Source organism: Chaetodon trifascialis, chromosome 13, assembly GCF_039877785.1.
Source record: "Chaetodon trifascialis isolate fChaTrf1 chromosome 13, fChaTrf1.hap1, whole genome shotgun sequence".
NCBI lineage: Eukaryota > Metazoa > Chordata > Actinopteri > Chaetodontiformes > Chaetodontidae > Chaetodon > Chaetodon trifascialis.
In genome coordinates this window covers 7,126,836-7,234,388 of record NC_092068.1, presented here as the reverse complement: position 1 = coordinate 7,234,388, position 107,553 = coordinate 7,126,836, and the positions used below count along the sequence as shown (strand labels likewise).

Genomic DNA, 107,553 nt, shown 5'->3' with positions numbered 1-107,553 from the left:
GCTTACAATAATTTGTGTCTGAGGTTGTTTTTTTCCATGAAAACATTCAATACTTTTTCCACCACTGTCCTTTACTGACAAATCACTCAAATACACACACACACACACACACACACACACACACACACACACACACACACACACACACACACACACACACACACACACACACACACAAGGGGGGTTCCATCACTTGTGGGGACATTACATAGACTTACATTCATTTCCTGGAGACTTACCTTAACCCTATCCCTAACCATAACCACTATCTGCCTATTCCTAACCCTAAACCTAACATAACCTTACCTAACCCATAACCCTATCCTGAGTCTACACCCTAAAATGTAATGAATTAACTTGTGGGGACCTGTATTTTGTCCCCACACGTGACTGTGTTTTTGTCCCCACAACATGAGTAATACATCAGCACACACACTGTAGGTGGACTAGTGATATTATTATTAGTATCATAATACAGTATAATGAGCACTATTATTATTAAATACTATTATTACCATCCATGTTATACAACCAGAGTTAGTACCCAGTCTAGAAGAACTGCGACAGACAGCCCACAACCCACGACCTCAGGTACACGAGGATCAAGTCACATCACCTGCAGACGGGAATGAAGAGACCAAGGCGGAGGTATGACCAGATCAGTAGGCCAGTGCAAATAAAAAAGGAAAGACACCCTAACAACTAACCCCAACCCCAACCCCAACCCTAACCTTACCTCACCCGTAACCCTGTCCTCAGTCTTCACTCTAAAATGTAATGAATTAACTTGTGGGGACCTGTATTTTGTTCCCACATGTGACTGTGTAAACAGATATTTGTCCCCACAACATGAACATAATACATCAGAACACACACACACACACACACACACACACACACACACACACACACACACACACCCCGCAGGCTGCTGCAGATTTAATGGTCTGCAAATAAAGTTAGCGCATGGATAATCATTGATGATGACATGTATTGATCATTGCTTCTTTTATTAAGCACATAAATATAAGGTTTCCCCGCACCATGTTCTCTTAAATTCAGTCAAACTTGTTGGTTTTTCAATACAAAGGATGCAGACTAATCTTACAGCTGTTATCTAGTAGTCAATCTCAAAAAAATCAGAGGTGTGATATGTGAGTTTTCATTCATTATTACATGAAAGTACTTTTTAGGGATATATGAGCTGAGCGTTTTAGAGACTGCCATTATCTTCATCCTCTAGAGCTAGTTTCAGTTGATCCTGTATGTACAATGAATGTCTCTTTTTGTCTCACTCATTTTGTCCTATCTGGTCTATAACAGTGAAGGAAGAGGGCTTATTCTTCTTCTTAGTAGCTCAGTTTGCCCACAGTGGGATTAACCTGATTTAATAAAAAAAAAAAAAAAAGATAACAAAATAAAGACTAATAGACACGGAGCAGTAAGTAGGGTGGAGGAGGAAGCATCTCATACCAACCATACCAATGCTGTTTCTAATTTCAGTGGTCTACTGTCATCCATTTGCTTGAACTTGTGCCTTTTCCATCCCAAAATAAACATTGCAAAAGGATTTAGACCCATCACAAGTGTCACTAAAAGCCAAATATTAGCATTTATGGCTGCATTACACGAGCACCCTGATTATGGGCCAAACACTATCCAAAACCTCAGAGGAGCATTAACATTTCATTGCAGCACCCCATTAATGAGTGCAAGGTCACACAGAGTCCAGAGTGAAATAGGGTCCTGCTATAATCTTCACTTTCTAAAAAGTCCTCTGACACCTGCTAATTAGCGCGGCCCTGCGCACGAGTCAAAAACCACACCACCTCCCTTTCCAGGCGAGCGGGTGCTTAATCAGCCTTAGCTGCAGATGTGTTATTTCTGATATACAGGACTGAAACTTTCTGATTTAACCCAGGCCTCGAGGCCATCCCTCCGCCAGCTGGCCCCTGCCCACTTGCACACACCCTCTCCTCCCCCTTTTGTGTGCAGCTACTGACCCTAATCCCAAACCGCTGCTGTCACTTCTGCTTAGCCGCTGCTTCTGATTACTCTTCAGGGCTATGCCATAAAAACCCACTTTCTCCATCTTCGGCTCAACACATGGAGCAGACTGCCGGTGAAATGTGATACGAGGGGTTTCAAGAACATGGATTGTTTCCTTCTTCTTCTGTCGCCGCTCTTTGCCTCTACCCCCTCCTGGGCTGTGTTTGCTGACAAACTGAAGAGCATGTGGAGCGACAAACATGGCGTATGAATTCCACAGGTGTGGAATTGCTTTCTGCGTTTTTCTTTTGACATTTCACACCTTCCTGTGTCTCACCTGGAAAGAGCCATTTTTTAAAAAGTATTCTGTATGAAAAACTACACAGGCAGCAGGGATACTGTCGCTCCCCCTCTCTAACCTTAAATATGTGCTTGAATTGTATGAAAATGGCAGTGAGAGGTTTCAAAATGCCATGAAAACACTCCTCTATTAAAATGTGTTCCTTTGATCCTCATCTTGGCATGATATCTCACTATGACAGTTTCCATTTAAAAAGCTTTTTATAGAAAATGAAATGAAAGCAGGAAAAGGCCATCTTTGACAGTTCCCTGGTTCATAAAGACGAACCCCAAAAACAGGCTGATCAAAAACTACCAAACCATTATGAACATCTTTTAAGCTGTGTGCCTTTTTCCTCAAGTCTTTAAAGGGATTTTCTTAGTTAAACATAATCACACTATAAGAGTCTGATGATGCCGGGGGATCAAACAGATGAGGATCTGCATGGTAAACACTGAGAGGAAGTTACCACAGAGCTCCTCAGACTGAAAGCTGGAGGAGCTCGATTCTGTGGACAGTTTTTCTCCCTCAGTTTGCCTCTTATGATTCATGGAAACACCACTTAGGAGCGGAAAATAGAAGCCAATGACTGTATGTTTTATTTGAAGGACACATCTGTGAGTGTGGTGGGAATGTGTGTGTGTGCCAACTACAAAAACTAATCATTGCATTTATGCCCTAATCTTGTATGACAATTTATTTTTAACTTTTATCGAATTGATATAAAATACCCTTTTTAAAGTCAGTTAACTTAATCCTAGCACTTGTTTAATGATGACGAATAAGGATGCCTTCTTTATCTTGAACAGTCTCTTCCTCCATTCCACGATATAGAACTACTTTTAGAGAAAGGGATGCATGGAAAATGGAAAACATACATCACCCTAACTGGTGATGCAATTTTTGCTTCAAGGAAAAAAGATGTTTACAGCCACTGTGTGTAGTATCAAAGTGAATCGGCTAAAAGCAGCACTTAGCTGCAGGTGTGTGCTTTGAGGCAGCTGATCTGTCCAGAGCCAAGGGTGACCCCAGGGGCCTCAAAGTACACAAATAGCTCATGAGGCAATTACTGTGTTATAAATCACTTATGGTAATACTGACCATTAAAGCAATATTTAAAAAATAAAGTGGTAATGCTCCTAATGTGTTTCTGGAGATAATCTAGTTTTAATACCTTTAATATTTCAGTTGATATTATGCTTTTATGGCAGGTAATGCTACCTGTCCCTGTCCAGAGGGATGCACCTGATTCTGAGGAGCTGGCCAGCAGGGTGGGAGCTGGTCTGATGCTGGTCTCATTTTCTCTCTGCTCTGTTCTGCTGGCCAACTGCCGTCGGTGGGACCCTTCAAATAATGACACTGACATTCAAAAGTCCATCCATCCATCTATTTTCTATGCCGCTTATCCCTTTCGGGGTCGCGGGGGGGCCGGAGCCTATCTTGGCTGTCGATGGGCGTGAGGCGGGGTACACCCTGGACCTGTCGCCAGCCGATCACACACAACCATTCACGCTCACACGCACACCTAGGGGCAATTTAGAATCACCAATCAACCTAATGAGCATGTTTTTGGTCTGTGGGAGGAAGCCGGAGTGCCCGGAGAGAACCCACGCATGCACAGGAAGAACATGCAAACTTCACACAGAAAGGCCCGACCCGGGAATCGAACCTGCGACCTTCTTGTTGTGAGGCACGCCACCGTGCAGCCCACATTCGAAAGTCATCATGTGTAAATATGAATGGAAACAAAGATTCCCACAATTAATTCCATTCCTATATAGCAGTTGGCATAGCAGTATTATAGATCAGTTTGACTCCTAGGATCTTCACTAGGTAGCAGTGCAACCTAGCCTATGAATGCTGTGTGCCTGTACACTGTGAAGTAAAGAACCACCAAAAGTCAATCTTATCCAGAGGTGCAGTGTTATGTGTTTAAGTACAGTAACAAAGCTAATGACAGGCACATGTGTGCATATGCTCATTTGAATTATTGCTCATTTTGAAGGTTATACAATCACTGTTCCTATGTTTACATACATTAATCACTTCACAATCCAGTCATAACTAAAGCCTATGTCATCCCAGACAGCCAATAAAAACCACTGGAATAGTCAAAGTTGTCACATTCACATCTAAGGTGTATTGATTGATTCGCAATATCATGTGAACTGCACAATGAATCCACTTATTTCCCCCAGTCTATAACAAGCTGACATTAACTAGTAAAGATGAAACAGCAGTAAAACATCCTTTCTTTCATCACTCACTCTTCTGACAGTTTCTTTATTTGTGATGCATTTGCAAAGAACTGTTTCAAAGTCTGTTAAACTCATCGAGCTTGTGCTGCATCTGCAATGCCTGCAGGAAATGAGAGCTTGCTTAGCCACGTTATCATAGTCTAATAGAAGCTGTTTAGGAAGATGTTTGACTGACTGTTGTAATGGCTGTAACCCAGTTAGCTTAGCTGACTCAAAGGTAACAAAGTCCACCTTCCAGCACCTCTACAACTAACCAATCAACACTTTGTATCTCCTCTGTTTAGTCTGCATGGAAGGTTGAGCAAAGTCACCTGCAGTCATGTCGTCACCATGAGGTTACCAGGCAACCAGCACAGACTTCAGGAAGTCACTGAGTCATGAGGAGCCTACCCAGCATGTGCATGATGTTTTGAGCAGCTTCAGAGGGAGTGTTCCAAGAAAACAACCCCAAAGATGTCACAGTAATGTCAGCAGGGTTGTCTCAGCAAACAGCCTGTTAGAAAGTGGTAGCATGGAGGACGGGGTAATGAAACACACAATTGAGTTGCTTTATGGGAAATGTAGGCCCATAACTGAATGAATGAATGAAAAGTGTAATCCTAAATTACTCAAGAATCTCTTTAAATCTGCCATTTTTGTCTGTGCTTGTCTGTAGGTGTGTGTGTATGTGTGTGTGTGTTCATGTGCTAAGACAAGTGCAGACTGATATCTAAGAATGATGTATAAGGTTATTGTTTTTCCTCACACATAGTCATATTGCAGCGTTACGTGGAGTTCACAAGGCAATGTGTTTCACAACAGAGACCCAGGTCCTGCATGTCCAAATGCACCTGATTTGTTTGGTAAATGCAACTGTTAGTAGAGTGCCTGCCATTGTTCGTGGGTTGAATTGTGTAGCTTATGTGGCTTATTTCCTTGAGGCAGAATGTGTCTGAACCATGACTCATCTCTATACTTTCGCTCACTGGAGGCCAGATGCATTCAAACTTCCAGTGTGGCTCACCTCTGTCAATTGGAGGCAGCCCTCCATTCTGCACCTCTTTACTCACTTCTGCTGCATGGTACCACGTAGGCCAAAACCAAGGCCTTAATCAGGGGAGTGGCAGACGCTTGTTTAAGATAAGAAAAGAGTCTTGCAAATGCAGGAGCTCCCCAGCCAAACATTTTCCAGGGTTGATGTCACGACTACATGGCCGCTGTTGCAGCACATGAGAAAAGGGAGAGAATAGAAAGAGTGGGAGAAAAAAAGGGGGTTTTGAGACAGGGTTTGCTGAAGGAAGTAGCTGAAATATACATCACAGCATGATGTTCTTGTGAGATCCCACTGCAGTCTCGGGAGGTGCAGGGGTGGGAGAATGGAAAACACGCTCTTTAGTCACAGAGAGATGAAACTCAAATACTGCAAGGCGAGAGATGGCAGGAATACAACAGCGGAAACTGTCTTAATGTAGCGGTGTGTTAGGTAGCAGCGTGAATTTCAATCACAGCGCCGAGCGAAATTAATCAGGGACGTGGAGGGCTCTTGACGATTCCAGCAAAAGTGAACAAGATCACAGGAACGTCACAGTGCTGCATATTACAGGATCAGGGTTAGACAATAAGATAATCTGCTGCTGGGAATGAGGCATTATTATGAATAACAATGTCTGTGTGTGTGTGTGTGTGTGTGTGTGCGTGTGTGTGTGTGTGTGTGTGTGTGTGTGTGTGTGTGTTTGCGCGCGTGCTTGTGTGTGTGGGTCCGTGAATATTCCTTTTTGTTAATTGGAAGGTACGGCTTGGCTCATGAGCTTACACCTTGTCAAATGCGTTCACATTTGAAAACACTCCTTCTGCTGCAGTTTCTCTGTAGCTCATGTGCACACACACACACACACACACACACACACGCACGCACGCACGCACGCACACACACGCACACACACACACACACACACACACACACACACACACACACACACACACACATTGTAACGATATACCCTATGTGTCTATGTATATTTGCACGTACGCACAGTCATGTTAGTCAGTCCTATCAGTTTCTCTTCTCCTCTGTCTATTTGTCTGCCTTTGTGCATGTGCAAATGTGTGTGAATGTGTTTGAATGTGTGTATCTGTGTGTGCTGGTAAAACGCTGGAGCTGCTCTGTATTCTCGACTCCCCACTGTGATGCAGAGGCTCCAGACTGAGCTATGACTCATCATGGGCTCTCAGCGAGATCTCTGAGGTCAGACACAAAAGAATACAGGCAGACGGAGCGGCAGAGAGACATACCAAGAGGAATAGGCTTAACAAGCGCATGAACATGAGTTTGAAATCCACCACCAGGTCATCGCCATTCTACTGAAATAACCTCTGACAAAATATTCTGCTAAATAGGAAGAAAGGCGAGCCAGAACATGCAGAGGAGGAGGAAGAGTTACAGAGAAATAGGTGAGAGGTGTTAGTAAGTCACACATGTGGAAGTCATTGGCAAGTCTTAGCCTTCAAGTATCAAGCAAGTTCCATATTACTGTGGTGTGAACGAAACCTGCTATGAGTCAAGCTCAAGTCAATGCTCAGATGAAGCATGTCACAAGTCAAGTCGTCCCTCTCCAGTTTTCACATTCAAAGTTAAAAAAACCTTTTATTTTCAACAGCATTGCACACTGTTGCAGCCTGCTAACACCTTATAAAACTTACTGATATTTGACATTTTGTGGTGATCAGCAACAAGCCTCTTAAATGAACAACAACAGTAGAGCTCTGAAAGTCACTCGAAGGGACTCGAAAGTGAAAGTGTAGCACAAAAAAAATCACATTGCAATGTTAATCCTTCTGCCCTGGAATGTTTCTGATATGACAGTGACCATGATGCATTATAAGCATATGTTAGGTTAAACAGCACAACGGAGTATAATGGCATGTTAACGTTATACCTGGGACCATTGAGTCAAGAGCATGCAGCTGTGTTTGCTAGTAACATTCCCGCTTAGTTTAACTGGTTATATGGCCGATCAGTCCCCTGATTGTTTTTACATTAACAATATGTCTTGTCAATAAAATGCATAATTGATTTAAAGTCAAATCTTACATAGTTTAAACTCAACATTAGTCCTACTTCTACCTCATGCCTGAGCAACTGATAAGTGAGATAAAATTCTTCTTTTTTACCTTTCCTTTTATGTTATTTGTCTGTCTGTTCCCTTGTCTGTCTAAGGCTGGGCGTGGTCTCCTCCGCTCTGTGTTGTCTCTTGCCTAATCACCTGCGCACCTGCTGTGCATCAGGCTCATCAGACCAGCAGTATTAAAGGCTGGCTTTCTTCAGCTCATTTTGCCAGTTGATCCTGATCCTTCCAATGTCAAGTGCTTTTTCTCTGCTGCCTGCCAGCCATGTCCAGTGTCCTGCTCTTCCTCTCTGCTCAGTTGTTTTTTTCCTGTTTGGCTCATCAGGAGTTCACGTTGTTAAAAGAGACTTATTAGTAAATTTTCCTTTTTTGTTCACTCATTCTGCCTGCATCATTGAGTCCAGTAATTTTGCAAAGTGAAAAGCTTAACACATGCAGGCACCTCTCTTTGCTTTTATAGTGATGGATGAATTTGGATGTTACGGTGGTCAAGTCCTCAAATTTATTTATTTGAGGCCAAATGTAAAAAAGATATATATATATTAAAAAAAAAAAATTCTCTCCTCTTCTCTCTCTTTCTCAGGTCAGAAACCAAGCTGTTCCACTTAGCACTCCCCCTAGAGGCCTGGAGAACTTCCTTTGTGTTGTGCAGTGTTTTTCTGCTGCATTTGTTGTCAGAGTTTGTGCGTTTTAGACTTTGTATTGTTTCTGTATTTGCAGCGTGTTTGCTGTCAACGTAATAGAAATGCTTTGGGCCATCGCAGCGCGTTTGCCCTTGTTGGCCACCCTACTAAAATGATTTATTTGGCCGCCGTCGAAAACATGGCCACTCCTGCTGCCTCAGAGCCCCACAGGAGCTTTGGATGCAAGTCAGCAGAGAAAAGAAACGGACAAACCAGACAACACAGTGTCGTTATCACACAAAATGCTTGTTACGTAAACAAGCTCAGATCCTGCTTCCAATTTGAGCCCAATTACATGGTGCTCACAGGCCATAGGGAGAAACACAGATCTCGGGGCAGATTAGGGATCACTCCAGCACGCCCAGCACGGGGGCTCTCAATAGAGGCTAAATGCTGCCATTCTGCTGTGATCTCACAGATGGGCAAAGTGGGGGGCAGACAGAGGTGTGTGCGTGTGTGTGTGCGTGTGTGCAGGTGAAAGAGGCAGTGGATGTGATTTGTTCATGTTCTGCGGATGCACATGACAATGAGCATGGAATTATATTTGATAAGATATTGTGCTAAACAGCCCCATCTGATAACACTGTTGTGGATGATTGTATAGAACTGAATGACTGAAGGCAGCACGATAACCACGGCAGAGATAAGGAAACCGCTTCCTCAGTTTTCATGCAATCAGCTGGTTAGTGGCAATATGCTGACTGACTGTTGGTTACTCAGGTTATATTCATCCCCCTGCAACAGAGTCTCTTTTTAATGTCATGTGCTAACTTTAATTTTGTGTAGTCAGTAAATTAAAAGAAAAATTTCCAGGCCCTGCCATAATACAGCAAAACAGGGGAAAGCTGGTGCACTGTGGTCCTGGTGGGGTCCAGTGACTTCTCACTGGCCCTTGAAAATCCAGGGGAGAGGGTGTAAATCTTGCTCCAGGCCATAGCCATATCTGCAGCAGGTCTCCAAGCATGCACAGCCTGTGGCAGGTTAGATCAAGGGGGGTAAGGGAAGTTGGGAAGATAAACTAAGATAAGCATTACCGGAGGCCAGAATGCAGAGCCGCCCGTCTGCAAGCCAGACTGTCTAATTAAGCGCGGAACCTTGACGATCTAACAGCAAACTTTACTTATGCTTGTGATGTGGCTTGTGAGTTGGCCATTGAGTTTTGGAGGCATTAAGGTTGGCCAGAGAGAAAGACTCGCCACCCCTCAGAACTGTGTGGGTGTGTATGCATTACAATTTCCCCTCACTGTCCTGACAGTTTTCTATCACTATTTGAAGCCCACTTTCATCATCACATTCACATTCCCTTTGGTGATGTAATATATGCTAGCATCGCGCTGGCTAACGGTCAATAACGCAGAATACCTGGAAACACCTGTGTCCCTTTGCAGGGCCTTTAAACTGTTCTAAAGAGCAAAATAATGCACTAAAATGGTTTCAAATTACATAGGATTTTTTTTTTAGCTAGTTAGATCATTTGAGTATACTCAAATGAGGCAAATAGAGGCAGATGTTTTGACATCACTGCAGGAAAAGCACCAGTGTTACTAATGCCATTTATAATGACTGTATTCTGTTGAGTCAATTGTTCATGCACACCTGAATGAAAGTCAAATGTCACTGTAACCAAAAAAAAAAAAAAAAAAAGCTGTTGCTACCTGGGTTTATTATAAGCATTTCCTGAAAATGTTAAAAAGTCAGGTATCACACAGAGAGTCAAAGATGGCTGATTGTAGGCATGTATTTGAGAAGGGTCCATCTGCAGACCTCCTCAGCAGGAAGAGAGCAGTGTCTCCAGGTGTGGTCTGTGTCACTTCCTCGAGGATCTGCAGAAGTGAGATGTGTCACTTCTGATTGAGGTCTTTTGTTTTCCTTCTATTCTTTAACCAGGTTTGAAAATGCTCTCATTTCTCTGCTAAGACATCATGTTTTCTGTCAAAACTCATGAAAAATTCCTTCTCGTAGAGAGTTTGCTGTGAAATCTATGCTTTTGATGTCAGTATTAAGTTTGATGCTATTCTATTTTTTCTCCTCTCTATTTTTAAGTTTTATCTGCCCAGTAATACCTGACCATTTCACGCTTTGTGTGGCTTTCTTAGATTTTTCTTTCACTTACAGCAGATTTGTTACACAGAAGGAACGGTTAGCCTCTCATTCTGAGTGAAAAGGAGTTAAATTATCTGTAAAAAATAGCTGCCTATTTACTTTTATGCTTTTGAGGCAGAATAGAAAGTGATTCATCTTGTGCATTGGTACCCTAGTCTTCCCACATGCTCACAGATCTGGGGTCTGAGGAGGGGTCCACAAGTGGACCTTCTTGTGTTACAATGCAGGTTCAGTTTTATCCAGTTGTTGGGGGAGAATGTCGGTGTCAGCCAATGGAACCAACATCATTACAGACATGTTGCCTTAAAGGCATAATATGCAAAATGTATGCATTTAAATTAGTGCTGTCAATCGATTAAAATATTTAATTGCGATTAATCTTATGAATGTCATAGTTAACTCGCGATTAATGGCACATTTTTATCTATTCTAAATGTCTCATTAATTATCATTTTAATACTCTTATCAAAGTGGATAGGCTTGCTTTGTGCAAATGTTTTTTATTGAAAACAATGTGTTTTATTTCACACTAACATTCTCACTTTGAGCAGTCATTCACATTTGAATGAATCAAATCTCACACATTTTAACACTGTCAATAAACAGATTACAAAAAAATAAATATTTGGTTACAAAAAAGCCCCTTCAACAACCCTTTCCAAGGGATAAAAACAGGGTGATACAAGATAAAGTTACAAAGTTGCACATCATTGTAAACTAGGATTCAGCCTATAGTGCAGTTAAACCATGGCTTAAACTTCCCTTTCTTAAGTTTCCATTGAACATAATAGCATCCATATGCCTCTGTCGAAAGCCATCCATTGTTGCCTGGTTTTGACAAGGAGGTGGCAGAGAATTCGCATTCGCCGTGTGTTTGGCCATCAAGTGGTATTTCAGACTGGATGTGCTGCGGTGATAATTCAGTTCACACCGACAATACACACAGATAACTTTGGTCTTGTCAGTCGACCCATCTGGCAACTTTTGAAACTAAACTTTCCATTCAGAATCTTGTTCACATCCAATTCAGCGTTTCGCGCTTGACATCCACACAAACTAGTAGCCTACACTTTCACAGCTAGCGAGCAGGCAAGACCAAACACGTGCGTGGGGCGTGCCTATTGTTTTGTTTCCGATTTACAACCGGATCCTGTAGTTTTTGTTACATTACTAGGAGTGGCCACAGCTTATAAAAAACTACAAGTTCACTAGGTCACAAAGAGTGTTAATCTTGTGATTTAAAAAATTACACCGTTAAAATTAATTTGCATTAATATTTTTGACAGCACTAATTTAAATGTCTTAAAAGTAGACTAGACTTATGTATTTATTATGTATTATATATGCTCAGTTGTCCACGGATATTATCCCACATGGTACCACAGTGCAGGTTATTTTTCAATTGTTAACAATGAAATGAATGATGGCTGACTTACAGTACATTCAGCTTCTTCAGTTTCAGAGTCCTAGCGTCGTGCATGCTGGCTCACTGTCATACTGTCATGGCTTACTGGGAGACTTGAATAGAACGGAGCCATCGTTAATGTGATTAGCAACACCTGTGCTTTTCCTGCTGTGACAGTCAAAATGTCTGCTTTGAAAAAGGTCTGCGTTGACAGCTTCTGCGCTGTGCTATAGCACCATATGGCCCTCAACTTCTTGTTCTTATCAGGGCCATTTCAATACCACAGGTGATTGTAAAGGTATGGTCAAATATATTTGATGAAGATGTGAAACACAGTAAATATCTTGAATTAAAAGCTTGAGATCCTTCCATCTCATAGCAGATAATTGCACAAATGGAACTGATATTAATCTGGACTGGAATTTATATACATTAACCTAAACTCAAGTTACATAACATATCTTTTCTGTATCTTACTTTGCTGGGACCCTTTGAAAGCCCCTCAAGTATCTCATGGACATCCCGAGACCCTAGCTTAGAGAACACTTGCTTTGTGCAAGAACTCTGTTATGAATGAGTGTGTTATGAGTGTGTTAAACATAGTGAGCTAAATGGCCAGTGATTAAAAGGTTTGATTGAAATTCAATTAGCAGGGTAATGGTCCCAGTGGTCCAAATTTGCAAATTACAAGGAAATCTGATTGACACAGAATGGGTCGTAAGAAGTGGGTAACGTTATTTCTGGCTGAGGTGCTGAAGCTGAGAGCACTTCAGCCCTGACTTCTTTGCAGTTACACTCATTCTTGTTTTAATAAAAGGGTGTATTTCACTCAGTTGGCTCTAGATACCACATGTCAGCTTTCCCTGCTCACTGCCTGTTTCTAAAATATATGATTTATATCTGTCATTCTTAATTTCTTATTTTTCAAATTTGTTTTTTTACTGTCTAATCTCTTTTGTATACTTTACAAATGTAGCCTAAATAGAGTAATGAAAGATAATTTAACAGTGAAAATATAAAAAAGCATTTCCTGTAGAGATCCTTGTGACGTCTGTGAGAACTGATGCTGACTGGCATGATTTCTGGCTTAATAACAATGTCTAAACTCAGTGATGTATTGATGTGTATTGAATGCGTTACGGCACACAGAAAGCATTTCAGCCACACGCTTCAGTCATCTTTCTCATGCGTGTGTGACATAGCAGTAGATGTCTACTCAATCACTGCATCCGTCGAAACAGGCCTGCTTTTCACTCATGCTATACACCTACAGGCTGAAGCAAGAGCTCAAGTCTATATTCTGTTTTATGTGCATAACTACAGTGCCTGTGTTGGGCTCTGAGCTTTGCCAAAACACAAGTGAACCACACTCAGTACTGTGCCTGAATGCATCCTGTGTTGACACAGACAGACTGAAGCTGCTCACATTAATGAACTTCACAGCTGATCAGAACTGTACCATACAGGTGAGTTTTAAATACAGTGGGACTGAATAGGCTTCCAAGGTTGAATGCGTTACATAACTCATGATGTTAAACTATGCATGTCATCAAATGAGCATATGCACAGTTGATCAGAGTGCAACAATTAACATTTTGAAATCTGACTAGAGTTTGTTCAGTAAACAGGTACATAATTATGAATACCACACAACTTATATTAACTCATACTGTAAAATGTACATGTCATTGTGAAGATCTTATTCACAGCTAATCACGGTGCAATAATGAGCATTTTGCATTTAAATGGAGTTTGTTTTGTAAACCGGTTAGATGAATAGAGTGGAGGTGAAGAGGTGTAGACTTTAATGCATTATAATATTCATACTGTAGTAGCTCATAAACTGTATATGTCATCATAAAAAGCAGACATACAGTAGATCACTGTGCAACAAAGCATTTTGACTGGAATTTGCACAGTTCGCAGGTGCCGAGTTATGAATACAATGGAAGTCAATTGGCATCCATAGACATTAATACATAAGACAATAAAAAAAGACTAAAAGACTAATAACTCAAGCCTAGGGTTGGGACTACAGCAAGCGTATGTACAGTAGATCAGTGTGCAATAAGAAGAAATAAGAAAGGGGTGTATCATGTATCCAGTATCTAAATTATAAATACAATGGATGTCCATGGAAATGCATAACAGTCATAAGAGGAAAAGTGACACCAGTCTTCACAGAAATCAGACATTTGATGTCTGAATTATTTATTGGTACTATAGAAACAACATTTTATGAAACAGTATAAAATACGCACACACATATAAATATTCCTGTGTGAATGGTATACTCTATCTGCATGAAAGGCTTTTATGTAAAAGGTGGGGGAAAATGCACAGAAGAAGAACGAGAGCAATCACAGCAATTAGACTGCTTATAATATATAGATTGTACTTGTGGTCAGTTCACTGTCACGTCAGACTGTCAGTGGGATATTGTTGACAAATGTACAGTAAATGTATCATCAATTATTTCTGCTAACTCAGCAGTGGTACAGGTTCAGAATTTCCTTCTTTTGCATTAAATGTTGATACTTTTTGCACAACATCAAATATTTAAATATATTAATATAGTCAATAAATATTAAAGAGTAAATTAATTAATCAACCAATCAGTCGATCAGTCTTTCAGTCTCATCAGCTCATTAAGTCGCTTGTTAACACTACAGCTTTATTATCTATTTAAACAATTCCATCATCCAAGCTCAACCTCATTTTAATGAGCATCATTTTATTTTTTTCATGTGTATCTTTCTGTGACTGTGACCTGCCGCTCCCTCAGGAGAGGAACACTGAAATTAAACATCACACACACACACACACACACACACACACACACACAAGTTTCATACACCTAGTCTGCTTAATACGAAAGGGGAGGTTGTCAGTAAATTCTGATAACAGCTGATGCTTCCTCGCTGCATCAGTATGTGAGTGGATCTCATTGCTCTCATGTTTTGTTGCACATTGCAGCTCCTTTGCACTGCAGTGGATGTGATGGTAAAATATGATTCCATACTGTCATCTTGTGGTGACATAAAGCAACACATTTTGGCGCTGCCCTGGCTGTGTCAGGAGAACATGTTATGGTATGACAAGGTTAAACAGTTCACTGATTTAAATTTGCAGTGTGACTGTTTACAGAATTAGTTGGCTACGGACATGTCACACCTTTTACTAATTAACGCTAAAAGCAGCCATGCGGATCTTAATTATGGCTTTCAAAGCTGTCGACAAAAACAAAATGATAGACAGGCAGTGGCGGAAGAAATATTTAGATCTTTTACTTCAGTAAAAGTAGCAACAGTGAAACAATAATGGTACAAGTAAAAGTCCTGCATTCAAAATCTTATTCAAATGAAAATATAAAAGATTTAGCATCAAAATAAATGAGGCAAAAGTACTCATGATGCAGAATGTTGCATTTCAGATTTTTATATTTTATATATATATATATATATATATATATAAAATCATATAACTGGATCATAACTAGTAATCCCTTAATATGTACACATATATTTTAATGTTGCGGATGGTAAAGGTTCAGCTAATTTGAATTTTTTAACCATTAACATGTTGATAACATATCATCATTTATGAGTTGATGGTTTTCTGCATTAATTATCTAAATCTGCAGAGCAACTAGTAACTAACGATATCAAATAAATGTAGTGGAGCAAAAAGTACAATAGTTGTGGAAGTATAAAGTAGCATAATGTGGAAATACTCAAGTAAAGTACAATTACCTCAAAATTGCACTTGATGATGGATGGCGATATAGTAATCTTTCGAGAATGTGTCATCCACAAACACACACACTTATGCTATGATCAATTTGTTGCATGCTTTCGAAAGGTCTCATCAATTGTGTCAGTAATCTCAATGACTTAAGGCATTTATCTGCTCAGCAACAATGTAATTACGCGTGGCCTCTCCCGCCTGCTGCTGTGTGCTTGATTGGATTGATATTCCATGGACTGTGAGGGGAAATGACTGCACGCATTATTTCACTTTCATGTGGGACATTTCTACCAAGACAAATGCTGTATCAGTGTCTCTCATGCTGATATAACCTTGAATCTGCCACCACCAGATCTGTTCTGATGCTGTGATAACTTTCTGTGCCATTCTCCTTCAAACCATATTTGCTGTCTCTGTCCTGCACAGAGAGTAACAGCATCTGCAATATGACTCATCTTATCAGTTCTTACACTGATGTAGCTGATATTTCAGAGTGTCATACAGCCGTGATACCGATACACTATCTCGGATGCCACCAGTGTTAAAAAGCATCATGTCTGCAATCAAATTCACTCCAGAGATCATGAATAAAAACAGAATGCAGGGGTATCCATGTAGCTTACCTGGTAGAGTGGGCATATATGAAGGCTATGTCCTTACGGCAGCAGCCCAGGTTTGATTCCAACCTGGGGCCCTTTGCTACATGCATCCCCTCTCTTTCCACTATGAAACTGTACTGATCAATAAAGGCAAAAACACAAAAATAAAGTATATGTGTAATATCCTTTACCCAATCATGTGTTCACAAAGTGGTGAACCTCTCTCTATCCTTGCTTGTGTACGACAGAGTCTTTCCAGTATGCCCCTCTCATATCCAATCATGATGCTATCACCTGTTACCAATGAACCTGTTTACCTGTGGAATGTTCCAAACAGGTGTTTTTCGAGCAACTTTCCCAGTGTTTAGTTGCTCCTGTCCCAATATGTTTGAAACATGTTGCTGCATTAAATTTAGAATAAGAATATCTTTCCAAAAATCAATGAAGTTGATGAGCTCAGACAGCAAACAGATGTAGATAAGTTCAATTATATTATTGATTTTGCTTTGTGTGATTGTAGGGTTTCCTGTGATGTCATTTAGTTATCCATACTTACAGCAGCATATTCAATAAATATGATAAGAAATGAGAAAATGTTTACTCTGCATCCTTCCAGATGCTTACTTGATAAATTGTGCATATTTGTCACATTTCTACTTGGATTAATTTGAGGAAATGGCTGGCGTGGCCTGTTTTGATTAGAGCTGCTACAGTATTTCACAGCACTATTTGATGATGTCTGTTTTATTTGAAAATGCAACATTAATTAAAGACATTTTGTGTGTGAGTTCTGCATTGAAATTATAACCCAGCTATTTTGCATGCATTAGAGTGGTGCATGAGGTTGGTTGTCTAATTAGTCATGAGGTTTCACATTATTACATTTCAATTTAACAATTAAAATGATTCATGCAAACAAAATACGCAAAACCTTTGTAATCTCAATCTCTCTCTCTTTTTTTTAATTACGTAGTGATCTCATATAACTATCACACAATTTGAGTTTGTGATTTTCACACATAAATGACTATGTCCTCGCCACAGGGTTTGCTGTGTCCAAAATACTCGCCTTTACTTTTTTGTGTTCATTTATAAAAACTGTGACTTCCTTCTGGGTTGTTTAAAGATGTGAGAATAATATGACTGCATTAAAAATTTAAAAACAAAAAAATGTTGAATACTGGGTTATGCCTCAACCCTTTCTAGCAGCAGATGTTGCCTCATCCGGGTTTGGCTGGGAGCACAGCACACTACTGCAGATATTTGAGCTGCACATTCAGCCTTGGGTGGGTATACAGCAGTAGTGAAAATGAACTAATTTTGTGCCAGTCACCATCTTAGACACAGACTGAACTGCCGAATCTCACATTTCTCAAAGCCTTTATTAGAATTATTGGTTGAATGGGCTAGCTGGTAGAACCAAATGTCTAATGACGGTTTTTGGAAGCATCTGGTGCAGGACTGATGTTTCCCCATATGTAGGTGAGGGGTTAGAGACCCTCTACTATGGAAAAGACTGCAAAGATGACCTGGCAGTCTGTTTTACAGGTTATTATTATTTCAGAGAACTGTCAGTAATATTCAGATGCAGAAGATGTTATCAGATGTTACAATTTTGTTGGCTGTACATTTATTAGAGGATGAGAACTGCAGGAACACAGCACTACAAATACTGAGGGGCATAATCAAACACTTAAAACCTGACTTACCATCGGACACTCCATTTATGATGAAACATAAAATAGTGCCTTAGAAGGTCAAAACCTGCACCTTTGATATGAACTATGTCCCACTGATGATCTCTTTTTAAAGGGATTTTTTTTGATTGATTCAGTTGAAGATCAGGATTTATACTATGAGGATTATAAAGAGTGCAGACGTGAGGGTACCATTATTTAATTCCCCTTTTCAACTTTGAGGCAACAAAGTTATTGACTTGAGGTTACATTGTCAGGCAGACTGATCTTCATAATCGGGAATCCTGTTAAATCCAGAGAGTAAAATCTAATTTCACTTCATTGCTTGTGACACTGACCTTTGTTTGGCCTATGTGTTTGCATGTTTAAATGTATGTATGTAATCACTGTTTACTCTATGCTGCCATGGTGCTTGCTGGAATAAGTGAACTTTCATCTCACATGTTCCTGCTCAGATCTTATTTATGTATTTGTTATATAAGTCGAGGTAGTAGTGTTTACACATATTGCATTCATTTGTTATGCATGAAAAGTAAGACTAAATTCTTATTTTACATTTTCTTACTGCTTTCTTGTGTTGGCGCATGCAGCACAGCTTAATGAATGCAATGAACTGTGTATATGCCGGTATATGATTATTCAGACCGACCTCTGCACAGGCAGCTATGAAGAATCAGTCCTCCCTGAGCTGGAATCAGCAACAAAAACTTTATTTGATTCATCATCTTCATAAGAAATTTAGTTCATAGTTTACTCAAATTACATCCATGTGGCTAATGAAGTCATTTAGAAAATGAGTTGTCGTTGCTTCCACTTGGAACCACCAAAGACCAAAAGTGGCCTGGTACATCTTTAATTCTGTGTGTGTGTGTGTGTGTGTGTGTGTAAGAGAGAGAGAGAGAGAGAGAGAGAGAGAGAGACCTGGTATTTATCACATTATGGGGACAAAAATCTCTTAACACAGTCACATTGTGGGGACTCACCTGCCTTATGGGGACAAAATGCAGGTCCCCTTAATGTAAATCATAAAATTTTCGGGTGAAGACTGAGCATAGGGTTATGGGTTAGGTTAGGTATAGGGTTAGGAATAGGCAAATAGGGGTTATGGTTAGGGTTAGGGTAATGTTAGGATCCTGTTTTATTTTGGCATCTTGAGTTCCTGTTTTATTTTGGTAGGCTGCCTTGTGTGTCTTAGTTTCTTTACTTCCTGTATGTTTCCCACCTCGTTATCATGATTGTGTCCACCTGTGTCTGTTTAGTTCCCCTGGTCTATTTAAGTTTGTGTCTGTTCCTTTGTCTGTGTTGGAGCATTCCCTTTGCGTGTGGTTTTTCTTGTCCCTTGTTTCTACAGTGATTATTATGGCTTAGTTCTGGTTTTCTTTTTTGGGTTTTTTTGGGGCTTTGGTTTTTCTGACCTACCTCTTCTGTTTTTGTGATTTTGTTACTGTTTTTTGTTGGGGGCTGCACGGTGGAACAGCAGGTAGTGCGTGTGCCTCACAGCAAGAAGGTCGCAGGTTCGATTCCCGGGTCGGGCCTTTCTGTGTGAAGTTTGCATGTTCTTCCCGTGCATGCGTGGGTTCTCTCCAGGCACTCCGGCTTCCTCCCACAGACCAAAAACATGCTCATTAGGTTGACTGGTGACTCTAAATTGCCCCTAGGTGTGAGTGTGAATGGTGTGTGTATGTGCCCTGCGATCGGCTGGCGACTGGCCCAAGGTGTACCCCGCCTCTCGCCCGTTGACAGCTGAGATAGGCTCCGGCCCCCCCGCGACCCCGAAAGGGATAAGCGGCATAGAAAATTAATGGATGGATGGTTTTTGTTGGCCTGACCCTCTTTGTTAATAAATCACTTGGACTCAACCTCTTTTGTGTCAAGTCTGCACCTTTGGGTTCACTTCTTTTTCTGGCCTACCACTAACCGTAACAGGTAAGGCTCCAGGAATCTATGTCTATGTAATGTCCCCACAAGTGATTAAAAACACAGTGTGTGTGTGTGTGTGTGTGTGTGTGTGTGTGTGTGTGTGTGTGTGTGTGTGTGTGTGTGTGTGTGTGTGTGTGATGTCAGACAGATCTTCCTCTCACTCTGTATTCTGCTGACTCAGAGATAATCGAGCTGTAGGGAATTTGAACTCATTATTAATTCAAACTAAAGCTTCAATAATGTAATAAGTCAAATGGATAAAGAGTGTCAACAATACACACGTTAAACCTCTTTTATTGCTATCATTCATATTCATACACCAAATAAACATGCATAGTGTTACTATTTATTTACAACAGTTAAGCAAACTGATGCCTATATTTACGTGGTTCTACAGTATATACTGTAATACATTTCACATGAAGATGTCCTAGGAACTGTGCGGTTGGTAGCCAACATCATCTTGAGGCATTATTTGACATGTCCCACAACAGAGAAAAAAGGGCAGTCCAGTGGTCACCATTTTCCATTTTTCTGTTGCCCAGTGTTGCTGAAAAGTTGCTCCATGTATGTCCTGGCAATGTTGCCCATAATATTCTGTTTCATACCTTTGTTTCCACAATGTATCCCCGCCTTTCTTGGAAATTTCTACCCATCCACAACGCTGTCCATTCACAGCAACCCAGCACTGATAATGTTGGTGCAGCCATGGAGCCATAGGACAATTGATACTCTTGAGCCTTGTGTATGGGTTTAGTTCATCATTGGGTGATGAAACCGGATGGGAAAGCTTGAATGCTTGCTCATGTGATTCTTTGGCTCCATATTGGCATTCATTTCTTGTACTTTACACTGAGAAGATAACTATCAAAACTACGGCCGTGGTGCTATATTGTATAAAAACTGACAGTCTGTGTTTTATCGCATTAACCATTTCAACGGATCAGTGCTCACCGACTTGTGAGAGTGCACGCAGCTCAGTCGGAGGCAAACGAACACTGTCACTTATCGCTCATCCTTTTGAAGAATAAGGTTCAAATAACTGAAGTGAGAGCTGAGGTTGGCCATCCTGCACTTCTGGCCCCTGATGAGAGCCCAAATCAAAGTTGCATCCTTAACAATCACAGATACAGATGTAATCCTCTAGCCTCAGCTGAGCATTCATGATGTTTCTTCTCCATCATGTTAAACCAAAACAAAATGAAGCAAAGCAGAAGAAACAAAATTACACTTAACCATGCAGGAAGAACAGAAACAAAAGTAAATCCTACTTTTCTATTATCATTAGGCAAGGGGAGCAATCAAAAAGTCAATCAATCAAAAGGAAGTTGATGACATAGTCCAAAATAGATTAAAACATGTGAGGCAATGCAGTAAAAATATCAACAGAAACAGGCTAAAAGGCAATTAAACATAAACAGATAAAGACAAGTTAGCTTGCATTATGTTTAATACACATTGAATGGTAGTTCTTAAAAATGGTATGTCATGACTGGGAGTATGTCACAGCAATATTGAATACGGCAATAAATAAGCATGCATCTCTGTTGTTAAACTAAACCCAGTTTTCTATCTGAAATGTGAAGTGTCATCTTCGTCTGCTCATTGACAGCATGCTGTTTCAGAATGACCCTATGAATAAGAAACATAATATTAACATTTGAAAATGCACTTAAAATCTCCTAGTTGAGGAACTAAAGGGAAGAACAGTAAAATCAAATTGGAATCTTTGGTTCTTTGGTTCACATCACTGGTTGCAAACATACTGTATCACCTGAACTGAAACACTAAATACTCACACAAGATGACGACAGCCAAGAAAACCGGGGAGAGAAGTGATACCTCAAGCATAGCATAACCAGGTGTTTTTCCATTTGGATAATGCACAGATGATAACACCCTGTTGAAATATTTTGGCAATTGCATTCATGTTTAAATCACTCTACAATGTCTAACACATCTAGGTCTGATGATTGCTTTATGTATTACAAAATCCTAGCGAGAAACATTACCAGCAACACCACTAAGAGTGCTGCATGTCACTATTACCGTCTAGGTGTTGCTGTCCTGTATATCCATACCATTATACTACATTACACCAGCCCAGTTAGAATGGAAACCCAAAATGTTTCATATTAAATGTGAAGTGAAATTTGTAAATGAACCAATAAATTGTGAAACAATTTAATACATTATTAACTCATCCCATTGCTATCTTTTTACAATAGCTGCTTTAAAGGGGATATTTTTATTTCATTACAGAAGTAGCTATTACAAAATGTTCTGTTTTTATTTTATAACAGCATCTTTCTGTGGGACACCTTGATATAACGGCACCTTTTAATTCCATAATGTCATTCAATGACGTTCACCTTTCTACCAAACACATGTTTCCAGCCTCACAGGGCTCAGCTGCTGCCAGTCAAAGCAGTGTTGCTAGCTGGCTAGCTAACTAGCCAACTAGCTAACACTGCTAAAACAGACTGCTCAGTTTGATGCTTAATGATTAACCCAACCTTACAACCTGTCCTAGCTACTTGGCTGGCTAGGCAGTTAGCATGACATAGCATTGTTTTAGATAAAAGGAGAGGTTAGCTACTGTGTCTTTGAAATGTTTATTTTCAGCAGCAGCTTGTTCGTTGATTTAGAATTACTTTTACATTGTCGTGACTCAAGCTAACGGAGTCTAGCCAGTCAAAATTTGGCAATGTTAGCAGTTGTTGAGCCCTGCCAAGCAAGATGTAGCATTATGAAATGAAAAAGTGACACGAATTTTGAGGAAAAAGGAACTTGGGGGGGGGGGGATAATGCCCTTGTGAAATAAAAACAATGATTTGAAAAGTGACTTCTAATAAGGACAAAGTCCATAAAAGAAGATTTACTGAAAATAAAAAGGAAATAAAATTGTATATTATATAATATATATGAAGATAATTTGATGAATTCTCTCAAAATGTATTTCTATATTTCACACACATTTATTTCAACATTTTATAGTTTCATAGGCTGCATTACTTGTCAAACTGCAGAACAGATTTGTATGATGACAAGTGCCATAATACTTTTCATGGTGGCTGGATTTCCAGAATACAACTGAAGGGATCAAAGGCCACTACATTTATAATGTCAATGAAAGGAGTAAATGCAGACAGCACTGCTCTGTGAAGTAAAAATATCATCGAAGGACACAGAAGAAGAGAAAGATTTCAGCTGCAAGGGGAAATGATCATCCTTGAGAGACTGATTTATAGTTTTTAAAACAATCTCCTTGTTCAGTTCATCTTTCCAGCTCTCTCCTCTCTCTTTTTCATCTGTCTTCTCCCATCCATTATTTTCTTATTTCCCTCTAAATGTTGTACCCACATGCAGAAATGGAAAATGAGATTGTAACGTATCAATGATCAATCCATCACAACAGAGAATCAAAGTAGAACGGGCATTTGCTGTCCCTCTGCAATGCTAGCAAATTCTGTCGTAAAGCCTGAAATTATAGCTCCAACTTCTATGAATCAGACAGCAGCAGCCTGCATGGTGATGCACTTCAAATGAATATGCTACAGCAAAAAATATGCAGACTGGCCACTTTTTTCTTTGTATGCAAGGTTTCATCTCAAGGTCTATCAGAATTGATCACATCTGACGCACTCAATGTCAGGCCTGCCTATTTTTTTTAACAAAACCAACTCAAGTACACATTAAAATCTAAAAACGGAGCTGTAATCATAAGCATTACTTTTCCCAAAAACAACCCTATATGAGTATGCTACTTGCTCATGAATTGAGATGTAGAAATTTTACACACTCATCTCAAAACACACCTAAGTAACACTTACTGTTCATACATACAGTAAAATACACCTCTTGTCTTCATACACTGTCTGTCTCACACTCTCTGGGACACATGCTGTACTCGGGTGAATGCTAAAAGTACAGATAATATATCCAGTAGAGCAGGTTAACCATGACAAAAGAGAGGGGGAAAGTGACTCTGGAGTAGTTGTCTATGTGGTGGGGGTTCTCCACATGACAGCAAAATATGGAGTTGGAAATTTTGCGGAGGATGGCCAAAGCAGTGAGGCACCAGTTGGTGGTCTCCGGAGGTGATGCCTCGGGTTTAGGCTCACTGCCTGAGGGGCTGGACGGGCTGACAGTGAGCTCTAAGGAGGGGGAAGCTGGGGTAGGAGTTGCGGCAGGCTCCTTGCGTCTCTTGGCCCTGTTGGAGTGACTGGAGATGGTGTTGATTATGCCATTCCTTTCATCGTCGAAGTCGTACATGTGGTGGCCGTACTGCAGGAGAGCGAGATCCAAAAAAAGAATTTTGAATGGAAACAAAAACATGACAAATCTAAACCTGAGAGCATGTAGCACTTTTTCAACTCACCCCAAAGTGCTCATGATGATGATGATGATAATGACGGTGATGATGACGATGACCACCATCAATGAAGACAAAGACTATGACCACAACAATTGCAAAGACCGCAACAATTAACCACAACACAGTATATCCAGGAGGGTCTCACCATGAGCATGTGTGCATCAGCGTGAGTGAGGGTGCAGAAGTGGGCAACAGCGTACTCAATGAGGGCTCCAAAGATAAAGCTGAAGCAGATGCCCAAGTAAACATCAATGGCCTTAATAAAGCAGTTGGCATTGGGTAGTGATGTCCGGGCTCCCATCATCAGAGTGGTCATGGTCAGTACTGTGGTCACTCCTGGCACAAGAAACACACAGGTGAACTACGGATTCATTCATTCAATCATTAAAGACTAATGGGTATATCCTCAGTCAGCTTCATATGAGTCACAGAGAGCTACATGAACAGCTTGTTCAGCTCCTTGTAAGGCCTTACTGTTGCAGTGATGTTCCCCGTCAGGACAGTCTCAATGGCGCAGGAGAGGAAACTCCTTAGTATTTGAGGGGATACCTGGAATTTCCTCAGCTATCTAAGGTGAAACAGTCTCTCTCTTGCCCTTCTCACCACTGAGTCAGTATGCTATGCCCTGGTCAGACCCTTGGTGATGTGGACACAGAGGTGCTTGAAGCTGCCCACCCTCTTCACTAAAGACCCGCTGATATTAAAGGGGGAATAGTAGTTTCCTTGCTCCTTTGTCTTACTGACGTTCAGGAGTAGGTTGCTTGCTGATGTTGTGTGAGTACAGCAGCGGGCTCAAAAAGTAGCCCTGGGGTGCTCTAGTTTTAAGGATAAGAGTGGACGAAGTGTGTCCACCCACTGTTACCATCTGGGGTCTACCTGGGGTTTCAGGAAGTCAAAGATCCACACAAACAGTAAGGTATTTAATCCCAAAGATATGAAAGCAAAATCCATGGGCTTCACACCTGTGGACAACCAGCCTATAAATTGTTCAGTGAACAGTACATTTGCTGTATGGCAAATGTTTCAACAGTGCTCACATTTGATAATTACAGCTAATTAATATGTCAGACTCATAAACTGTATTGAGGGATTTTGATACAGACAATATTTGTTAAATAGGGCAAATTCATTGCTGGGTTTTGGTCTTTTGATGGCATTTCTTAGCTTTGATAACAACATAAGAAACAAGCAAAGGCAATCGAGATGATCTGCACTGACACCTCCGTTGTGCCATGTCGTGGAAAATCTTGTAGTTTTGTTTCTTTTAAGAACTTTGTATTCTCAGAGCCCCCGCAGTAGTGGTGGATCTAATTCAATGCAACACATCCATGTTTTGATGTTCCCACTTGATAACACCACTGTCGCAGATGCTCTCTTGAACCCCCAGCCCTGTGTAATCAAAGCCAAAGCAACATTTGTGCTCACTAAAGTAGAGTAAAAGTATCTTATATCTGTATAGTAGTAAAAATAGTCCTGTTTACTGATTAAAAATTCTCTATCTCATAACAGCAGTACACAGCACCTAAAATGACACAAAATACCTAGATATGATTTATAACATTTGCTGACATTTTCACATTTGACTGAAAAAAGATTGCTTTGCCTCATACCTATACAAATACGCGCTGGGACAGAGGACAGGGAGATCCAGAACGACACCCATGAGAGGACAACAAGCAGGCTGGAGGGGACATAAGTCTCCAGGATGAAGTACAGAATGCTCCTCTTCAACTCAAAGTGGAAGACTAGCTTTGGGTAATTGCCTTCGAGAAGAGGAACAAAAGACTGTCAGTGTATTTGATAGAAGGAAGCGTGGTGTCGATCAGAAATCTGACCCCTAAGAACTCACCAGTTTCATAAACGGCCTCTGACACAGATGTGTAGTGGTCCTCTACTGTGTACTGAGCCAGCTGCAGAGAGTCTAAACCACTGACGGACTCATTTCCTCTGGTCCAGTAGAACATGACATCATTGATGTTGTAGCCCCCTGTAGAAAAAAAAGAAATCAAAATTACTTTCTTTGGAAGATTACAGAAAATAAGTTAAAGCTGCATTAATCAATATTTTTCTATTAACGATGGACCAAGTAAGTATGTGTAAAGTGGCAGCCATAGAGAATTAACACCCAATTCTTTAGTTCCCCTATGCATGGCCAGTTTATGGCTGGACTGTCTTTGCTAAATTATTGTTTTGGTTTTATGGCCTGCAACTTTACTGCTACTGTTTGGTCCAGACTTATCACGCTCATTAACCTTGTTTCAAATTGCAGCAGGCAACAGTTTTTAGCAAAAAAAAAAGCTCTGATAACGCCACAGTACACTACTCAGCACCAAGCAGGAGACAGTTAGTGAATGCTTATGTTGCTGCATGTCTGTTCAGTGTGTAATTGTATATTGGCAAGTGCTAACGTGTTCACTATAAAACTTTATAAGGTGATGATATGTCATTATCATAGAGTAGATAAAACACAGAGCTCATTACATTTTCTTCTCATGGAAGACTTTCAGTGTTTGTGCAAGTGGAAATATGAGTACATTAGACATTAGCCTAGAAAGCTAATACCTAATTATTGTGGTGTGGTAATGATGATGATGATGATGATGATAGTGACGATGAAACAGTACATTAGTAGTTTTTGCTGAACTCCAAAGTTGCCATGGAAGGAACAGCTGGGAATGATAATTGCTCAAGCTATGCTGAAATCTGATCCTCTTATGGTTGAGTTGTTCGGGATTGCAATCCATAGTGGGTGGTAAATTCCCTCTGATGTTAAATATCAGTGCCTGAGAAACATTTGCAAGAACCAAAGGGAATGTGAAAACACTTTTGAAAAGCTATTTTCAGATGTTATCTTACCCCTGAGATGCAAATGGGTAAGGTCTACACTGTCGAACACTCAGGTAAGGCTGCCATTAAAGCAGCACATGAATCAGACATAAGCTATAACTTCAACAGCCCGACTTTCAAAGACAGTGTTAATGTTTCATGTATGTAATTACGGCCACAGTGGAAACAATATTCTCCCATTATTCACTCGAACACAGTTTGACACAGAGATCTGACAGGAACTACTAATGGGAATGCATTTGTGGTGTTCATTCACTTCTTCATAGGGGGTAGCAAAAAAAAGTCCTGATGAAGAGCTTAGCTCTTGCCTTGTACCATAACAGACTAATCATGCATATCACATTGGCCTCTAGAGAGCCTTGATAACCCAAATATAACTTGGAATAAGAAGGCATGCAAAATTAATATGGTCAAAGATGCCACGGCAAAGTGTGATAGTGCTTTTGATACCACCTGTAATTATAATAACATCAATTAATAAAAAATGACGTGACTCATATTTGCTGAGGACAAAAAGGAGTGATTAAGAACATCTTTGGTGTATTTTTCTAATTTATCTGCAGAGGGAGCAAGAGAATAAGAAAAGTAAGAGGAAGTGCAGATGGCTGAAGCTGGGGTGCACCTCTGTAGTCTGTTGCACATTAAATGCTCATTAATTTGGTCTTCCGCTCCTCATTTAAACCCATGTAGAGTTATGTATTATTGACCAGTGTGAGCCGTGATGCTGGGAGCATAGTACCCTAATGAAGGGCAGTGGTGACGTAGACGCTCACAGGTCCTGTAAAATCACTGTTTTCTCTGTCATTGTAATTATCTTTCAAGAAGAACTCATTATTTTCCTGACCTAAAGCCCTGACATTACTGTACAAGCTAGAGACACAAATGGGTAGTGACATGCTGGGCAACATCATGGAAACAGCAACATTCAACCTTCCAGTGCCCCAGTTACCCCTTGAAAACAAATGGCCACATCCACAATCAAAGAGTTTTTAAAAGGGTCACCACTAAATAAAATTAGAGCTAAGCTCACAAAAAACAGCGCCTATCTTCAGACTCTTTCTGCTGTCAGAATGCACTAAATATTTTACCGCAATCCCGATCTAAATACCCCGCACCCTCCCACAACGTCGCACTCCTTAAACCTTCCTCCTGTGTAAAGGATCCACTTTTGGCACAGCATTAAAAGAAATAAATCCTTGAATATACATCTTCATAAAGAGACAGAGCAAAAGGGAGATAGAGATTGAATGAGAGAAGGAAAGGAGAGACAGGCAGAGAGAAAACAGCAGAGATAGAGCAGCAGGATGAGAGAGAGATGTATGAGAGGGTGGAAAAGAGACAGAGGCAGAGAAAGATGCAGATATTTAGCCTGGACTTATTGAAGCAGTGGAGGAAGGATCCATCATCCTCTCAGTTACCTAACTTTAACCTCCAGATGTCTTTTTGTCTGCTAAGTGGGGCTGGAGCTGCCGTTAAATGTTTTATTTGGCACTGAGTTCCTGGTGGGCTTCTGGCAGGGATCAGACTTAGCTTAGCCTGGCTGGCTGTCATTTAATAGCATGGAGCAAAAGCGAGCTGGAAAGCAAAGGAGGCAGATGAGCAAGGGAGGGTGAGAGAGGAGTGGGGGGACTGTTTCTTCCCTCCATCTCTTGCAAAGCCAGAAAAATCCATCTTGTCATGTTATTTAATCTTAATAACAATTTGCTTTAATTCTAAACATACTGCCACCACATTTCATTTGGAACCATTTAAACTGTGTCAAAATTAGACAAATCACACCTCATATTTCAGGAAAGTGCTGACAAATTTCACAACTCAAGTGAACAATGTTCTAAGCCTACTGGCAGAGGTTTGCATTCTTAGGATATTAATATGAGTTTAAAGGATTTGTAAAATTAGGTGGGCTTGGTATCAGCGACAGGACCGACACTAAAGGGCTTGTGGGAAAATGACTGCTCTAAAAAGCATATCGGGATCAGTAGAGGAGTAGTTCGACATTTTTGGAAATACACTGAGGTTGATATCACTCTAATGTCTGTGCATTAAAGGTGCTCTGTGGACTTTCGTTGTAAACAAACAAAGGTTGTGTGTACATTGGTTTGGTTTCTCATCAAAACACACTGCATGTCCTCTGAGAGTCTAACAAACATGCTGTGTGTATTTCCCTCCTCATAAAACATTTGCAATGCCAGTTCTTGAATTATTCGAATATGAAATAATGAATTGTTTACATCCACGTTTGTTTGTTACCACTTTTCTTTTTCCCTGTGTTTTGTTAGCGCCTTGCTATGTTTCTTTGTGTTGTTGTTGTTTGTGGTGTTACTGCCACCAGCTGCCGCACGTGTGTATGTGCACCCACATGTGTGACAAACAGAATGGGGGCCAACTCATAAAAATAATTCTCCATACTGCTACCCTACAGAGTACCTTTAGCTATGGCACTAGAGCCAGGAAATGGTTAGCTTAGCTTAGCAAAAAGCCTGGAAGACAGCCAGTCTGGTCCAGTGCTAGCACCTCTAGAGTTCACTGACTAACATGTTGCATCTTCTTTGTTTTATGTGTACAGAAATCTGACTCTTGATCTTGTCATCCTGTGGTTTGCCTCATCAGACACAAGATACAACATGTTACTGAGTGAGATTCCAAGGTGTTAGCTAATGGTCTTCTGCCTCTAGCTTCATACTCAACGGACATAGGAGCAGTATTGATCTCCTCATCTAACAAGAAGGTAACTACACAAATTTCAAAAACAGTTTTCACATGAATCACTTTCCATCTTCATGTTTGTTTTCATAAACAACATACACAGAAGAAAAGCCAATCCTGACCGGAATTGCCCTGTAATTTCTCTCTGCTGTGTGACATAAGCATGTCACACACACACACACACACACACACACACACACACACACACACACACACACACACACACACAAGCAGGCACATACAGACAGCAGCAGTTTAGAAGATGAGAGAAAGTGATCTGTTTGATCCTTTGGTTTGATGAGATTCATTTGACATCCCACCCACCCACCACCTCTCTGCCACAGCTTCAAGCTGCACAGTTCAGATTTTCTTTATTAAGTGTGAAGTGTCCTTACAGCTCTCCAGTTGTAGCGTGCAGGTCTGCTTGTCCATGGGATATTTGGTCAGATCCATGTTGCAAGCCACGGTGGTGGTAATCCTAAAAAACAAAAAAGTTGTTACTGTTGGGTAACAACAGTAAATGTTACTTACTAGATCCTAGCACAGTGGTAGCAATTCATACTGCATTTGTTCAAACAAACAATAAGAGCAGATTCATTTCCCTGCTGTCTGCTTGCAGTTGTGCTGATGTAAGGAATCAGCAGGCTTGGTTTCTGGTATGTACGAAATTTATGAATTGAGCCCTCTGTGGCACATGGAGATGGCTGGTAAAGGATGACATCTCTGCTTTGAATTGCTGCCACGCTGTAAATCTGGGCCAGAATGTATGAAAGCCTCTCACATTATAAATTTGGTCTTAGGAGATTAAGAATGATGCAATTTTGGTTTTAGAATTAAGAATAAATCCCATGCATAAATGTTCCTTCGTGTTGCTCATGTGTGGTGTGAAATAAAAGAATTCTGGTGAGTTTGAAGTCCATGAATAAAAAGCAGATATAACAAATGAGAAGGATTACAATTAAACACCACAGATGAGAATTACTTAAAAGGCGACTGCAGTAAATATCTGTCTTTAACTCATCTTTAGAATGTGTTTTAATAAACTCCCAAATTGTACATTATATATTCAACATAACTGTAGGGAATCTTCTTTTAGCTTTCTTCTTGCAAGCATCAATATATTGAGTCAATGCTCAATGCAACTAATGATGGGCAGTCTGAATCATGACAGGGTGTTTATGAAGTCTGGTGATTGATGGGATGCAGCCATGACACATCATCTCTGGAGACCTGCTGTTGACTATTGATATAACTGTTGTCCATATTCACAGCACTCAGGAGTCACTGCACTCAGCACTCGAGAGTCTCACTTATTAGGTTTTTTTGCGCAAAATGCTATTTTCTACAAAAATCTTTTGACTCACCAGTGGAAATTTACACACCGGCTCTGATGTAGATTCATAGTGAAAGGGACCCAGATTCTGCTGTTGCACACTGACTTATAAATGGAAAAATGGAGTTGGGCTCAGCCTGCCATGCACCTTGACTGTTAGAACAAAGCCTGCATCAGATAGGCAACTTGAGGCTTTACTAGACTGAAATTTGGATTTCTGACTTTATATTTTCCATCACAAATATGTACTGCACCTTCCTAAACCATAAAAGCAGCGTGCAGTAATTCTAATTGAATGTCCCCTCATTACTGCTCAAGCTTTAACTTCAATCACCTCAGTGCTTTCTCGTGTATTCCCTCCGGCACAGCATTGAAACATTTACCACAGCTGTCCTTTTCCTTCAACACCTCACATTTCTTACTCCACTCTGTCCTTCTTCACAGGCACAATTCCCTGAAGTGGCAAACCCTCTCCTGACTATCGTTTCTGGCTTGTTTTACTCCCACTAGTCCTGCTCTCTGACTGTGAAGCGCTACCCTCCTCCACATTTCCTCTGTCAGGGTAAAGCCCAGAAACTGTGCAATCCTCTGTATGGAGGCAAAGGCCCATGAAGACTCACACTCACTCACACACACACACACACACACACACACACACACACACACACACACACACACACACACACACACACACACACAAATTCAGAAAAACAAATTAACAAATGCACATAACAATGATAAATCTAATAAATAAATATTATCTCTAGAGACACGACTAACTGTGATGCCAGACTGACCCTGAGCTTGACTTCCCAATCCAATAACATGACACCCATGTACAGCATAGCTCCAAAGTTGCCATTAGAACAGCGGGAAAGACTCCGATTTTTCTATTTCACTGTGCAGTCAGAACATGTGTAGTCACAACAAAATTGTATGCATGAAAAAGAAGTTCAGCACCACTGAGATCAAGGAGAGAACATTGAGTGAGTGGAGTCAAATCAGGACCACGGACAGCTCTTATACAATCCATAGACAGGCTGAGGTTAAAGCATGTGACATAAAAACAGTAGGATGTGTAAATCCCATCATCACAGGCTTAAGGGAGCTGAATAAATTCACTTGCTGGATCATCTATAACCTCTCTATCTTTAACCTGTCTGCTTGGCCCAGTATCTAATCAAAAAGCCAAGGCACATTTCAGAAGCTTTCCAGGAGCTTGTCAGATGTTAAGCTCTTGCACACAGAGCAATAACTGCTGAGAAGATGCTAACAGGAATTGTGTTGCTTTGATAGCCCACAGCTCTTTCTATTGACAGATCACATGCTCCTGTACTCATACAATCCAATACCCAAGTAATAGAATTGACACAAGTCCCTGCTTTGCAATTGCATTATCTTAAATTCAACCCACTTCCTCCCTTAACCAATTTCTTCCATTCCCTGGCCTACTTTTCATTGTCTCTTGGAGCAAAAATCTCCCACAACAAGCAATAATCCAGCAGGCTTGTTCGTTATCCCACCTCAGCGCGTAAAGGACGGTCCCATTGGGGAAGATGCGGATCAGCCTGTTCTCCACAGTGATGTCATGGAGGAAAGACTTCTTGGAGTCCACGATAAAGGTGTCAGGGACCCAGAGCAGCTCCACTAGCCGCCCGTCAAGGCTCAGGCTCTTGTTGCCCTCAAACACCAAACGCTCATCCGTCCAGCGCTGACGGAGGAATATGGTGGCGGTGTAGTCCTGCAGGATTAGGGCTCAAAGGTTACAATAGAGCTAATGGACTATTTTAACAAGCATGTCAATAATATGCTGACAAACAAGTGAGGTTTTGCAAACCAAGCTCCTCCTGTGTGCTTGTATTTCATTAGTCAGCTTGTGGCTTTTTTTGCATTGTTAGTTATTGATGGTTTCAGGTCCCTAAGCCCATCTGTGCCCGAAGCAACGGTAATCCTCTGCATTGCTTCAAGTCAGCAAGTCTGCTCTGATTTTTAGGACACTGAACATATTTTGTAAAGGACATCCATTCTAAAAGTCCTGATGTTACATCATGTGTAGCTACATAATCAGTTTCTTTTGTAGTGTGGCAACAAGATGCGAGTGCAATATGCTAGCCTAACATATTTAATCCCCACAAAAATGAACCGTATCAGTCCCAGTGGAATGCCAACAATCTACCCACTGTTCAATGAACTGACTGGTGCATCTTGCTGTCAATCAGTATGTCAAGAGTAAAATTACATATGAGCAAAGTGAGCTACCATGCTTTGTTGTAATCTCTCCTTTGGGGTTTTATGGAGATCAGGTTTGGTTGTGACCCGTGTCATTAAACGATTATACAGCTGCAAATGTTCCTTATCGACTAATCTACCAGTTGTTTGGTCTGTAAAATGTTAGAAAACATTCAAAAAGGCCTGTCACAGTTCCTCTGAGTTCACTTAAGTAAGTATCTCCAAATTGCGTGGCACAAAGACAGCAGTCACATATTCATATTTGAATAACTGGAAAAGTGATTATCTAACCACAAATCGGTTCACTGACTGATTGATTATGACCCTTTTGCAAATTATTCGTGAGGTAGGTATTGACCCTTGACCCCTATGAAGGGTTTTGACTTGTGGAAAAGACTTAAGTTGACCTTTGGTGTTCCACTTGACCAAGTTTGTCCTGTGTTATTGATTACGATGCTGTTCTAATGCCTGCATATAGCTATATTAAGTGCCAGTTACACCAAAAACCTTATTGATTACTTGAATTACTTTTCTGCATTAAACTTTCACTCCTTCAGAATTCTAATACATCTGTAAATGGATTTTTCAAAGAAAACATTGACTGCAAGTACTACCATCAAACGTGTCTTCATTTTCATTTTTAAGCAGCCATGGTCACACAATCACAGGCCTGTGGCTGTCAACATGTAACCGAATGCTACACTTCGTTACTTACAGTATGTAGTTTGGGGACTGCTGCTGAATAACAGCAATCAGCGCAGCTTAATAATATTGTCTTACCATGTTGATCTCTGAGATGGTGTCAATGCTGGCAATGTCCAGGCTCATACCCACTGTTACAGGACCATCTAGAGACAAAGAGGAAACCAATAAACCTCTGGATGTGTCACCTATTGTATATCTACACAATTCCCATCATTTGAACATACCAATGCTGTCCTGTGTGTCTGTGAGTGTTAATGCATACATGTGGCTAAATTATATGACATAACAGGGTATACTGAGGAAGCATATGGATATAAGGTTGTATAATAGAGCATAGTGTTGTATAATAAAAGGTTATTGAAGGACAGCATATTTAAAAACCACATCAACAGATGCAGTCTGTCGAGTCTGAACCTCCTTGAGGGAGTTAGCTCTCCCTGATTCACCATCAGAGAAGGGTAATTTTGCTGCTCTCCTATGCTTCATCTTCCCGTTCTCCTTTTCTCTGATTTATCAATCTTCATTTCATTGAGGGATTAATGAGCCTGTTGTCATACTGCAGACACTGCAGATGTGTCTTTGGGTGTGCCTACTTTAGGTCTGTGGGCGAAGTCCTGTGTTGACATAAAACGTTTCCAAAAATTCAAAAGATTTTTAAAATGATGATATTTGGCAGTCAGATGAGAAGATCAACATGACTCTCACCTCTGTACTGTAAATATGAAGCTACCAGCAGCAGTCAGTTAGCTTAGCTTAATATAAAGACTGGAAACAGGGGGAAAGAGCAAGCCTAGCTGTCCAGAGGTAACAAAATCTGCCTACTAGTGCCTCTAAAGCTCACTAATTAACATACAACTCATTTGTTTAAGCTGTACAAAAACCGAAGAGTAAAAACAAAACAGCTGGCAGCTGGATTTTGTAACCTTTGGAAAGAGCCAAGGTAGCTGTTTCCCTCTGCTTCCATTCTTTATGCAATACTAATTGTCTGCTGGTTGGCCCTTTATAATTAGTCTCCAAGCATATTGACTGGTATTAATCTTCTCATCTAACTCTCAACAAGAAAGCTAATAAGTGTATTAATCAAAAGGTCAAACTAATCCTTTAGGGTTTCTTGAGAATTAGAAATAATGATTAAGTTTTGAGTGAGCAGGAGCAAGCACTGAGCAAACCCACCGGCTGTGCCTGGGGCTGTCTGGCCAGAGGATGACATTGACGAGCAGTGAAACCCTGCACCTAGCACTAAAATGTTGAAAATATCTTAACTTATACTGTATTTGTGGCTCAGAAATGCAATGAAAACACAAAGCACAATATTGGAGAAGAGTGCATGATGACAACATTACAGGTGTCACGTATTTTGTGCAGAATTTCTGGTTGTTTTTTCCCTAAAGGCTTACGGATTGAATGAAATCAATGGAAGTTTTCACAATGCTAGTGATGCTAATACATGTGTGGGTGTGTGGATATGTCTGTTTTTACCAGTGCTTTTACCATCACTGTGTGCCAAACTTGTGTTCCTAGGCGTGGGGACTAGCGATTATGCTGAATAGCATTCGCCTCGGTAAAGTCCGATGTGTTATTACAGATCAAACAGCGAGTGAACAAACCATAATCCCATTGTGACGGATTCCCGGAGCCCAGAACAATAACACTCATGAGGGATTTGTGGGGAATGACATAACATCGTTCCTCTGAAAGCGCACACTGAGATACACTTTCTCCATTGCAAGTAAATTAGTTGCCTGCTGAAAATTGAAATCTAACTAACAACGTGTATTAGCAGCTCAGATCTTGGTTAAACTACTGAGACCATCATGTTTTCACATGTATATAGATCATGGTATTAAAGTATCTCGTACCCCCTTCTACTGGCCTCAGCAGTGTTGTCTCACGTTCCTCTGCAAGTACTTCCTTTTAAATCATTTCATTACACCCAAAGCAGCTTTGAAACAAACCAATTTCAAAGACAAATTTGACTCCTCTCATATAATCATATATGTATGCAATAAATTTAAATGTCTCTATGTAAGCATATATTACTCAGAAGGGACATGCAAGCACAAAATTGCAATATAAACCCATCTCGTTCCCTGTCAGGCACACAGCTCCCCTGAGTGTTCTGTCATTTCCATGGCTGCATGTGTCTGCAGTTTCCTTACTGTCAAAGAAAGGCCTGAGGTACTTGTTGTATCCTTTCATCAGCCTCTGAATGGTAGGAGGCAGAATCTCTCCTTCTTTCACTTCCGCATTGAGCAAGGAGCTCTCTAACAACCTGAGAACAAAGACGGAGGAAGAAAGTGGGAGAGAAAAACAGAAATAAGAATTATTTTGTGCGTCTCCTCTTGTTGTGCTTTTACCAGGTGGATTCCCCTTCACGACCACCTCGCTATTCACACAACCTGCAGGGTGCCGATTGAATTCCACAGCAAATCTTACAAACCATGCTGGGTGGAAGAAAAGACGGGAGATTAAAATGGCATCATGCATCTGGAAATTCAGAGGAGAAAGAATAACAGGACAAAAACTGCTTCTTTTAGTTATTAGATTAGCTTGAATTGACTGGTTTCAGAATATTTCAAACCATCCAGCTCTCCGTTTTTTTCCATTCACTTACGCCTTTAAAATTACTGTTTGCTTTCATGAGATTTTTTTTTCCCCCGTTGTTTCTGAATGCTATCCTTAAAGGCACATTGAAGTGTGGGAAGATGATTATATTGCTGGCAATTGCAGCAGGGGAAAAGAACACTCGCTGCGCCTTCCCCAGTGGTATGTGTGTTTGTGTATAAATCAGGCTCTAAATACAGAACGCCTGCTCTGTGGAGAGAAAGCCCTGGGGCACGTGCCATGATGTAAGAGGGGCTGAAGCAAGACAGATCAGACCATGTGAAGAGGCAGACAACATTCATCTCCACATACTGGCAGAGTCCCCTCTGTCACTTGAACAATGCTGTTGTCAAATGTGTGACATGGAGAGCAAGAATATAGAAGCGTGATGGCCTGCTTTTCTTATCACACGGCATCATCAAATATCCACACATTCATGGGCCATTCATCGCTAGGCTGAAGATGCTCCATGTTCGAACGCATTAGACTGTTATGGAAGATTAATTTTGAAATCGTAATTGCTGTACAATCAACAAGTTAATCTGCTTGGGTCAAGATAATTGGTGCCTTCTATCTCATGCCAGTGTTACTCTGTCATGAGGTGCTGGAAAAGCAACATCCTCTTTCTTTTTCGTGCTCTAAAGCAGCCTCATTTTGTCATGAAGCAATCAAGTGGGACAGTGTTTCTTCTAGGTGATTACCTTGTTTGTATGTGTTAATAACAGAAATGTCTCAAGATGAATGCAATAATTTAGTGATGATAAAATGCTACATGTAACCTATTCTAGCTTTGTCTGCTGTAGGGAAACAGCCAGTGCACTTTATGGAATGAAACTAGACTCTAAAAAAGTCTGCAGCTCGTGGCTCGGTGAGGCTGTACTTGGGCACAGCAGTGCTTTGAGCTGAATGCTAATATTAGCATGGCAACTAACTCACAATGACATCACTAACTAAAATAGCAGGTACAGCAATGTCTACCATGTTCATTCCCTTAGTTTAATATGTTAGCATGCAAATATTTGCAAATTAACACAAAATACAGGTGAAACTGATAGGAATGGTATTAGTTTTGGAGGTTTTTAGTCATAAATCAAAGCAGTGGAGCAAGACATATTTCAACCTCATGATGGCCTTTGGAGAACATGCATGTTTGTACCAAATTTCATGGAAATCCAAGCGATACTTTTTGAGGCAATTCACTCTGAACGAAGCAACGCAAGATGAAAATCAGGAGACCACTCATTCGGAATCATCCTCTGGGTACCATGTTTATCTGTGCTAAATTTCATGGAAATGAATTCAATATTTGCTGAGACATTTCACACAAGACCAAAAATATCAACCTCATGGTGATGCTAGAAGAAAAGGAAACTGCAACAGTCATTGGTGTACATCCTCTTGGGATCATGAATGTCTGCACCAACCTTCATTCCAATCCATCCTATATCTGGGCAGATGTTTCAAAATGGACCAAGTGCTGGGCTGACCGGTCAACACTGCCATACCTAAAACCCAAACGCTAGAGTGGCTGAATTTTAGTGTATAACAATTATAGGGAAGGTATTAATGATCATTTTTCACTTAAATTCAACTTTAGCCAAAATATTGGCTAGACCCATTTTGTTTTCAACATGATCGATAAGTTTCTTTTCCAATCATCAAATTTTTTTGTGTTCAAAATTTGACAGTCACAGCTCACGATTGACTAAGAAAAAATGGAGGAAGGTCCATTTAATATTAAATTAATTCGCAGTTAGTGTCCAAATCCATCTATGAAAGAATCACTGGGGCAGGCTGCTCTATGGTGTATCCACTGCACAGCATGAGAGCCTGCAAAAACGAAAAGCACAGAGAAAGTCTTCCCTACGAAACTCAGAGCTTGTTCCACCTGACTGTGTCAAATCAGCTTAGACAGTGGGGTAACTGACTCCCAGCACACTGTTGCTATGCTGCATAAAGTCTCACTCACATGGCTTCCAGCCTGTTGTTTCAGCAGGCTACTGCCTTGGATGGGAAAGCCATGTTAGTGACGGCAGTGGCAGCACTCTGCCTCCAGCACACTGCATTATCAATCTAGGTCGGCTGTGTGACCCTCGTTACATTCACAAATGGCTTTGCATATGTGTGAACGTAGGAGTGGGTTTGTGTGTGTCTCTGCTGTGACATAGATGAGGATGTCAGATGGAGGAATGTGGCAAAGCACTGGAATTAAAACATTACAGGTTAAAGAAAAGATTTTTAAATGATGATAAAGGGGCTAGAATTCAACAGAATACATGCAACTCCATGTGCCATATATCACAGAATGGATTTTCTAGCACTTCTAGCAGCAGAGCTATTTATCTTTCATGTTTGTCAGTGTTTTGCAGCCTGACAATGAAACACTGCTTCGTTGACCAGAATATGTGTTAAGAGCCCCCAGCTCCTCTCACTCTCCATCTTTGTAAATCCCCAGACTCTCTAACTTCTGGCTGTCTAAACCTTCACCTGCAGACGAGGCACCAACCTGCCAAACAGTTGCTATCCACTGAGCCCTGACAGTGAACAAAAAAAAACATGGATCCTCAGAATCCTCCCAGAACCACACAGGCTACTAATTTTAACAACTTATTTTTGTTTGTATTATTGTATTATTTACAGCATGTGCAAAGCAGCATGATCATGAAGACAAAGGGATATCCATGCTGTGTGCCACAGTGGCCACTGCACATAAACACTGTACACACATGCATTTGTGCAGGCATGCACACAAACAAACATCACACATATTCATGTATTCCAGGGTCCCTCTCTCCCCAGATGAAAGCACAGTCTGCAGAGTGCACATTTTTTTGCACACTGACAGACCCAACACACCTGCCCACCTGGCTGCCTATCAAGAATAACAAGATGACATGTTGAATGCCCACGACTGATCTGAAGAGGGCCTCTACCATACTAAGTCACAAGCTATTGCTTGGTTTCAACAAAAGTGCAAAAAAAACCCCATAAATATACATTTAAATGTTTTTAATCACTGTTGCTGTTTTATTCCTGTCTTATGTGTGCCTCTATATTAGCTCAAATGCATTAGCTGCCATGGTCAGTAACATACTGACATTTCTGAATAGAACATAAGACTGTACACCAGCAGTAAAGAACCTAGCAGAGTGAAACATCAGTGAAAATGAACTTTGATAATGACTACTTTGTGTCTATTGGTGGATGATGTAGAGGTGGTACGAAGGCTCGGTAGCACTGTCACCTCACACCTCATCAAGTGAATGCACCAGCTGGGTGTCCACCCACGAACTAAACACATGCAGGTCATGCGTGCATTGCCTGCAGGTGGGAATGTGTTTTTCTGTTCATGACTGTTAGCCTTGTGACTGACAGGCTGTCCAGGGTATAGCCTACCTCTGACCTACTGCATACTGGCATGTGGTCCAGCACCCTCACAGCCCTGAGCAGGACAAGCTATTTAAAATTAATGGACGAGCGCGTAATTTTAAAATGCTAATATTATATTTGGTATTTGTGGCATGCTGATCAGCTACATGATTAATTTAATAAATGAAGTCTGATTGCTATTTCTAACCTCAAGCAAGGTAATAAAAACTACACTTGCTGTGGTATTAAAACACAGTCTAACCTCAGCGATTTTTTCTTGGAATCAGCAGGTGGTTTGTTTAAGATCAATAAGTTAGCATAAATTATTGTAAGAGCTTCAACATACACCGTGAACACTTATTTTTTTATGTGTGCACTGACTTATATAGGGATAGCATGAAATATGCACAACACACACACATTTTGTTAGCATAATTCACCATTTTCTCACTTTAATTACTAACACACAGTATCTTACAGTGTCTCACAAGCACTATGTTGACATTTCTTATTGAAAGGACAAATAGTCCAACCAATCACAACACAGCAGTGGCACTACACATAATATAAAGGTTCCATACTTTATTCTTTAAGTCCTCAAAAATAAATTGTATCTCCATTAGTTGGCTGAATTAATGCCCTGCCTCTCACAGGGCAGATAGCCAATCATACTTGAGGATAATGGGGTGGCACTTCGGGTGGCCAGTCAGATTTCAGGCCACCACCCCCGGGTACGCCCCCTGTGTTTGACTGAAAAGTGATCTCTGGGAAATGTGCAAAACACCAGAGTAAAGGACTTCCATGGCACCAAAGAGATGCAAAATACATTTTAAAAAAGCATCTAGGAGATTACCACTTCAGCTACCACTCAACAGCTGGATGTCGACATGAGCAGCAGAGTTGCATGACAGCAGCTGATTTCTGAGGGCTTGATCTGTCATGACACTGGTAGCAGCTAGACTGTCTGTACAGACACATGACACTGAGGATCTAAACAACACCTTCTAATGTGCTAATTGGCCCATCCCAAGTGACTGCTCCTTAGCCCTGTGAACTTTGTGGGGCGGAAGCGCCAGCAGGAAGCAATGATCAGTCTGTCTCTTTTCGTCATGATCAGAATCTGCTGCTAACTTTCAGTAATGAGCCTTTTGGTTTGCTTATTCTGCACGCCTTCTCTCCTGTCTATTATTTCCCTCCTGATCTCTCATCTGTCTTCCCATATCTTTCTCACAGTATTACAGTAACAGTCAGTGTCTGAGTTGCTTCACTGCTCCATGGTGAAGATAATTAACCAAAATATTACACCCATCATATGACTCCTGGCTATCCTGTATGCACAGTGAGAAATGAGCATCAAAAAAGATGAGCCTTTATGCAAAATAAACAGTAGTGACCAGTGAAAGAGTAATAAAGACACCAGTTAGAATAACACTAAATCAACTACTAAAGAATAATTAAAACATGGAGGGAAATACTTTTATTTTTATTTCTCTTTTCAAAAGTTAGATGAGAATAAGCATGGAGCTGCAGCCATATGATTAGCTTAGCTTAGCATAACAACTGGCAAGGCAAAACAGTCTTTTTGTGTTCAGTAGGCCTTCCAATATCTCTAAAGCTGATGAAATAATGTGTTGCATCTTCTTTAATCCGATAAAAAAAGAAAAGGTTCCAGCATGTGACTCACTCTGAAGCCACAAATGGCCCTTCTGAGATGTTTTTTTTTTTTTTTAAACAAGATACATTTAGATTGAAATGCATATTAATAAGTGAGCATTTGAACTTTGAAGAGAGCTTGGTTAGCTGTTTCAAGTCTTTATGCAAAGTCAGGCTAATCACCACCCAGCTCCAGCTGCAAGCTTAATGCACTGACATTAGACTGATATTGATTTTCTCATTTCACATTTGGAAAGGAGGCAAAGAAGCATATTTCCAAAATGCTGAAGTCCTTCAGCTAACTTCTATGCAAATGTCTTTTGTGAGGGGTGAACCCACCACAAAATATGATATTATTGAGACAGCATGATCATCATGAATATTCTTCAAAACAGTGGATAGAGGTATTATGCTAGCTGATGGGATGTGGATATGAAAACTCCTTCACTGCTTCATGTAAATACTAATATGGATATGAAGTTTTCTAATAAATAACTATGTACAATCACAGGACAGTAATGACTCGCTGGTACAGTTACGTGCCAAATACAAACTGATTTAGGGCTTACTTTAAGTAATTCAATAAATGTCAAGGTGGCACAAGAGCAGGAGACCGAATACAGAATTCACAAGTGCAGAAAGCTACACTTTTGATAAGAATAACAAGCCTGTGCTGCCTGATGGTTGCAGATTGCAGTGGATCAAAGGACACGTTCTGTTTTTACCGTTTCTGTTCACCAACAAAAAATGCATCTCTTGCTCTGCAGCAGTAAAATCTCTGTGTTAATCCAGTATACCATAGACATGATTACATCTTTCTCAAAGGTTCTACATTTAGTCCAATGCTTTGTTACACAGTGTAGGAGTCAACTACAACGCAACAAGTACTACTAAGAAGTTACTACTTTAAGAAAGACTTAAGAAAAACTGAGCAGAACACAGTACATAAAGAACATCTGGTCAGCTGATGTAGTAAGCGACCATCACTATCACAGGATGGTCTCGACTGTATGCCTATATGTTCTACATTCTATAGACTACGGGCTATGCCGATGTGACTTGTGTTTTGATGCTGGATGCGTGGGTGGAGGAATAGGTTCAGACAGAGTAATACAGGGGTGACAGGGTGGCTTGGAATGAAAGATTTAAAGCCTGTGGGGGAATTTGCCTTTTCAGATCCTGTTTCATGACATAGCCTCCCTACAGAACCTCCCATCCCCCTACTCTTCTTCCCAATCTCCAATTCACACAAGGCATCAGTCCAGGCAGCACTTTTCACAATAGATTAATTCAGTTGAAAGAACCCCCTGCAGAGAGCTGAGTAACACTCTCTGTGGACCCCTTCTCCCTCTCCTTCTTCCATTCTTCCTCCCACTCAGAAGTACATTCAACTCCAAGCCGCTTCTCACTCTCCTCTCATTGATTCATGTCATTCCTCGTTCCCTCAGCTGGCCTCCTCTGGCATGCCACAATGCTCGAGCCTCGCAAAGGACTGCAACATATGTGTTCTGCGTACGCACAGGGAGCAATTTGATTGAATATTCCCCATTCAGGAGCATGTACAAATCAACTGAGCAGAGTGGGATTTGATAAGCTCCACTGCTTTTTTTTGTGTGTGTGTGTGTGTGTGTGTGTGTGTGTGTGTGTGTGTGTGTGTGTGTGTGTGTGTGTGTGTGTGTGTGTGTGTGTTTTTCCCCCCAAATGGGCACAAGCACAGGTTCCCAATACATTTTCATGAGATTCAAGAATTGCTACTAAATTCAATCTAATACAGACTCTATGTCATATTACCAGTTTCCCTCATTATACTATCAATCACATTAACAATACAAAGCATTCAATCAAACTTGATGAGCTAAATGGTAGATTTCCTCCTTGTGGATTGGCTCCACCAATGTGGGTCATGTCATCCTGATTTCAATAAGGTCATGGATGTGCAAAGATTAGTTATGCAATGCAGCATATGAAATCAGGCTGGTCCTCGGTTGACCTTCAAAGTCAGCGATTCAAGCTTATTCTTATTCAAATGACAGCTAATGACATTTGCGTCTCAATTCACAGCCGCAGATCAAATGGTGGGCCATAGAAATTGGTTAATTTTCTCTCCATACAGGGCTGAAATTACAGCTTCACTGCATCAAGGTTTCAAATTCAGAGCACACTCGTGACTTCCTTGGTACAGTAGGCTGGAAGTCAGACACCGCATCTGTTGTGTAGTGACAGGCTGCTGGAGAAAACAGGTAAAACATACGCGTTAGCTCAATCCTCAAGGTGTGCTTGAAACGTTCGCTCCACACTGGATGTTTCGCCTGTCAAGTTGCATTAAACGTCTTCTTTTCTTCTTTTGCAGAGAATATTCATTTCTTGCCGTGGTGAAATGGGATTTGAGGGAAGTCACTGCAGCTCTCATATACAGAGATTATTCTCTCGCTCATCAGGGACTTTCGAGGCTTCCTCAGACCCCTCAGCCACTCCATGCTTGGAGCTGCAGAGGCAGGCAACCAGGCACCTCGAGAAGAGTCCTCCTGAGTTCATGTCGCAAGCTTTTGTGGATAAAAGCAGCTGTTTCTCCCTTTCATGCTACCCCAGGCAGCTCCCTAAGCCCCTCCACATAGGAGAATTGAACATTTACTGTCTTCATAAGCCCACTGAAGTCTGAATCTCAGAAAAAAAAGAGATGTGACATTAAAAAAAAAAAAAAAAAGCGTGATTTTATTTCCGGCAAATCAGAAAGTGCAGATGTTATATGTTCATTTTTTTATGGTTTTGGGTACTTTAGTCTCATTTCTAGCCTCAAACCTTAAAAACAAGAAGCCTGGCAAGTTGGCTGTAATTAACCAGTGGAAGGGAAAAAAAAACATTGCTGTCATTTTGCCTTTTCAATGCAACTAAATTCTGCTGCTTTACTTTAATGTTAAACACCATTTTTTAATCATTACAGGTACAGATGTGCGGCTTTTTGCACAAACATACCATTATTATTATTCTGATCTCGTTTTCATTGGTAATACATGCAGGACAGGAAACATTCACTGATGATTATTGAAGGGGCAGACTGAGATTTGTCAATGAAGCGCTCTACCACATCACCCCCAACCAATTAAACTGAAATATTGCTCACTTTTGCACATCAACCTGTCATGCCCTCTTACATCCACACAGCATTCAATCAATTACAGCACCCGCGCAACCAGGAATTAACCAGTATCCTGAATCACACAGTAAAATAACTGGATTATTCATGTGAGTTTTACAGCATTATTGTGTGTTAATTGTGTTTTTAATGGACATCAGCTGCTGATTTTACACTAGACTCGTATCTGTAGACAATTTGTTATTCAAGGAGCTGCTAAAGGATTACAGCAAACTTGTGAAAGTTCACGTATGAAAGTGTATTATTAATGCGAACAGGAAGAACATGCCACTGGTACACTGCATCTTGGCAAAAGAGAAAGCACACATAGAAAATGGCAAAAGACACACGCAGCTGTCCAAACAAAATGCGGTGCATGGTTTGCCAAGTGGGATTCAACAAAAGGTTATTATTCTTCAGCGAGTCATTAAACACTGCTTTTGTGAGCCTGCTGTGAGACAAATCCAGCAGGCTGTGGTGGAGCACTGATGGTCTAATTTCAGTCTGATGTTTATAGATCCACGCTCATGCTCACCTCTCTTAATGCAGTTATTAAGAGCAAGATAGCAGTCTGAGAATCTGCCATGAGTAATGAACTGAAACCACTCTCCTGTGTGGGCTCAAGCCTGGTATCATGCAGGTGCTTTACTCCTTAATACGAAAGACATTAACACCACTGCTGCAAAATAAAACAAATACCTCTGACTGCAAGTGTGAATAAAAGTGGGTTTAACTGACATGAAGTATCTCTAGACTGGCCAGATGGCCCAAGAGCCACAATATACACAGAAGAGGTACAGAGTCTTGTTGACAAACTTAACTGGATGGCTGTCTTTGAGGAGACTTGAAAAGGTATTCACATGCAGCCAAATATTTAAGCAAAGTTCCACGTTCTCCTTTCATTGATAATGAGGAAAGTCTGTGTATGTGCTTGGTTGCCAGTGCATCCAGGGGACAACTGAGAGCAAAGAAATTTTTCTTCTTGCCTTCTAGCAGATGTCAGTCGGTTGGTCAGTCCATCACTTTGGTCCAGAGAGAAATATCTCAACAACAATTGGATGGATTGCCAAGAAATGGAAGATGAGTCCTAATGACTTTGGCAACCCCCTGACATTTATTGTCATGTTACCAGCAGGTCAGTGCTTTCATGTCAATGGACTGTCACAAAAAGTGTTAGAGACACTAATGGCTCCCTGACAATGATTGGGTTTTAACTGGATTTGTCTGTCTCTGTCTGTTGGGTGTGTTCCTGCTGGTCACACTGCCAGGTTGGCTCCACCCATCCACGCCTCCTCCTCATCACCTGATCACACCTGATGCTCATCTGCCAATTAAGATCCACCAGGTCCTCAGTATATATACTCCAGTTCTTCGCCTTGTTGAATTGTCCGTTATGCAAAGTGGTAACAGTCTGATTTCAGTGTCTGAGGTGCTCTTTGTTGCTCTTTCTTGCCTTCCTAATACCTCTGTGTTTCCTCGCCTGCCTCAGGCTGATCTCCAGCTACCTGCTCTGGAGAATCCCTGTGATTTGTCAGTTGTGATTACATACCACTCTCCTTCCAAGAGAACTGTTGGATCGCCCTAATTCTTCTGTTGCACATTTCTAAGTTGAAAGTGTTGATTAAAAGACATTGCTCTTCAAAACCTCCTTGTCCCTTGTTGTGTGTGCAGCCTTTTCAGTTCTTAATTTGGAAAAAACAAAACAAAACAAAACAAAACAAAACATGACAGATAAACAGCTGGTGGTACTAATCCTGCAGTCAGGTGTCATTTAAAAATTGCAGATGAAGAGCAGTGCAGTGAGTTGACATTATCGAAATATCTCATTCATATCATATCTCAAATGTATGATCTGTATTAATTGGAAGCTTACGGTCTCGTCATGAAGCGTTCATCAAACTTCACCAGACGTTTCAGTCACATGCTTCATGTATGTCATAATTCATTGTGATCTGTGTTCCCCTGACCATTCATCCATTGTTGCCATCAGGTCAAAATTTCAATGTGGCCAATTCTTTGGTTTATGTCCAAATACCTGCAAAACTAACTCCAACAGCCCCCTGTTTGTCAGGATGTAATGAGGTGTCCCCAGTGTTGCATCAGTTGCCCTCCAATATCCTCCTGACTACAGGTAGTTCAAATTTGTCCTCTGGAGGACATTTGTAAACCTGAATATCTCTCTCTCACTCACTACATACTACTGAATTAACTCCTTTTGCTATCTATTGAGAACACTTAGGGCTTTTCAATGATACCAAATGTAAAGGGATGGGGCTTTGGTACCTTTTTCTTTCTCATTAAGGAAAATGGCATCCATCAGTGCAAGTGCATTTTTATGGGAAGAGGAAAAGCAAGTGCAAACAAAATACTTTTTATTGAGCAAATTTTGGCTTGATATGTTGTAACAGCACAATAAAACATTGTCTGAATTATTTCAACTGTATTTTAGCATAGTATTAAAGTAAAATACTACGCTAAAATACAGTAAAAATTTTGTTTTTTTACAATATATTTTTTTTCCTGGTAGTCAGGAGGATATAACACACTATGGAAGAAAACAAGCACCTGATGGTTCAGCCCACCTCAAGTTTATCATTATGTTGATTCCGTGTGGTCTGATGCATTACTCTAGACTCTGGCAGTCCAATTTAGTTTTATCTGTTTTCATCCAATACCTACAATATGTGTTCAAGCCAATAAGAAACAATATGAAAGTATGTGGCTCAGTTTTGGTTTGGAGAAAAAGTACTAATGAATGCAACATGATCACCGGGAAGGTCGTAAAACACAAAACACTGATGCATCAAATTGACGTTTAAATGTTTATTAAAAACTAAAAGCCTTGAAAACAAATTCTTTCGACAGATTGGCAGAATGGGGAATTAATGTTGTCAAATATTTGCTGAGAGGATATAAATCAAATCAAGTGAAATGGACCGAAACATTACACTGAAGCTTAGTGTTACATTGACAGAAAGTGCAGACTTCATCCTACCAAGACTGTAATCAACAAGTTGGATTTTCATTAAGGGAAATCATCAAAGACACATTTTATGCCTCTATGGATAATCTGCAAGTGCTAGCATTTTTTTCCTGTCCATTACAGCGTTACGCCACAACAGAGGAAAAAACCCATTAGATATGAAGAAAGATTTAACCATCCAGAAAAATCTTATCAGCAGGATAATTAACTGTGTTTTCCTTTCAGTGCCAGGAGGAATGAATAACAAGCAGGTTAATGGAGGCCTCTAAAAAATGTGTCCACACATAACTGAAGGGAGAGTCATGCAAATAAATGCTGAATTCAGAGCCATCATGCAGTAAACAACAATGTTACTGAGCAGACAGTGGTGTGTGAGCTAGGAATAGTGAGGCATCATCTGACATTTTTATCCAAAAAACTAAACATTTGAATACTTATGTTGAATATTTCAGCACTGGGATATGTGTTTCGAAATGGATAAATATTAAAAACAGGTTGCTGTGTCAAAATCTGGATGCAAAACACACCAGCACTGCACTGCAGACTGAACCATGGTGCAACAAAGGTGTATTTCCACAATCACGAGTGTGTTACAGGGCCGAAATTAATATTGTCAAGACAGTGACATTTGAAGATCAACCACATGCAAGAAGTTTAAATATCTTCATAGCTGTCCAGGCTCAAACACCTCCTCCAGCACCCCCAACCCTCAAATTAAAGGCTGTCAGAAGTGAGCTGCTGCTGACAAAGAACACAACAGTGAAGAGTAGTTGGCAGCCGTTTTGTCACATCCAAAAGACAGTATTCAACACACATTAAATTAGATCCCCAGGGCAATCCGCCGTCATTCAAGCAGGACCTAAAAGAGCTTAAAGATTCTGATGTGGTGCAACATTAAGTATGGGAAATGAGAACAGCTGCAGGGCAAGTGTAACAAGAGTTTAATTGTGCTGTAAAAAGCTGCCAATCTGCAGGTTCATCTCTAAAGCTGGAATCTGAAATGCCTAATTTTGCTTAATATAGGTTTTTTAAAGTTTGGATGGGTTCATTATCAATATAAGATCATCACAGTTACCCTCTGCATTAAGTCTCCACCCCACACAAAGCCCACACTCAGCTAACTGTGAAGCATCTACATTCTGCAGAGCAAACTTTGAAGCTAGAGTACTTCCTCACTGCCAAGTGTGGATCATTAGAAACACTTTTATTACATCTGACTTTTTGGTTTTCCTGTTAAAGGGCAACACTACACACCTAGACGTTATTCTTACTATACAATCTAGAAAACTGATTTCATTCACAGGGGCCCATTCCAGTTTGAAGTTCATTTCACAAAGAGTTAACAACTAGCCAATGAAATCAGCCAGTGCAGAAACCTGCAGACTGCAGGCACTAGAATCAAGACGGTCGACTCAGATTCATGGTGCCATCATGTTAAAAGGTCATAAAGCTTCATAGAGGTATTGTATAGCAGGATAAAAGTGACAGCAAGAAGAGGGACATTGTGGAGAGATAGCATGCTTTGTTGTTAAAAACTAAAATGAAGACTGTATAAACTTGTTGAGGATTTGAATTTTATTAACCTCTTCCTTTTCCTTCCTGTTCCTTTTATTTGAATCTTCTGCTTTTGGAGGTCGAATGTTCTCAACTCTTAGAGTCCTCTTGAGCAACGTCTTTGCTCTCTGCCATCACTGGACACATTGATACTATTTGTTATCTTGGAGCAGGGTCCGGAGGTGTGTGGGTGGCAGCTAGCTGTTATGTCTTCTTACCTGGCTTGTAAATATTCACCACTGGTGAGGCTAAACTCTGGTTTTGTTCAGATCTGGAGGGTGTGTGAACCCTTTGTTCTCACTGTGAGGACAGCGCTTCAGGAGTGCTGCGTAGCCAATGTTAAGGTACAGCTGGTAGTGGTCAGTAAACTCCCCTAAAGTGTTGGCTGGCTGCTTGGTGCACTATAATGTCATGATCTATTTCTACGCCTGTTAAGTACTGCAGATGCTTTGACTGAGCTGAAAGTCATTCACTCCCCACTTTTGCTGCTGAGTGATTCATAAAGGAATGTAATCAGTTTTTAATGGGTAATATGTATTGAGTAATTGATTACAGTTTTCATGTAATTTGCCATTCACTGATGCCAAACATCATCTATCAGACTGATGGAGCAAGAACAAGAACAGTAACCTGGCTGTTCACTGCTGAGCAAAGAGACAGTAAGGGGTATTGCCAAATATAAAAAAATCTGGAAATCTTGTTAAGTTTCTCAGCTTGAACTTCCTCTGCCCTCAGATAATGATTCAATTATACTCTAACTCTTGAACTTAATCCTGGGATCATCAGGATGTGAAGCCTCTAAAGCTGTGGTGTATGAGACAACTGAACGCATGGCAATCAGTTTGCAAGTGGATTTTAACCCTGAGAAAGGGATTTTGTTGGAGATACAAAGTAAACCTCTATGATCTGGAGTTTAGAGTCCCTGTCTGATGGGATAAGCTATCAACCACAGTAACATTCCTCTTACGGCAAGCGTGTCCTTCCTTATTAAATCTTCTTTTACAAGCTCTGAGATTTTAGGAGCTCAAAGGAAGGCCAAAATAAGATCTCGGCTAGTATTAATTAAAACGACACTACAAAGTGTTATCATGCTAATAAGAGTCTTATCCCTGGCTCCAGCTTTGTAGTCTCGTAATATGAAATGGACCATGGAGCTTTGGAGGAGCTTGAGCACAAATACTGTACATACAGTACAGACTTTGTTCTTTAAATTTCACATTGGAGACTAAATCACGTATCGAGACTCAGATCCAGGCATGGAATGGCTGGTTGCAGGCTGTAAGTGACACATTAGTTTGTTCATTTAATGCTGGCCAAGAGATTGAGTGCTGACCTTTCCTGGTTATATGTCAGACGTGAAGGTTTCTAACAAACTGAGCCAACCAGGGAAATGCTGTAACTTCTGGGAGGTTTTTACCCTTTCCCCTGTCACATACGTGTAGCTGAATAATGCTAAGCGATATGTTAACTCATAGTTCCACATTTACGGTTTAATTAGATTGAACAATATTTCTGTTATCTTGAGGGAGAAGTTCATTAAAGAAGTGATGGAAGACGTAACAAATCAACAATCAAGGTTAAGTGAAATTAATGAAATTATAATATACTGAGCTGGTCTTTGTGAACATGTTAATGGTGACTTATTCAACAGGCTTTCTGATCAAGTTTATTCAACGACACCAAAGCAAACCCATCAGAGATGGCTTATGTTCAATGGGCCTCGTGCAAGAGCCACTCATATGAGCCTGTTCTTTCTCAAGGGACACCTGAGGAGGGATTTAAGAGAGGTATACTCAATTGAAAGCAAGGGCAACCAAAGACTGGCCAGGTTTAAATATCAAACTGAAATGAACTAAAATTAAATACATAATAAAACCTGACTCAGTGGAAAATGAATACAGTTTTTATTTTTTATATATATATTGTCATCATCAACATTTACTTGTTAATTTACTGAGAGGCTTTTTTAGATTTCATGCACCCGAGTGTGTATTATCACACACCGGCTATAATATTCTCTTGTCTAATATCTATCCCCTGACCACTTCATGTTACTAATGGACTGCTTTGCTTTAGAAAAACATGTTTTACCGTTTGCAGGATAAGAACATGTAAATGTGTCTGCAGGTGGCCAAATGATGCTTTTCACTGTTCACTCTTCATTGCCAATGTTTTTTAGATTCCCTCTTTCCACCGTATCTGTGTGGTTGTGGTTAAATCACAAGAAGGGAAAATCAGGGATATTTTAAAAAAATCTGCAATAGCAGATTTATGATCTGGTGCCAACTTTTTGCTACACTGTGGACACACTTCATGCATCATGCACTGGCACCTGTGAGGTGCTGAATTGTCTGATATGAAGATAACTCCTGGGGAGACCGGGATGGACAGGGCAGCAGTGGCCAGGAGGGGATGCCAGTAACAGGATTAGCAGAACAAATGCATGAATGTTCTAAATTTGCAAATTAAATTCACAAAATTCAAATGACTTTTATGGGTAAAATGTTAGACATCAAGTCACGTGTGAAAAAATCCTGTCACCTTGGTCGTCTGCAGCAGGCACTGAAATCAACTCCTCATGTAGACTGAATCGATCATTTTGGTAAAGAAGTCAGCTTCTTGTTTGTCAAAAGGCCGCCTGGGACGTCACCAACATCATTTCCTTTCACAAATCACCGTGTTGGACAGTAAATGTAGACGACACAGAGCTCTCACAGAAATAAAGAGGCCAATGAGTAAGAAGCCCTGTGGTTCAGAAAGTTTAACACTACAGCATCATCAGATCTAGAGTGAGAATATTTCATGTTGAGGGAAAATATAAGTGACAATAGTACCATGACTAACTGCTGTGAAAATGGGAATGGCAGAGAAACTCAACAGAGAGATACTGTTCCAGATAGGAGACTTACAATTTAACTTAATGAACATGAAAACCTGGTTTCAGTTCGCTTTGCTGCTGAAAATGATAAATGACGGGTTTCAATCAGCAAGGCAAGGCAATTACTTACAGGCGTTAGAATACAGAGAAAAGGAGATTTTGTACATTTTCAAAGGATCTCATTTGTCTCATTATTTAAATGTGAGGAAACAAGGCACCATCAGTTTCCCAGTAAAAAATAACGTATTCTCTATTAAGACTTTTCTCTTGAGCCGTCTGCTGCAGTCGCAAGACCGAGTTTACTAGAGTTGGACTGACCAAATGTCTCATCACTGCAAAAATGGAAAATCTGGCCATTTAACAACACAGTCTACCATTTAGTTCAACTAAAAAAACTTCCAAAATCTTTAAGTTGTAAACAGGAAGTTCTTCAGCCGAGCTGGACTGTGGCATCGGCTCTGAAACATCAGTCGTGTTACATTTTGGTAAAACCTGACAAGTGACATCAGTAAGCAGCCTCAAGCATGAACTTGTCAGAAGCTGTAAAATTGAAGATCGCTCTTCAATATCAACGTGTCAAAGCGCTTGTTAGAGTCCAATCTCACTTATTTTATTTGATCTCCAGGGAGCTCACAGTTCAACACACCTCAAAATGTATCCAGAGACGTTCCCTGATTGTAAATTAATCATAGAAATAATAAGCTTCCCCAAAACTGAAATTTCCTTTTAATCCACAACCTTAACAACTGCTCACAGACCCGATAAAGTCCTTTTGATAAGTGACACAAAGCACACAGTACAATATTATCTGGAGCCAATTATTTCTCCTCATATACCTCTAAAATGTTTCTTTTTGTGGTGTCAGGCTTGAGACGATTCAGCCATGTAATCATCTGAACATAGGGGTACACTAATCTCTCCAGTGACAATCAATAAAAAAGCTGACACGTAATGGATTTCTATACAGGAGTAAGTCATGTCTCTCCAGTAAACACATGAAAAGCATAGTGTAAGCCTTTAATCTGCCTGTAATAGGCTTCAGTGAAATTGTATCCACGCTTTCTGTAACCAGTGCCATGAAACCACTGGCTCCTATATGCACTATTATTGTGTTATTTTATATTATTTAGCCTCTGTTTAGAGAGATTAAATGAGTAATCGAGCCTGAATGCTTTGATGCTGCAGCCTGGGTTGGTACATGTGGGTTGCTAAATGGCTTGCAGCTACATTTGGTTAAATTAGAAATAGACCCTTTCAGCAAGAAATTCACAGCTAATCAAATAATTGTCAATTAAAAGAGGCCAATATAGAATATTTCTTTTAGATCATTTCTGGCTGTATTGTGGATTATACTAAAGAGTGATTGTCTAATTATAGCTGAGCAACTAAAACTAGCCATGGCAGCTGTGTGCATGATTCACTAGCAAGAGTTGGATATTACAACGGTTATTAATAGTTTATTTTATTATTTCAGAATATAACATATTTTTTCATCTTACTGCTTTACTGTAACTATAATGTTCTGATGCTTTGTTTTCTAACTGCATCTTTTCACCTCCTTTTGTGGTTTCTGACTTCTAACTCTCTCACACTTTGATCATAATTCAAATTACATAAAGAAATGAAGTGACTTTAAAGTGTATGTGTGGTCTGCACTCTTGCCATTTAGTCGACAATCAGTAAATGCTATTTCTGTCAGCCACAGCCATGGCTGGCTGCCTCAGATGACAAATTCAGGGCTGTTTTTAAAGCAACTGCCTTTTTCTTTTTTAAAATAACAAGCTCAGCTGTAATCCTCAGCTTCTCCTCTTGAATTTCTTGCTTTGTTCTTGTGACTCGGGGAGAGAAACAATGCTCCAATGCTGCCAGGGCTTTCACAAAGAGCCAGAAGAACATGAGAGCAGGAAGCTATCCGAGGCTGGATTGACACTTGAGCGTTTGCCAATGTGTCATTATGGAATTCAGCTACACTGACGATATGTATCCTCAACATGAAGCCAGACATCAGTCTTTCCACAGAGTTCCAGCAGGCCATTCATGTCCCAGTGAGCCTTTTCTACTAGATGAATGTGAGCCTTTCATGACCCTTTATGAGCTTAGGTTGCTCGTAACGAGGTACTCATTAGCTGTAAGGTGAGGTGAGGGTCCTTGCAGTTCAGCATTGTCAAGGTCATAGCTCGTCTTCATAAAGCTGTCGGGTCAATAATGTGGCCATATACGTTGGTGAAAGTGGTTGTAGTGCATTTGTATTCCACTGGAAGATGGCAAGTCGTTTTTCCTAATCACTAAAGCTATCATGGCTCCTGAGCTGAGCACTTCATGCTGACAGGGTTTGCTGATGGGCTGCCCGCAATGGTAAATCCACTTTCCAGGGTCTTCACACAGTGTCATGGAGGTCACAACAATTGAGCTGTTTGTTACCACTTGCAGTCATTGAATTTTCCATCATTAAATTACACAAGATTAGGTGTCTATTAGTTTATCAGGCACTATCCTGAAACTCTCCTTCTACGTATCATTTATGGACAAATGGTAATTTGAGTAGTCTGTCATACATACATGCAAGCATTTGATACAAGCTGAACCTTTTTCGTTTCATTTCAAATGGGAGTCAAAGGTTTGCACAAATGCCTGTACTTCTTATTCACATCATTACATAGGTTGTAATTACTGTGTATTGTAAAGTACTGAGAGTACTTAGCTATAGGAAGGAAAACCTACCCCAAACCTACCTCCTTGAATTCATTTTCAACAAGAGTCTACAGCCATGCTGCAGTACAATAGTGCTTTGTGTTAAATGCTGACATCAGCATGCTGACAAGCTCACAATGACCATGCTTGCATGTTGATGTTTAGCAGAGATATGTTTGCCATGTTCTTAGCAGGTATAATATTTACCACTGTCTAAGTTTAGCAAATACAGCAGGGACTGAAGAATGGCATTAGTTTTGGAAGTAAGTCTGTCACATGGCTTTTACACTAAAAGCAGATGCATTTGGCAACATAGGCCCACTAGTGTAGCAGGCAACCTGCTATAGCATGTTAATCCCTGAGCTGATTGCAGAAAGAAGCAGTATACAGAGAATATCTTATGGCAGGATTCAGTGAGACCCAGAGGGTTTGCCTTATCTAAAATGTGCAAAGAGCTTTCTTGGCTTTGAAAATAAACTGCGAGAAAGGGAGAGGCTTCTCTTCACGGTAACAGACAAAATGTGCTCCAAAACATCCCATCATTCTCTGCGTATGACCTCTGCAGGGATTATAACACCAATTGTGTGCAATGACTGATACATGTGATGCTGGATCCGGCCTCATCGGTTCTGCTCAGCAGCATCATGAAGGTAGCAATGAAATTTCAACGCTTCTTGTCTGATGCATGGCGAGTTGTTATTGACTACTCATGGTTCACAACAAAATGATACAACGGAGCACCTCTCTATCTTCTCCTCAGCTCACCATACACAAAGCCTTGGTTGCACTGATATCTTTGTGGCTGCAGATCCCAGTGGGTATATTTCTCCTTCTGCAAGCAGTCTTACCTGCTAATGACGAACATGGTGAACACAGTCCCAACAGATATGGAGAAAGCCATGGCTGCCAAAGGAGTGGAGACACCAGGTGGAGTTTATCTGGAATAAAAGCACACAGAGGACAATAAGATACAACTTAGAAGGATAAAAGTGGTGATTGGAAAATATTTGATTTGGAGAATATGGATTTTGGTCCCTTTGAAACTAAAATTGTTTGGTGCATGTCAGTAAGAATACAAGATAGCACTTGTGCTGATCCACTGACTCCTACATCTTCCTTTTTCAGGAGCAGTTTTCAAACTGAATCAGCTGGCACACATCACGGATGATCTGTGCCTCCTTTCCTATTTTTAATCTGTACAGTCTACTTCATTCCTGAGATGCTACCTGTCACATAATGGTGAGTTTCTCTGTGTCACTTAGTTATCTTCTACAGCATCTTTCACAGACATTGAAATGTAGGACAGTTTTTCTTGACGTATTTCTAAATCATACAATCGCAAGCTACAGCACTGACATGCCTGATGCCCAATCTCTCCACAGCACAATGACCTCTTGTTACTGACTCCAAATCTGGCACTGTTGGGTGAAAAGTAATAAAGCATATTGCAGTTTCCTTCAAAGAGTCCTCTTGCTTCCTATATCTCCCTGCTCTCTCTCTCTTTCTCTCTCTCTCTCCATCATGCAACTTTTAAGATGAAAGCAGACAGAAAACCTTCAGAGACCACAATGACTTAACCACAGAGACCTGACTAATGTGGATGGCAAGCTGGGCTAAGGAAATATTTAATGTAAAGTTGAAAGTGAACTTCTGTGGCTGTGGTGTTAAAAGTAGCTTCACAGTGGTGTAGGCTTGAAATACAGCAAGACTTGTTGGTGGTTATGTTACCACTTTTGCTACAGCTTTGGTTACATAATACACTGTGTGTGCGTGTGTGCGTGCGTGTGTGTGTGTGTGACTCTGTAGCAGCAGGTCAAAAATACAACTGACAATGGGATTTACCAACATGCCTATAATGTCTTTATGTACTCATGGTACGCTGCTTTGGATTTTTCTGATTTCCTGACCTCCCTTACATTAATTCTGAGTGCTACAACTCTGCATGAGCTACTGTTGGTAGCCAAGTACACATCAGCTAAAACACATTGTACTCTGTTACAATGGAGATTTATTTTGGTCACAACTGGAGAATGCACAGCCCACCACAAAAAAGATCTCTTTGCGTTGTAGCTGCCAACTCTCACAATCGGACTCCAAAAAATGACATGACAGTTCCTGACAGAAGTGAAGGAATGCTTCACTCACTGTTAATGAGCTCATTCAACAGCCATGCATTATGACTCAGAAACTCAGTTAATGTTGAGTGCATAATGCATGCAGTCGAAATCCAGTATATATAATCTTCTTTTTTCTGCATCACTTTCTACGTACAGGCTGCAGCATATATATATATATATATATATATATATATATATATATATATATATATATATATATATATATATATATATATTTGTGTGTGTGTGTGTGTGTGTGTGTGTGTGTGTGTGTGTGTGTGTGTGTGTATATATATATATGTATATATTAGCACTGTCAAAAATATTGCGTTTAATTTTAAATTAATTTTAATGGTGTCATTTTTTTAATCGCGAGATTAACGCTCTTTGTGAGCTAGTAACAAGTAGTTTTTTTATAAGCTGTGGCCACTGCCAGTAACATAAGAAAAACTACAGGATCGAGAAACAAAACAATAGGCACGCCCCACACATGTGTTTGGTCTCGCCTGCTCGCTAGCTGTAAAAGAGTAGGCTACTAGTTTGTGTGGATGTCAAGCGCGAAACGCCGAAATGGATGCGAACAAGATTCTGAATGGAAAGTTTAGTTTCATAGTTACTAGATGGGTCGACTAACAAGACCAAAGTTATCTGTGTGTATTGTTGGTGTGAACTGAGTTATCACTGAAGCACATCCAATCTGAAATGCCACTTGATGGCCAAACACACGGCAAATGCGAATTATCTGCCACCTCCTTGTCAAAACCAGGCGACAATGGATGGTTTTCGACAGAGGCATGTGGATGCTGTTATGTTCAATGGAAACTTAAGAAAGGAAAGTTTAAGCCATGGTTTAACTGCACTATAGCCTGAGTCCTAGTTTACACTGTGCAATTTGTAACTTTAATCACCCTGTTTTGATCCCTTGGAAAGGGTTGTTGAAGGGGCTTTTTTGTAACCAAGCATTTATTTTTTTGTCATCTGTTTATTGACAGTGTTAAAATGTGTGAGATTTGATTCATTCAAATGTGAATGACTGCTCAAAGTGAGAATGTTAGTGTGAAATAAAACACTACACGCTGTTGTTTTCATCTATCTATCTATCTATCTATCTATCTATCTATCTATCTATCTATCTATCTATCTATCTATCTATCTATCTATCTATCTATCTATCTATCTATCCACACACACACACACACACACACACACACACACACACACACACACACACACACATATCTATAGATATATAGATATATATATAAATAAACATGACTGCAGCTGGTTAACGATACTGACTTTGGTATGGGGACCAGGTTCGATTCCCAGTCAGGACACAGGGTAACCAGTGAGGACCCTGTGTCAAGCTCTTTAATGCTGCTTGCCTACCTCAGTATGAGTGAATCTGCAACTACGAGAGTCAAACCAGGTCAACAAGGTCCAAGTCAGGTGTTGGGGAACCAGGGCGCCCTGATGAGAAGTGGTCTATTGGAACTAGACTTAGATAGACCAAAGCAGAAAACGTCTAACTCTTGGAATGCTACCAGACAAGTAACACTAAAGAGAGCCGGTACCATACGAGGATGATACACTACCACTGCTTTTCTGCAAAGGCCTGAACCCCCTCAGCCAGATCATCATGAAGAGTGGCTACGTATACCGGCACTGAAGCAGAGTGACCATTAGCCACTTCCTCTACATATCAAAAAGAGGGAAGATGATCAGAACTACCAGAAGGCAGCATTGCAGATGTTCAGGACAACTGGATACACAGCCAAATACCTACGAGTAAAGCAGGTCCTGAAGAGTCAGCTGAATGGAAAGGTTCAGACTATCAACACGCACACACACACTGCCAGTCATCAGATATCCTGCTGGCATAATCTCCAGAGGAGGAGATAGAAGCCACTGATATTAAGACAAGGAAGCTCCTAACAATGCATGGAGGGTTTCATCCCATGTCCAGCACCCTGAGACTGACAGACCCCTGAAACCAAGGGAGGCAGAGGAATGGTGAGCATCAGAGCCACTGACCAGGATGGAACAACTAAGATCCAGGAATACATCTTGAAGATGGCCCCCAAAGATGAGCTGCTAAGCGAATACCTCAGGCAACGGAAACCCGATAATGCAGAAGAGGAGGACCGACCATCACGGCACACCGGCGACAGATAGAGAAAGATGCTGATATCAAGTAATCCCACCTGTGGCTGGAAAGGCTGGACTGAAAAACAGCACAGAAGCACTAATCATGGCTGCACAACAACAGGCACTCAGTACAAGATCAATAGACGCAGGGGTCTACCACATCAGACAGGACCCCAGGTGCAGGCTGTGCAAAGGTGCTCCTGAGACTTTTCAGCACATAGTAGCAGGGTGTCAGATGTTTGCAGGAAAAGCGTACAGGAATATCTGTATTGAGTATGGGCTGGAGGCCCCATGGTCAAAATGGAAGACATCTCCTAAGGTGGTGGAAAATGCCTGAGCCAAAACCCTGTGGGATCTCCAGATCCAGACTGACAAGATCATGGCGGCTAACCAACCAGACATTGTGCTGATAGACAAACTACAGAAGAAGGCAATAGTGATAGATGTAGTGATCCCAAACCGCAACAACATCAAGAACAAGGAACACGAGAAGCTCGAAAAATGCCAAGGGCTGAAAGAGCAGCTAGAGAAGATGTGGGGAGTAAAGGCAACAGTGGTACCAGTGGTAATCGGAGCACTGGGAGCAGTGACCCACAAACTGGGAGAGCAGTTCAGATTTTCAGCAGATTCCAGAAAGAACATCTGAGGTCTCTGTCCAGCAGAGTGCCGTCCTAGAAACACCTAAGACACTGCACAGAACCCTCAAACTCCCAGAGGTTGAGGAAAAAGACACAAGGGGGAAAATGTATTTATATAAATGTTAATATATTGCAATCATACGATCACAAGTGACATTTGGATTTTTTCCTTTATTACAGGCATGTACAGTACAGATATGAAGAGTAGAGAGCTGAAAAAACAACTGGCTTGACCTAATCTAAACCCTCTAAATTGGGATTTCAATTGGCATTCTAATGTTATCATAATAACTACCTGTATTTCTTAGACTGACCTGTCAATGTATCTATTTTTAGGAAAAAAACTAAATAAAATTAAATTGAGCAAGTAGTTGATGGGGCTTCCATATTCCTCCAAGAAAAAATGAAAGATTTTGATTCAAAGACTAATTATTAAGCCTAATTATATAAAGCCAGTGTTTCAAAATAAAGAACAAAGTAGAAGCAGTTGCGTTTCTTAGTGGTATGTCCTCAGCTATGAGTACATGAAGCAGTCCCTTAAATTTCTTTAGCGCAAGTGCTGCATGAGTTTAACTTGACTGTATTTTTCTCTTGTGAGAAACCCATATACTGTTCATGTGAGGAAGCAGTTTATGTACATGTTGCTTGTGGTAGTCCAGTAAAGTGAGATAAAGGAGCAATAAGGGACATTATATCACCATCATTTAAACTCCTTTTAAATTTGCAGCTGCTGTTTTTGCAATACTGTAGAAAAAAGGTTAATTGTCATATTTCCCTCTGCACCCACCTCCGCACTGACATGTCAGTAACAAAGAACTGAGCTAATGATTGATTGTGTCCCGTTTGCACCCCAAAGTGCTCCATTTGACAGTAATTTAAGCTCACTGAAGAAGAAAAAAAAAACTGGGTTAATGATAGTGTTACTTTTAGATTGATGCACTGGACAACAGGTGACTTTGGGCAATTAGTTGAAATTTAAATCAAAATCAAATTCCCGCTCCTGCAAATACAAATTACAAGGTGCTATTCTAAATACTTCATTTATGTTAAAGAAATTCTGTTCATCTTTCCCAGCACTTCATGCTTGGACCCCTACAGGTTCATGCAATTATAAGTAATTATCTATACACGCAGCCTGATAATGCATTAAAAGGACTGAATGATGCCTACTCACAGTGAAGCCATTCAGTCGGTATGTGACAGTAACCTAGAGAACTATTCAGGGATACGCTTTTAAAACCTGTTTGGCTTAAACTGATCATTCAGTGCAAACGCTTGACTGCATCTGTGTAAGATTCAAAATATAAACCAAGTGATTTAAAAAAGCAAGACTTCAGGTGATGTGATGTGTACCGCGTTGTGCTGCTGCAGCAACAGTGTTTCTGGAGTGGAAAACATCCTGCAAAAAGATCCTTTTCATGCTCCAGCGCTTGGATGGCAGAATCACCCATCACATATTGATCCAAATTAGTTTGTACTCCAGTGCAAGAAATGGAAAGGCACGAAAATACTCAAATTAACAGAATCCATGAAATAGACTTGTAACGAGCTAACAGTACAGTGTACGAGTCAGTGCTTCCACATAATGCATTTACGATCTCTTTAATCATACAAACTTACAAACTTCATGAATTATTGAACAATCCTTTTAAATAATTACTGCTAATTTTCTACCCTGAACAAAGTCATGGACTCCGGATATAACTGGGGGAGACAAAACAATGACAAAATTCATGTCAACACTCCTCTTGAAGCAAAGTCTGTGACTACCATCAAAACAATGATGACACATTAGAGTCATTGTCTGTTTGTGCCCCTGTTGCTCAGTGAGTGGATCTGATGGGTCAGACAGTAAATGACAAAAGCACACAATAATTTATTTTTTTCTTTCTCACTATCAGGTGTAATTGGATTCATCTGTCACCGTCTGTGGATAGCTTTTTGATCTTTTGACAGAAGTAAACAAATTAGCCAACACACAGCTTTCAAGACAAGCCTTTGTGGCCTTGTTACACATTTACAGCACACAACCTCACACCAAAACACACTTAGAAACACATGCAGATGCAAAGCCGTGCACACAGAGACCTGGGCGGCTGACGAAAAATACAGTGTTTTAACTCTAATCTTCAGTGCCAAAGATTTGCTTACTTGTTATTTTAGGAGCCGCTGCCATGATTTATCAGTGTCCCGAGTTATGCAGAGGTTCATCTAATGCACAGATATCTCCACTCGCCCATCTTCGTCTGTTAAGTCTGCCCTGCCACCCAGCTGGGCTCAGTGACCAACCTGATGAGGGACTTTCAGCCCACATCGTGGGAGGCTGGGCAACAGCCCTCCAAAGTGAGGCCTGTCTCTCAGCTGTGACTTTAACTGTTGGCAATTTGATTTTAAGCTGACTTGAAAAGGGCAGCAGCAAATATAAAAATATATGTCAGGCAGAACTGAGTCACTTCATCTAATTCTCTGGCTTTTCTCTCCTTTGTTGCTCTTCAAGGTATTTATCCAAGGCATACTGGGTGAGTCACATCAATAGCATGTCAACCTTTGTGGCCTCCAAGTCCATGCCCAAATTCACCCTTTCCCCCAGTTATTCTCATTTCTCTTTGTCATGACTTATGAATGGTGGCAGTGATTTTTGTTGTCATTTTGTCTTGGGTTTGACCACAGCCTTGAAATACACAGCAAAAAATCTTTATCATTATCCTGCAAGGATCATTTTTGATATTTGCCTTCAATGTAATCAGCAGGAACCAAAGCCACTGCAACTTTTATTGTATATTGTATATGTAAAGCACTTTATAAGTGTGTTCAGAAAAGTGTCATAGAAAGCAATTTTGTTTGCTATTATTATTATTATCACCAATCACCAAGCCAATCACTGTGCTGCTAGCAATAGCACATGTAAACCATGGATGCCAACATACAAGCTTAAAGCTAGTAATGACATGTTAGCATTCCACATGTTACAACAAAGCTACAATTAGCTGACATGTTTCTGCAGTTAAATGGGCGTCCTAGCTAGTCAGCAAGCTAACATGCTAAAAAGCCAACACCCAAACCTCCCTCATTTACTATTATCCACGTAATAAAGTAGTTTCCTCTTAAGTGAGCAGAGTAGTAGTGTCGCATAGCTGGAACACACCTTTTTTTTCCCAGCAGACATTCTGATATGTTAAGGCTGGAAAAAACACAGGTGTAATTTAGTACATGAAAGATGGCTGCATTCCATTCCAGTCTGGCCCTGCTGTTGTGGAAGCTGGCTCTCTAGCACAGTTTATAGGGACACCATTAATATCATTAGGTACACTTCTTGCTGTGACAAATCAGATTTTTGGCTGTGAAAAAGGCCTATTTAGCCTCCACATGTCCCAAAGCAAAACATTGCAATGGGGATTTTTTAGAAAAAGTAGTGAACATGATATGAACTATAGTGTATGCATTTTCCACTAAGAATTCAGGTATCTAATAACATTGCAGAGAGTAAATATCGTGCACTATCGGCACTAATCAGGAAATCATGTTGGACCAAGTTCCTGACTACATGTTTTCCATTGCCCTTTTCTTTTTGGCACTGCCTAAGGTTTAACAAATCTAGGGATGCACAAATCCTACTTTATCTCTTCTGATACTGATTTTAATACCTCAACTCAGGGTATCAGCCAACCAATCTGATGGTAATGCTCTCTTTTTCCTACATTGAAATCTGTGTACCTCACTAAGGTAACAGAGAGTAGCTGTGAACCCGAGTCAGCAGCCCATCAGGACACAGTGGCTGCCGCGATGACGACAAACCTCTCTCATTTAAAAAAATACAGCTGACCTGATTTAATGTGGTCTTTGCTTGCGGTATCCAACTGTTGTAATCCAACACAAGTAATCACCATTTATACTGCTCATGTGAAGATACAAGCTTCACCAGTCTATGGTCTGTTCTCACTAAGGGCCAGCTCTGACCATACTTTGGAAAGTGATTGCTTTGGCTAGATTTTGTGCACATTATTATCTCGCCTCTTCTCCCAGCATCAGTGATTTAATTTATGACCCCTAACCACAACCCCTAACAGCTTTCACTTCTCTAGTTTGATTTTCATCCAACAGTTTCTCACCAGACTGTATGATGTGTTGTCAGATGAATGATTCTCCACATATAATCGTCTTCTCCAGTCAGGTAGAAAAACTATGAAACAAAGGTGAATAAGATGTGGTGAAAAATTGTGCCACCAAGAAACAGACTTGATACATCCCCGGCCCTTTGTTGCAATCCATCCATAATATAAGAAATATAAGTAGAATGTCTTATGTGACATTTATTTTTATCTGTTTTTCTGTCCATTCTGTCTTTTTATGTAAAGCACCCACTTGGTGCATGCGATTTCTTTCTTGTAAAGCATGTTGAGCTGCAACTCCAGCATGAAAGGTGCTTTACAGTTTAATGTTATTATTATCATCATAGAAATACAATCTGTATCAGTCTGATGTTTCAGCCTTTGTACAAAATATGAATGCATTCTTTCTCACACTTGTTTACAGATTCCACAGTTCATTGGAGAACAAATGGCTCTTGAAAATGACTGATGTGAGGGCGATGGAAAAGAGGAATGGAGCATTTCAATGTGTGGTAGAAGAGTGTCATCTCTGTTATCAAAGGATCTTGTTGTTGTTAATGTAGGGTACTTCAGGTTCTTGCCACCGTCTAACCAATATTTCTCTAACATAAAAGAGACCTGCCTCGATGTACTCCTCAGCTCACCTCCCATCAGAGATTCTCTCACTCTGCTTTGTCTCTTTTGCTCTTTCAAACAAGCAATGTCTCACAGAAACAGTAAGGGACCCTATGGACTTCATCGAGGCGGAGGCCTCTCCTCCCCTGTTTCATCTGTGGCTTCAGATGCTCGCATTCAGACTCTGAGTGACTGGTGCCTCTTATCATCCCAGACAGGTCTATAGTGTCCATCGCTCCGCAGTAATATTGGGATGAGTTAGGTTACCACTCAAACACACTGTATGGGGAGGAAATATGCAGGCTTGTAATTACAGCAGGAACAATAGTGGTGAGGATGATGACAAAGAGGAATCAGAGGAGATGGAGATGCCCTGAAAATGGAAGATTTATGAGGAGTAGAGATACAGGAGTTGTATGCGAAAGAAGCAGCAACAGCGATTGAGGCTTATGGGTATTGTAGTGTTTCCACCAAGCTGAATTGACAGACCAAACATAGCTTTTCAGAGAGAAAGCTGAAATAATCCAAACTGATAGCTCTAACGTAAACCGACAGGGCAGTTATATTCATCAGGAGAATCCTGTGTTAGGTTACATTGAGGATGTCATTTAAATGACAATTTCAAATGGGAAAAGAGGAAAACCAGACTACTCATTTTTTTAATCTGTGCAAAAACTGGAATGTGAAAATGGCACTTTGGTTTAATGAGGGTTGTATGTGGGACTATTTCTTGGCCTGGCTCAGTAACATCACAGAATCTCCATTGGTAACCTGACAACCCCTGTGATGTTTGGCGCAACAAATAAGCCTTTGGTGATGTCAGAACTCCAGGATTCTATTACCTTTGAACAGAACCAGTTTTGACCTGTTTCCATTGTGCTAACGTCAGCTAACCAGCTGCTGGCTGTAGCTTCATGCTCAGCATACAGAAATAAGTGTGGTATCAACCCTCTCATCCGACTCTCTGCAAGAAAATGAAGAAGCTTGTTTACCAGAATGTCTAAATATTCCTCCAAGAATAATGGCATCTCCACGGGACCCACTCTTAATCCACTGGAATATGCTTCATGTAAGTCCTCAAGAGCTTCTGGTCCATCAAGACCACACCTCTGGGCTCTGGCCTCATGTCACATGTAATCACATGTAATCCTTGAAAAGAAAAGCCTGAGGGACACCAGTTGATCTGAACACACATCTGGACACTGTGACAGCTTGAGTATGGACAATACCAGAAGCGGTTACGCCATCAGATAATATTACCGGTGAAACATGATACCGTGTCACTGAGTCTAGGCAAGATCATAGAGAGATATAAACCAGAAAGTGACCCAACTGTTGCTACGATGCACCTGCACTGCACACAAACCTGCAGAGTCTAAAACGTTCCTTTGGATTCAGGACCAAAATACAAAAAGTACAAAAAAGTTGGATCATAAGTCCGCACCTGATTGTAGAGATGATCCAAATGAATCACCAGCCACCCATTCAAGGGACACGGGGCAGTGTTCCCTTTTAGCTCTTGAGGCCACTGAGAGCAGTCAATACGCAGGTAAAAGAAGCAAACAGAGGAGGGAAAAAATCAATACAGAGAAAAAATGAAAATGAAGACAATGCTGTAACACGTCCAATAAGGCAAAGTCACTGCAATACTTCAATTTGTTGTTCAAGACTACAGTTTTTAATTCTCCCATGCTGTCCATCTGAGAGGGAAAGAAACTACACTCCCAGCTCTGGGGTTTGATGATAACAGAGAGCCTTCCCATTATCTCTACACAACTCCACTTATGTAAATCTCACTCCTCTCCCTTCCTCTGCCTTCTTGTGACTGCTGGCCTGCACTGTGAAGGCTATATCTGAAAGGCAGCTGGCAGTTCATACCCAATGAGTGAACACAAATCTGCACCAATTAAGTGTGCCTTACAATCTGTGCTTACTCTGCTGATTACGGGCATTATGATTGTGGTAAATATAGTTTGAGAAATTAGAGGAGGACTCGGGGAAACTCACCATAAGGCTTCATGGAGCATTAGGGTGATTTTAATTAGTTTTTATCACAGCAGAATCATCGCATTGCTGGGAGCATTTGTCTGTTGACTTGACAGCTTAACTGTTTTTATCTGATGAAAAGCTGCTGGGCAAAGACAGGCCAAAGAAGACATCACGGCTGATAAGAATCATTTAATACACAAGGTTAGATTGGTTTGTAAATGTCCACAAGCTGTCCTTATAAATTCTCCAGTAGCGCCCACTTCCTATAAACACACAGCTATGCAAGTTGCACATTACCCTGATGGTCACTATCAAATGAATCCCTGACCTCCTTCATGTCAATTTGACACTTGCCACCCTTAAAATCACCCCTGTGCCCAATTAAAGGTTGCAGTTTGCTTTATGAGCTTGACCAGGGTTGGAATATATGAATATTCTTTCTATCATAAACTGAGCACAATCTCCAAAAGATGGCCCTGGGGAAAACACTCAACGATTATGTGGTTTGTGTGGTTAAGCAAAAACTTGTTAACCTCCTAACCCTCATTCACATAAACAAAGAGCATCATCTACGCACTGGTGCACCAGCGTCTTGCACAGGCAGAATTAACTAAAAGAAGCGCAATTTAAGAGGGACACGCGTACATGCACTGAAGCGCCCCCGTATAGGCACACACATACACACAGGCATTTGGCTGTTAACACTGAGATAAGCCTGCAGTTGGTGGCTACGCATGAGCATTTTTACAGATTTTGGGATATTTTCAGACTTAAAGAACAGATCACTCCACACTTCAAAGTTTAAATCGTCAGGGGACTTTCGTATCCAGACAGCACGAGACGCTTTATTCAAAGGCGCGCTGCTGAGAAAAGGCGCACGAAAAAAACAACAACAAACGTCCCCAAAATTTGAGGCGCAGCAAAGATGAACAGGTGCCACCATCTTTTTGAACAAAAACGATCAGGGTAATGAAGTTAAAACCCGAACTTTACCTGTAACTGCCGATCGCCGTCATATATGTCAGCGCATCCTGGAAATAAGAGTCCGTAACGGTAAGAGTTTTCCTTCAGATCGGTGTTGCAACCGTGACTTCCATCCAGTTAAAGACAGCACCTGCTGATCCGCGCATACAGTACATATGCCCGCACAAACAACTGGTTGTGCTCCGTCAGCGGATTCCCATTAACCACTATGGGCTGGACGCGCTGCTGCGCAATGACGCACGCCATGGACTCGCAGCTGATTTCTCCAAAGCTGCCCAAGATGATTGCCCAAAATATATGTCATGATGATGTCTGCTGCGCGCTACCCCATACATTTCAGTATGATGGGGGATAAAACGATATTTTACGCCACAGATAAGGAGTTTTTGTCCTTTATCACCTCATTCGCATGAGACAAAGATTTGGCTCAAGTGGTATTTAGTGAATATTTGACAGTCATTCACATCTTTTAAATCAAAGACATCATAGTGGAATAATGTAATCTATATAGACACACAACACATGCACTGTGTTATCATTCCATCTCTATTTTGGTACTTTGAAGAAATCAAGTGACAATAATCCTGTCAGTGCACGTTTAACGCTTGGCAGCAGCACTTAAAGCTATTATACTTTCTAATCAGCTTCACAGAGAGAAAATGGGTTGCTCTAAAAATGCAGGAAAAAAGACTCAGGGGTTACAAGTCAGGATGGAGGAGTTTGTGCCAAGGTGTTCGTCCCTGATGGATGGAACTCGACAACCTTCACTAGGCCTCACCTCTTTGATTTTGCGTGGGTGTACCAGGAACACTTCCATCCAAAACTCCTCAGGGGGAGTAAGGGGCGGTCAGTCAGGCAGCAGCTGATCCGATCTTAGCTCACATGTGTGCCATATTGGAGTTCAGTCGCTGCATGGTAGGGCAAGAGAGTGCCATAGTGGTTATAGAGAGACTACCATTCAAGCGGGAGGGAGTCAAAGCCCCTCTGTTGGCAAACAGCCATTCAGCTGATGCATGCTTGAGCAGGACAGTGATTGCCTTCCACACATGGTCATAGTAGCTCCCACCTTCAGGGAGGCTGCTCTCTAGGCGACCCTGACCTCCGGCCTTACCATGAAAAGGGCACATAAAGGAGGAGTCCCCCATGGGGATCATGAAAGCATTAGCAGAATGGACCTTTATACCCAACATATACATAACATATACAGCAAATCGAGGAGAGAGAGATTCTCTGGAGGCATTTCACTGGTCAAGTTCAATGAATGAAGAAAAATCTAATGCAAGCTTGTTTTCAAAATCTTTGGAGTCTGACGATCTGAAGAACTGACATTTTAGCAACCATATTCACACATTTTTTCACTCATTTACACTTAAGGTTGCCAGGGGGTGCTCCAAAATCTAAAAAGGTCACAGTGGTGTGACCTGGCAACTCACACAATGCAAATGTGACATCTTTAGTTTGAATTCCTGTCTGTCAGCCAGTAACATCTGTCTCTGTTTTGAGCTCTAATAAATAAAAAAAGTGAAATTGTTATTTAATATTGCAATGAAATATGCACATTTAACACTTATTATTAGTCGACTATCTCTTAAGACTCCCTGTCTCCTAGAAATTACATTTATATGCAACTAATTTGCATAATCAATAAAAGCCTGGATTGTGTTCAGAGTCCTTTCTTTGAGTGAATGAAATACTATATTTATGTGCTGTACTGTGGTCAGGCAACAAAAGCACTTTGCTTAACATTAACATTAACATTAACCAAGAGCTGTCAGTATACCTAACCATAAACATGATGAAGTTAAGTAAAGCTGTAGTCACTACGAATGGATAGTGAATTGCAGAGTTTCTTATATTGGTGGAAAAAAAATGAAATACATTGTCCAGAAACAGAACATTTTGCTGACTCGCCTGGTACTTTAATTAAAAACATTTCCTCATTATGTTAACAGAAAGCATAATTTGGTCATCATTACATTTACTTCAGAACATATTTCCTTTCTCTAATTAGTCGTATATAAACACAATTTCCAGCAAACAGGGCTTACTCTTCGGCTACATGTTCACAGCCAGCAGACGGTGATTGCTTTGTTGTAAGAGATCACAAGCCAAAGAACCAACGCCTTCAGATAATTACCACATATTTTTTCTGTAGGCACCTAAAAATGCAGGTAAGAATATTCAAACACACTGTGTGCTGTGAGAACATGTGACTATTGAAATCTTGCTGCTTAACAAAACAAATACCTATTCTCTGCTGTCCATGCAGTGTTTTTCCACACTGTGCAGGTATGATGCCACCTGCCACATTGCTGTACTGATTACAGGCTTCATATCTCTGAATATCCTTGACATACCAACAGGCGACCCTCCCCCTGTAATTTTTTTTATGCATGTGAGGGCAAGGGACAGGTGAGAAGATGAGACTGCCTACTTGAAGGCCATGCAGCTCTCAACCTTTTCCTCCAACAATGGGCCCCCTTGTGATGAATCTCTTCCTCATATCTTTCCCTGTCACATTTGAATCCATTTGGGGAATTTCACCACGTCCACCTGAGCCCTCATTCATCTGCCACTGCTTTCACCGAACCATTTCTCCCAGGGTTATGTGGCTGTGTGCATGTTTTATGCACGATTTATGTGGGATGTGTTCTTCAAGTTCCATCACTTAAGCCTAGGTCACCAGAGGAGACCAGATTAAAGGTGCATCCTGAAACCAAAGCTTTCATGCATTTGTCCAGTGATCTATTGCGCTATCAAGGGGTCAAGTGTGTGACATATTATTCATATTCAGTGAGTTACAAGCTACTGTTTATGTAGATCTGATGAAGACATAATATTTTCCCGTGTGGCAGTAAATCTCTGGCAGTGAGAGTGTTTCAATTGCCACTCAAGCATTGCAGAGTGTCTCCATTTTCCAGCCATTTAACATTTGACCACAGTGACACGACAGCTTGCTGGGATATTAGCGTGGCCATGCATTATGCAACGTTTCAGCAACTACAATAGTTACGTTTAAACAATTCATCTATTTAAGATTGAGTTTTCAATCAGTTGCAAGGTGACCTTCGCTCATTCTGAGTGATGGATTTTGGTGCAAAGCCCCAGAAATCGCCCATCCACAATTTATTGCATAAGAGTGAGGGCTTTACAGAGCTGCTTTCATGCTGTCAATCATGAAGTCTATTGGCCTTCATCTGAAAAGATGAAGAGCCATATGGCAACAATTTCTGTACATTTCAAAAATAGCGATAATTTGTTGGCCAGAAATGTATTTGACCCTTTATCTGGAATAATTCAGCAACATGGACAGTGATCTTTTCTCTGTTCCAGTGTGAGCAGCACGGCGTTCAATATTATATATATATATATATATATATATATATATATATATATATATATATATATATATATATATATATATATATATATATATATATATATATATATATATATATATATACATACATATGTGTGTGTGTGTGTGTGTGTGTGTGTAGCTCTTTGCAGATACACATAGATTGAAAACTTACATGCAGTATATATAGTGTTAAAAGATCAGTACAAGAAAAATATCTCCATATGCATTTTCACATTAAGTTAAGAGCAGTTTGGCTGTAAACTGCAAGTATGTGTGTTAGATTCCTACTTCCCTTGTTTATCACATCAGTGATTTTTTGAATATATTTGTCCTGGCCACAGGGATTTGATAACAGCAGCCTGATGGGAGGAGCAGTAATGAGTTGTGGAGCATAGTGAAGGGTCCTATGTAATGAAGATTGCTTTACGTCTAACTGTATGGGGTATTGCATAACTGGTATTTTGTGCACTTGGAATTACTCTATGCAGACATGGTGAACAAATAAAGCCTATTGAAGCACGTTGCAGCATTTCCAAAACATTTCTGTTACATGCAGTGTATTATACGTTAGCACAATCCATGAAATGAAGGAGTGCCCTTCTTTTTCTTGCCAATCTTGGGTCATCCTGAATAAATAAAGATACTTCACAGATAATAGTAATACATAATGCTACCCGTTGTTAGTGATTTCAGGTTTATGTCTGACCATTATATAATGAGTGACAATTATGAGTTAGCAGCTGTAAAAAAAAAAAAAAAAATCCTCTAACATCTCTTTTTGGAAAGTCAATCAAAGAGACAATTAATTACCAGGAAGAGAAGCAAAATCACTACAAAGAGACGTCAAACGACCACAAAGAGAGGCGACACAAACACAACAAGAGGCAAAACAAACACAAAGAGAAGCAAAAAAAACACAAAGAGCTGGAAAACAAACACAAAGAGCTGGAAAACAAACACAAAGAGATGGAAAATGACCACAAAGACATACAAAGCAGATATAACGATACAAAAAATCTTTCCTCTGTCTGTTTCTGGGGGTTGGTTGTTTTATAGTCTGTCTGTGGCTGTAGATCTGAAGTTAAAAATAGTAGCTATTTATTGATATTATTTTAATGATGCACAGCTCATTATTGCCATGAACCAGGGCTTTAAACTTGAGTCTTGACATATTTATAGTTATATAGTACAATTTTACAAATATAGCCCTCTTCTGACACATCCCCCCGCTGACCACCCCTTCCCCTCCCTCCACCTGCCCCTGATCATATCAAGGCTATAGTCACTAGAACAATGGAAAAGGTTTTCAATGAGTTCCATGTGTACCCTATTCAGAGGTGTTGCAATATTGATTGTCTTTAATGGAGTGAGATCATTTAGCTGTTAGTCACACTCGCTCGAGTTATTGACAGGCTGGAGCCCCTAACTGGCAGCAAGTAAACCCACTACATTAAAGTTTAATTATATCCAGTTCATTATATGCTCACTGTTTGGCTTGTACCGAGGAAACTAGCAAAAAATATTGTCTAGAAGCATGCAGTCAAGATGTTTGAGATGCAATAAGAGCTGAAGCATCTGGATCAGGATTGGCAGAATTTTTTAGATTTTCAGACATCGCCTCTATAAAACAACTTTATGCTTTCCTTTACAACTGCCACCGAGATTTTCTGACATACATTTCAGCTTTTGAGGTTCATCTTCATCATACTCATGTAGTGGCTTCTTGGAAGACTTGGAAACCTCATGATATCAAAGCTGTGTTAAGTCTGGCTTCACAGGAGCTCCTGTGCACCCTCATTAGACAGATGCTGCTGCCAGAGGGGACCGCAGTATCTGGGGTAAACTGTTAGTGGCGTCCCTGCTTTCCTTTCCCAGGAACAGATGTCAGAGGGAGCTAGACTGCCTTGTCATTCCACCTGAGGTTTCCATCCTTTCATTTTTCTGGTGTATTCATATTAAATTGTTTTTTGTGTCAAGTGTTTCCTGACACTGGCGTTGTGATGACTGGAATAACCCTGCGTACAAGGCAGAATGATATTTCACAACACAGCTGTGCTAGGCTGATGAATAAATCAAAACATGCATGTTGCAATGATGTGTCATTAGCTGAGAACAAATTTACAAAGCTAAAAAAATTGTGTCACTTTCCGGCTAGAAGGCCAGAAGGGATGTTGGGTCATTAAAAATACGTGCACCAAGTGTTGTACTTGCTCATTTTTAAACAGGGAGATAAGAGGGAGATGATTTTTTGCAAAAGTTACTCAAAGACACAAGCACAACCAATTTAAGGGCTGGAGGAGCAGGTAGGAGCACACCAAGTATAATTGGTTCCCACAACACATTTTCCTGTTCTGTTCCCCTTCTCCCTTTCTGTGACATCCTTTGTCTCTCACATCTCTCTGTAAATATTTCCCCCATTTGATCCTTCGCTCATTCAACTGCGCCCTCTCTTCGTCATCTCTGCCTTTGTTTTACTCACGCATGTATGCCCACACATATGCAGGAAAAGCTTAGCATTGCTTATTGGGCAGAAAGAGAATCGAGGCATTTTTAGACTGGCAAGTGTCAAAAATAAGGATTTGCTACTAATAGACACATCTGCATGGAGAAAAGAAAAACTTCCATTTATCTTTCGGGAGTAACGTCCTTGTAATCGACTTTTCTGTCAAAATAGCCTTCAGGTTACATCACCTGTCAGTCTGTCAGCTTCTTCATTTGATTGACTGCATTTTATAGTCAAACCAAAATGGTCACAAATATAAAATCCATCAAAACACAACACAGTCGTGTAGACTGACAAACCAACCCTGCAGTAACTGAGGTAAACAAAACACTATAAAAAGATGACAACAAACGTTACACCTACAATGAAAAATCGTGATTTTATTGTACTGAAATGCTTTCAGTGACTCATCTCAGTCCACTGGAGATGAGCCCACTTTGTACACTCACACTTTCAGTTTGTTTTTCTTGGCTGCAAACTAGTATAGAAACATTTGCGCCATGAAAAGCTGCTTAGTTACAAATGACCAAGGGCCGGCAAAGAGAAAGTCACAAGGACTCACACGTAATGTGAAAGTTAGAGACTGGCTGTCCCTCCAGGTTAGACATTTTGTCTCTGTAGACATGTCACAACAAATCAGATCTCTCCTCTGGTGTTCACACTGGTTAAGAATGAATTGAAAATGGACAAACGCGGTCTACTGATCAGGCTGAGGAGATGAGCATGTTCAGATGCTGAAACAAACCTGATTAAAGGCGTAAATACTGCAGAGTTCCTTTTAAGAAGTAGTTCAACATGTATTTGCTTTCTTGCCAAGAATTAAATGACAAAATCAGTACCACTTTCATGTCTGCGCCTTTGATAAAGAGCAAGAGCTTGGAGGCGATTAGCATAGCTTAGCATAAAGACTGGAGGCAGGGGGAACTTGCTGAAGTCACTTCTAAACACTCAACAGCCGGACACGAAGACTTCCTGGAGTCTTGTCGTCTCTATGAGGTTGCAGACAACTAAAAAAGATGTTGCACGGAAGATTTGTTTGTCAAGAAATAGCTCTGCAGCACACAGCTCGATTTCTGCCTGTGAACAGATTGGACAACTGAGAAAAACTATGCTAATCAGTGAGCTTAAGAAGTGTTGATGGATGCATTTTTTTAAAGTCTTACTCCTTGCTTTCAGTCTCTAGGATAACCACCTCCTGGCATCAGTTTTATACTTAAAGCAGATATCATTGATATTATTATGATGACATGTAGTAGCCATAGGAGACACTAATTCGAGAGCAGTGGAGATGGCAAACAGGCAAAACACAGAGCAACATTCAGTCCATCGTCTTTTCCAGTTAAAGGTCCACGTTTGGAATAGCCCGCCATCAGAAATCAAAACATTAATTGATTTTAAAGCAAAATCTGTGAACACTGAGATGCATGGGTTTATACGCATACATACTTTCTGTCTTGATGTTCTTAATTGTTGTTTAAGAATAAGACAGCCTAACCAGAGACAAGCACTCAAATTAGCTATGACAAGAAGTCCCATGTACATTTCATCAGTTGGACTTTATTTAAATCTAACAGTTCCTATATGTACCATCCCTGTCAAATACACGAATAACAAGTACGCTGTAAAATGAACACTTATGGGGTAGTGAGTGTATTTCAAATCCAAATATTCACATGCTTCACTGCAAATTCAGTGCAGGATGCAGTGCAGTTGTATTTGAAGACCAGCACACTGGATTTGCTCTAAACACTACAGCCAGATGGATGGAAGGATGGTGAGGTGCCTGAAGAGGTCACCTTTTAAAAAAACTGAATATCTAGGGTTGTATTCTGTCAAGGCTAACTTGAGCAACATCTCCACCCACTCTCGCAGTGATGAAAGCCATTGGATATACAATACATGAGAGGTGTAGCTTTGACATATTATGTTATAGTGCTCATTTCATAGCTGGAGTGGTTCATTCTTATTTTGGTGATTTTCTTACTTCTACACTGAACATGTTGACTTTTACATTAACATCCTTTTCAATGCAGTAAATGCAGTATTGCCAATATGATATCCTCCTTTGACTCCTATCCTTCTCCACAGGAAAATCAAATAGTTTAGTAGAATAATATTAGCAAGTGCGCTCCCAATGTACTTGCTTTGTTTGACAAATAGACCAATTAAACACTCTAATATACTGAGGCAAATATACAATTTAGTGTTGGTCCATGTAGTTGTTTCCATGGAAACATCCTGAATATGCCGCTACGTGTTGATGTCTGCAGGGATATTGATGATAAGAATATGCAGAGGCTTTAAAACAACATACCCCAGCTTTGACCTTAAACAGACTGGAGCTTGTATGTAAATGATCCAAATATCATCAGCAAAGAACAAATCACTCAGCAGGATGAGCCAATGTCATTTTCATTTTGCTTTATCTGCACTACTGTTTGGGCAGCATTTGCATTTGAGCACATTTTGGCACCGTGGCAGCATTTGTGTGACAGACTGGAACTGCTTGGCTCCTCTTTGTATGTATATTTACTTCCTCCCCAGCTGTCTCTTTTCTCCAATTTTCTTCCTCATTCTCACGGTCTCCCTCCTCCTGTACACTTTTAGGTTTGCCAAAAAAATTGAAAAATGAATGTCTGAAAAAACAAAGATATGCAGGACCACTGCATACATTATTTAGAGGCAGCAAATCAGCCACATAGTCCAGGTTACTCAACTCAAGTCGAAGTGTCTACAAGTAAATAATAAGCTGCCAGCAACAACTAAAATATAAAAACCCAAGTCATACTTTCATACTGTAACTGTAAAGAAGATACAGTAAATATTTCAAAACCCAGAAAATAAATATTTCAGCTCACAGAACAAAAGAATGAGGCGCAGCCTGATCAGGGCCTAAGTGTAAATAACTATTCTTAGTGGCTGAATACAGCTGACTTGAATCCACAGGTTCAAAGAGCTTCTGTAAACACTTGTATTTCTGTCACTGCTTGTTGGCACAGAAAAGTTTGGTTCATTAATAATCTCCTGGGAGAGCAATAAGTTTCTGTTGGGTGTCTGGTACACACCGTACTGCAGTTTGTTGCTGGTGCTTCAGTTTTCTCTGAGATTGCGGCTGCTAAAGTAAACAGTAAGAGGGTACCGAGAGAAATGTTTAAACAGCAGTCTGCTATGGGTCAGACACACACTACTAATGTTTCTAACACACTGTCCAGACATTGCAAGAGTTTTGGACAGCAGCATGGAAGGTCAGATCAGGTCAGAATAACAGGAAGCTGCTGCAGGGTTTGTTATGGCAGACAATCAGTGAGTGTATTGGTTTGTGTCCATCTTATGGCACAATAGAATATAATGCAATCTAATCCAACGAAATCACAAACTACATCTGCAACATTGTTGAAGCAACACCACTCTCAACGAAAACCATACACAAAACAGCAAGTTTAACAACTGCAGACCAATTGTTTTGGATAAAATTATACTGAACAATATTATAGGAAAAAAGTACCGTTTTTGTCCAACGACTGAATGCATTATTCAATCCAAGGCCAACCAGAGGCCAGAGGTATCAGACCTGTCCTTACCTTGGAGTAAGAATTCAGATTTGCCTCATGAATTATGAATCGGCCATGTCTTGCAACTGCCACCTCCATTTTCTGTCATCCTTGTACCCCGTGTGTCAGTGTGTGATCAAGTGAATGTGGAAAGCTGTTGTATCTTTCTGCTGTAGGTGATTTATAACCTGATAAGCCAGATGGTTTGTTGCACAGAACCATCTGGGAAGACGTCCATGGAAGCTGTCTGGAAAAGGGCAGGCACTTTCAAAATTTAACAAGTGATTGGATGAACCATCTGTCTATAAACATCTATGGGCAAACTTCAACCAATCAGATCAACAACCCATATGACTTAGTAGGGGAGAAAATCTCATCTCTTGATGAAAAGCTTTCAGTGCCATTCTTTGCTTCTCTTTCAATGCTCTCCAGCTCTGATACAGCTGATGGGATAGCAGCATCTACGCTAACCTCTTTGTTGTTTTCGAAAGGACAGGCATGCTGTCATCATACCTAAACCACGCCCGCCTATACCTGCCAGTAGTCCCTAATCGAATGCTGATTGGTCTGAACCACTGTGGGTCTGCCACAAGCGCATAACTTGAAGCCTGGCTATATAAATCTTGAATCCAAAATCCTAAAGAATGACTTTTGCCATGTAATTAGTATGGCTGTATGGATACCAATGATGATCACTTTGATCTAGACACAAATCTCAGCAACTATTCAATTGATTGCAATGAAGTTTTGTGCATACATTCATGGTCCCCAGATGACGAAGCCGACTGAGTTGGGAAATTTAGCTCAGACACTCACATATCCCTCAGGGTGAGTTGTAACCTAGGTGATCCCTTGACTTTTCCATTACTTGGTTAAAATTTGAAGTTTTTGGTTTTATGGCTAAATACCTGCAAAACCTGTGACATCCCCTTTAGTCTCAGCTGTATTTAGTGCTATTTAAGAGATGTTAGCATGGTAACACACAAAAATAAGAATTAAAAATAATATCGTCCATCCATCCATCCATCCATTGTCTATACCCGACTATCCCTTCTCGGGGTTGCGGGGGGGGCTGGAGCCTATCCCAGCTGTCAACGAGCGAGAGGCGGGGTACACCCTGAACCAGTCGCCAGCCGATCGCAGGGCAACATACTGTATAGAGACAGACAATCATTCATGAGGAAGCCAGAGTGCCCGGAGAGAACCCACACATGCACGGGAAGAACATGCAAACTTCAAACAGAAAGGCCCTGCTCGACCCGGGGATCGAACTGGCGGCCTTCTTGCCGTGAGGCATGCACACTACCTGCTGGCTCACTGTGCCGCCTATAATATTGTTTAGAAGAAGAAGAAGAAGAAGAAGAAGAATGGGGCAGCACGGTGGCTTCCTCCCACAGACCAAAAAACATGCTCATTAGGTTGATTGGTGACCCTAGATGTGAGTGTGAGTGTGAATGGTTGTTTGTCTTGTGTGTTGCCCTGCAATCGACTGGCGACCGGTTCAGGGTGTACCCCGCCTCTCGCCCATTGACAGCTGGGATAGGCTCCAGCCCCCCCACAATGCCGGAAGGGATAGGCGCATGCGCCAACCGCGCGTGCAGCCTGTTGCAGTCGCTCCTGTTTTCTTTTCTATTAATATCTTTAACTTAAGGACCGTCATTTTGAAGCTGTGCCCTCTCCAAACATGCTGGCTGAGAGAGTTCTGGTTTGTTTTTTCACGTAGAAATTACTACTCTCACTGGGACACAGCACCGATGTGCAGCGCATTGTTTACGCCAGAGATCAGCTGATCGCGCTGTCGGCCAGAACAACAGAGATCCCCGCTGAAATATAAACAATTTCCCCTCGGGGATAAATAAAGTAATTCTGATTCTGATTCTGATACAGAAAATGAATGGATAGATAATAAGAATAATAGACATCTACCTGCCAAACATTAACATGTTGGATTGGCACTGGCTAGGTTTCTGTCCAAATGTACAGCAAATTTTAAGCAAATTTTGAGAATATTGGCAAAAAAAATGTGTGAATGAATGCTGTTCTGTCACGGAGCAGATTTCGGGCCCAAGTGCAGAACCACCATAACACGGGTAAAGCTTTTATCCACTTTGTAATCTTGAATAGGCAGGACAAGATTAACAGCCACAATCATAGTCTCAAACACTCAGGCAAACAATGTCCAGTAAACAAAAGGCAGGACTCGTGGTCAGGGACAAAAGGCTAAGGCAGTTACCAGGGAACAGGAGAACAGGCGTGGTCAGAGACAGGCAGGGTCAGCAACATGAGATCAGTCCAAGATTTAGCTGGAGAGTCTTGCATGAGGACAGTGACAATCTGGCAACCAGTGAGCCTGGCAGAGCATCTTATATAGTGCACTGATGGCAATGACTCTCAGGTGTGTGATCAGGTGAGCAGGCAGGTGAGTGTGTCTGAGAGTGGGAAAGTACTGAGGGCACTGGTGAGCAAATGAGGAAACAATGGCAGCAGGTAAGAACTGTGACACTGTTCTATTTGTACACCAGTGACAGAAGTTTTGCAGAAGGACTTATAGCTGTTGACAAATACAATAATAATTAATCAATACTTAAAAATGTCTCTGTATGTGCTTGCAGCTACAGTGTACAGCATTAGAAAACCATTTCTTAATAGTTTAAACAGCTTATAGCCACACTATGTAACCTTAGTGTAAGGATAGACAGGCGACATGTCCAGGTAGCCTCTTTACCTTCAGTTAAAAGCATGCTGGGATAGGCTCTGGGCTCTGTGCATATGATTTAAAGAATTTAGAGAATACAAGATGAAAAGGGATTAAGGGATCTGACCATATTGGATGAGTAGATTGGCACTGACTGACAGACGATAGATGATGATGGATGATGGTTGCAGCTCTACTAGAATTACTTACATGCCTTTCTACAGTCAGCTTTGCCTGCGTTAGGGGACTCTCTGCTCTACATTTTTTATGGGCTGTAATTAGGGCACAGTTTTGCATAGTGTTACCATGAGGGAGAATCCATCATACTGTCTCTGTCAGTATGCTGTCAACACAAACGCATCATGAGACAGAGGGACAACCAAGAAACACACACACACACACACACACACACACATATATATATATAGTACTGTAGACACTGCATGTGCTATAAACATTGGCCAGATTTGGTAAATATAGTCCAGTAATGCAGCACAAACATCCTGTAAATTCATCCACATCTATGACTAACATATAAACATTCGCATCAGTGAGGTTTTACTAAGGCACTGCAAATAAATAGATGATAACCTCCAGACCTACAGCATAATTTGCTTTTCCAGAGTACACCAGAAGGAGTCCAAGAGTGCTGTGTTTTTGCACCGTGTATTTGAAGTCGCTTTTCAAAGTGGCTAAAAATGTTCAAAGTCACCTAAAATAGTTTGTGAAAAGATATAAATATGCTCAAAGCAAATGTGAACAATTAAAGTCTCATCCTAGAGCTTCTTGGCTTTAATAAGGTAGCATGGTCTCTGTGCAAGTGTGTCTCTTCGAGTACGTGTGGATACTCACAGCCCAGAAGAATTGGTCTGCTTGAGGCGACGTATTTCCAGAAAAGCAATTGCCTATATGTCGGTAAGTATGATTAATAACCCAGATGTTTATGGAATGAGGAGAGGAAGAGTCTTTGTTGAATGTGTCTTCAGAAGTAATTACAGAACATGTAAAACCAGCATCAATACACTTCCCACCAGCTCCTCATAATGTGACCAGTGCAGATTTTATTAGTCAGTGAGAACTCTACACAACATCAGCAACCAATTAAAAAGAAATGATATTGATTAATGACCAAACTATAGTAGTCCAGTATGGCTTTATATGTAGACACGTCTGAGCTCCATACATATTGTATTAAAGTAATGCATGTTGACCTTCTCAAGCAAACTCTTACATTAAAAGTGTTAAGTGAGTAGAAATAAATCCGTTTTATCTCACAGCCTACTCCATGAATCCCCCACCGCTCCTCTCCTTTATATATGACAGCTCCAATTAAAAAGATGATCTATTTAACTCAGTGGTAATTTAAATCCCTGTGCTAAATGATGACATTCAATTAAGGCTAAATTCATGTGTCAAGTCTTGAGATTTGCTGGAATACAAGCACAATTACCATCAAAGCTGATTGAAAAATTGAATTTCACTGCAGAGGAAGAGAAGAGAAAGATGACAGATGGAAAGTAGTACTGTAAGGAAGTACTGTACCATCTGGGAAAACTTTTTAAAAACTCTTATGAACTTCAGAAGAGTGATGAATGATGAAACAAAGAGGAATGAATTCTAAACGTTATGGGACAAATTTGTTTATGCTATTCCGAGTTTCGTAAATGTGCCAGAGATTGTCTTTGCAGCACCTTTTTATATAATACACTGGAATACACTAGAAGCAATCCTGAATAACTGATTGTCTTACGTCTTTTCTACTTCATGATGGTGCAGCTGTCTAGCTTATTTGTAGAGCATAATGACATACAGTAATAATACAATAAAAAGGTCTTTACAGGGAGGTTACATAAGAAATGTACTTATTTAATGCCTGAATGCATTAAATAATGCAGTGGCTACTACTCAACAAACATCTGTTGCCTCCATACTCTCACTTTATTTCTACAGGAAAATTTTCCACTGAGTCTTCATTTTACCACCCACAGCAGGGGTGCAGCACAAAACTCTGTAAACAGGAATCCTCTATGGGCCCCTCCCTGCATCCATGGCTATTGATTCTAGCATCTGTGTGGGCCCCGCTCACTCAAGGGCCCTGTATACTCTTTACAGCTTGATTGCTTGGGTGAAAGAAGGTCACAAAACATTTAAGATTTCAACCCAGCCGCAGTGTATTAAGTATTAAAGGTTTGATACAGCTTCTTAACATGGCATATTGCCTAATCTCAGCTCTAAGGCTCTGTGCTCACTTACTCTTTTGCACTACCATGTGTTTTTATGTTTCACCTTGCCACTACATCCACAACATCTTGCGCACTATTACATATTTTCTTCAATATTACATATTTTTTTATCTTTCAGTCTATACATGTACATATTTTTTATATACTGTGTTAAATATCTTTTTATCTACTGTGCAATAGTGCAAAACACTGTACGTAAACCATGTGCAATTTTCATTTTTTTCCCATGAGCAATATTATTTTTTTAATGCCCCCCTTTTTTATATGGAATGTATATACTGTATATACGGTATATGTAGTTGATTTTTTTATTTTCTATTTTGTATTTTTTATTCCCCTCTATGTCTCCTTTTATATTTCTGATACTATTGCTGTGGCCTGTCACACCCTAATTTCCCCTACAGCGGATTAAAAAGTCTTATGAATAGAATCAGAGGGGGACAATCCTCTTTATTTGTCACACAGCAACATCTACATGCGCACACACACACCATGCACTGGTGAAATTTTTCCTCCACCTTTCACCCATCCTGGTCGTCCTTCCTCTGCAACAGACCAGGAGCGGTGGGCTGCCATCCGAATGGCGCCCGGGGACCCAGTTCTCTTCATCACCGTTGGTCAGGTGGTGATCTTCTTGTATGTTTTTAGTGGGGGTATTTTTATGGAGGATACCCCAGGTGAACACAGGGAGAACATGCAAACTCCACACAGAAAGGCCCCCTGCTCTGTGAGCAGTGGCTCACAGAGCACATCTTCTGAGCTAAAGGCACATTCTGTATTCTACACACATTGCTTTAGAGACAGTCTTAATTAACCAAAGAGTGTGCAATAGGCAAAAAGATCTGTAAGCATACAGTATGAATTCTATGGGGGGGTGGGGCAATGGCCTCACACTGACCTGTGTTTTGCACTTCACACACATCTAAATAACACGCTGTCCTACATAAATAACATCTATATCTGTGAAAGCAGAGCAAAGTAGAAACCATGTAAAGTGGGTTAGTAAACAGCTTTCTGTAATAGTACAGTTTCAGTGTGACAAGAATAGTATTTCAGCATAAAACAACTGTGCATATTCACTTCTTCAACCGTCATTACAACATGCAGTCAGTGATTCAATGAAGGGGTTAAGAACATGACCAAAGATAAGCAAAACCATCATCAGGCCAGACCACTATGGTGAAAGGTTACTGTGATCGTCTACTGTCTGACTGCTTTTGTGTTACCTCACAATACTTTTTGCATCCATATTTCTGGAGGAATGTGACACTGTGGCTGCTGTGACTATGATTACTGGGCTTTGCTATTGCAGTAATTGTGGCTATGATGGCTGTATATTGCAGTCGTCAAGACCGAGGCTGTGGTATATAAGCTTTTAAAGGGTGTAAATAATATGCAGGAGTTGTGCACGTCTAGTGAATTGACAGAGTAGAGCTGGCTGTGTTATAAGTAGTCAGAGCCACAGTGATATTAAAGCTTAGTCATAGCTGTAGAAGCAGTCCAAGCTATAGCTTTAGTCTGAGCCATTGATACAACCACTGCCATAGCCACAACCACACTGCCGCAGCTACAGCTAACTACTATATCTGTGGCATAGCATAGTATAGGCATAGTCACTGCATAGCATAACCATAGAAACAGCCACAGCCACAATAACAGTTCTAGCCATAGCAGTGACCTGTGTCACAGCTACTGTCAGACCTCAGACCTCGTCTTTCTTACAGAAACACGGATCAGGCAAATGTAACGTGCCAACATGACTTTTCAGGGACTCCATAGAACCCAAACAGCAAGCAGAAAATAATCAGATACATGGTTTTCTGTTAGCAGAAACTGCAGGATTTCAGTGTTTCCAGGAAGAAGTAAAATGTGGAAGAATTCTCTATATACAGCACCTATCTATAGCTGTTATTATCAATCATCTCCTCAAGCCTAGAACGAGAAAATAGAAACTCCTCTCTGTACGTGGAGAGTCTGTCATGTAATACTGTATACGAAGTTTATGAGGGATTGTAACTGTGAACAAATGGCTTCTCACTTCAATGCAATGTGTGAGTTTAAGTGTGTGTATGCCTGCACCCAGTATAAAACTCGGTGCCTTGCATTGCTCATCTATCATGCATGCACCATCTGTCTGGGGATTCATTCCATTTTTTCTCCCTCCTCACATGTATTGCCTCCCTCTTTCACCGTCTGTCTCCCTCACATTGGGATGCTGTCTTTTATTATCAGAATCCTACCGGTGATCAGGTGACAGGGGTGTACACCATGTCAGATTAGCGAGTCTGCCATATTATCCAGATATATGTGGGAGACTACAAAACCCTGTCAAGTGCCAGAGAGGCTCACTGTATAATCTCTCAGCACAAACTCTGCCGCAGGACACAGCAGCTGTTTTTTTCTGCAATGGCACAAAAAAGGAGAATAAAGGAGAAGGACCATTTGATTTGAGACCACTCCCAAATCAAGTTTGACTGCTGTGGTTTTATACGAGGAGATATATTTATATATGAACACACACACACGGTGCAAGTGGTTCAACAAATGGTGCAGAGTCAAATCAAGTGTCTCTCAGCCTTATCTACTTGGTTGCTGTTATTAGACAAATCCCTCCTGTGGGATGGGAGGACAGATCTAGTTTAAACTACTGCATCATTACATAATTTCAATCTCTTTTTTTTCTTTGTTTCTAGCAAGACATGTTGCCAAATTATTGATGCTGTGGGCTACCCCACACCGAAGACAGTGAGCTATTTCCTCACACCATTTTTCAAGTAACATCCTTCCATCTTGCTGGGCACCCATTTCCAGAGAGATCTCGGCACTTCATGTTTCTTGGACACCATGAACACCACTGAACATATTCTTCATTCAAAGCGTGGCGTAAAAGCGGCAGGGAGCAGGAAAACATCTAGAAAGTCCACGATGAAGAGAAGCTAGTTTCCACGGCTCCAAAACACCATAAATTGACTCTTCAAAGCTCAATGGGTGACCTACTTTCGTGCAGCAATTATATTATGTCTCCCTCTTGCATCTTTTTTAAGTGGGTCAAGAAACACAAGAAAACTGAAAACAAAGTTTGTGTGTTTGTACACAGAAGGTGTGGTATATGTCCTTCTTTTCTGACTGATGATTAATAAATGTCTTGGGTTGTCAGCATCAATTAAATATAAATTACCCAGACAATCAGAAAGCTGTTGAGATAAATGGAAAGATGTTTAGGAGGAAGACACACCAAGAACGGAGATAAAAGAGGAATATGATTGAACAAGTTCGGCATGGGAGCTGAACATCATCTTCAGTGATGCCATGGTTCCTCGCAAAGCTAGCTTCAGCATAAACAGTAAAGTATTCTAAGAAGCAAAAGTTATCTATGTGTTGTGGGAAGAGTCTATATAACAAGATAAATCTACTCTGAATTACTAAAGAAAGCACTATTAGCATCGTGTCACTTCAGACAAATGACAATGACTGATCACTTCTTGGCTTGTGAATGTTCGTGACAGCAGAAATACACAACAATCTGCGAGACAGTTGTCCAGACATGATTAATGGAGTCAGAGCAGCTGACAATAACCAACGAGCTGACTTCCTGTGTACCTGCATGAGTCACGATAGTGTTTATCTGTATTATGTATTCTATAAGACACAGTGTAGGGCAACGGTAAATAGAGGGAAACAAAGAGGGAGATAAAACAGACTCTGCCCCCAGAGCGCTGCGGTTCCATCATATGTGAACATTCAGAATGCTGGTTTGTGCAAATGAAAAGCAAGCAACAATCTGGAGTGACACAAAACACACATTTTCAAAAACATCTTCTGAACCGAGGAAACTTTTATCTGATGCTTGTAGAGTGTGCGAACTGATAAACAAAGGACAAATGGGACATGCAACTGTACATCTCTGAACCAAATGATGCTGCAGCTGCACACTCCATTAGTACCTGTTGGCAATAAACACATGGATGTGTGATATTTTCTTAAAGTTAAAGGACAAAACTGAAATCCCACTAGCTGGATTTACACTTTTGTAGTCTGTTTTACTTCACTTTATGCATTCTTACATTATTTCTTATTATCATTATTCAGTGGGTTTTATATTCCATCTTATGTTATGCATCCTATGTTTGTTTTTTGTTTTTTTTTTTTCATTTTTATATTTATCTTTATACTATTATTATCAGTGTTAGTAAGGTCACTTTTGAAATGCTATTATTAAGGTTATTGATTACTAATTACAACTGGTAGGTTCTTTATTTTATATGACTGATTGTGGTTATATTAACTTACCAAACATATTTCCTCAGGTTTGACATCAAGCATTTGGATGTTGACAGCATTTTGATTGCTGGTAACAAGCTTTGCACTGTACAGTAATGTTAGAAAAAGAAAAGAGCCAGAAAAGGCCTAAAGTACTGTAGCATGTTCAGCTCTGAAAGGTGAAACACTTTGATGTGGTCGGCTGGTTGCAGGCACAGCAGACTCAGGTTGCCTAGAGTTGATTTGATTGGCAGACGAGAGGTGGCGCACATTTGAACAAGAGACCCAACCAAAAAACTAACACTCAAAATTTGAACACATGCTGCCCAATCAATGGAGCCCATCAACACAGGGAGACAGCTCCTTGAGAGCCATCCTACCCTTGCGCTTAAATTTGTCATTGTACAGAAATAATGGATGTGTATGTAATGCCTTTGTAATCACCAACATTTTGATTAGTAACTAAGTCAATTGCATCTTATTTCTTGGTAACAGTAATGGATCACAATTTATTTATGTGACTTGTAATTTGATTGTTAACACTGTTTCTTGTTCTTTCTATGTCTATTGTCCTGGGAAGCACTTGGTGTGTGGAATCTTGTTATTGTAAAGCATTTTGAGTAGCATTTTTTTGTGTGAAAGGTGCTCTACAAATTAAGTTTATTCTTATTATTAGATTTATTTTTATAAATAAATAAAGGTTGAAATGAGCATCTTTAATTGTAGTTTTTAAATCTATTGATAGGCTTTGGTCACAAATCTTCATTGTTTAAACCTCCATTATCTTTTGCAAATGTATCTTCTAGGAGAAAGATGATTATACAATAACACTTATTGGTGTTATTTATTACTTATCTTTAGCTGTTAAATGCTCCACAGTGTTCACAAACTAGTCACTTACTTTGTCTGTCTGGCTGTTTTGTGCTGGAAAGGCAATGTACAGTTGATTTATGAGAGCTTTTACTAACAGCTGCTGGCTGCCGTAAACAAGGATAATGAAAGTGGCGAAAGTGAAAAAAACAAACAAAAAAAAGGCCGTGGGCTGAAAAATCATAACAGATACCTGGAAGAAGTTAAAAGGCTCTGCAGAGCCGAGAGGAACTGCAGAGTGGGTGAAAATTCTCTGTTGGTTCGTCATTATAACATGACGATAGACGTGAACAAAGCAGCTGTGAGGAGACCAACTCTGCGTCGCATTACACAAGCTCATTTGAACCATTGTTCATGAATAAAAAACTGTAAATGATCAGCGCAGCTTTAACTTAAACTGATATTTTGCATGTGAAACATTCTAATACAAATGTCACACAAAATCCCATCAGAAAAGTTGTCTGCATAATTTTGTTCAACGCTAATGTGAGAATAAAAACTGTTCAGATCATCAATAGTGTTTTTATTCTTCTCACTGTGTGTTAGTATAAGTACAGTAGATAGCAGATATTATGTCAAACATTTTGCTCATATATCTCCAATTTTATCCAAGGTGTGCACACACTGGTAAAGCAGAATGTTAAGATACAGCAGCAGTGATCATTAATAAATGTATTAACTGGAGTGTCACTTAGACTGCTAGAGATTCATTTAAGCCTTGCTATGTGTGCTGTGCTGGTACCTGCACTGATACAAAACATCAGCATTATCTATACAAATAGCGTCAGACAGGGGCTATCAATCACCAGAACAGCGGTGTCTTTTCTTTATTGATATGAGAATGTTGTTTACAAATGCTACACGCATCACCCAGATGGAGATGCGTGTGTGTATTGCATAAGAGGCATAAGCGTCTCTCTTTGTAGCACATGCACAACAGAATACTAACGATTCCTCCCTCTCTCGTCATCTCTCTCAAACTGTGTAAAAACTGAACACAAAGAAATGACTTGGCGGCACAGGAGTCAGGTTTTTTCAAATCTCCATTACTGCCCAAAGCCCCGACAAGACCGAAGACAAACAGGGGTCTGAGTGGAATTTCAAATGGCGAGGTGAGGTGTGAAACAGGGGATAAAGCTGCTTAACAAGTCGTATGAGTTTCTATTTTCTGACAGAAAAAAAAAAAACAGCTTACACCTCCACCACAACAAAGCATCTGTCTGCTAAAGTCTCCGGATTAACGAGGCATGAAGTCTCTGTTCCAGCTGATATCTTACCGTCTACTCTGAAGTCTCTCCTCTCCTCTCGCTAACTGGATGTCCAACTTTATTTCATTCTTCTGAGACAGTCTGATGCATTGAAGAATATGGGTTTAGAGGCTGGCATCATAATTTTTGGACTAAAAGCGCTGAAAGTTTGAACTGATGCTCAATACCAGTAAAACTAACCATCTGAATGCAAAATGGCTAAAAATATGAACAACCGCTGCTTTTCCCATTAGACTTTTAAGCCATTGAGACAGCATTTAGAAGATAAAACACTAAGATTCGGGCCTTTGACAGTAATAACAGACTCAGAGCATGCTTTAGATACAATGAAACAAATGAATCACTCGTAATGATGACACGTTTAGAGGAGCAGGCTATCATTCTAGTTAGAGTAACTGTGTGTATTTGTGTGTGTGTGTATCACACAAAACCATGGCCCATGAGTAAAGACTGTCTCCAATATTACACAGGCACTCTAGGCCATTTGGGAGGAATATACAGCAGAACTTGAGGAGAGGAAAGAAGTGGAAGAAGGCAAAATGCCAGCGGACCCTCAGACATAATCACTCTGTCCCCCGTCGCCAAGAACTGAGTTCTGTCAGCACAAACACAGCCACCCACTCGCTCTGTCCGGGGTCCCACAAACACTGCAGAGCCAAACTGACACAGTTCAGCAGGTTTTTGGAAAAAGCATATGCCTGATAATCATAGTCAAATCCAGACAATGGCAGAGTCCTCTGTACAGCCTAAACAGGTCACACAATGTCGACTGCAAAGTAAACAACAGTTGTTCTCAAATGTTTAATGAGGACGCCTGAGTCACAGCCTGGGGACAAATGAGGGCTGGGCTGTTGTGGCTTTAGTCATTAATGTGGATTTGTTTTAAATGTGCCAACAAGTTTATTATGAAGACACTTAAAGAACCCTGGAGTTTCTTTTTTAAATGAAATATTTGTGAGCAAATAAGCAACGGTTAGTTAGAAACATCCTTCATCATCATCAATTCTGACTGTGATTCTCAGATTGTAACATTGGAATTGGTAAGAGGAAATACATGACATTGACTTTTTCCAACAGGGCCACGCACATACGAGGCTGGGCGAGGAGAAAGAGAAATGCTGAAATTTCCAGGCACGTTCAAACTTCCATGTTGAATATTGTATTCATATGAGAGCGCGTTGCTCAAACGAAGAAGCTAAAGCTAAAAAATGCAGTTTTAAAATGGAAAACAGCAACTTTACATCTTGGCTATCACTTCATAGAGCATGTTTGTGCTTCCCAGTGTGTTTGTTCTGTGATGCTCAAAAGCAATGACAGCAGAAACAGATGAGAAAAGTGTTAAGTCTACCTCCAAGTTACCTGCTATCGCACCCAGGAATGATGTTTCAATTAAAACAATGACAGGGTTTGAAATGCAATATGTTTTGAGGGATTGTTTCTTTCCATTTCATTCCTGTGTGCATTGGGTGATTGACAGAAAACAGTGTGCAGAGTATTGCAGCAGTGATATGAGAACACTCAACCAAGGGATGTTGAAATAAGATTAAATGGAAACTTTGACGATATCAACTTAAAAGTAGATGCTTACCTGTGAACCTTTGCTTTGCTGAAGTTGTTGTCAGACTGCAGCAGAATGAATGACAATCCTTTCAAGGACAAAAGGAAGTCCTCATATCTGGTTGCATTTATCTCATCTGTTTGGGTAAACACAGTGTCATTTAGATGGAGGGTGACAATGCAGCTGTATTTCTTTGGATGAACTGTGCTGATAGCAACTTTATGGCCAAATTCCATGTGTGAAAATGTACCTGCACTCGAGCCCTGGAGAGGGGGGCTAGAAAAGAATCTTGCCCTGCAACTATTCAACAGCATATATTATCTAGTCTTCAGCTTTCTCACTTGTGAAGGAGAATACAGCCACTTCATTACTAAGCAGCATTGTGTCTATTTGTGTGTGTGTGTGAGTGAGAAAGCAAGAGGGAGAGAGTGAAAATGTGTGTGTGTGCGAGTAAATACGAGTGTAACAGGCCCCAGCAGGAGCTGAGATCCACTGATCATTTTGGGATGCATATGGTAGGAGGACAGAGAGGGTGGGTGGAGAGAGTGGAGAGGATGAGAGCGAGAAATTTTAATTTGCTCAGGGTTGCATGGCAAATATTTTGTGCTGATATGTTTACATAAAAACAGGCTGGCGGAATGTTTGCTGCTGTTTATGCAGCATTCACCAGTGTACCGCATTGAATTGTGACACATGTAGAGGGTGTCACACCAAGGCTGCTTAACCACCAACACACACACTATACATCCAAAAATGTCAAATTCTGAGCAGTTGTAATCTAAAGTATCTTCAGATTCGAATTGGACGTTGACGGTGAAGAATGACATGGTTCTTACACCTTTGTCCTTTGTGGTTAACTTTGGCTTGATGCACCACAAATCTCCTGAGGTTTGTGTCACACATCATGTTCCACTGCATCATGAATGACTCAAACAAGTGTAGCACTTCAAGAAAAACACCAATGTTATGGCAGCTGTCATGAAAAGGAATGGTGGGGGAAACGCATCTTCATACAGCCTGGTCCACGGATGGTTCATATATATGACATTATCTTTTCCACAAACCCTGCAAAATTACATAAATAGAAATAAATGTGTGATCAGATCACGATTTTGACTGTAATGTAGTTTCTGTTTGAGCTGGAATCAATGGTTTCTAGCCTGCTGTGGCCCCATAATGAAAGTGTTACTGCTGCCGAGGCTTTCCCATTAAGAACCAGCAGGTAATTTCATTGTTGTAATTGTATTGTTCAATTTTAAGCGATACTCAATCCACTGGAGGATTACAGTACAATACAGAAGCTGCAGGAGTCTCTGAAGACATTTCCATATACATTTTCTTTCCACCTCAAAATCTTGTCAGTATTAGAATCTGTTTTGACTGACTGAATTCAGCCCCTTGAACTTTTAACAGCCACATTACAAACCTTAAAAGGACGAGAGTTAGACTCTGCATACGAGGAAAAGCTAAAGAGATATGCAAGGAGGCCACATTGTGATGTCATCATTTTACTTGGGTGACCACACCATAAACTGCCCATGAGGATAAATAACAATAAACAGTACCCTTACTCTCTTAATGAGATCTGCATCTCATTTTAAAACCAGGTGGAAGTCTGTCCCTGTCTCCAGCCCCTGTCACCTCTCTCAGGTCATGTACTTTCCTCTGTGACCCCAGAACTGACATTATTGAGCTGTCCACCAGATGCCCTTCAACCTTTTTTTCTTTCTCACTCCCACTTCCAGCCACTCCCTCCTGCCCTGCAGTCACCTGCCCTCCCCTCCTACCTACACACCTGTTCCCACTGTTCTCATCAGCCTTACAGCACTTAGAATCCTGAAACCTGCACCTTCACCTGACCCTAAACCGCTTGCCTGCATTTTTTTTTTCTGTTCCCATCAATGGCAGTAAACTGATGTAACACTATTTTTATCATTAAAATCCTGAACTGTTCCTGAGTCCTACTCCTTATTGCCTCACACTCACCAGCCATGACATAGGAAGACAAATTCAAAGAATAGGAACATTAAAACTTTTTTTGAGAGAGATTTAAATGGAGTCTAGACACTGGTTGTTTTGAAGGCATGAAGAACAGCCCACAGAATTCCTCTGAGCTCTCTAAAAGAACCAAATGGTTGTTTGGTTGTGATGAAAACTGGAGATGGAGCAGCTGAAATGGCTCCGACAGGATACTGAAATCATAGCTGACAGCAGCAGGGATAGATAATATATACCATATTGCCATTTTAATAGCTGGCAGTAACTACTGGATTTTGGTTGCATTCCTATAATCTTACTCAGCCCAGCCTCTGTGAACAAAAACAGCTCCTTCTCAGTAGTCGGAATGGAGAACATCTGCGATGGCACCTAGCACAACATAAAAACAAAAGTACACAATGTAAGTTTAATAGGCTATAGCCAGCAGTGTTTTCAGTTTGATGTCTTTGCATCTGCTGTAAGCAGCAGAGAGGCTGTCTGTTCACAGGAGGTGTCCGCAACATCCTTCCACAACATCATACACATCAAGCTGGGATCTGAGCCCCTGGGATCTGTAGGGGCTGGGTGCAACTTTCTCTAAGTTTCACACTCTGGAAAAGAGCTTCATTCTTAATAAATAAATAAATGAATCAGTCAGAACTGGTCTTCAGCAAAAAGATTAATGCTTTTGCATGTTTTTTCAAGCCCATTTTTACAATAGTTCATTGCAGGAATGATGCTCCTTTATTCCAGCCAGCATTCATTACACAAGTATGCCTGAATGCACCAGTTTTTGTATTGCTGTCAAGCCTATGTCTGGTCTGACTAAAGCCTGAAAATAAACTGCTGGGTGCCCAGGTCATGACTGGATGTCTCTGGCAACATGACAGGACCACGACAGCTTGGCCCGAGTAACCCTTATCCAAGAAAACACTGAATGAACAAGTGACAACATGACCTTCAGACATAAATTTGGCAAGGGTCACTGGAAGAAGCAGGCAGTCAGCATTTGGCTACCAAGGTCAGTGTGTCATAGAAAAAGGAGGAGGATGGAGGATATGAGGGTAGTTGTTTGTAGGGCCATGCATGGCTCGGGACACTCACTCCCTGCAGGCCCCTCAAAAGAGTAAATTGAGCGAAAGAATTATTGAGGATGTGGACATGAGAGGGACAGTAGGACAGAGCTTGGCTCACAGGGGATAGGTTTTCAGCAGCATAACAGTTCATCTGTGCATTAAATAAAGTGGTTCCCTCAAGTAGGATTGTGAATTGAGAGGGAAATGACCTGATCTGCACCACTCAGTCTGGTGAAAGAAAAACTACGTGAACCATAAAAAGCTGGGACCATCCATAGTGACATTACTGTATAAGCCCAAAGTATAGCGTGTTCAAGGATATTAATAGGCCTGTTCACGACTTTTTTGGCATCAGTGAAAGGAGTATTCCATGCTTTTACTTTAATAAAAGTAGTAATACCACAGTGAAGAAATACTGTTTCAAGTAAAAGCCATGCATTTGAATTTTTTTTGCCAGACGCAAGCCATTGCTGCTGACTCCTCTGGATCAAGATTATGCTCGCCTCTCTGACTGTTCGAACCAGTGTGCTGCAACATAGTTCCGCTGTCCTCAGCTGTCTCTGCTATGACCACCAAGCCCAAGACTCTTTCCTCAGATCTTGCCACTCACATCAAAAAGGCTACGGTGGCTGTCTTGACAACTAGATGCTCCTCCTAAATGCACGCTACGTGGTGCAGAATCAGGGGAACCGGTGGAACCACACGAAGGACAGCTCTTGGCCACGGCCAGTGAAAGAAGGCATCGACTCCCAGTGGAGGGTCGTCTTGTGCACTGAGGTGAACAGATCCTCCTTTGCCTTCCAGAAACTGTCCCACACCATCTGAATGAGTGTGGGATTGTGTTTCCACTCATTATGGGAGAGACCTTTGCGGGACATCAAGTCTGCAGCACAGTTCCGTAGCCCCGGGATGTACACCACTCTGATGGAGAGATGCTGTCTTGTGTAACCACAGCAGGTGGCTCCTGACTATCTACAGCAACTTGGATGAGTACACGCCACCCTGACAACTGTGTCCCCTGTGGCATTTCTGCTTTTCTGCTGAGGAAACGCTTTCAGCACCATGGACAGCTCCAGACAGTCTATGCAGGGGGATGGAGTATTCTTCCATCTCCACCCCCCCCAACCACCTGAGCCTTGCATATCCTACTCCAGCCAGAAGCCTGTTTTTTTGTGTCCAAATTGTTTGTTTTGTCATTGTTGCATCATTAAACAGTAAAAAACACAATTAAAACCTTGTTTGGACCCACATTCCTGTGTCTCTGCCAGCCTACAGTACTGTGTGACCATTATCACATATATTGGATGTACAAACAAGTTACAATGTTTAAGTGAAACTAGACTTTGAAAAATGCATTGTCTCTATTTAAAACTTGAGTTTTTCCAGGTGTTTTCCAGGTGTGGCCTCACCATATTTGGCTGTACACTTCTTCACTCACTTGGTTCTGTTGAAACTAGAACACTTTCACATTTGAAGGGCACATTCAATTTAGAGTTTAAATATTCTGACCATCTCGGGTAATGATATCTGTGAGCGAAGCCTGGATTATTTGTCAATCTACACCAAATCCAACTCTGTGACGGGATCCAAATGATCCTAAATGTTATCATCAAATTGCTTCAGATCTCTGCCTTTAAATTTTGAAATACACTAAATACAACATTTTGTCCGGATTAGAGGTAGGATTGGATTACCAAATCCGAATCCAAGTCGTCAGGATCAGAAGTCTTTGGATCTGTTTTGAAATACCCAATTTTCAAATCAGATTAGAATTAATCCAATCCAACCAATATAATCCTGTGAGATCATATTTAAATACCAGCGCATAACACTACACTTGGATCTCCACTATCCATCCCACTCTTAAATATAATCAGTGTGTGTGTGTTCATATATAAACGGCATATCTTTAATATATACTGTAGGCAATGTGCACTCTTCATTTGAAGAATAAAATAGAATTTAGGGAATGAGGGAGGCTTACATTTATCAGGACTTACTTTCAACATTCCTGTTATTAAATTTTGAGTTGCTCTACTTTTAATAATCGATGTCGTGAGGGGAAGTGGGATACCTTTTTTTGGCGTGTGGCCTGAAGCTGGAGCCAATCTGTTGGGCAAACAGCCAAGGTGCTACTGAGAAAAGACAGAGCGCAGAGCTGTATTAAGAAAATAATGCACACAAGAACTCTCAATGTCTAAAAAATCTAAACTTGTAAATATAATTTATGCCTGACCCAAATTAGTACTTTGTTCTTTGACGTATCTGAAATTCTTTCAATCACAATGTGGCACTATTGTATTATTAAGTTATTTCAACCACGTTACTTCCCGTATCATCAAAGAGAAAGACGGGAGAAAGAGACTGTGTGATAGGAGGAGGGGGCGGGAGCGAGCTGCTCTCTCAGAAATTGCTTTCATAATGTGACCGTGATGTGAACTTTGTCACCAGCGTAGCATGTAAACAGCTATCTCGCAAATATACATACTGTAATATTATCAGTCTGCTACAGTTTGATGACCAGTTGTTTACTGCCACATGTTTGTGTTTCGACGCTAGTTAGAACACTCTGTCTCAAAGTATGGGAATAGAGGAACAGGAGATAAAATTGGAAAGTGTCAGAGGGAGGAGGGAGTTTTGGGCTGGTTACCATGGTACCTGAGCTCAGTGATGTTGCGGTAGTATTAAATATCACTGAGGGTCCTTTTGCATTTGATCCAGCTCTTCCAGACACAGGCTGCTCCCCCTCCATGTCCTGGCAGGACCAGCACCGGGCTGGAGAGACACATCAGCAACCTGAGAAGAGAGATGCATTCACATATGCACAGTCACAAACTGATATAGCGCTTTATATACAGCAGCATGATGAAATACAAGTGAGCCAAGTGTACCATTTTGTGAATGGCAGCTTCCTTCCTCCTGAATATTCACAAAATATATCACTTTCATCTCTTTTTGAAAGGATGGTGTCAGATTCTGTCACAGCTGATAAAGTGAGATATCAATGGAATCTGGAAATGTGATTTCTTTAACACTTTTTATAAAACCGTATGTCATTGCCATTTGCCATTGCTTACAATTTATAAAACATCACTGCCCTGCTATAAAAAGAACAAAGAATATCGTTGACATTTCCAAATATGAGGAATTTGCATGCAAGAAGGATCCACATTTCTTGGAATACCAGCGTACATAACAGGAATGAATGTGTAAAGGTGACATGAAATATGCAGTTATCCAGGCAATTTAAAGACTGGCGCATTGAATCATACAAAAACAATTGTACTGTGAGCAGAGAACCGCTCACTTCGACATCGGTATCATCATCTATCACTCCTTTCCACATCAGTCTTTTTTTCCACTTTTGGACACACATATCTGATATGTCTTAAGCAGAAGGCAGTAAACTCAATGAGCCAGGCGACAATTCAAGCATGACACAACATGAAACATATTTCACGTATTGTTCAGTTGCTGTTGCTAATGATATTAAGTTTAATAATAGTTTATAGATAATAGATAATAGTTTAAATCCTGCAAGCATGTTACAATCCCTCAGCAGTCAGTGCTCAGGTTTCATGCATCCTGTACTCTCCTGTACATCCTGTTTCTCATTTGTCTATATATTATCACACTGGAGTTGAGAACTGCTAAATGCAAGGTCAGTCTTCTACAAACTATGAACTCGAGGTCAAGGAAAGGAACTAAAGGGCACTCACTCTTTGTACCTTTATATCCTGGTACAAAGTGTACCCATTGAAAAGGTGCAGAATATGTACCCAGTGAGGTACAGCTGGTGCATTTTATACCTTTATGAAGCAAAAATGAACTCTTAAATTCAGAGATCTATTTTCACTGTATTGTATTTTTCTGGTGGAACTTAAGTTCCTGCACATGACAAAATGCAATGCTTTTCCATAATAATCTAAAGCATAAGGCTAAGGAACCATTCACTAATCTCTGAGTGCGACAAAACTCCATTTCACAACTTAGTTTAACACACAAACACAACAAAGCTGAGTAAAAAATAAACTTAGAAATTCATAACTCACATGCAGGGTTAGATTCAGTTTCTTGTTGGACTCATCCGGCTTTGTGATAGGTTCCTTGGTAGGTTTTGAATGCAAAAAACAAACACTGCAGTGCAGTGTTTCACTAATTTAAAATAAACCTTTAAATCCTCAATATAACGTACAGAACATTAACAAAATCCAACTTTATAATCCACATACAGAATATTAAGTCCATATAAAACATAACTAACAAAATTCTAATTAACGTCTTTCATTTTTTTCAGAGCAAAACTTTACTGCAAAGCACCCACATCGAATCAGTGTAAAGAATGTATATGGTCTGGCCAAACGGGAAATCTTTGAATATGTAAAAAGTCAAATGGTAACACATCTCTAACAGCATACTTGATGGTGTCTACAGTCATTTCAGAGACACACTGAATTACTACTGAATTACTTTGCCATCTCATTCTACATCTCTGAAGGTGTCACTTACTTCTAGAGCAGTCTGAAGATCAATGGGTAGAGACAATAGTGGTATGCGGACATTTCTACCAGGCACATTTTTAAAATCACCCAAGATATTGGTGAAACTTCCCAACATTATTTGAGCTGGTGACGATTGCTGTGTCACTGTTGTGACACAGTTATTGGTCACTTTCTTAAAATGCAGACTGATGCTTTCCTTCAAATGTAACACACCAATGAGAACTGAGAGGACCTTACATTAACACAAGTCTTGGATAAGGTATACAGTGATGACATTTAGGTGTTAAAGGTTCATAAAGGTTAATTCCAGACATGGTAGTTTATCTTTCCTCACTTTAGCTGCCGCAACAACATCTTTACGGAATAAGAACATGTGCCAGGATGTGCGGCCAGGAGGAATACAATGCCCCATTATGGAAGGCAACATTATAAAAGACACCGTTTTCAGGAGCTGTTCCTGCAATCACCGAACTTTGAAGACGTTGTTGAGACACCTGCACAGGCTTATTGGTGTTGTCATTCTGACCGATAATGAATTTTTGAACCTCTATATTTTGCTTTAGTTATATGCTGTTTTTAATGTGCTTTGCAGATAACATGCTTCACTGTCAATGGAAAAACTCCCTCCAACAGATCATGCATGATGTCTGAGGGCAATGGCTAGGTTCCATCAAAACAACTTAGTGCATCAAATGGTCTAGTGCCATGTACACTTCTGAATGAGTTCAACCCCAGTGAAAGCCACCAATCACATCAGCTGATAGACTGACAACTGAAAAAGTTGTAAAGCAGCATAAATGTTGCGCTCCACTCCACAGACACGTATCATGAAGCCTTCAGTCGAAGCTGTTTTAGGTCATCTATCGTTGGTTTCAATACATCCAACATTCATACCGAATTGGACAATAATGAACCAACAGAGCTAAGTGATTGTGCTGATAAAGTAGTAAAGGTAGTAAAATGCACACAACTTATAATTAGTTATCTTGGAGCCTAAAGGGTTATCTATTTCAAATTCGTCTTCAAGCCTTCGAACATCAGGATGCTCTCTGAAAAGCAATTGTTCCTTAAAATAAAGATTATCTCTACAGTCTGTCAGAAGATCTTCATCTTTGACCTCATTATTTTCAGATAGTTTCTGATCTCAAACATCTTCATGAGAGCAGTACTTCTTTAGAACTTCAGAGATGGGAACATGTCCCTATTTTGCATCCTGAAGAGCCTTTCAGTGTATCATGTGCAGGTTCTGTAAAGTCCATTTTTGGCTTTACAGTGTTCTTTAATCATGTGTGGAGAAAGAACTGGCTCACAAGCTTTAACAAAGAAATCAGGTGAGTGCAATACTTGCTGATGTTCAGCGCACTTTGAAATATCAAAGCCACTTTTTCCAGATGATAATGAATGAATCCTAATATCCTTTGAAAAACAAAAGAGGAATTTGACAACATCTGTAACTGCATCTTTTTATGTTTCTTGGACGGGATGTAACTGAAATGCAATTTCCCCTCCGGGGACCAGTAAATGCATTCTGATTCTGATTCTGATAACGTCTTGTTAGACTGACAAATGTAGGAGGGTTTTATCACTACATTTAAGAACGAACAGATCATCTCTGAAATCCTCTAATTGTTTATCAAAATCTGTCTTAAATCTCCAAGAACCAGCAGCACTTGGATCAGTTTCAGAATTTTGCTGATCCTGGTAAAAAGGCCTAGATACACAGCATCCGCTTACCTCTCCCATAGTGATGCTGTAATGTTTGATTTTTTTTCTCTGAAGATGGATGGCAAGAGGATATGCCTGGCCCTTAAGTTGATTCCTGCCATTAATTAAAAATATCCTATTTCAAGACTGCGTAGATTTTCTAGTGTCAAATGTGGTAATTACAGCAGAGCGTTTGTCAGTTTCTCAAAGATTGATAACTCTCCCCTATAACATATAAAGTGTTTTCACCATAGTTACTCCAGCCAGCGTCCTTAAGCATGGGTATTTGTTGAGTACATCCTCCACGGGCATCCTGTCCATGAATGTCTTCAGGAGAACGTTTGTGCCATGAGATCTTTCACAGTCGAGATGACTCCATGTGTCTTCCTCACTTTGTAGTATGGTCACATGGGCCTCAGCAGATGTTGCATCCTCCCCAACACAAATTTCCCTTGGCAAAAGGACAGAGACAGATAATGTCGGGTAGTGAAAGATAATGACAGTGACATGTTGGTGTGTGCACTCACTGTACACTCAGGTGCTGTGGATAAAAATATCCACTGAATCGCGTCAACAACTTGCGATCTAGCGTCACTGAAGCAATGAGAGTTTATATGTGAAAAGGATTTAAATGTCTATAATATTTGCCTCATACCATCTTGCAAGTCAAACATTTAAAACGCTGATGCACTTGAGGCTTTTTGACTGCTTTCTGTGGCCAAACTTCTCTTTCAGCTTTCTGATTTCACTGTCGGTGACACATGGTGCACGTTCTTCTTTAAACTTTCACTTTAGGGACATGTGTCAGTTGTGATACGTATTCCAGCAGGTAAGGATTAAGTAATGATACCTTGTGCAAATACAGATAAATCAATTATTCAAAAACACACAGAGAAAAATGCTATTTCCCTCCATGTGGCTCAGGAAGGGGTATTTCATGATCAGTGCCATGGCAGCTTGAATATACTCTGCATTGGTTGGATACTGAGCTCAAAGGCATTGTTGTTTGGGATCAAGGCTCATCTGGACATCTTTGGAAAAGGTTGGAATGACAGTTACAACATGTAGTCTCTTGTGACCTGATTCATCACTGCAGTTCAACAAGATTACATCAGTGTTTCCCAATTACGGGCTACTGAACATTGGACCATCAAAATATATAGAACGTCTTTGACAAATATGACAGTTTTCAAATAGATCGAGAAAACACTCTGTCATAATATGCTTTAACTAGACAGCGCTTGCTCAGGCCTGTTCTCCTGGAACACACAGAAGATTAGAAATTGTTAACATTGACAAAAGATCTCTTTCTCTCTTTTTAAATAGCAAGAACTTCCAGCCTTAGCAGGGCTCCTCAAGAAGGGGCTTCCTGTCAGGCTTTGATTTGATTGAACGTATATGGGTTAAACAATAAATTATACATGAACATTATACATTTATTTGAACCCAGAGGATGGCACAATGAAGCAGTAATTAAAACATTTCTATTGTAGTTCTTGCTGGAAAACAAAACATCTGGCTGTTTTTCATTGAGGAACAACAATGAAATTAGGTTAAGAAAAACCTAAACAAAAAAAAAAAAGAGAGATTAACCTGCATTTGATATGTGTTGCCAAAGCACAATTATGATTTTGAAAGACGTTGATATGGAATGAAACTAAAGTGAATATCAACATTGGTTCATAGAATGAAATAGATCATGGAATAAATGACTACTGGCTGTAATGTGACAATATTCTCACCCTCCTTGTATTGATTGTTGAAATTTGATTTGCTCTATGAAGGAACCATCAGGCAGGTATCAAACCATGGCTTCAGTAAGTCTATACTCCTCGTTTCTACATCTACTTCAGTGTAAACAGAACAAAACACGCGTGCACATGTGAAATTACAACAGTGAGGGCCAATAAGTGTAAAAGACTAACTAATTCACTTGCAAGCAACCAAATGTATGGAAGATGAGGCATGATGGCACGTTTAGCTAGCTGAACTCTATGATTGCTTGCTAGCTAACTGTTAAACCTTGAGCTAAACACAGCTTAGGGGTCATAAGTGCTGACCATTCTAATTCGGAACAAAAGCATGAAAATCCAAGATTGTGTGATAGATTTGCTGCGTTGTTTGTTTCTACCTTAAGCTTGTTAAAAGTACAGTTATGTACCTGTTGTTGTCAGCAATGATTTTGTCCCTTTAAAATGAAAGTCCATAGTTAAGTCAGATCCTTATACTTCATACTTCATTTCCAATTTCAACACTATCAACATTCAGAGATTTTAAATAGCCCCGTGACAAGGCCGTTAATCTTACCTTGTCATCAGGAAAGCAATAGTCAAAGAGAAACATACTCGTAAATCACAATGAGGAGAAGCTATTTCTATGGACTGTAAATGTCACAATATTTATGTCAATGAGCATGGTTTATAATCCCCTGGGTGAAGTGATTCAATGTGCAGTTATGCCTATGAATATGAGATATGGTTTATGTTTAGGTCAAGCTGTACTGAAGCACTGTCAGATGGCAGAGGGTGGGAGCTTAAAGTGCAACCAGCATGTGTCTTTAAGTGGTTTATTGATGCCTGTCAGCGGGGAACCGGAGTGTGGCTAATCACAACTGACCCCTGTCTCGATGCTGAGAGGAGGGCTTTGAGATGGAGGTGTTGGAACCTCTTAACAAGATCAATCAGGCTAGTTTATCCTACCAGAAATCTAAATGGAAACAAAACTCAAAGTCTATACGCCCAGTGCAGTGCTGTGTGGCTGGCGCGATCTGTTAACATCAGAAAAGTCTTTTGATCAAAAATGTGGAATAGATGAAAAATATAGAGACAGTTTTGCTATTCTTAGATTGTCACCATTAGTGGAATAAGAGTTTAAAGACTTTATTTTGTTGCCAATGGATACCACAAGCTCCAAAATGTTGACCATGTCTGTCTCACTATCCAAGTTGCCATCCAAATGTTGTGCAGAACAAAATTTCCACAATATCAGAAATGAATTTGAAAATTAACATGCTGTCATCCACCACTGTTATGTAAATACTAGTAGATGGATGCATCATGACAAACAGCTGGAGGAGCTAACTGTCCAAGCAGGTGCTATTAAACCACTGCAGAAGAAGAGGGTGCGCAGAGATGATGAAATTAAAAGAGCACATCAAACATCAAACAATGGATTTTTTTCTCTCATTTGTTCATCTTAGCAACATTTCAGTCTCCTCGCTGGTACTCACATATCTCATGTTTTAGTCTCTTCAGTGGAGCTTGAATGATGTTAAGTACATGCTTCGGGGTAAGGGTAGGTATTCGCCAAGTTATTTTGCCCCAAACACTCAACAGCAGGGGATGGACCCGACACCTAATGCTGACAACAGACCTACTTAAATCACTGAAAAAAAGACATGTATGCTGACATTTCTGTGATTACCAGGCTTCTGCAGAATAGAACACACAAACTGAAATGATTAGACCCAGGCCTGTCGTGTGTGTGCTTTATTAAAGCTCACCACATCTTTTACTCATTAAGTCTTGAAGTCTGGAAGCATGGAGGAGTTTGAACATTCACTTAGCTTTGTATGGCTTAGCTCTGCCATGACAGACTTGGCTCAACTTTCATTATTGTAAATGTAATAGTCTTAGAATTAATAGCATGTTAGAGGTATCCAGTACACGCCATCTGAAGTGTTGCACAGGTTAAAAGCTTAAACCTTTGGTGGCAAGAAAGTAGCAAGAAAGTAACCTTCCTACTGGAATTCCTAAGATTCATTTTTGAGGACCATGAAAAGACAAAAGTTCATGGCAAATCTATCCAATAGTTATCCAATGTGGATTTATTGCTCTGCTCCAGTGGACCAACAGATTGACTGACAGGCCAACCAAAATTGCAGTCCTGAGCATCACTGCTCTACTGTGGCTAAAAATACATCTGGTGAATGAAAAATGTCATTTATCTTCGATGCACTTGACTGTACAACTGATTAATCACTTCTCAATGAATCTTCAACCCCCAAAAGATGCATTAGGGCTATTTAATCAGTCTGTTGAGCAACTGCAGTAAAATTAAATGATAAATCTGTCCGGAGATGATTTAAATGTTTTAGAGAAGACCTTGCCAGAGAAGACATTTTTTTGTTCTTGCATAGGTACAAGATAATAATACCGTAAACGCCTCCATGGCTGAACGGTTACAGTACATCCCATATTGCCACATATGGCAAATGTTACTGGGATTTGACTACCAGAGGTACCAGAGGGTTACCTGATTCAAGTCCAGCCTGGGCTAATCCATAGGAGGTGGTAGCTCATAGCTATGAACGTGCCAGTTCACCTCTGGGACGCTGCTGCTGCACTGTGGCAACTCATCACTCTAACATCTCCCCACATCAATTGCATGTATAGGTTTCTCTGTGAACTTGTGTGTGATTGATAAAGGAATTCTTCTTCTTCCTCTTCTTCTTCTTCTTCTTCTTCTTCTTCTTCTTCTTCTTCTTCAGCAAGTACAGTACAATATTTTGGATTCTTGTGCAGTGTTTATGAAATGTGGAGCAGCACGGACATTAGCAGTATCTAAACCTCCATGAACTTCATGTACTCTTGTTTTACAGTACTTACAAAGCAAAAGCCACCTACATAATATCCATTCAGCTTACATACATTAAATGTACCTTAAGATATGACTTACAGCATAGAACATGTAAAATATATGCAGCAGTACAGCTTGAGAGTAATGCTTTGCTTCCGTTCAACTGACTAATCTCTATGGAGTGCAACCAAATCAGCAAATGCATGCTGTGAAGGATTGGGCATCATGTCAGTTTTTGCTAAGTATGCATCCAGGGTGCCATCAAATCCAATCCCCACGCTGATGATGTTTAAACAAATCAGTGACATCCGTCATCTCCAATGAGAGCGTGAGCTGTGAGTCAATACCCTCATTAGCCATTTGAACACATGCTTGTGTAGATAAGAAACTGTGTGTCTGATAGTCCGGCTCTGACGGGCCAGATTACTTCCAAATGTTGAATTGTTTAAGATAGCAGATTGGGAAACCATGTCATCTTTGAAGTGCGTATGCCTATTGTGCACAATGTAGGACATTTGAGGAGTACAGGAGGCACAAACTGCTGGGTACAGATTTAGAAGTGCTACATTGACTAACTCGGTGTTACAAAACCAGATAGCAAAAGTTCTTCGGGAATCAAATGTCCAAGCAAAAAACCTGTGAATTATTTATTGCTCACTTATGACTCAGCAGCGCTTGGGAAGGTTGGAATTCTGCATCTGCTCTGAGGTGTAACAAATGCGTGAAATGCTCTGCAGCATGATTCACATCACTAATTACCCCTGTCTGATAGAAAACCTCATTCCTACAGGGAACTGAGCATTAATATATGCTGATGTATGAATGAAAAGAGACATCATAAGAACGTTATAGTTTGCCACATTTTTGTTTGGACCGTCGGTTGAATTCACACTAATAACCAATTGATTTATTGCCTGAAAGGATTTCAAATGGGCACTTGGGAAGGGCTTAAAATTTAGCCCAAGGCTCATTATCCAATCAGTGACTGCAGTAACAGAAGGGTTTTTTTGTTAGTTTTTTTTAAGAGGGCTTTGGTTCATGAGAAACTAATTATACCCAGCTCAACGTGGGCTTCCCCATCAAATGCACAGTGACTTTCGATGCATTCATTCAAATCACTAACACCTACGTCTGTTTAAAATTCGTTGCTGATTGCGTTATATCTTAAACGGGTGATCCTACTGATGAGTTGCAGACAACTCGCTGGTGCAGAAAACATGTATAGTTCCTCCTGTCTATATAAATGCTTGTTTATAGTTTGTAACCTTGAGTATGTTTTTAGCCATGCTAGGAGCATAGCTTTAGAAATGGCAATGCTGGTATGTCAGTTGTTCAGTCGACCGCTTTTGTCCAGGTTGAAATATCTCGATGAGCATGAGAATGATGCCATGAAATTGGGTACAGGTGTGGTTCCAAGAGGATGAAACCAACTGACTTTGGTGTTGCCCTGACTTTACCTCTAGCACCACCAGCCAGGTGAAACTTTTGCTATTGCATGGATGAAATTTTGTACAGAAATTCATGCTTCCCAGACGACTGATCATAATGAATTTGATGATCACGATTTTCATCGAGTGCCACCATGATGTTCATATTGACTTTAAGTGAAGTGTCATTATTGCCACAAAACATCTGACCTTAGCATCACATGTTAGCATTGTCATTGTGAGCATGTTAGCATGCTCACCATAGCATTTCACTCAAAGCGCCGCTGTGTGAATACAGCCTAACAGAGCAACTAGTCGACTGACTGAGGAAATTATTTTAATTCAGTCTTAAACTTTGCACTAAGTACACATAATTTCATGAGCCTATCAAAAACAATTTACAAACTTCTTAAAAAAAAAACTTTGTGTTAAATCTTAATGAAAGGCTGTTTCTAAGTATTGCTCTCTATTGCAGTACAAGTGTTTCCAAAAACATAAAGATAAAGATCTTTATCTTTTTTCAGTCATAGATGAAGTGTTTTGCCTCCAAGTCCAAAAACAAGACATTTAGTACTTCTGTGTGTCTCTAAATAGTTAAGTATAATGGGACTTGCATGTATGTGGAAAAACAACCAGTCTGTATAATTCTGTGTAATTACTGTTTGGCTGCTGCCATTCTTGTGTATGTGGGCTTCACATGTCTGAAATGCTCAATTATTTATAACAATTTGAGGGTTGATCAATAATTCATTTGATCCTGCTGATTTAACATCTTAAAGATATGCTGGTATTGTGGGGATGTTGAAACTTATTCCACCAGGGGGTCCAGATAATGCAGGACAGTATATGCCACACAACGGCTTTGATTCATTACGTATGCGAGGTGACCTGCAACAAATTCTTTTGTACACGATTTCATATGTCAATTATTGTTATCCAGAAACCCACCCACTCTCACCGGCTCTAGAATGGCAATGACACATATTGCATATTCTAATTTGAATGTGTGAAGCTTTTCCAAAGTTGCAGCAAAGGTTCAGTGAGGAAGACTATTCTTCCCTAACCCTAACCCCTAACCCAGTCTCTGCAGATTCTGAAGCGTCGTCATTTCATCAGTCAACAGAGTCATCAGCCACGACACCACCAGTGTCAGGACTCCATGGGGGATTTATCTTGCTACTGCAGCGTGATACAAAATCTCTCTGTGGAGTCTAAGTGCCAAAGACTGTCTGATAAGACTAAATTATCACATATCATCTGTGATAATAAACAATTATCTTTACTTCACCCACTTATCTCCCCTGATTGAAATGTTTTTGATTAAAACACTGGGCAGAATAGTTTTGTCTGTGGAAGTCAATTCAACACAGTGTGAGGTATACAACCCTGCCCTGTCAGCATGCCTGTTTTAACTCTAATAATACTTCTATTTTTAATAATAATTATTATTATTTCAAAAAAAGTCACATTATAACTTGTGAGGAATTCAAAGTAAATTTAAAACAGCTAACAAATCTCTTTCGACTGATATTGTTTATCTGCATGCATGTTTACAGTGAGCTTCCTGGTGTGAAACACAGGAGCAACAGCCTTTTGAGGTTTTGCTTCTATTCATCTCTGGAAAAAGCTGGAATGATTAATGAAATTTCACTATTTGTGGTGCATTGTTTATTGTTGTTCTCCACCTTGGTGTGCGTCAGTGCTGTTGACAAGATAGTGACATGTGGTTCAACCCTCATTACCTGTGACTGGTGTCAGTGGTTCAAAGATAACTCACAGACACGGCTCATGGATCATCACTTAATGGCATTCCAGTTTCCTTTCTCATTTTACAAGAGACCATGACCCAAACATGCTGCATTTCAGCAAAACATTATTTATGATGGTGTGTACACAGAAGTTAAATGGAGCTAAAATCTGTTACTGAACCCAAACTCCAGCACAGATTGAACTCCAACTCACTCTTTCATTCCTTAAATTCATTTCTGAAAAGAGCCCAGGCTTGTTATTTATGTAATCTGGACAGTTAAGTCTTTCTTTGTGAATATGAAACTTTCCTGGTGCTGTTCCATTGACAGCAAATTAAAGTCAGATATTGTGGACACACTGGACATGCCCTGGTTGTTTTTCCTGGGATACTGACATATACACTGTCTCATATCTTTAAAAAAGCTATTGATCAACATTTCCGCTTTCAATGAAGCTTTGCCTTGACATTACATGCTGAGGCCTTTGTCCTGGATTCAAGATTTTAATCTTTTACATGCTATTACAGCAACATGATATAATGTTTGAATTCAATTTCATAGGATGATACAGAGGTTAACTATATAGTAACTATGCATAACAGGTGCGTTGTTGTAATATACTGGATGACAGCCGGAACAAAGACATTTAGCATTTTAAGAGCCTATTCATCATCATATAGTGCCATCTGTGTTAGCCAGACTGCTTGGCTACTGGCTTTGTGAA

The 107,553-nt window shown here is 40.4% G+C and overlaps 1 protein-coding gene across 2 annotated transcripts; it reads right to left on the bottom strand.

Moving 5' to 3' along the window:
* Window positions 1-20,123: 20,123 nt before the first annotated feature.
* LOC139341307 (gamma-aminobutyric acid receptor subunit pi) lies at window positions 20,124-67,691 on the bottom strand. Of its 2 annotated transcripts, XM_070977782.1 has the most exons (11): window positions 67,518-67,681; window positions 65,980-66,063; window positions 55,757-55,846; window positions 36,203-36,315; window positions 34,119-34,186; window positions 32,633-32,850; window positions 30,172-30,254; window positions 26,073-26,210; window positions 25,834-25,986; window positions 24,369-24,559; window positions 20,124-24,132 (listed from the first exon to the last, which is right to left on the bottom strand). In XM_070977782.1, the coding sequence occupies exons 3-11, from the start codon at window positions 55,807-55,809 to the stop codon at window positions 23,767-23,769; spliced, it is 1,383 nt and encodes a 460-aa protein (XP_070833883.1). In that variant the 5' UTR covers window positions 55,810-55,846; window positions 65,980-66,063; window positions 67,518-67,681; the 3' UTR covers window positions 20,124-23,766. The 2 variants fall into 2 exon arrangements, with proteins under 2 accessions (XP_070833883.1, XP_070833882.1); XM_070977781.1 differs by lacking the exon at window positions 65,980-66,063 and having other exon boundaries at window positions 67,518-67,691.
* Window positions 67,692-107,553: the final 39,862 nt, after the last annotated feature.

Bases quoted from the DNA above. Each gene is read 5' to 3' on its own strand.
- LOC139341307 (XM_070977781.1), bottom strand. From the start codon at position 55,809: ATGGCTTTCTCCATATCTGTTGGGACTGTGTTCACCATGTTCGTCATT. The intron at 30,255-32,632 runs GTGGGATAACGA...TTTGTTTTTTAG, and splicing joins ACCGTCCTTTACGCGCTGAG to GATTACCACCACCGTGGCTT. The intron at 24,560-25,833 runs GTATGAGGCAAA...TTCTTGTGCCAG, and splicing joins CCCAGCGCGTATTTGTATAG to GAGTGACCACAGTACTGACC.